This window comes from Xenopus laevis, chromosome 9_10S, assembly GCF_017654675.1.
Source record: "Xenopus laevis strain J_2021 chromosome 9_10S, Xenopus_laevis_v10.1, whole genome shotgun sequence".
NCBI classification, from domain to species: Eukaryota; Metazoa; Chordata; class Amphibia; order Anura; family Pipidae; genus Xenopus; species Xenopus laevis.
The window spans coordinates 65,840,020-65,984,198 of NC_054388.1; the positions used below are offsets into that span (position 1 = coordinate 65,840,020).

At 38.8% G+C, this 144,179-nt stretch overlaps 4 protein-coding genes and 1 pseudogene across 6 annotated transcripts; all 5 read left to right on the forward strand.

The window, feature by feature from the left end:
- The first annotated feature begins 23,096 nt into the window (after nucleotides 1-23,096).
- Nucleotides 23,097-77,133, forward strand: LOC108702985 (collagen alpha-1(XXVIII) chain). Of its 2 annotated transcripts, none has more exons than XM_018238847.2 (37): nucleotides 23,097-23,255; nucleotides 27,565-27,722; nucleotides 32,493-33,061; nucleotides 41,250-41,270; nucleotides 42,634-42,693; nucleotides 43,279-43,332; nucleotides 43,435-43,479; nucleotides 43,770-43,796; nucleotides 43,880-43,924; nucleotides 45,086-45,130; nucleotides 45,208-45,261; nucleotides 45,752-45,820; nucleotides 46,185-46,253; nucleotides 48,715-48,783; nucleotides 51,865-51,933; nucleotides 53,603-53,671; nucleotides 53,857-53,925; nucleotides 54,031-54,099; nucleotides 54,639-54,710; nucleotides 63,224-63,292; nucleotides 63,716-63,787; nucleotides 63,908-63,976; nucleotides 64,502-64,570; nucleotides 65,586-65,654; nucleotides 66,357-66,425; nucleotides 67,236-67,304; nucleotides 67,503-67,571; nucleotides 67,808-67,876; nucleotides 68,411-68,491; nucleotides 68,894-68,929; nucleotides 69,791-69,827; nucleotides 71,384-71,941; nucleotides 72,805-73,043; nucleotides 73,537-73,645; nucleotides 73,806-73,997; nucleotides 74,410-74,601; nucleotides 75,668-77,133. In XM_018238847.2, the coding sequence occupies exons 2-37, from the start codon at nucleotides 27,572-27,574 to the stop codon at nucleotides 75,673-75,675; spliced, it is 3,702 nt and encodes a 1,233-aa protein (XP_018094336.1). In that variant the 5' UTR covers nucleotides 23,097-23,255; nucleotides 27,565-27,571; the 3' UTR covers nucleotides 75,676-77,133. The 2 variants fall into 2 exon arrangements, with proteins under 2 accessions (XP_018094336.1, XP_018094337.1); XM_018238848.2 differs by having other exon boundaries at nucleotides 23,101-23,255; nucleotides 27,570-27,722.
- Nucleotides 77,134-87,915: 10,782 nt separating this feature from the next.
- klhl41.S (kelch like family member 41 S homeolog) lies at nucleotides 87,916-93,752 on the forward strand. The gene is given in 6 exon segments (NM_001094854.2): nucleotides 87,916-89,115; nucleotides 89,779-89,936; nucleotides 90,019-90,126; nucleotides 92,005-92,190; nucleotides 92,461-92,607; nucleotides 93,514-93,752. Coding segments are annotated over 6 exon segments (1,821 nt in total). The 5' UTR covers nucleotides 87,916-88,005; the 3' UTR covers nucleotides 93,626-93,752.
- A 2,966-nt stretch (nucleotides 93,753-96,718) lies between these two features.
- ppig.S (peptidylprolyl isomerase G (cyclophilin G) S homeolog) lies at nucleotides 96,719-113,792 on the forward strand. Its single transcript, XM_018238849.2, has 13 exons — nucleotides 96,719-97,288; nucleotides 99,556-99,624; nucleotides 99,832-99,906; nucleotides 100,516-100,623; nucleotides 100,745-100,789; nucleotides 103,703-103,790; nucleotides 106,138-106,167; nucleotides 106,272-106,411; nucleotides 108,036-108,234; nucleotides 108,841-109,005; nucleotides 111,140-111,218; nucleotides 111,313-111,449; nucleotides 112,517-113,792. Exons 2-13 carry the CDS (start codon nucleotides 99,564-99,566, stop codon nucleotides 113,592-113,594), a joined length of 2,205 nt encoding a protein of 734 aa, XP_018094338.1. The 5' UTR covers nucleotides 96,719-97,288; nucleotides 99,556-99,563; the 3' UTR covers nucleotides 113,595-113,792.
- A 7,523-nt stretch (nucleotides 113,793-121,315) lies between these two features.
- LOC108702986 lies at nucleotides 121,316-122,099 on the forward strand (annotated as a pseudogene).
- Nucleotides 122,100-127,803: 5,704 nt separating this feature from the next.
- Nucleotides 127,804-135,346, forward strand: ssb.S (Sjogren syndrome antigen B S homeolog). Of its 2 annotated transcripts, XM_018237278.2 has the most exons (12): nucleotides 127,804-127,957; nucleotides 129,083-129,157; nucleotides 130,089-130,192; nucleotides 130,273-130,447; nucleotides 130,872-130,979; nucleotides 131,583-131,683; nucleotides 132,705-132,776; nucleotides 132,927-132,969; nucleotides 133,072-133,212; nucleotides 133,575-133,761; nucleotides 134,509-134,634; nucleotides 134,718-135,211. In XM_018237278.2, the coding sequence occupies exons 2-12, from the start codon at nucleotides 129,092-129,094 to the stop codon at nucleotides 134,879-134,881; spliced, it is 1,287 nt and encodes a 428-aa protein (XP_018092767.1). In that variant the 5' UTR covers nucleotides 127,804-127,957; nucleotides 129,083-129,091; the 3' UTR covers nucleotides 134,882-135,211.
- The last annotated feature ends 8,833 nt before the right edge of the window (nucleotides 135,347-144,179 follow it).

A 144,179-nucleotide genomic window follows, 5' to 3' on the forward strand; every position in this document is an offset into this window, starting at 1 on the left:
TCTCTAATGCTTATGCATATCTTTCCTTTTATGAAATCTGCAAACCTACAAGCTGAGGTCAAATTCTCATGCAATTCTCACAGACTTTGCTTATGAAGGTATCTCAGATAATTTGATAAAATTGTATGATTATATAAAACTTTATTGCCCATTAGTGGGCCATGAGCTAGGCAAGGGTGGGGAGAGTGGCAGATGGGGAAGGCAGATTTGCAGACGGGAAGGGCAGGGGAGGGCAGGGCGGCAGATGGGGAGGGGAACACACACAAACTAGGGGTAGGCAGAAGACCCTTTAACAGGTACCTGTCCAATCACATCCCTATTGTTGCACCCTAGACAGGTGCCTCTTCTGCCTATACCTAGTTCTGGCTTTGCTTTAACTTCTTCATCCACCATACAAGCCTGATACAAAATAAAGATGCCACACTTGCTGTATTTATAATAAAAGTGAATGCAGAACTCTCTATTTTACTGGAAGAGGTAAATCAGAATCATAAAAGAACAAACGCAAATGGTGTTTCATCCATAAAATCCAGGTTAGGTTTGTAATCTGTTAGTGGATATCTCTCCGGTATTCTCATGCAAAGCTCCCAACACTGGAAAAATGCAAAGAGAGACAAAAAGACCTGGCACACATAATGCAGCAATTTTTTGCCACGCCCATTTTGTGGCCACCACCCTCCCCCAAAACACAGCATCAATTTTACAAAATTTAGCAGGTTATGAAAGTTTGAACAAATTTTTTGGAGTTTCAGGGCCATATTTTATGTGTTATTACTGTTTTGCTAATGAAGGTGAAATTGCCATTTAAAGGGCATGTAAAGTCTAAAATAGAATAAGGCTAGAAATGCTGTATTTTGTATACTAAATATAAACATGAACTTACACAAGCGTAATGAAACAAATAATTTATGCTTTCAAAGTTGGCTACAGGGGGTCACTATCTTGTAACTTTGTTATACATCTTTGCAAGACTAAGACTGCACATGCTCAGTGTGGTCTGGGCTGCTTAGGGATCGTCATAAAAAAAGCTGATTGAGTTCTGAATGGCTGGGAAGTAAGGCTGTTCATAAGTATGATTGTTTCCCTGCTCAACAGTTAGGGACCATCTGACAATTCCTATCCACAGCAGAAAATGTGTAAGGGGCCCTCCGGTGGAATTTAAAGGGCAAGTACACCAATTTTTCAACTTGAAGAAAAATAGCTTTTATTGGTACGAATCACAAGGTACTTTCATACGAATCACAAGGTACTCACACAGAGCACTTCAGGACATCACCAGGGACACATTCAGAGTTTACAAGAAGCCTTCAAGTTTTGCCAGGATCCACAAACCCAACCAAGGTCCTTTGCACCACCTAGCCGGTCAGGCAGTCCGTCACACGACCTGCGACCCTCCACCTCACCCCGACCAGGACATTTACTGTGTGCCACCTCCCTCCTTCAGCCAGGCCGACACCGCTTCAGTGCCCCACTGACCTTTCCAGGTAGGACTTTTCCTTGACCTTCTTCTTGGGTTGTCCGCTAGACCCTGTCTTAACACTTGATCCCTCACTGTGGCTGAACCACGGCTTCTAAGCCTCTAATGCTCCTCATTTAGGTAACAACTACCCGTTCCAACTTAGCTATCACTAGCTAGCTCAAGTACCTAGTACTTTTACTTTTACTTCCTTAACACTGTCTACTTCTAGACTCCACAACACACAACTCTCAACAACACCCTGGGTATGTCTCCCCATTAAATAGTTTCCCTCTAACACTAACTACCCATTTTCTGAACATGTGCTTCCCCAACTTTTGTGCATGTGCCTAGCACTCCCTAGCACATGAAACCATTCCCAACTGTAATACAACACTGCCACCTAGTGACCACATTTAAACATTACATACAAATTTTCAAACACAATTAAATCACATACACACTTAACATTTCACATTCATGCAACTTACATAACTCACATACAAATTTACACTCAACACTCGATCACCCTCTTACAAATGAAGGCAGAATTTCACTGCATACAGTAAGGTTTCTTATAAAAACGGTACACATTTTTTAATTAAAGTATGTTGGAGATAGGTTTCTTTTTCATTAAACGCCCTTTAAGCTGCTAGATTCAGTTCCCCCAGGAGACCTGCTTATCTTAAATTGTTACAAATGTATCTAAATGTAGTATTGTATGCAGTATGAATATTTGGGCTCTCTGCAAAAAAGCTTCTTGTTTAAAGGGATACTGTCATGGGAAAAATGTTTTTTTCAAAATGAATCAGTTAATAGTGCTGCTCCAGCAGAATTCTGCACTGAAATCCATTTCTCAAAAGAGCAAACAGATTTTTTTATATCAATTTTTGAAATCTGACATGGGGCTAGACATATTGTCAATTTCCCAGCTGCCCCTGGTCATGTGACTTGTGCTCTGATAAACTTCAATCACTCTTTACTGCTGTACTGCAAGTTAGAGTGATATCACCCCCTCCCTTTTCCCCCCAGCAGCCAAACAAAAGAACAATGGGAAGGTAACCAGATAGCAGCTCCCTAACACAAGCTGCCTGGTAGATCTAAGAACAACACTCAATAGTAAAAACCCATGTCCCACTGAGACACATTCAGTTACATTGAGAAGGAAAAACAGCAGCCTGCCATAAAGCATTTCTCTCCTGAAGTGCAGGCACAAGTCACATGACCAGGGGCAGCTGGGAAATTGACAAAATGTCTAGCCCCATGTCAGATTTCAAAATTGAATATAAAAAAAATCTGTTTGCTCTTTTGAGAAATGGATTTCAGTGCAGAAATCTGCTGAAGTAGCACTATTAACTGATTCATTTTGAAAAAAAATTTTTTTCCCATGACAGTATCCCTTTAATTATGTTTCAGAAACTTTGTAACACTTTTCTGGCATCAGTGCAGATCAAAGAGAAACTCAGAATATTTCAGTAAGAATCCGGGACTACGAGGTGAGCTGTCAAAATCGGGACCGTTCCGTGAAATACAGAACACTTGGGAGGTATGCCTAGGGATTGTACTGTCCTGGCTCTCCTCTTGGGAATAACTGGGCCAATAGCTAAGCTGGGATGACTGGCCATAACGGGCACTGGAACTTGTGGCTCTAACCTACACTGCTTAGAGAAGGGGCTAATAATCCTTTGGGTTCTAATAAAGTGATTTTCTAAGTCCATAACTGAGCCCTAGATCTAAAGTAAAGGCCTATTGGAACATGGAACATGATCCTAAGGGGCCTAAATTGTAAGGCAAGTGAAACCCTTCCCTGATTGACACTCACTAGCACACTAAGGGGAATCTACAGTTGTTAGAGCCTCTTCTAGACTTTACCAACTTTACATCCCAGGGCATCTCTCTCTCTCCCTGCTGCCAGATCCATGTGTGTTCTCTCCTTGCTGTATTGCCTTGGATTCCTATTTCCCATGGCATCAGCCTTGCTGTTTGTGGATTGTTCAAGGCTCTCAACTGCAGGCTGGAGGTGACATTTGCATGGTCCTCATTTGTCTGCCTATTACAATATGAACCCTGAACTAGGGAAAAGTATTAAACATTCTACCCTGCCTCTTTTCTCCTATGTCTTGTCAGTGGTAGATTCACTTGCCAGGACCAGCACAAGGCTCATTTATTAAAGGCTGCAGTATACAGTTAGGGGGTTATTTATCAAAGTCCGAATTTATCTCAATATTTTCTGAAAAAAACTCTGACCAAATCCACACAGGTTTTTTGGGCTTATTTATTAATACACTTTCCCGAAAATTTTGTTTGCAGGAAAAAATGCCCAAGAACTCCAAAAACGTTGGGGTATTGCCAAAAACCCAGCGCACATCAAAAAATCATTGGGAATTCTCCCATTGACTTATATGCAACAATGACAGGTCTGAGATGCTGGATTTTCCAATTCTGAATTTTCCATCCTCTGGGTTTAATAAATTCCGAAAAATTCATGATTTTTTTAAAAGACCGATTTTATAAAAAAAATTACAAATATTTCATGCTTTTTGCATTCAGAGTTTAGTAAATAACCCCCTAAGTGTACCACAAAAATATTTTCCCGACAGTCAGAAAAGTGTTAACAAATTCACATTTAAAAAAAGGCACTATTTCAGTTTCTGCACATTCCTGTACCAGTCTCATGAACACATGACTGTTAAATGGAACAGAAGCAGATACTGATATAATAGAAGATAATAACAATGCAAGACAACTATTATTTATGGCAGTGCAACTGTTGTGTCTGGTTTGCAGGTGTCATTCCATTTAAGCCAATCAAACAAGAAATGACATGTGAGTGAATCCGACATGTTACTTTGTAGCTAACAATGTACAGAACACAGCCCATTATTCCCCATTTTGGAACATTAAAGCAAGAAAAGGCAGGAAAGATTGACCCAACATGACATTCCTGAGGTGAGCTGTCAGGCCGCAGTGCAAAGGTCAGTTCATATTTACAGTGCAGGCTATTCACCAAGTTAGGTAGAGTAAATGTATAGATAAGCCATGAGGTTCTGTAAAGACTGTCAGTTTTAGCTGTTTTAATGAATAAGGGTCATACTTTTTTATAGAATTAACAAAAATCATTTTTGCACACTGAAAGAAAATATAATTCTAATTAACTTTTCAGTTTACACGAATTACTAAAGTTGTAAATATCATTGCCATATCTGCTTACATTCTCTGTACTTCTGGTTATGACAATGTTGCAAGGCAGCTAATTAAAATACATACAAATAATCAACGACAACAGTTGACACTGTTTAATAAAACCTCATTGCTTTTTTTTATACATAGCTGCCTGTCTGTGTTAAACATTTGCGGAAGCATGGATTCATGGTGAAATTCCACAGTTTGCTACCAAGACATTTTTTCATGAAATTGAGGCAGAATTTTCCCACAAATATTTTTGTGCAGAAAAAAATGGTGCCAAAAAAAGGCAGAAACATCCATTGACTTCGATGTGTTTTTGTGAATTGTTTCTGTTTTGCAGATTTTTTTCATGGTTTTGCAAACTGCTCTCCAAATTGAAATGAGACAAATTTGCTCGCTTTTAATAAATTACCCTTTAATTGGCGAGGCTCATTTTTTAAAGCCTGTAGTGTGCAGAGTTAGTGCACCACAAATATTACTCCTAACTGCCACAATGCACAGGTAGCAGTATGAAAAATAGCCTGAAACCGAAGTCCTGAAGCGGCGCAAAGACCCGAAGTCACGAAAGGAGGTGAAGTACTGAAGTCACTTCAAGTTCAATTCTACTGAACACCAGTTTGTGTGTTTTTTTTTTTTTAATCCCCTGGCCACCAATGTATTATTTCAATATTCTATAGGCCCCTGCCACCAATCTTTTTTTGAAAATTTTCTTTTTTGGGGCCCCAATTTGTTTTTAACTAATAAGGGGGCCCCTGCCACCAATGTTTTTTTTTAAAAAAAAATTTTGTTTCGGGCCCCAATTTTTTTTAACTTGTAAGGGGGCCCCTGCCACCAATGTTTTTTGTTTTTTTTTTAATTTTTTTTGGGGCCCCAATTTGTTTTTAACTTATAAGGGGGCCCCTGCCACCAATGTTTTTTTTTTTTTTAGTATTTTTTTTTGTTTTTTTTTTTGTTGGGGCCCCAAGTTTTTTTTAACTTATAAGGGGGCCCTTGCCACCTTTTTTTGGGGGCCCCAATTTTTTATAAGGGGGCCCTGACCATCAAAAGCTTTTTATAACTTGTGTGGGGGGGGTTACTTTTTTAGCGCTGACGTCTGTGTGGTCTTTTAACTGCGATGTGGAGTGCGCGGGATATGGGGTGGAGCTTAGGCGTTAGCCCCCAAAAATTTTGTTGTACGGGGCCCCGTGATTTCTAATGGCGGCCCTGATGCCAAGTATTACAGAACTGACATATATATTTCACTAGGTGATAAGAAGTCAGCACTCACCAACAAAGCACAATATAGAAGGTGCACTTTACTTGGCAGCCACTCCCGGCCAGGCTTGAAGAACAGGATTCATGCAGACAGCAACATACAGGATAAAAATCCTTTATTGTAGATATTGTAGTAGGGCTTTCTTACATATTAAGACAAGAATGGAGCAACATTGCAGGCTTGCAACAGCCTTTCCTCAAACTACGTGTACATGCTAATGAGCACAATGTATACTATTACACATCCTATTACACACGCCTTTGTACTACAACCCAATTTCCACAATACAATAACGGAACAAATTGTTAGAAATTCACTTGAATCATTTTAACATATTAAATACATAGTATAATAAATCTTTCCTTCTATGCCATTGAAGAATGTCCAAGAATTATATCTCAATCTGAATACAAAGCATCTGTAAATAATTTAAAAAATGTAAAACACAAATTAAAACCTAAATTACTAAAAGATTTTGTGAAGTTCATATTGCCTATTTAAACCAAATTGTGTGAGAATACCCAAAAAGTGTATCCACCTGGCCTCCTTTTTAAGAAACTCTTTCAATCTAGCCCCTTCACAGAGTCATTTTGGAACCCCATCAACTCCATGTCCCTTCTCAACAAAATGACAGGGCACGGCTTGAGCTAATTTTTAAATTTTTATGGCAGTCTTATGCTCATGTAGCCACTCTTTGATGCGTGAAGACTTCCCTATGTACTGTAATTCATATTGGCACTTTATCACATAAATAACAAATGTTGAGGAACAAGTAAAATGTCCCTTAATCCTAATAGGGATACCTTTATGTGAGTGATAAATGACCTCCCTTCGCTGACACTTAGAACAACAATTACATACATGTTAAACAGAGGAAGGTTCCATTCTTTACTGGCCTCAACACCTGTTGTTGTCCTCTGTTGCTATCTCCTAAATCAGATCTAACTAAAAGAGAACCCCAATGCAGTACAAAGTTCTTCTGTGCCATATCTATGGACAAAATCACCATCCAGTTCAAAGTGAACAGCCTCCAAACCCCCTTCATGTGGGATTGAGGTGGAGAGGCTTTCTATGTCAAGCGTGACCAAAATATATATTTGACTCCACATATCTTGTGACCCTCAGATATGAAAATACATGTTACTAAATGCTCCAGGGCCATTGAGGTTCATTGGTGACCTTCACCAGGAAAATAAGCATTCTTTATTGTCAGTAGCTTAACAGATGGGTGTTTTGCTAACATTAACCAAGTTCTTTTAGGATTCCAGGGAAATTTCTGTCTGATTTGTGTTTCCATCCCAGGTATCCTTTGTCTTTCATGTTCTAGTATTCTGTTATAGTCAATTGGATAATTAGCATACTAAACCATGTAATACATCAATTGTAAAAGTTGAATAAGCTGTCATATTTTCTTTAACTATTACATAGCTCTCATGTATCCCCTTTTCATCATTTGTAAAATGCAAGAGAAATTTTGTTGATACCCCACCTTTTATATTGTACACTCTACACTCCTCAAACATTTATCCAACATTCATCCAATTAACTAACTCCTTTGGCTCTTATATGTTGCCTTCTATAAGCAGGCCTTACTGTGGTGGCTAGTGGAGTCTGAGTGTTACAGTATTTCATGCAGTAAGCTTTTTGTCATTGTCCAGGTTTATTAAAAAGTCCCTGAGGAAATTAATGGTTGGAAGGAGCACAACAAATTACATAAGCTGTATTTATAAATTTTGCTGAATTTTTCTTTGAGACAGGGAAAGTTGAGTCACTGGGTTTCAGTTATGAATTCCTTTAGGTGATGGACCATGAGGGGTCAACATTTATCTTTTCTTTTGCTTCTTGTAACTCAAGTTGATATTGTTACATTGGGCCATTGTTATTGGATTCTTGGAAGAGTTTATATGCCGAGGATTTCCAGTACCAGTCAGTTGAACTGAAGAAGCTGCTCGGGTGAGTAATGAAAAGTCTTCAATGATTACTTGACAAGTCCAGTTGCTCTATTTTACTTCTATTAAATATTTACTTTTCATACTTTTTTCACTTATTCAGTTTTTTGTCTCTTGCCTTTTATTTAATTTACTTTTTTATAGTCTCAATTTTAATGTAGATTTTTTAATTGTTAATCCCCTTCTCCCTCTTCAGCCATAGTCATTGCCAAATTGTGAAGGCATTTTTTTCTTCTGCTGCTACTGTTTCTACATGTATCTTACCTGTTAAATCAGCCAAATGTTAATGGCACAAGCTGCAAGGAGTTTGTATGTTCTTGTGGTGTCTGCGTGAGTACACTGGTTTTCACCCCCCCTAAAAACAATTATACAGGCAGGTTAATTGGCTCCTTAGAAATTCATTCCACTGTGTATGAATGTGATTGTGGCTTTCAATAGTCAGCTTCACTGGGAAGAAAGTGGTGATGTGTAATGAATATGTCAGTGCAATATAAATACCATGGAAGGAACAAAGAGTAGCATGGAGATACCTTTCACTTATAGCCAGAACACATACCCAAAGAGAGAAAAAAAATAAGCGCTCTTGATTAAATCGGGATTATTGTGCTATTCCTTGCCATTAATAGACTATACTCAAACCTCAGAGTTCAGTCTTAGAAAATATTGTAAGAATAATTACTGACAAGGGTCCTCTAGTATCAACTGGGTCACTGACCCTAAGCCCTTGGTGGCAGGGGTCTTAATTCCTAATATGTATCAGTTGGTGTGTATAAACTATGTACAGCCTTGCAGAATATGTTGCTGCTTTATCAATGAATTTAATAATAATAATAATAATAGTGTATAAACCACAGAATCTTCGTGAATTTTGGAACCAAATCAATACTACATAAATCAGGAAAAAATTGCACAGTAAATAGATGAACAAGTTTGCACATTGCAGTTCTTTGAGGTAGGTAAGGATACGTCTTAAACCCCATTGCATCCAGTCACTACCATAGGGTTTGATGAATGATTACTCAAGACAAGGTTATGCTAGTGTTGTGCAAAGGTGAAATATTCTACATTCCCCTACAAACTAAAAGTCCTAAGGCCAGCATGAACTAAAGGTTAAGGTGGAGAACCTGCAGGTTTCCACGGATCAATAAGTGAGTCTCAGTTTGATCTAACTTTTTATTTATCTGAGTAATTATCTAACTGAATAGCATTTTACAACTGATATTACACAAATTAAACTGAAAGCTGAATTAGTGTGTAATTGCCTAGGGTAATGTGACAGATGATTGATTAACAATCAAACAAAATGTGACAAATGACCCTGTTTTGGCCAGGTAGACAGACAAGTGATAAGCTAAGATGATATTTATCTTGATATTGTCACCTATAAGGTTCTCTACAGTGGGCATCCCAAGCTCAATTACATATGCAAGAGAATTCACTAAAGATAACCATGCCTAATAGTGTAAAATAGCCATCGCATTATTATTTAACATTTTAAAACAGTTAACATTCTGCCCCATTTTTACTTGTCAACATTATATTTGAAGAGTCAATTCTAAAAATGAGGCTAGATTCTCATTGCATCCTCTTAAGATAACTTGAGCAATTCTGCTTTAAGAATATGGCTCCTATGATGATTTAACCTTGATAATATGCTGGAGAAACTAGACAATAATGGTTCTTCAATTCACTTGTAGAGGAAATTGGTGGTTGTGTAAAGCCTGAAAACATTCCATGGGTACTCATTACATCAAATGTGGTAGAGTTGTAATTAAAAAAAAAACGACAGGAAGAGTTGAGCAATGTGTTAATGACAGGTGAACAATATATGCTTAAAATCTCATGTCATCTGCCCTAGTCTACAACTATCAGTGTATTTTTTCTAAAGACAGACACTAAAGACCTTGTATGCCCAGTTAATGATGGCAAATCATGTGGGGGGCATTTTTATTGTGGGATTTTTGGCTGATGGAAGTATTTTTCAGACATCGCCTGATACTTTCAGTAAGCTTATGCAGCATGTGATATCAAAAGGCTAGTGCAAGGAGTCTAATATGTGTGTCTGTATGTACAACATATATCTTTTTATATATAGCTACTAGGATACACAGTGCAGCACAGTGAGTCAATACAGAATAGTACACACTAGGAGAACAATCATAATTAATAAGTCTAAATATACAGAGATTTAATGCCTTGCAACACAGTAAGGAGTCTGTCCCTGCTGTAAAGAGAACCACTCCCTAATTTAACACGTTGGAATATAAATTCACACTGTTGTGTGTTGGCCTTCAAATAAGTGTTGTGCCTAAAGTTGCACTTGTCACCAAGATAACCTTTTACCTTAAAAGATTCATAGCCCCCAGCTGTAAACTAATTGCTCCAACATGCCATTTAAGGGCTTACTGCATGCCAAGGCCTTCAACAGACATTTACACGCACATGATTTTCTGAACCTGATAAGAAATCAATAGTTATAACCACTCCTGTAGAGTATGATCTACAGCCATGGACCTGTTCATTTATTTTTACCTAGTGTTTTTCATTGTATCCATATATGGTCTGATTTATTGCATGTCTGAAGGTAGAACAGATCCGCTGCCATGCTCTTCTTCTTGCATGATATGGAGATGCCTAGGTATGGATCTGTGCTACTGAAATTTGACAGTTTATGTAACATTTAAAATGTATTGCAAATAATTAAATAATTAAAAACGTATATTCCCCTCATTATTTTCTTCTAAGATGAGGTAATACCTCTCACAACAAGAGCAACTATAAATAAACATAGCCACTAAAAACCATTCCATTTAAGAGAAGCACTGGTCTCAGGAGTAACTTGCAAAAACCAGGAGGATAAAGAATCTATACAACAAACCTCATTAAAAAGGAGGCAGGCCACAATATCAAAGCAATAGGTTGCAAGACTAATCATGATTCTGTTCTAAAATGTGCCTTTATAAAACACATGACTCATGCACCAAGCTTGTTGTGCTGGTAAGTAAAAAAAACCATAAAATTTTGCAATGTGAGCAGACTATGCAAGGTACCCTTGGGCCCTATTGATGGATAGTTAGCTTAAAGGAACAGTTCAGTGTACAAATAAAAACTGGGTAAATAGATTGTATGTGCAAAGTAAAAAAATTTAATATAGTAACATGTAATGTATAAAGGCTGGAGTGACTGGATGTCTAACATAATAGCCAGAACACTACTTCATGCTTTTCAGCTCTCTAATGCTGAGTTAGTCAATGACTTGAAGGGGGCCACATGGGACATAACTGTTCAGTGAGTTTGCAATCGATCCTCAGAATTCAGCTCAGATTCAAAAGCAACAGTTATGACCCGTGTGGTCCCCCTCAAGTCACTGATTGTTGGTGCAAAGCAGGAAGTAGTGTTCTGGCTATTATGTTAGACATCCAGTAATCCCAGCGTTTATACATTACATATTTAGATAACTAACTATATTAGAAACATTTTTTATTTTGCACATACCATCTATTTACCCAGTTTTTATTTTTACCCTGAACAATTACTTTAAGCTGCTTCTGCAATCCAACTTTCAACATTTAAACTTCAAAGGCAGCATAACTCTTTCTCTCCTTTTAGTTCCATTCTAAATCTTTCTCATTACAAAAGCAGCCTTCAACAGAATGGAACTTACCAATTATGCAATACAGTGACTTTTATTTGGAATATTATTCTTACTCTATAACCATGTATGTATCTGTGGATGAAACATGGCTAATTATGCATGAATACTATTTTAACAGAATTTCAGATAGTAAACATTATTTCCGTTGCCTACAAGTCTAGAAACGCATACAGACATTTCACATTCCTGAAATTCTGTCCAGGTAACTGGTGTTCAATGTGCACGTCTTAAGTGACATTATTGAGGACCAGAAAAGCGTTATAGGCTGATCTACACCTGGGAAATATTTTGAGGTTAAGAGCCATGAAAAGAAAACTCCTTCTACTGAAGAATTTGCTGCTTGGTGAAATAATACATTTCTTCATAAAATATGTTTTTCTTAGTTTTTAGTTCTCCATAAACCTCTGGTGTTCCAAAGTCTATCAAATTTTTTCAATGTGCTTAGTAGTGTAGCCACTGAGACCTCATTCTTGTCAAGCTTGCATTTGGAGGATGGTGAATTTTAAATCTACTGACCCCTATGAATGCCATCCTAAACTATAGTTCCTTTACCTTGAGGTCAGCTTAAAGGAAAACTATAAAAATATATTGCATAAAACAGCTCATATGTAAAACCCTGCTTCATGTAAACAAACCATTTTCATTATAATATACTTTTTTAGTAGTATGTGCCATTGGGTAAATAGAAAATAGAAAATTGCCATTTAAAACATAAGGGCCGCCCCCTGGGATCGTAGGATTCATGGTGCACACAAACAAACCATACATGTTAAGTCACATGAGCCAATTTACAGACAGAGTTGTGTCTTTTGCTCTCACACTACTTCCTGTTACAGTTAGAGCTGTAGTATTTCTGGTCAGGTGATCTCTGAGGCAGCACACAGACCATCAGAAAATGGTGGTTCAAGGCAAGAGATGTAAAGGGGTAATATTTACTTTAATATATATTCCAGTTTGGTAAGATTCTTTAATATGTCACTTAAGCTATCTGTTGCTCAAGTAATTATTTTGGGGGTATAGTTTTCCTTTAATTTTATAATCTTTTCAAAAGCATCACTATAATGTTTTTGACAGAATAACAGATCCACTGTTACTTACATTCTATATGAAAATATTTAAATGCTGAACTATTTGTGCTTCTCTAAGCCATAAAAACAATAATGGTTATCTGAAGCACAGCCTGCTAGTTTTATACTTAAAGTGTGTTATATAATGAATTGTTTAAAGTAACAGTGTCAAGGGGTGTATTGCAGCAAACAAGCTCATTTGACATCCCTGCTGACATCCTGGAAATTAGGCAATTTTTCCATTATGCCATAACCCAAAGCAATCAGCAAATTGCTTTGATTGGTCCATTACAGGCATAGTTATGAAGGCAATATCTGTTGTGGGTTACTGCATAGTGACAAAGTTTGCACAGTATTACTAATCTCCCCGAATCTTCTCGTGTGGCCAGACCCTAACCCCCCCTAAAAATGTGTTCCTCCTGCCTGCTCAGGCAGATGAGCATGGTAGTGGGCAGGGAGGAGAACAGACATGCACATAAGAGGTGGAAAGAAGGGCGGAAAGATTACATTTTTTTGCAGGGGGGGCTGGTGGCGCGATGTTACATCTCTTCGCTGAAGGGGGCAAAATTGTTTCCTGCTTTAAAAAGTATGTCAAAGGGCCGTACATGGTATTCCAAACTTTAAATTGTGAAACAGCAGGACATCCGGCACTTCTTACTTATCCAACAAAGTACCATACCCTTGTAGATATGGTGCATTGTGAAAAGAAAATTTTAAACATATGGCTGATTAGTAATATATAGAAATGATCAATGTCCCAAAGTAGATGCAAAGCAGGAAGAGGTCAAAGTGCGCCACCCTAGTGGATCAAAACAATATTGAATCAAACCAAATTGTGTTAGAGGCACTCAAAGAGCAGTCTTCCCAACACACGCATATAATTTAAAGAGTTTATTGGGTACACAAGGGGGTAGCCTTGTGCATTTTGACAAACAAGTCATAACCTATGACATTTACTTCATTTAATTCTACTATGCAGAGAGGCACAAGATCCTTTATACTACTATGACCAGAGGTAAACAAGTTAGGGACCGCCATATGGGGTTTACCTTGATGTGGTATGTTGGCTTATCAACTTTATGTTAATAACTTTGTAACTAAAAACCCCTGTCCTTAAACACATGCACTTGCATTTATACTGAATTACTTAAGAGACAGGGGCCCAGGGAAGTGCATTGTACGTAGCACTTCCACTATACTTAAATATACGTTAATTTAGCCTTAAGAGTGCTTCCACAACCCTTGAATGTTGTAACTAATTTGGTACCCCAAGAACATTTTTCATGCTGGTGTTGCTCCCCAACTCCTTTTACTTCTTAATGTTGCTCACGGGTTCAAAATGTTGGGGGTCCCTGCTCTATGCTCTAGAAAAGGGATGTCCAAGCCCGGAATAGCAATCTGTAGATTTTGGAAAAGAGGGGCTACTGTAAAATGCCATTTATTTGACATAAAGGAAGTTTTTCAGGGCTCTATGTACTTGAAATGCTATCTCATAGTGGACCTGGTAATGTTGCAAAGCCATTGGAAAATGAAAAGTCCCATCATGCTTAACAAAGAAGGCATGGCTATTTTGGCTAAATCATATTGGTTGTGTAGAAGGGACACCCTGTAAGGTTTATGGCTGCATAATTCCCAACAAAAAAAAAATATATAAACATATTTTATATAGATGACTTTAAATGGAAAAAGCAAATCCCTCAATAAAATCAGTGTGCATGCATAGCAAGTATATGTGTCCATTTTTAATGGATTGTATTTCTTTATATTTTCTGGTTTGTTTTTCCCAGTGGCCAAAAGCTGTCAAAAAAGAAAAAAAGATACTGTATGTTTGAGAATGATAACAATACCTTTGAAGCAAGTAATGGGAAAGTGTACATAACAACCTTATAATTTACGCCTTTGGGAAAAACTTAGTAGCAAAGTAGAAGGAATGTGACATTAATGTACAAGTTAATAAAAAAAATACATACTTACAATTTGCATACACTTCAATGTGCATGTGCAAAAGTCAGATGCCATGTTTTTCCTACAATGCAGAATTCAAGCTTAATTGTAGCTGCACACGGGTTTCCAATGCATTTGTATTCCAGTGTTGTCTATTCCAGCAGGGGGCATTAACATGGGCATAAGCATCACTTGGCTCAAGTCAGTTGTGGCTATTGATGCAATCTACAAGATCCAGGCTGATGGTTATTCACCTCTGACTCCTCTTCTCTCATTCTGCCTATGAATTATAAACCACCTCAGGTACCTTTTCCTCCCTGTCACAGAAGTGTCAAAGCTTCACTCTTCCTCCCCAACCACCACTTGTTCTCATGAGCCCAATCCTGTTACACTTCATAAAAGATCTCTCATGCACAGTCACTCCTGCACTAACTGATATATTCAATTTATGCCTCTCATCTGGATTATTTACATCTACCTGCAAGCAAGTACTTGTACCCCAATATATAGGAAATACTCCCTTGATTAATTTCCCTAGATAACTATATTTTCATACTTCTTGATCTTCCTGCAACATTTGATACAGTTGCCCAGCCTCTCCTTATAAAATAACCAAACCAAATGCTTGGTATCAGCTCTGCTTGATCGTGTTTCTTTTCCTTTCTTTTGAATGAGGGAATATAATAAAAGTCAGTAACGGAAAAAAACTATTTACATCTTTGTGCGAATTTTATATAGCTTTTGTGAACCCGGAATCCAACAGTGGAAGAAAGATTGCAAATGTTATAATTTGCACCAGTACACATTGTATGTAATAAAATTCTTTGCCTCTAAAAAGTGTGCAATTAACATTTGCAGTGCAGTGACAGTCTAAGGAAGAATATTACAATGCGAAATGCGAATTGTTATTGTTATTTGTGCAAATTGTTTTTTCTTTTGTAACTTTTATTACGTTTCCCCCTCAGTGTAATGAATTCTAACAGAACTTTTACCTGTTAATTTCTCTTTTGGGCTGCTCCAATGGGATCCATAGGTTCCATGCACAATGACTGGATGATTGTTTTTGACTTTCTCTGCCCTTCTACTACCAAAACACTGATACAGGCCCTATCGTCTGCTGCTGCACTCATCATCTTCTAGCTCCCTCGTGTAAATGTGTGCATTTTTGTGTATAACTTATAGGAGCAGTCTGATGTTATGTATTTGGTAGTGGTCTAACTAGCCACAGTGGGGCCCCTTTGCAGGATTTCAACCCAGCCCCCTCCAGAATCCCCTCTTCCTTGCAGATAATCTGGAGTAAACAGAAGTAATAAAGTCTGAGTCAGCTGTTTTCTGTTATATCTGTAACCTTTACAACATTATTTTCCATTCTCCAAGAATTTTAGCAGCCATGCTGTATCTTTCCACTATCCCCTCTAAAGCACGTAAATGTTGTAAAAAATAGAGCCTTAAATAGTTGAAGCCTATATCTACAATTCCCAGCATCCCACAGTCTGGGAGTTGCTTAAACAATATAGTCCTGCACAGGGCTTTTTGCTCCAGATTCTGCCACTGCAAGGCCTGCCCTGGCCAACAGTAGCTCATGTAAATCATAGCTGAACATTGCTGGCAAAAAAAAGTGAACTTGCTTATATGGCAAATAAAGTTCAACGTGATTTCAGATTCAATTTAATTTATAAACTGAAGCAACATTGTCAATTGGATATTAAAGTGAATGCAGAAGCAAATTCTTTTTAAGTTATCTACAGCCACAGAAATTTCCATTTGAATTTGAATTCTGTTACAAATAAACCTGAAGCAGAACTGTCTGATGTTTCCAAACTGAAGCTGAATTTATAAATGAAATAGAAGATGAACATTTTAGACAAGCATTAGACAAGCATTCCATTTTGACAGCTCGGTTCTGCTAACTATTTTAGCCTCCAGGCTCCAGCATACAATAAAGCTACTCACCAGACCGCAGCTGCCTTGGGTATTAATATGCTTCGTGTTACTTAGTCATTTTTCTTAAATGTTACTAACAGCTGTATTCAATGAACAAAGTACTCCAAACTGTTAGGGGACACAAGAAGTGAAATTATATAGATGTATTTTATCTTAGTGGTTGTAGTTATTTCTGTTAATTAAAAGGCAGAAGCAGACTGACCAATAAGCGTTTCCCTTCCACAACCCCAGAGTTCCTCCAGCAGAGAGTTCTTCTTACTTTTGCCCAGATGCCTTGGGGCAGTACAGATCATTGCCATTTTACAGCTGTCAGACAAAAATTCATATATGCAATAGAACAAGAAACCAACAATAACCAAAAACCTGAATTTATCTTGACCCCTTCCTCCTGGAATATCAGTGGTCACCCTGGAAACTCTATTTCTGCAGAAAATGTTAGATGAGACCTTTTTTATTTTAAATTAATTAATTGTTTAAAGGTAGATATCACATAAAAGTTCATTTGAAATCCATACCAGACATTTATCCAATAGACAATATTAAATTAGACAATTTAAATTATGGAGCAGTGTCTTGAACATAAAGACAAGCTAGCATCAGATCAGTAACCCGTTTTTTAAAAAGTTAGGACAACTTCATAAAACTATTAATGTACACCCCAAGCCTTATGTTTAAACATGCCCCCAATCTAGCTCACACCACTACCACTACCACTTTCTTTTAAGCCTCATAATTCTCTGGTTTGCAATTTTAGAAGGTTATTGGAGGAGTATGAATCTAATTGTCCAATGGCACTTGCCTTTCTAGCTAGGAATTCTTACATATATGTGAGCAAATGCTTCTAAAGCACTCAATAACCAAACACTCCAACTGAGATGCCGATAAAAACTTAACGGGGGCTTGTACAACTGACCACATTCTGAAACCTGAATCTCACCTTAATTTAAAAAAACCAACCAGCATGAACTTAACCTTACTGTATTATAAGAATGAAATAGAGCCTGCTAAAAGATGCAGTGCCACTGAATCTGGTGTCACCCCAATCATCAGCAGATTAAAATTTCAGTTGGATCTGGCCAATGGATCATTGAATGATCTGGTAAACCTGCACCCCCAGGTGCCATACATGCCAGACTCTCAAGCAGTGTAGCATGAAATCAGAAAAACTATAGGACCAATCTAATTTAATTATTTTCTGCCTTTTCCCACTACTACAATATTCGGACCTAGATGGATCAGTGCTTTGTACTTGTGTTGTAGATCCATCTACAAGTATCAGAAGCTATTCATTGATCGGTTGATTTGAAAACTAATTTTTGAAATATCTTGACACTAAAAATAAATATAAATCATATATAAAATTAACTTTGACATCTGGATAAATCTAAATCGTATATCCTCTATGCACACTGATAACATCTAGGCAGGCAAGTTACTGCACGTAGGATATAAGACAAGAATCAGAGTCAGAATTTCTTCTATACACATTTCCATGTAATACCTGCTGTCACAGAGATACACTCAAAATATCTCAGTAAGATATTATCAAATTCATTACTGTGTCTTCTGTTACTTTGTTATAACTCCAATAACTCCAAAGACTGCTGTGGGGGAAACTGAGATATATATATCCCTTATAAGCCTGACATAAGCTTCAACTCTTCAAGCAAAACATCAGCTATTCTTTCAACATTCTGAGAATGGTATTTAGATTAAAAAATGTTGTTCTTGTATTATTTGTATTTGTAATATTGAGAAAGTATTTTTGTACAACTGATTCATGGTATGCAACCCAGCTGAAGACCCCCAGGCCAAATATAGCCCTTTGGGCTGAAAAACTTGTCAAGATCTCCATTGATCACTGTTACATTTAATAGTAATTTTACCATCACTCTGTTTTATATATTGGTAAAATGCTGTATAGCAGTGATATAGAACCAGGGCCTAAAAACCTAAGTATTATACTGTATAGCCAAAGAGTATATATTGTCATAGTATAATTGGGTACAAAACATAAGTAAATTGAAGAACTCTGAGTAGGTTCATTGGTTTAAATGCATTGATCATCAGAAGAAACATTTAACTACTATAGCATACAGTATGTATAAACGTCATATTCCATAATAAGAAGTGAAGAGACTGAAACCCTTTAACAATTAGCAAATAAAATCCACAGTTAGCAAATAAATACTTTATGGGACAGATTTATCAAATGTCGAAGTGAAAATTCAAATTCGAATTTTTAATTCGATTTTACAAGTTTTTTTTATGGCCAAAACTGTCAAATTAGACTAGGATTGATAAAATTAGATTTTTTTTTTCGAGGTTTTTTAAAAATTTGAATTAGATTTTCAAATTTATCATACACTGGCCCTATTCTCCACCTAACACCTGGGGCATTGCTGTTTTGGCCTATGAAAGATGTCCTGGGATCAATTTGGAGTTGTTTGCAGCCTTCCTGACATTCAAGTTTTTTGCGCAGAAAAAATTCCTTTTCACACTACTTGGAAAAATTAGATTTTTATGATAAATTCCGATTTTGAGTTCATGGGAGTTTAAAAAAATCCCATGAACTCGAAATTCGACCCTTGATAAAGCTGCCTCTATGGGGCAGATTCCCTTAAGGGCAAAGTGACTAATGCTAGCAAAAATTCGTCAGCGTGACGTCTTTTCGGAACTTCGCCGATTTCCTAACGGGCGTAGGCGTCACTTCACTAGAAAAGGTGAATTTTCGCTCTGGCGAACAGAAATAACTCCGCAAATTCACTAATATGCAGATTTTACTGAACGTTACCTCATTCACCAGACTTGCCTTTGTCAGCTCAGACCAGGCAAAGTGCAATGGAGTGCATAGGACTTCCTCAACTTTTAGTGCAAAATTTTTCTAAGTCCCAAAAAAAGCTGGCGTCTTTTCCTTTTTTCAGAGTGATAGCCTGCAAAGCCATCGCTGTCGAATTTTCGCCAGTTAGGGAATTTGCCCCTATGTGTCTATAGCCACCTGTTATACAGTATAATTATACAGATATATACAAGAAAGCACCAATAATCATAAACATACTATTATTTAATCAGTGTGCACAGAGCTTAGACTTAGCATAATAATATACGCTATAAAATATAAGAACAGATAAAAAAATAAAAGATATATTGTTTGTTGGTGCTAGCATGACACCTTTTGCTTTGATTTATATGAATTCATGAGTACATAAGGACGAGTATACCAATAAAGCAAAGAATATCAATACAGTCACCTTAGATGACTGAGAGATTCCCTTTCTACAGTAGCAAGTTAGCAAAGTAGTAATCACAAAATAATCAATGGAAGATTAGTTAATAAGAAGCCTAATGGATTTTAAAAACACAATGTTTTGCAGCTGTACAAGAAATATTCCATTAGATACCATCTGGAATGTCATGAAGCATAATCTAGACATCATCTGTCAAAGGTGAAAATGTACAGGTATTAACCTCCATGCACTTCTGCATGTCAAGTAGGTAGTCTATCATACACTGAATGTGTGCTTCAGGTTTCAAAGCTTGTCAGGTTGCCTCTGTTAAGTTTTAAAGCCAACATGCTTGATGAAACTGCAAAGAGGCCTTTGAAATTAGGAATGCACTGAATCCAGGATTCAGTTTGGTGTTTGGCCAAGATTCTGTCTTTTTCAGCAGGATTCGAATTCAATCTAATCCATGTGTCTGGCCAAAACCAAATCCGAATCCAATAAATCATGTGACTTTTTGCCACACAAACAAGGAGGCCAAATGTTTTTTTCTCTTTGCCTCTTGTTTCCCTAATTTACCTATGCGAATTAGGAGTCGGTTCAGTTCAGTATTCAGCCGAATCTTTCACAAAGGATTTGGGATTCGCCTAAAATAGTGGATTTGGTGCATCCTTATTTGAAATACTGCAGATCTTAGCACTGAAAATGCATTTATCAACTACAGAAAGTCCATGAAACATCTGGAAAGCTTATTGGTGCAAAATGAATCTAGCAATATGATATGATGCAGTCCTTTGAGGTATATACACATCTACTGTACAAATACTGAAAGGGTGAAAAACTCTGGTTTGTTGATGCAAACAAAAATAGACAATATCCTGTGCAGAATCCTCAGCATCTATATTGCAATGTAGCTGTTTTAATGATCCCTGTCAGTGCTGAACCACGTGGGGATTAGTCACGATGACAGTCATTCATTTTCCTTTATTATTTACTCTTTTTGACTGCATGGAAAGTATCACTAATCAATGCTCTTATTGAGCCAAGTTTAGCAACTTGAAAGAGTTACCCCAAGGATGTAATTCCCAGTCCCATGGCCAGTAGCTCATCTTTCTTAATATACTGTAAGTCCGTCAAAACCATATGCACAAAACTATTCTTACACCTCCGTATGTATTAGGCTTCAGAATAGAGATCATATCCAGGTATGTAAAAGCATGGTCCCTCGACCACTAGAAAAGATTGATTTATGGAAAATGCTTCACTACATGTAGTGTCATAAAGAAACCTCATACTGTATACGGTATATGATGACTACGATTGCCTCTAGGAATCCCAAATTCTTTGGTGGATACTGCAATTTGATTGCCCCATATCAGATTCCATTTGTGAAATTCCATTGCATTCTATTACATTGTCTCTTTCATATCTTGTCCTTTGTTTCCTATATGTAAGGAGTAGAAAAAAACACACAGACGTTCCTATTACCACATGTCTGGTAGATCATAACTTTGAAGAAGAAAATAATCTGTATAGCGGAGAATTACTTAAACAGGGGGTCTCACTACTGGGAATATATTAGGTACAACACACTTTATTTATTCCAAATTTAAAATACACATACATATTAAAAAACTGGACATAGCAGCAATATGTTTGGTGTAGCATCAATAAAAGCTATGGGTGAAATGCGCATTGGGGTGGACTCACAGCAATGTTAAGAGGACTAAAGGATTGTGCAGTGCCAGGTGGTTGCTTTCATTGCCTTCATTGTAGGCTCTCAATTTTGTGAAATTATTTAATTTTTGGTTATGCCGGAAGGCAAATGGGGCATTGGGTCTAAATTGAAATTGAACAATATTTATCACCTACTAGCATTATTTGTATGGGAATCTTTTTTTGGATCCCTAACAGTACCCGGGTAATCAATTAAATGTGTTATTTTACCTTTAGTGAAACAAATGGATTGATGCTACACCTAACATATTGCTGCTATGTCCAGTTTTTTAATATGTATGTGTATTTTAAATTTGGAATAAATAAAGTGTGTTTTACCTATTGTATTCCCAGTAGTGAGACCCCCTGTTTCAGTAATTCTCTGCTATACGGATTCTTTTCTTCTTGAATGTATTTTAACTTTACTTTGGGGAGGAGCCCTGTATAAACTTTCCCTTAAAATATACTGGGTACCTATATGAATGTTGCACCTCTAGCTGTAGCTTTGGGATCTTTTTTTCTCATGCAGATCATAACTTTGACCTGTCTGCATCTATGCATCTGTAGGTTAGAGTGGTTCATTGAACCAGTGAGATAAGTAGAACATGTAAGCACCCCAAACAACACATTCTGCATGCCCTTTGCCCGGGGCTTGGAGAAGAAGGTCTGTGACTGTGGACTGAAATGTAAGTAAGGGCTATGTCTTAACTGGCATAGGAATGCCACCATAGCATACAGCAGAGCTGCAATGATAATAGCACTTTTGGGCAGCCCAAAATTTTAAAACCAAAACACCCTATTGACTTGCATGGAAGGAAATTCCCTGCAGACTCTTCTGTCACCTTGCACTCAGCAATAGTTTTGTCAAACTTTACTGTTGTGATTTAGCTATCTTTATACAAGAACAGTCATACAACAGTGGTCGAAGATCCCCTATGAGACTCGCTGATTAAAAGGGCTGTTCATCTTTAAATTAACTTTTAAAATAATGTAGTGCAATATTTTTCCATAATTATTTAGCTTTTCTTTAAACAGTTTTCCCATTTGGAGCAGATATCTGGTTGCTGGGGTCTAAATTACCCTAGCAACCAGACAGTGGTTTGAATGAGAGACTGGAATATGAATAGGCGAGGGCCTGAATTGAAAGATACTTAATCAAATGTAACAATAACAATGAAACGGTAACTGCTGAGGATAGTTCCCCTTTGAAAGCTGGAAAAAGTAAATAAACATTGAAGACCAATTGAGAAGTTGCTAAGAATTGGCCGTTCTTTAATATAATAAAAGCTAACATAAAGGTGAGCAGCCCCTTTACAATCAGAAAATAATATTGGGAAGATAGAACTAGAGCTCATTTAAGAAACCATGTGCAAGTCGAACCCTTATTGGCACATTATCCCAGGATGCAGCAGACACTACTTAGCAGAATTATGCATTGTGGGTAAAAGTGAATTCACTATTCACAATGCTCTGTTTTTGAAAATGAAAACCAGGAACAACTCATTACAGAGTTTTTTAATTTGCAGCAGTGTACCAGTTGATGTAACATTACATTCTTCACTCTTCTCAGGTTCATATTCACTCATTTTCGGTTTTTGTTTTACCTGGTAATTATACAGGTGTTGTGAGATAATTGTTCTAGCCCCCTTATGCCCTATAGCTGCAGGTCTGCAACAGGTACAGACAGCTTTCCCGCCCCCAAATATAAGACCAGACTTTGACATTATTTCAGGGCAGATCTAGGGAGAGAGGCTTTGCAGTAACATGGGAAGGAACCCTGTGGCTATTAACATCCGCAACTGACTCTAGCTGCAGTGCACATCCAGATCTGTCACTCATTCCCCTCCATACACCTTGTGAAGGTAAAATATTTCTCTTTTTTCTTCTTGTTGCTAAAAGCATCTTTTACATAAATAATCAGTTTTCATGGTATAGGAAAAAGGGAAAGCAGATAAAAATGTGTTTCTACCTTTAGAGAATATAGTCACAAATCGAGTTAAAGTTTACTATATATATTTTAATATAGTATATATTAATTATACACTTTTAAATGTATATATTGCTATTAATTAGCAGCATTCTCAGTCACTTAAAGGGCAACGGGCAACTAAAGAATAAGTGTCACTTATGTCAGAATTATATAGATTGTATTTGCATAAGTCATTCTACACAGCAAGTCCTATTTATTTCCACATTCTTTATTCATGTGAGCAAGAAATGTCATATTGTCTCTTATTGGAGCAATCAGTTAAATCACTTCCATTTAATGCATCAAAGATGTATCAGTCCATTGCTTTAAAAGGCAAGCTTAGCCTTAGGAGGTACTAAACATGAAAATCGATAAGTAATTGAACAGTTTAGTGTCCACTTAATATAGCAAGCAACAACATTTTGAGTGTTGCTGAAACTTCTAGGGCAACTGCATGTGTAACTTAACAATCACTGGGACTGGTGAAAATAATCAATGATGATCATCTGACACACCATGGAAGGTCCAAGTGTAATAAAGAAAAACATTTGCAGCAAAAATATAATTTATTTAGAGGCAGACGCCGATGCAAACTAGTGAGTTTTGAGATTTTATGCACATTGCATCAGAAAGGACAATTCAGGTAAGGCCATAATGAGAATGAAACTAGAGAATGGCCCTGTAGTTTTTTTAATCATAGAATCAGATTCAAATTCTAGACTTTAAACCTACTTGTAACCATTGACTACTTGCCAATTTCCATCCCATTTAGTTAGCTTGTGTACATTGATTCAACCATTAAGAAGGTTTCCAGATTTATTACTACTGGAATCAGATAGGTCTGCTCACACTATGCAGTCAGATCTGTCTTCTAATTCAAAGGTTCTGCAACATTTTTGGATTCAAAAGGGTCAGACTGAAGAATGCTTTCTAATTAAACTCTGAACAGGCCCTTATGCCTTTATCTGTATCTAGTCCAATTCATAATTGACATTAGAAATGTATTTTCAGGATGGGATACACATATGGTGAGGCCTTAAGTGTATCGGTAATGAAAGAAGTATAAAAATGTCTCCACATGTCTCGTTAGACTTCTCAAGATAGCTGAATGGATGCCTGTTAGTTAGTAATGCCTCCAAGTCATAATCAAGTTATATCAGGATTTAGAAAAGCAAAAAAGAAACCGCTGCCACCTTTGGTCTTTGTTGCTGTTAAACTAATGGATTAGCTGGATTCATGACATCTGGAATGCAGATTAATGAGGCATCATCAAAATCTTCTTCTAGCAGCATAAGGGAATATATTTTATAGTGCATAAGAGGAAACACTTTGGATCAGCAAGGCTTGCTTCAAGCTAAATGTAGGTGGTGTGCAGATTTTCAGGTATCATACATTTTTTATATTAATATCTCATAGAGATTTTATTTACATATTTGCATACTGTGTAAAAAACATGCATAAGAGTAGTGAGCTCTAATGGAGATCAATGGCAACCAAAGCTTTCAAATTTGCAACAGCCAATAGCAATGGATGTGAAGTTGCTTTTGTTAAAACATGTCATGTGCCTTAGGCCATATAGCTAAATTAGGCGCTACCATCTCCAGGTAACGTAAATGTTAATAAGCCTTTCAGACATATACTCTGATTATATATATCTAAAATCCCACCTATAAAGCATTATTATGATATAACCTTACATTCATGGTTGAAGCCATTGATATCAGTTTCATAGATCTCCTGCACAATCATTATGGGAATATAGTAAGTGAGTAAAACCTGCAGTCCTGGCTACATGCTACATTCTGTAGTGTCTATGCAGTTTTTCATCTATACATGTAGGAAGCTTATGTTCAAAAAGGTGGTAGTTTAAACCCCCACGTTTTTTTAACATGTGGGAAAACTAAAATATGTATTAGACCTCAGATTTACATATTAAACAAAATTACCTTGTTTCATTTGAAACAGATGTGCCTTCTTTGACCACTAAAAAAGCATTTCATCAAATGGCCCAGAGTAGGCTGCAGAATTTTCATGATTTCTAATAGGAAAAATATATATTTATGCTATAGCAAAATATAAATGTTTTGTTACTGTATTGTTATGAATGAGCCATCTCTTTTACTTTCCTGAACTTTAAAAAACGTACTTTTGGGGTTACATTTCCCCCTGAAAAAATATTTGAGGTATGTTGGGCAGAATAGGCCATCAATTCAATTAAATGAGCTCCTAGGCTCTAAGTAGATGTATCTCTGTCCATATTGTGCTTTATATAAACACCATTCACTTTGTTTTATTGCTAAACATAAAGTGACATGGCATTTGATATAAAATGAAAACTATTTTATAACATAAAACAAGTTTAAACTTGAATCTGTGGTTTTTTATATATATTGGTTTAAGCATTTATTCCTCTTGGCTATACAACTGCTATCTTCAAATTCCTCAAAGGCTGTGTAAGCTGACAAATGTATGGAACAGCCTTAGGGATCATTTCTAAAGAAAATGTCAACTTTAAATACAGGTTTTTTTTATGTGGCAAGAGAACATAGAATAGCTACAAATTTAGATAAGCAGCAGTGGTAAGAAAGGTAGGCACGAATACACTTGGTACTGATCAGAATGAGAAATCATGTTGGACTTCCAGCACAAGCCCAAGACCAAAGATTAAGTAAATTAGTGCCATCTTAAAATGTTGTTGATTTCAGCTTCCTTTGCATAGTAAATTGGGTAATGCCAAATTAAGTTGTTGTTGTTTAAATTGCTGGCACTAGTATTTATTTAATAATTATGATTAGTTATTCTGCTTTTCTTTGAAAGACTGTTCTCCTGAATTGTCCTTCTGTTGCATTCAAACCATTTCTCTATACTCGGTCTGGCCATATTTATATCTGCTGTGATACATCTATGAGCCCTCTCCTTGCATTTTGTATTGTATGTACTCAAAGCTTTCTACGTAGCCTTATCTGCTAGTTTTAAGGCTCAAAGCTATAGCCATAACTTTGGCTTGTTCTACAGAACAAGTGAAGCCCTGTGCCTCATCCATGTCACCATACACTCCTAAATGAGTGCAGACAAATAGAAATGATCTGCTGCTCACCCAAGGTAAAGATAGGCTTCCAACAAAAACAAATAGGACATGCATAAATCCTCACTAAGGATGCTGACATTTCTTAACAGAACACAAATAAAATGAGTTTGCTATGGCTTTCAAATAAAAAATATTGTTAGTAAGTAAAGGGCAAAAGGCAAGTTAAGACAGTAAGAGAAGGAAGGACAATTGTGTGGCAGATTTTCCCAGACTTGTTAAAGTAGCAGCATCTGCAGAACATCTGTTAATCTGCAAAATGCACCTTCATCTCAAAGGCATGCTGGGTTCCAGGTCATTTTAAGAACGTGTAGATAACAACTTGATCTAGATACCTTTGCTATCAGCAGTCTCACCCACTCTGGCACTGCACATTAGTGTCTGCAATTTTTCAGGCATTTTGAAACATTAGTATCGATCCAATGTACAGTATGAAGTGCTGCCGTCTTTTCATAATAATTTAACTCAAAACAGACCAAAGTAAAGTTATATAAGCTGAATCCCTAAAAGAACTATGGGTATAAGTAGTAGTTAAAACTATGCAGTAGGCATTTCCCAACCATCTATTATATTCCATGCAGAGTAATGCAATAAAAGGCACTAAGTTTGTAAAGGTCTAGTAACCTTTATTAACCAGTCAGTTGTTTGCTGTAAATTATACCTGCTGACTCCATCAGGTAATAGCTAATAATACAATAATATATTATGATATATATAGATATAATATAATAATATATTCCTCTTAAATAAATAAACTATGATTATTAATGTAATCTTACAGTCTATTCAGTTTCTCTTGATTCTCTTTTTGATCATATATCTGTTGATATATACTCTTTTTTTCTATAGATACTTATTATATTAAATAAAATTTAATATTGCACTATTTTTTAATTGCTGTGAAGAAGGTATGAACTTCTGAGAGGAGTAGTACCAGAAAGTATGTCATGAAAAGCACATAACACTCATTCTATATGAGGACACATATGTTAAAATACAAGTATTGATCATGTGGATGATATGATATTTAATTCTGCTCTCATCACCATTGGCCACTAGTTCTGATATAGCAAAATACCAAAATACCTCAGGATATTGTTAATTCTTTTCATTTCAGAGCAGTCATGCACCTCCAAATTTGGTGGCTCCTATTTTTATGGGATGTTCAGACATACTTTGCACAGAATTACTTTGAAGAAAGAAGAGTTGGCAGATTTCGGCCTAAAGCTTTAACCGGAACCCCAGTGGAGAAAGTCACCAACCTCAGTGAACAAGGTAGCACTTTGATCTTTGCATTTGGGGCTGTGTTAATGAAAAGTGTAATGGCAGTATAATATTAACTAAAGGAATGTTTGAAAAATAACAAAATAAGACTCTCCTTATTCGTCCGGCATATAGGTTTTAGAAAGCGAGGAACAAAAATGTATTGCGTTGTGTGTATTATTTAGTTATATTTGCTCTTTGATTCCTTTTTTGGACCTGGAACCTCTGTGTTATGGTGTAGACAAAACGCAACATTAAAAGAAAATGAAATTGGTGTATAAGTTGTAAATTGAACCTGCAAGGGCTTCTGTCAAAACTGCACCACCTTAACACCTCCATCTGGCCCCCTTCTTCCATTTCTGATTATAAATGGTAGCGGCATTGATTGTCATATATGACCTATTTACTGCCTGACCCAGGCCCTCTAGTGGCAGTCATAAACCAAAGCATGCACAATTGAAGTCAAGCAGACAGGTTGATTTTCACCACCACAAAATTAGAGACAGGAAGAGAAGCGAACAGAAATGCTCGCTGATCAGGTATGCGAATGGTGCTGTAAGGCCCTATAATAATAAAATTCACCATTGTGGGTATTTCTGAGCAAACTTTCTCTAGCATTACATTCTTCGTAACGAAACAAACACACTTGCACTTATGCAGGTACATATATATATGTGTCTTTATTTGTGATGTTGGTGAAATTGCTTATTATTAAAAATGTCCAAGGAAGCCAAATAAAGACAAAAGAGATTCTCTATTGTCCCAGACATGAGCCCACCCTAAACAAATCTTCAAATGGTTAAAAAAAAATTAAATTTATTTGAGTTACATAATCACACTCTTATGAAAAAACTCCAGAGTTTTGTCTTTTTTATGACTTTTCGGCATACAGGATATGATGTCATTAACATAAGATTGAGGAGGATGTAGCTTCATCTTATTAGTTTGCCAGGTATAACCTAGCGAAGCAGACTCGGGTGAGAAGGGTAACTTAGTGGACAATTCGCACTTTGATGAATTTGTGAAGTAACTAGCTAATAGTCCTCTACACCTTTTAGTAAATTGGTGATGTCCCTGTAGATTGTCTTTTTGGCGAATTTTCGCTAGCGATGGCCACTTCACCCTTTAGTAACTCTGCCCCTATGTATTGTATGTCAAGGGATGAAAAACTAATTTCACAAAACAATTATTCACAATTCAAAAAAATACTAGCAAAGCTAAATGAGGAGGATTTTGATGAGCATTCCCTTTTCAACTTCTAAGAAATATTACCCAGTGTATTATCAATAAGATCTGCAGTGCCCTGCCCTTTTACACATGTGCCTAAAAAGCATTTAGACTAAAGGCCAACTAAAGCTTCTGGAAAGGCATCATTTCTATATAATTGATTAAAGAAAAATTCGAAAATTCTAATTTACTATTCAACTCTTAATAAATCTGCCCCTTTATATTGCCATTGATTAGAATTATATATATTTTATAGAGTACTTTTAAATATTTTAATTGGGTTCAGTCCAACAGCTGAAACTACCGTACAAAGATATTTTAATATGAAATCCATAGGGAGGAAAGTGCAAATGTACTTTGCTCAATTACTAACAATGAGCAAATTGCACTTGAGCAACACTCAATGACAATCACATTTTTGATTTTCATTGCTCTTCCTGTAGCTGTGGCATTAAAGCCTAATTTGTCCAGCGTTTTTGCTTCTCTCAGCCTTCAAAAATATGCAGGCTGACAAAAGCCAGAGCCTACAGCCTATGTGCCCATGGTTTTACTCTTAGCCAGAACTGGTCATGGTGTGGCTGGTCAGCTAGCGTGACACAATATTTATTGTATATAATAAGTGTATCATGCAGTATATATTCCTATTACCTGAGGACTTAATTGGTAATAGCTACCTGCACAAGGTCTTTCTATGTGATAACAGCACAAGTCAACAATAAGAACATATTGGTCTATCTACATTGAGTTTTAAGATGCTCCACAAAAATACCTTAAACTATATGACTCTAATTTTACAGAGGCTTTAGTTTACCTTTAATGCCCCCTGTTTGGAAGCTGCACAGAACAAGAAAATATGCAACTATCAGAGGCAGGCAGCAGGCCTGTACGGCTGATCCCCCCCTGAGGCTCTGTACACCCGTCTGCATCTAACATGGTATTATAAATGACTGATGTGCCTTAAGTGTACATCAGTATAAAGATGATGAGAAGGTATTTCAATCTAACCAATTATTACCTTGCCTAAGGTGTCTGGAGAAGTTTAGAAGAAGTATAGCTTTTTTTTTTATTATACAAATTCCTAAATCTCAAACACTTTTAAAAATAGAAACAAACCAATTTAAAACTCTTAGGCAGCTAATGCTAATATATAATAATGTGACCATTACACATATTAAAACCTTAGTAATGCCAAAGAAATAACATGGGACAATTGTTTGCTTCAAAACTTAGGTCTATGGGCACAATTGCTATATGGTAAGGCAATTGTGAGTTCACCTGTACATACAAAAACATATGCGGGTAATTAATTGCAGGACAGCATGATGGTTTTCTGTGCAGAGCAGCCCAGAGCCTGTGCTGTGAATCAGTAGAAAATAAGATGGGAAATTACTAGATGCATCTTTGGAAGCACAGACCATCACTGCTAAAGGGCTATAGAAGCTTTAGTTGAAGAACAAGCCAAAAATTGAAAATGCTATATTTCTAGCCTAATTATTTATTGAGCTATAAATCGCCTTCAAAATGTGGAAAATCTGAAGAAAGCAGGTTAGACATGGCTGATTTAAGTATTCTCCTCCAAAATTTTTGCTCAATGTGTATTCCCTTACTATACAATTGTGCAGATGAAAAAATAGAAAGGCGCATAGAATTCTTCAGATTTTTATTTTCCATGCCTGCAACCAGTAGACAAGATGCATTCTTTTCAACATCTAACTGGCCTGAAGCAGAAGCCTAGCCACATAAAAGTATTCCTTTCATAAAATCACATATCCTAGAGATAAAATAGTTGACATAACCTTCATACCTAAAAGTAGAAAACCACTCAGTTCCCACACACTGTTACCAGAGGTACATAGGACAAAATAATATGCAGTGCACCAATCACCTATTAAGTAAAGGAAAAGTGCTCCATGTTGCCCTCCAGCGAGCATGTCCTTTTATAACTCTGACATGGGGTGGAGTATCAATTGAAATGTCAGGGTTATAGAAAGCCTGAAGGGCAAACATTTGTTTTGACCTTCCTCTACTATTTCCAAGTCCTGTTAAAGATCTTTCTAATATAGTCAAAGGAATTTGAGAAGGTAATGGAATTAGGACCATGTCTTCAGGCCATAACCTACATCATTTACCATTTACTGTAATGGAAAGTCGTCTGCAACAAATATGTCTTTGTTTTGCTGCTGTGGCTTTTCCTAAAACAAGTTTTCTGTAATTAGTTTTTGGTTGGTTAATATTCAGCAAATGACAACAAAGGATATTTTATTCTACTTTTAAGGAATATGAGCGAATACTGGTTAATAATTTCGATTGTAAATACATGACAAGTCTAATTCAATTTAGTGAAGCTTAATTGTAGTCTAATTCAATTTAGTGAAGCTTGTAGAATTACAAAAGGCACATTGAATGAAGAAATATTAACCTTCTTATAGATTACACCTAGGGGCAGATTTCTCAAGAGTCGAATTTCGAAGTAATGGAAGTTTTTTTGAACTCCCATAACTTCAAAGTTCAAATAAAAAAAGTCCAACCAAAATTCATTAAAAAAAATCAACGTTTTTTTTTGCGGGTGAATAAGCTGTATTTGATTGTTCGAATCGAAGTATGATCGAATTCAATCGAATTCGATTCAAAGTATTTTTAAAGAAGAAAGACTTTTTAGTGGCGAATGGTCGAAGTCGACGTTTTAAAGAGACAGTACATGATAAATTTTGATATCCAAATTTTAAATTTTTTTTCAAATTCAAATCAAATTTGGACTATTCCCTAGTCGAAGTACACAAAAATAGCTCGAATTAAATTTTTTTTACTTTAAATTTTCAATTGGACCCTTGATAAATCTGCCCCCTAATATTGGAACTGGAGGTGCAATAAATTCAGTATATAAAATATGCCGTTTTTAGCCATATCAATTTTTAGGGTTTAGTTCTCCTTTAAGCACAAATAAGAAAATCATCAAACTCATATGCTGGACCAAACATGGCAGATCCCCTTGTTAGGCTACAGACCAACACTCTATTCTGCGCATCTATTAAGATGCTTTAGTAGAGGACTGTAGCAACATGGCAATGAAGTTCTTGTCTAACCTGCCCAATATTTATCTGCCTGATTTTCAGCTAGATATTGGTCGAGCAAGCTGTTAGGGGGGCCATTTTAATGGGATAAACTGCAGTCATGGTGGCTGTCTGCAGTTTTTATTGACCTGTGTATAGCCAGCTTTAGACACTGAATGGATCTAACTGATGGCAATAGGCAACTACGCTGGTGTCATTTAACACTTATTTTAATAAATGGGCCCCACAGTTGGGTTACAGCGATACAGAATAGACTTGCTATACTTTTTGTAGAAACCTCAGCAATTCAATTACTTCACTATGTCAAGTTGAATATTACAGCAATATCAGTCAATATAATGATCATATAGAAAGCTTGCATACAGTAGTGAATTAATTAAATATCATTATTGTCATCTTTCTTTAGATATTTTTTATAATCAAGTAATATATAAGTTGATAATGATGAACTTGTAACGAAAAAAAAATGTTCCTTATATTTCAGATGAAGACTGCATTCTGGAAATGGCCTTCTTACTGGACAGCTCAGAAAGCGCAAAAGACTACAACCACAATAGGGAAAAAAAGTTTGTGTTGCAAATGGTTGACAAGTTGAAAGAAGTGAAGCTGAATTCTGGCCGTTCTTTCAGCTGGCGAATGGCATTGCTACAATACAGCAGTACTGTGTTAATAGAACAAACATTCAGAGACTGGAAAGGTCCAGAGAACTTCAAGTCTCGTATAGCACCAATTGCATACATTGGCCATGGCACATACACATCCTATGCCATAACAAACCTTACCCAACTCTATATGAATGAAGGTACACATAAAAGTGTCAAGGTAGCCTTACTTGTAACAGATGGAGTCGATCACCCAAGAAACCCTGATATTTTTGCAGCCACATCAAATGCAAAACATCATGATATCAAGCTTTTTACTGTGGGAATGACCTCTGTAGCCAAAGAAACATCCAATAATGCAAAACTCAGATTGCTGGCCAGTGTCCCAGCTACAAGATTTGTGTTCCATATGCAGGACCCTGACGTGGTGGATAAAATCCTGAAGGAAGTGGTATGTATTATGTGAAGCATGTAATACAGAATGATACATTAGCAGCATTAATGTATTAACCATGGAAAATCAAAGGAAACCCCAAAACCCTTATCTAAAGGTTAATAGGACTTAAGTAATTTATACCTATATATTAGTTGTGATAAAGTATTACATTACATTTTACCATATTTAACACAAGGTGCATAGGTAGCCATAAGCAAATCCAGCAAAGTCCAGAGAGCCCAATACCTCTTTTATTGTTGAACATTTTGTGATTTCCAACATTTTAGTTTTAAATGTTCCATAAGATTGTTGTTGGTTTTCCTTTCTATCTAGCAGAATATAGAAATTGTATTTGCATGCAAAATCATTCCAGTGTTAAAACGATTCAAAACTTTATTAGTAGAGATGTCGCGAACTGTTCGCCGGCGAACTTGTTCGCGCGAACATCGGGTGTTCGCGCTCGCCGGAAGTTCGCGAACGTCGCGCGACGTTCGCCATTTTGGGTTCGCCATTGTTGGCGCTTTTTTTTGCCCTCTCACCCCAGACCAGCAGGTACATGGCAGCCAATCAGGAAGCTCTCCCCTGGACCACTCCCCTTCCCTATAAAAACCGAAGCCCTGCAGCGTTTTTTCACTCTGCCTGTGTGTGCTGAAGAGATAGTGTAGGGAGAGAGCTGCTGCCTGTTAGTGATTTCAGGGACAGTTGAAAGTTTGCTGGCTAGTAATCGTTTTGATACTGCTCTGTTATTGGAGGGACAGAAGTCTGCAGGGGTTTGAGGGACATTTAAGCTTAGGTAGCTTTGCTGGCTAGTAATCTACCTTCTACTGCAGTGCTCTGTATGTAGCTGCAGTGGGCAGCTGTCCTGCTTCTGATCTCATCTGCTGACTGCTGCAATAACAGTAGTCCTTGTAAGGACTGCTTTTATTTATTTTTTTGTTGTTTTACTACTACTACTACTACTACTACTATAAGAGCCCAGTGCTATTAGTCTAGCAGTGTTGGGGAGTGGGACTGGTGTGCTAATCTGCTGCTCCTAGTAGTTCAGCAGCACCAACTTTAATTTTTTTTTTTAATATTCATTTTTTTTTTATTTTACTACCGCTGTAGTAGTGTATAAGTTGACCTTTTAGGCATTATTTGCCCTGTAGGCATTATTTGCACACTGTTTTCTTCAACCCGCCATTGAGCTGTGTGACCTTGTTCACATTCTGTCTAAATATCCATAATATTACCGTCTCCAGAAAAAACACCGGAGTCACTTTTTTCAAGCAGCCATAATATATTTTACGTAATCCGTATCCACCGCTGTAGTAGTGTATACGTTGGCCTTGTAGGCATTATTTGCACACTGTTTTCTTCAACCCGCCATCGAGCTGTGTGACCTTGTTCCCATTCTGTCTAAATATCCATAATATTACCGTCTCCAGAAAAAACACCGGAGTCACTTTTTTCAAGCAGCATTCATATATTTTACGTAATCCGTATCCACCGCTGTAGTAGTGTATACGTTGGCCTTGTAGGCATTATTTGCACACTGTTTTCTTCAACCCGCCATCGAGCTGTGTGACCTTGTTCACATTCTGTCTAAATATCCATAATATTACCGTCTCCAGAAAAAACACCGGAGTCACTTTTTTCAAGCAGCATTCATATATTTTACGTAATCCGTATCCACCGCTGTAGTAGTCTATACGTTGGCCTTGTAGGCATTATTTGCACAGTGTTTTCTTCAACCCGCCATCGAGCTGTGTGACCTTGTTCACATTTTGTCTAAATATTGATAATATTATCGTCTCTAGAAAAACCACTTGAGTTACTTTTTTTCAAGCAGCATTCATATATTTTACGTAATCCGTATTCACCGCTGTAGTAGTGTATACGTTGACCTTGTAGGCATTATTTGCACACTGTTTTCTTCAACCCGCCATCGAGCTGTGTGACCTTGTTCACATTTTGTCTAAATATTGATAATATTATCGTCTCTAGAAAAACCACTTGAGTTACTTTTTTTCAAGCAGCATTCATATATTTTACGTAATCCGTATCCACCGCTGTAGTAGTGTATACGTTGGCCTTGTAGGCATTATTTGCACACTGTTTTCTTCAACCCGCCATCGAGCTGTGTGACCTTGTTCCCATTCTGTCTAAATATCCATAATATTACCGTCTCCAGAAAAAACACCGGAGTCACTTTTTTCAAGCAGCATTCATATATTTTACGTAATCCGTATCCACCGCTGTAGTAGTGTATACGTTGGCCTTGTAGGCATTATTTGCACACTGTTTTCTTCAACCCGCCATCGAGCTGTGTGACCTTGTTCACATTCTGTCTAAATATCCATAATATTACCGTCTCCAGAAAAAACACCGGAGTCACTTTTTTCAAGCAGCATTCATATATTTTACGTAATCCGTATCCACCGCTGTAGTAGTGTATACGTTGGCCTTGTAGGCATTATTTGCACAGTGTTTTCTTCAACCCGCCATCGAGCTGTGTGACCTTGTTCACATTTTGTCTAAATATTGATAATATTATCGTCTCTAGAAAAACCACTTGAGTTACTTTTTTTCAAGCAGCATTCATATATTTTACGTAATCCGTATCCACCGCTGTAGTAGTGTATACGTTGACCTTGTAGGCATTATTTGCACACTGTTTTCTTCAACCCGCCATCGAGCTGTGTGACCTTGTTCACATTTTGTCTAAATATTGATAATATTATCGTCTCTAGAAAAACCACTTGAGTTACTTTTTTTCAAGCAGCATTCATATATTTTACGTAATCCGTATCCACCGCTGTAGTAGTGTATACGTTGGCCTTGTAGGCATTATTTGCACAGTGTTTTCTTCAACCCGCCATCGAGCTGTGTGACCTTGTTCACATTTTGTCTAAATATTGATAATATTATCGTCTCTAGAAAAACCACTTGAGTTACTTTTTTTCAAGCAGCATTCATATATTTTACGTAATCCGTATCCACCGCTGTAGTAGTGTATACGTTGGCCTTGTAGGCATTATTTGCACACTGTTTTCTTCAACCCGCCATCGAGCTGTGTGACCTTGTTCACATTCTGTCTAAATATCCATAATATTACCGTCTCCAGAAAAAACACCGGAGTCACTTTTTTCAAGCAGCATTCATATATTTTACGTAATCCGTATCCACCGCTGTAGTAGTGTATACGTTGGCCTTGTAGGCATTATTTGCACAGTGTTTTCTTCAACCCGCCATCGAGCTGTGTGACCTTGTTCACATTTTGTCTAAATATTGATAATATTATCGTCTCTAGAAAAACCACTTGAGTTACTTTTTTTCAAGCAGCATTCATATATTTTACGTAATCCGTATCCACCGCTGTAGTAGTGTATACGTTGGCCTTGTAGGCATTATTTGCACACTGTTTTCTTCAACCCGCCATCGAGCTGTGTGACCTTGTTCACATTTTGTCTAAATATTGATAATATTATCGTCTCTAGAAAAACCACTTGAGTTACTTTTTTTCAAGCAGCATTCATATATTTTACGTAATCCGTATCCACCGCTGTAGTAGTGTATACGTTGACTTTGTAGGCATTATTTGCACAGTGTTTTCTTCAACCCGCCATCTAGCTGTGTGTATTATCGTTTCCAGAAAAACCAACTGAGTTTTTGTTGTTGTTGTTGTTTTTTTAAAAATAATGCCAGGCAAAGGCAGGCCGCCACGCAGAGGCCGTGCTAGGGGCCGTGCTGCTATGCAATCCTGTGGCCCTAGCAAATTGCCCAGTTTTAAAAAGCCAATGACCCTGAACTCCCAAAATGCTGAAGAGGTAGTTGACTGGCTTACACAGCACACCCCATCCTCTACCGTTTCTAACTTTACCACAACATCCTCCTCATCCTCCACTGCTATGGCCACCCCACGTAACACTTCCTCCACCACCGGTGCCCCTTCTTCACTGGGGTCAGAGGAGTTATTTTCCAATGAGTTTCTTGAACTGAGTAATGCGCAACCATTATTGCCAGAAGAAGATGAAGGAGATGAGGACCTTACACCAGATTTAATTCTGGCAGAGAACACGATAGAGATGGACATAATGAGTGATGAGGAGGAGGTCCCCGCTGCTGCTTCCTTCTGTGATGTGTCAGAAGAAATTGATGCATCTGAGGAGAATGATGATGAGGAGATTGATGTTTTGTGGGTGCCTAGTAGAAGAGAGCAAGAGGAGGGTAGTTCAGATGGAGAGACGGAGAGTCAGAGAGGCAGTAGGAGAATAAGACTTAGAAGAAGCAGGGAGGACAGCCCGCAGGGATCAGCAGGGCAACAACATGTATCGGCACCTGTGTTCAGCCGGCCAACGCACCCGCCATTGCCGCCAATACCGCCAACTCCGCCAACTTCTACTGTTACCGCCAGATCGCACACTTCCAAAAAGTCAGCAGTGTGGGATTTTTTTAATGTGTGTGCCTCTGACAAAAGCATTGTAATTTGCAATGAGTGCAGTCAGAAACTGAGCCTTGGTAAGCCCAACAGCCACATAGGTACAACTTCTATGCGAAGGCACATGAGCGGCAAGCACAAAGCACTTTGGGAGCAACACCTCAAAGGCAACAGGCAAACTAAAAGCCACACTCCTTCTGGTCCAGCATCTTACTGCTCTACCTCTGCTCTCCTTGACCCGTCTGAACCACCCTCCACTCCGCCTTCCACCTTGACCACCTGTTCCCATTCCCAGTCATCTGCCACCAGCCAAGTTTCTGTGAAGGCCATGTTTGAGCGTAAGAAGCCAATGTCTGACTGTCACCCCCTTGCCCGGCGTCTGACAGCTGGCTTGTCTGCACTCTTAGCCCGCCAGCTTTTACCATACCAGCTGGTGGACTCTGAGGCCTTCCGCAAATTTGTAGCAATTGGGACACCGCAGTGGAAGGTACCCAGCCGCAATTTTTTTTCTAAAAAGGGAATACCACACCTGTACCAACATGTGCAGAGCCAAGTTACCGCATCTCTGTCACTTAGTGTTGGGCCAAAGGTCCATATGACTACTGACGCATGGTCCTCCAAGCATGGTCAGGGCAGGTATGTCACCTACACTGCCCACTGGGTGAACTTGGTAATGGCTGGGAAGCAGGGAATGGGTAGCTCAACAACAACAGTGGAGTTGGTGTCACCGCCACGGATTGCACGCGGTTCTGCCACCACCTCTACTCCTCCATCGCTCTCTACCTCGTCTTCTTCTTCTTCTTACTCTGCTGCTGGGTCCTCCTTCTCCTCCTCCACACCTGTGCACCCCCAGCTCCCCCTAGGCTATTCGACGTGCCAGGTACGCCGTTGTCACGCTGTCTTGGGGATGACGTGCCTGGAAAGCAAAAACCATACCGGATCTGTACTCCTGTCATCTCTGCAGTCACAGGCCGATCGGTGGCTGACCCCACACCAACTGCAGATCGGAAAAGTGGTGTGTGACAATGGAAGCAATCTGTTGGCAGCGTTGAGACTAGGCAATTTAACACATGTGCCCTGCATGGCACATGTGTTAAATTTAATAGTCCAACGTTTTGTCTCCAAGTACCCAGGATTCCAGGACGTTCTCACCCAGTCCAGAAAGGTGTCGGCCCATTTCAGACGTTCCTACACAGCCATGGCACGCCTTGCTGACATTCAGCAGCGCTACAACATGCCAGTCAGGCGTTTGATTTCTGACAGCCAGACTCGCTGGAATTCAACGCTCCTTATGTTGGAACGTCTGCTGCAACAACAAAGGGCCGTCAACGAGTACCTTTTTGAACTGGGTGGTAGGACTGGATCTGCACAGCTGGGGATTTTTTTCCCCCGTTACTGGGTGCTTATGCGCGATGCCTGCAGGCTCATGCGACCTTTTGAAGAGGTGACAAATATGGTCAGTCGCACCGAAGGCACCATCAGCGACCTAATACCCTTCGCTTTCTTCCTGGAGCGTGCCGTGCGACGAGTGACAGATGAGGCTGTAGACCAGCGTGACGAGGAGCTGGAAGCGCACGATTTCTGGTCGGAATCACCAGAACGAACCCAGGCACCTGCTGCAACGCAGGGAGAGGTGCCAGAAGTGGAGTCAGAGGAGGAAGGTGGCTTTGTGGAGGAGGAGGAGGAGGAGGACCAACAGGAGCAGGCTTCCCAGGGGGCTAGTGGTGACCTTTTGGGGACCCCTGGTCTTGTACGTGGCTGGGGGGAGGAGACCGTGGATGATGCAGTCCTTGATAATGAGGAAGCGGAGATGGATAGCTCTGCATCCAACCTTGTGAGAATGGGGTCTTTCATGCTGTCATGCCTGTTGAAGGACCCCCGTATCAAGAGGCTTAAGGAGAAGGACCTGTACTGGGTCGCAACGCTACTAGACCCTCGGTACAAGCATAAAGTGTCAGAAATGTTACCAACATACCACAAGTCCGAAAAGATGCGGCATTTACAAACCAGCCTGCAAAACATGTTGTACAATGCTTTTAAGGGTGATGTCACTTCAGGAACTCATCAACATTCCAGGGGCAGAGGTGCCAGTAATCCTGCCACGAGCACACCTGCAAGGACAAAGCCCTTTGGCCAGTCTGTAACGTCAGACATGCAAATGTTTTTCTGTCCAAGGCAGCGCCACAACCCTTCTGGATCCACCCTCAAAGAACGCCTCGACCGGCAGGTAGCGGACTACCTGGCATTAACTGCAGATATCGACACTCTGAGGAGCGATGAACCCCTGGACTACTGGGTGCGCAGGCTTGATCTGTGGCCAGAGCTGTCACAATTTGCCATGAACCTCTTGTCTTGCCCAGCCTCAAGTGTGCTCTCAGAAAGGACCTTCAGTGCAGCAGGAGGGATTGTAACTGAGAAGAGAACTCGCCTAGGTCACAAAAGTGTCGATTACCTGACCTTTATTAAAATGAATGAGGGGTGGATCTCGGAGGGTTACTGCACGCCGGAAGACTTGTTCTGACTTCTATGCAGCTGTCCTTCTCTTCAAGCCTCATGACTCCACACACAGCTGTCCTTTAGCGTCCTCCTCCTCCCTCCGCCACCGTTACAAACTAGGGTGCAAACCCTACTGGTTTAATTTTTTCTGGCCTCTGTGCTTCAGTGGCTGCAACCAAAAAAACTGGGCAAACAATGTCTACAAGGTCAACGTATGGCAAAAAATGACTATTTTCAGCATTTATATGGCATATTTTTTCTGGCAACTGTGCTTCAGTGGCTGCATCCAAAAAAATGCATATTTTCTGCATTTATATGGCATAATTTTTCTGGCCTCTGTGCTTCAGTGGCTGCAACCAAAAAAATGCATATTTTCTGCATTTATATGGCATAATTTTTCTGGCCTCTGTGCTTCAGTGGCTGCAACCAAAAAAATTTATATTTTCAGCATTTATATGGCATAATTTTTCTGGCAACTGTGCTTCAGTGGCTGCGACCAAAAAAATGACTATTTTCAGCATTTATATGGCATATTTTTTCTGGCCTCTGTGCTTCAGTGGCTGCGGCCAAAAAAACTGGGCAAACAATGTCTACAAGGTCAACGTATGGCGAAAAATGACTATTTTCAGCATTTATATGGCATATTTTTTCTGGCAACTGTGCTTCAGTGGCTGCGTCCAAAAAAACTGGGCAAACAATGCCTACAAGGTCAACGTATGGCAGTTGTTTAAAGAGAACAGTAGATTACTAGCCAGCAAAGCTACCTAAGCTAAAATGTCCCTCAAATCCCTGCAGACTTCTGTCCCTCCAATACAGAGCAGTATCAAGCAGATTACTAGCCAGCAAACTTACTATCATCTGTCCCTGAAATCACTAACAGCTCTCCCCCTACACTATCTCTTCCAAGCACACACAGGCAGATTTTTCAGATACATTTTTGCCCTTGATCCCCCTCTGGCATGCCACTGTCCAGGTCGTTGCACCCTTTAAACAACTTTAAAATCATTTTTCTGGCCAGAAATGTCTTTTCTAGATGTTAAAGTTCGCCTTCCCATTGAAGTCTATGGGGTTCGCGAACCGTTCGCGAACCGCTCGCGTTTTTGCGCAAGTTCGCGAATATGTTCGCGAACTTTTTTTCCGACGTTCGCTACATCCCTATTTATTAGAACCTACCAAAATTGTTAACATGCTGTTAGGGAGGGGGACCTTTTGGCAAAATAAATCAATTTGAGCAATGTTACATTGTGTTTTCCCATCCTAATTGTATTCTTTTTTATTGTTTTGCAGAAAGAACTTGTAGAGGAAGGGGTGAGTTATGCAATTAAAGGTTAATTACTTCTTTTAAAGATTAAAGTATAAAACCTAACATATTTTAGCCCTCCCCTGAGCCCTATTCAAGTGTCAAGCATGAAAATAGTTTCTGGGATTTTCCGAATCAGGGCTGTGATTGGCTAGTTGGTAACCCCTGTGTGGGCTGCCAGCCAGCAGGAGGCACTTTTGGAAGTAATCCAGGATCTTCATGCCATCAAAACTTGCCAAATCAGGAAATTAAGCATTAACAGCTGCTTCGAGGACACTTAGAGCAACATGAAATTGGGTGGTGAGAAACAAAATGATTGTGAGGGTCAGGGTTATAGATCTAGATACTTTTTTGTGGTTGTTTCTAGTACTTGTCACAAAACAAACCACTGACTAATCAAGTTATCTTCAATATTCTATCAATTTAATTCACTTGGATTACCAAGCATGTCTTTAAATTCTTACTATGTAAGGTCTCAAACCCATAACATTGCCTGTTATCTAAATATTCGTATTGTGTGGTGTATTAGCAAATGTCTGGTAAGTTTATAAAAATCATTCGGTATTACTGATAGATCCCCACCTTCTGCTGGTGGTTCCTAAAGAAAGGATCTTACTTTTTACTTGCCTTATTTCATAAACCTCCACCATGTTGGCTATTGTAGCAAGAATATTTTGCTGGAATATTCCAGATCCTCGATTACTTTCTAGGCTTTGTATTTTTATATATTTAAAGTTTTAATATGTTAATAATAAGAAAGGAGTAAGAGAAGATAAAGGGCTTTAGTGAGCAAGGTAAGGTTATGAGAGTTGTGTATGCAACTATGTGTCCCAAACAGCTGGACGATCTCTAGATTTGGGTAACACATCATTAACTAGTTTCTGCCAAAAGTTGAGAGATGAGGCTACAGAGGACTTCCATTTTAGTAGGATGGCTTTCTTGACATAGAATAACAATTGCAAGTAACATTAATTATATTTTTAATCTTACATATCAAATAGAGCCTCAGATGAGAGCAATCAAAAGCTGTTTCAAGTGCACTTTTTGAAAAAAATATTACCTATATTGATCACTAAAAGAAAAGAATAATAATTCCATCATAGATATTCATCGAATTGCAGAAGCCTTCGGTTATACCAGAACCATATACAGAAAACTCTGTAGTCTCTTACAGAAAACAATAATTATAACAATATAAAAATATTTAAGTAAGGAACCTTTTAATTGCACAATGTTCTAATTCTTACAGTTGATTTTCAACTGTCCACTTCCCTTCATTCAATGATAATTTGAGGGATATAGAAGGTTATATTGGTTTCTCATTTAAAGTAGGTGAGTGCAGCTGGTCACTTGTCATTCTGTTTTTTACAGTGTCCCCAGGCAACCATCTGCTCATGTGAAAAAGGAGAAAGAGGACTCCCAGGGTCTGCAGTGAGTATGCCACACACAATAAATAAAGATGCTCAAAGTTTCCCATACAGTATTTGAAGGGTAGTTCCATGTCAACTATAAAACAAAGAACAGCTTTTGAGGAAACTGTCCTCTTAAAATGTCTAATGTATATGCCCAAAAAGATCGCTCCCATCTGATATCTGGTCACGGCTTGATCAAAAATTAATTAGGCTAGCAGAAGATGCCATCACGTGAGGACCACATTTGTAGTTTAATTTGGTCAACCTATCTAGCAAAATCTAGCAAAGCCTAAAAATTATATTTTAGCATAATATTGAAAAAGGCAGATATAAATACAGAAAAGGTTTGCTCAAAATACAATGCTTTTTTAACAGGAAAAACAGCTTAGTAAAGATTATATTAGGCCATAGGAGTGGGAATGTTTGGTTCATTACTATGTACACTGGACAATACAACATTTTTCCCTTAGTCTTGAGAATTAATTGGAAACCTTTGTCAGTGAGAAGATAATAAACTGATGTTTGCCAGCTTTGCGGCTCTCTGGCGATAACACAGTCTTCAGATGAGGACCCTAATTACAAATACTTTGCTCTTTTCCCCCAGGGTAAAAAAGGTCGACCAGGTGATGATGGGATTCCTGGACCAAAGGGGTTCAAGGTAAGTTTTCATTTCCTTCCTTTTTTTCAGGATTGCATTTTCCTTTTATTCTTCTTATCTCTTAGATATCAAACACAGATTTCTAATATTTTATATTTTTAGGGTGAAGCTGGACTAAATGGAATTCCTGGAAGAGATGGACTTGAGGTAAAAAACAAGTAATATAAGGAGAAAATTACGTATGCCCAGATAGTAAGGAATGGACCCATATATTTTTGTGGAATAACCCAAAAAACACAAAAAAATTACTATGATATTTGAAGATTTTAAATAAAACACACTTGACACATTTAATGCATACACAGGTGTTTGCATTTAACACATTTTTCCACTAAATATTTTTATTACATCCACTCCTAGATGTGAAATGTGTGAATAAATTCTTAATCTGTCTGTATTGGCCAAAAAAATAACCCATACTTATGTTTCTGTTTCAGGGAAAACCAGGGTACAAAGGAGAGCCGGTAACTGCAATTTTTTTATACATTTTTTTTTGTTACCATCAATTATAAACAGTAAATTCAGTTTTGCTCTATTATTTATTTAGGGAGAAAGAGGAGAATGTGGAATACCAGGCATCAAAGGAGACAGAGTAAGTATATAATATGGACCTGCAAAGTGTAAATGGTCAAGACACTCGCTCACTAGTGGCAGGTATGGGATCTACCATTTGACCTGGGGGTTATGTCTGCTAAAAATCATTTAAACATTAAATAAACCCAATAGGATTGTTTTATCACCAAAGTGGATTCATACAGCTTAGAATTAGAAATATTAGCATAAAATGAACACTATGGAAGATTGCGTTCCCATAATTTTGATCTTTCTGGGTAATGGGTTTCCAGGTAAGGGATCCTATACTCTGCTGTGTTTATACTTAAATTGTATGTCTTGTGTAAAATGGTGCTGCTAATGTTTCTTTATAGTTCATACCCCAAATAAATAATAAAGCCCTACAATTAGTGATGGGTGAATGTGTGCTGATAATTTCCTGAAACACATTGAAGTCAATGGGCGTCAAAATAATTTTGACGCGAGCGACAATTTTGTTGTGTCATTTTTATACGCGCGACTATTTTGTCCAAATGCATTAAAGTCAATGGGTGTCTGAATAATTGTGACGCGCAACAATTTTTATGCGTGTTACAATTTTGACGCACGCCAATTTTTTTGATGCAGCGGATTTTTCACCTGCGAATTTTGCTGCAGTTTCGCAAATTTATTCGCTGGCAGCAAACGAATTTGTACCTGCCTAATTTATTCTCCCATCACTAACTACAATCCAACTGCAATCTTTTCTCCCCCACCTTAATTAGCCCTAAAACAGATGCACCCCTAGCCTCGGTTCCACCACTAAGGATATTGTAATTAATAGTTGCAGCCTAAGATCATTTGAATTACTTGTAGGACCACATCTGACAAAAAGACAACCGGCTGCACGTAACTGTAGCTGCTTGCCCCATTTATTTGCTCTTTGCCAACCACAAGAAGTTGGAAGGTGAAACCAATTTCAGTCTTTGCCTATTTAGTGCAATAAATAACAAAATCCATAGCTAGCAATAGACAAAAAGTATGGTTGGCACAAGCCCTTAACCCAATCGGGGCTTTTCTCACAACATTTTTGTGGGGGGGGGGGGTTATAGAAAATTATGGAATGTTATTGGATATGAAAGAAAAATAACTAATAACTAAAAGTTAATAGTATGAAATCACAATATGTGTGAAATAATGTTGATTCTTCTGTATTTTTCAGGGTCCAGAGGGTCCAATTGGCCCTAGAGGATTAAGAGGCATACAGGTAAGAATAATATAGACAATAGAGACTGGAAAGACAAGGTTAAACAGCCTATAATATGAATTATTCTATTTACACAGGGAATTCAAGGGCCTCCAGGTGACCAGGGACCAGAAGGCTTTCAAGGATCAAAGGTGAAATGCACGGTTAATAAAAGTGTTCTGTGCCATTTTCTGTTGTTGGATCACAACTCACAAAGTTCCTTTGTATAACAACAACTGTGTTCTACAGGACACAAACCATGTGTAATGTAATTTATATAGTGAATAAGATACCTTCCCTATTTTAAAATATAAGGATATTATAGGCCACAGAGGACCATATAAAAAGCACTAAGCCAAAGATTGAGTGTGTTTTGAAACATGAAACTCCGAGGTGACTTCTATTGTGCTTATATTTTATAACAGGGGTACATTATTTGTTATAATACAGTTTCAGTGAGTCATGTGACATAAATGACTCTGAATCTGAATCTCTGAGCACTGATTATAACTAATCACATCACCAAGTACCATTTATAATTTACAAAATATTCATCACTCCTGTGTGTATAAATATATTTATAAATATATCACTTTACCACTTCCATCTTACCCCAACTGATTATTCCCTCTATATTTCCAGGGTGACAGAGGCATATCAGGCCTTCCTGGATTTCCTGGAGAACCTGGAATTGGATTGCCTGGTCATAAGGTAATCATCTTGTATTGTCTCTGTGGTTTATGGAATACATGCTTATATTACAAATAATACAAATAATACAGAAGACAGTAAATAGATACAGGTAGAGTTATATCTAGAAAATGAAATCCATGCAGTGCTTTATTATGGCAGGGACAATTCACACGGTTACAATAATTTTATAACCACAATTGTGCTGCTGCAGTCCTTTGTAGCCTCAGGCACACAAATACTTATTAAAGACCCTATATATGAAAATGAGATGATGTTTGCAATCGACCATTTATTTTCAGAGTGTCTCTATCATATTGTTTTACACAGATACTGTATGTTGCATTAATTGTTTGGATGCTAATGTGAAAATATATATTTTAAGGGTGATATTGGAGTACAAGGCAGACCTGGGCCAAGTGGACCTCCTGGAATTGGAGAACCAGGACCAGCAGTAAGTGTTTCTGCATTTCTCCTGTAGAGGGCGGGTTTGTCTTCCTATCATTTGGTTTTATATTTTCTCTGTTACAAGCATAGAGGTGGGAGTAAAGAATTGGTGTTATCATTATTATCCTTTATATAGTGCCCACACATTTATGTAGAGTTAAAACTTGGGGACCTTCTGAGTCAATATATCATCTATGTCCTGATCTGCCATATTCTAGGTATTCTAGTCACCATGTTGAGATTTTGCATGTGCTAAACAGCATTAGTGGTTGCCAATAATTTAGAACGATGGCAAAAGTAGAAGGCAAATGTTAGGGGAGCTGTTTGGTGAATGCATTTAGGTCTCGGTAAATGTTAGTATGTAGTATATGTTGGCTTATGGTATTAACAATTAACCAGCTATATCAGATAATGAAATGTCTGGCAACCATTTGTGCCCAGTTGGTCTGTACTGACACTATCATGGCATTTATACAATTGTATTTAAACACTGTATTTCTCATAGTATGTAGCTGTTTAATCTTGGGCACAGTGACAATAAGGCTCATTTACTACAACGGCGCAAAGTACAACAATCACAGCTAATTACTGTGTTTTTTACTAACAATGCAGTATTTTCCCCCAGAGTTCCAGACAGTGTGATAAAGGGCACCTGCCAATGTGTGTACCTTATTACATCAGATGCAAATTAGTGCCTTGAGTGCAAATAGCGTCACTTCCAGTGCATGTTATAAAGTGTGTGTAATATATTATGCCCAAGCCAGTTGAATGTGTTTTCTTATAGTCTTTGAAATAAAAATGGTTTATTCTACACCTACCTACAGCTTTTTCCTATTTCAAGCAAATCAACCATGTTGGCTTTTGCAAATGCTGACTCATTCTGGAATCAGCCAATTGGAGCAGATGAAATCTTTAAGAACCTACTGCTGCTAACAAATGCATGTTGGTTGAACCATTACCAAACAAATGAAATATATAAGCAAGTGTAAGAATATGAATATTGTACAAACTATTTGTGCCTGATTGTTAGGATAATTAAGCCCTGGTAATGACATAACAGCAGAACAAAAAAATGTAAATCTTTCAAAACCCTCCAAAACTAAAAGAAATTAAAACTCTGGGCCCATTTACTTACAATAGAATTTCTATTTTTTCCACAAATCTCTTAAAATGTTTGGTTTTCCAATATTTCTTAAAGCTCAAAATATTTGAGATTAAGGGGCATATTTATCAAGGCTCAAATTTCAAATTTGAAAAACTTCGAAATTCGAATCCAAAAAGACCAACCGAAATTAAATCAAAGGTTTTTTTTGGCCAAATAGGTCCATTTTCGATCAAATAGGTCCATTTTTGATTGAATTCAATTGTACGAATCGAAGTAATATAGAAACTTGAATCCAAATAGGTTCTAGGACGTCCCCATAGGCTAAAACAGCAATTTGGCAGGTTTTAGATGGTCAAAGTCGAATTTTTAAAGAGACAGTACATTTTAAATTTCAAAATTCAAATTTTCAAATTTTTTTCAAATTTGAATCGAATTTGGACTATTCCCAAAATTAGAATTTTTTTTAATTCGAATGTTCACTTCGACCTTTGATAAATCTGCCCCTAAGTGTAAAAAACACGAAAACCTGTAATGCATAAAGTTGTCAAGGTCCTATAGAATTCAGTGGGGGCCACACTGTTCCTATTGGACCAGTTTTAATCTTTAATTTGGAGGTTTCCAGATTTTTATTTTGATAGGAGTTGTCAGAAAAACTTTAATTTTCAGAGGTTTTAGATGTATTCATATTTCTTTAGAGCATCGTTCAGCGTTTTTTTTGTTCGGTTGTTACTTTTTATATTCAGATCCTCATCTCCAGGTTGCCATCCTGTGTTAATGGGACTGCTCCCTGCACTGAAAGTATATGTGTCTGTCTATCTGTATAAGTGTGATTTTTAGCTGGTAACTAAGGGGTTAAGGGTGGTAGATAAATTTCCTTTTCCATGGTTTTATTTTATCGCCTACCCACTTTATTTTATCGCCTAGACACAGTAATGCATGTCTCTGCAGTTTTGTAGCAAGTTTCTTGCCTTTTTTGTCTAAATGGAGAAGTTTTAAACTATTTTGAGCATTGTTTTTTACCGTACTTGGAATTTGTGTAAAGTGTAAAAGCATCTCTAAAAACACTTCCACTAGAGTAACATTATATTTCAGCTCAATGGAAAATTATAAATGAGTATAGAAGGCTATTCTCAAAACAATGCCCTTATTTTAAATGAAAAAGTGCAGTTATGTCACTCCCAGGAACAAGATATTCAGCGTTAGCTACAGGCATTACTGTATTTATGGGATCCATCACCATCCAGAACAATGCCGAGTTCTTCTAAAACAGGTCATGACAAGATTAACTAAATAGGGGGATTGTTCACATGCAGTGAAATGTCAATTCTGAAAAGATTAACTTTGTTCATTTCCATTGTAACAGGGACCTCAAGGATCACAAGGTATTCCGGGAGAAAGAGGGGCACCAGGGGAAGGGCTGCCTGGACCAAAGGTAATTTATGCTAAATGGAATGGTTAGAATAACATCTTTGGGATTGTTTCTTAAGGTTTGAATTGGTGCAGGGTGCAGGATGAATAGGTTAAATCTTTTTAGTTTCAATCTATTATTTTGAAAGGATTATATATTTTGGGAGATTTGCCCAAAACCTCTGAATATTTGAAAGTATTAGGGATACACCAAATCCATAATTTTCCTATACTACACAAGTACACAACCAAATTGAATAGCTAATTTTCCTATTCAAAAATTGCAATTTTGCAGAAATTTGGAACAATCAATTGTCCAGAGCTGTAAAGCCAATTGACTTGAAGGGTTCTGGTTTGGTCCTGCTGAACAGTTAAGGGGTAATTTGCAATACAGAATGTGTTTGTGGTATGCAAACAAAAGGCAGCAATCTGACTTTTTTGCACTTTGCACACTGCATTGTAAATGACTCCTTAAAGGAGAAGGAAAGGTTAAAATACTGGGAGTGCCAAATATTAGGCACCCCCCCCCCCCAGTGACTATATTCATGTACCTGATACACCAAACCAATTCTCATGCAGAAGAAGAGGAATGCTCTGTGGTGTTCACACAGAAATAGCCTGGGCTTGTGCAGTTTTCTGCTAACAGGGGCACAGGCCCAGGGTATCACTGGGAGGGGAGGGGATAACTAACATTTGGCATCGCTCAGTGATATAACCTTACCTTTTCCTTTAATGTTCAGCAGAATTGTACCAAATCCAAGCACCAGAGCAAAGTACAACATATGCCAGGATGTGTTTACAATTGAGCACTTGCACCCTAGTGGGTTTTGCTTCTAGATGTTCCTAGGGTTGCCACCTGGCTGATATTTTACTGGCGTGGCCGGTAAAAATGATGCTTGATGCCAATGTTATTAATAGGAAAAAACATCAAGAATATAGGAAGGCCAGTATTTTTTTCCAAAAAAGTGGCAACCCTAGATGTTCCTAGGACAAAGAGAAAGTGCACAGCTCCTTATATGGGCTCCTTCAGGTGAATCCCCCTACAGGCCAACCTTTGGGGTTGGTGCCACCTGCTGGCTGAAATACAAAATTATCCCAAATACAAATGTAAGCACATCCACCCTTGTGAAAAATTCACCAATATAAAACAGTGGCCCAGGTGCTCCAGCCATAGGCCCTCAGCTCAAGGTATCGGGTAAACAAGCAGGAGGTATTGGGCCAGATACTTAAATAAAGCTTTTTTTAAACTCTAACTTTATTTTGTTTGGCCTGCCTGTGGATTGCCAGAGTGCCCAATACCTCCTGAAATACAACATTTCCCAACTATTTACACATTAAAAATAAACGTTATTTTTCACCACCTTACATGCCAGCAAATTGTTCCAGACAGTCAGGAAACTTTTGATAAATGAGTAAAATATGAACAGCTGGAAAACCTACTGGATATCTGCTTATATGCCCCTTACCTTGGCAATAGCTGCAGAACGCCTTACATACAGATGGATATATTCTAGCATTTGGCAGAGATGGCTCACCATGAACTTTTTTTTTAGATATTTATTACTCCTTTTATCATTGGCATGAATATAGTAATAGTTTGTGCCATAGTGTTCTCTGTGCCCCATGTAATGTAACAGCAAACAAAGTTTACTCTGTTGGTATCTGTCACCATGTTCAATTACATCAGCTCCACACTGGCTGCACCATGGCTTACCATTATATGGGATATACCTGCCATTAGTACAGGTAGAGGTGCATAATGTGTATTAACTCATAATGCCACAAGCATTACTGAGTAATGAAAAAAGTGGCCAAACCCTGCCTTGACAAGAATTATTTTATGACGACTTTTTACCATACTAGGCAGAAAAATCTGCATTCATGACAACATTTGATATTAGGATAAAGCTATGATCTCTGTGCTGCTAGAGGGCTTGCTATAAGAATATTTAGGGTCATAGAGGTTCACCTAGTTAAAGTATTGCTAGAGAGAACTTCATATAATCAATAATCATATTATCAGTGTGATGATAGGTAGAAATACTTGGATTACAGACATGAAGAGATTACTTTTGATATATTTTTACATAAGATCTCAATAGCTAGATATAAAACATTGCCATTGGTTGCAAAAAAAAAAGAAAAAAACAACTGAAAGGTAAATGGGTAAGTAGGTGCCAAAATGAAAGAACTAGAAAAAAACAGCTACACTGTATTGACATGTTGACTTTCAGTTAACTCTAGGGTTGCCACCTTTGTGGCAGGGGGCGGGGCCATTACATCACCAGGACGGGTCTATTACATTGCAGACGGGGTGTGCTACGTCACATGGGTATGGCTATGACGCGGTGAACAGCAATTGGTTGAGCACCATGTCAATCAGGGGATACCCTGCCCAGTGGGTTTTCCTTTTTTGTAAAAAATGGGCAGACTGTCTTGACCTGGCAGCCCTTCTGAAAACCGGGCTGTCCAGGTCAAATCTGGACAGGTGGCAACCCTAGTTAATTCTCATATTCAACAAATAAAATACATTTTAGTATATGTGTCATTTAAGGACCACTATAACATAAAGGTTTTATGCTTAGTACGGCAATACCTATACATAGTTTATAGGTACTGTATTTCATTCTCTCTGCCCAAAAAGGAAGAAAACCTTGAGTTGTTTCTGCTGCAGCTACACATGGAAAAACAAAGGCTGCTTGGTTTGAAATCCCCAAATGTCCATACACCTTTGCTGGTGCTATCACTTTGTAAGATGATTCTAACACAAAAGGAGAGCTATGAGGAAAGAGGCCAAATGCATAAAAAAAAGCTATAGTTTGTTCCCTTTGACCAATTTTTGGTATTTTCAAAAAAAAACCCACGGAACAAAAGGGTGAGTTCAGGTGTTTAGTCACTGTGCTTCTGTAGTGGAAAAAAATATGCCAGAGAGAATGGCTGAAATCACACCATGTTGCTACATGTGGAAGGCTCAGTAATGGAATGTATTCCAGAAAGTCCATTTGCCATAAGGGCACAATATCTTTTTTTGCCTTGAAATAGCCCTGGTATGTATTTATTATATTATGGACCTGTGTTTAGACATGTTGCCGTTTTATTTACACAGGGAGACCGAGGATTTGAAGGACCCAGAGGTCCGCGTGGTCAACAAGGACCCAGCATTAAAGGTGACAAGGTAAATAGTAAGCCCTAGGTTGGTTATTTTAACTGGAAAACTAAACTATGAAGAAACTTTTGATATTATAAATTATTTATTTTAGATTTTTTTGTCTGGTCTTGTTTTCCTTTAAATTAAATTACTTCACTTGCGCCCACAGATAATCTTATCACACACAAAGTGCATTGACATTAATGTGAGTGTCAAAAAGGCAAGGGCATTCTCTTACCAATTCTCCATATAGTTGGCAGACAATTATTTTGTGGGGGCTACAAAAGATGAGGAGAACCTTGCCTTACCACACTGGTTCTCAACCTCTGGAACTGACCTCCTTATGGGAGCTTTGAGCAGTAGCAGGGAGAGGACAGCAAATAATGGCTACTTACTCTCCTAGATACATTCAAATGCCCAACTTAAAGATCAGATAGGGTGAGATTTGGGGTGGATATGTATTTGCTGTCCTAAATATTCTTGGAACTATGGCTGACTAATACATATTTGCCTATATTAGTACCCATGTTATAAGCTAAGGATGGTACTGACCAGGTCAGGTCGAATCTTCAGGACTTGGAACACAGTTTGAAGCTGTGGTCCAACTGAAGTTGCTTGAACTGAAGTTGTTTGACAATAGAGCCCACACTCCAGTTGGGGGTAAGAGTAGTTCTTTTAATTGCCCCCCACTAGTGATAGGACACTTGCTACCGGTATGAGAGGTCATGTCAGTCATATAGCACACAAATGTGCCTCTAACATCACAAGCATTTGCATAATGAGCAAGTTGCAGTATTCACAGTATTATGTGCATGCATGTGCCCCCAACACGACCACTCGTATTGTGAGCTCCCTCCTGGTGTGGGTGACCTATAGCTGGTGGGGGTAATTTTTTTTAAAAAAACTATTGTTGCCTACAACTAGAGTGTGGGCTCTATTAGCCTTCACCTTTGGTTGGGGATGATATTTTTGTCCAACAGGTGCCCTTCAAGTACAAGGCACGCTTGCTCTTAATGCTTGTCTTTGTTGCCACTATGACTATGGAGCACCCCCTGGCTTGAAACAGACACCCCTGACTAGGTAGCATGGTTTTTATATTTGAATGGCGTTTTTTGGTTTTTCACTTTGCACCACAAGGATAAACCTATTTTTACAAACTATTATTATTAGGTCTTATTTAGATTGTATGCCATAATACAATAATAGTAAAATGGAAAGAGTTGCTGGTGTTATTATGTTGATTTGAAATAACCAACATACTGTTCTTCAGCTTATTCTTCTTATTCTATTATTCTTAGTGCCCCCCATTTTCTCAATACTTCTCCTCCAACAGTTTTAGGGATACAAGGTTCCCAAACTTTGCACAGTTTTTTCACAGAGAGACTACATATCAAGTTCAAGAAACTGGTTGGAGCCAATAAGAGCCAGTCAGATTGAACCTGCTGCACAGTATTAACGTCAGGGTCCCGAAACTCTAAACAATTGGCCACTAGGGAACTCCACTGAGTGGAGTCAACAACAGCCAATCAGATTTCATTCAGTGACTTCACATGTTTGTTGTTCTCTGCTCCAGCCATGTGTCATTTAAGTGCAATAAACTGGGTACTATCCCTTTGTCTCACATCACAGTGATTCTTCCTCTCTCTTTTACATTATAGATTTTTTACCCATAATGTTCTTTTACTGATTTGTGTAGGGGGACTTTGGACCTCCTGGACTACCTGGCCCTATTGGTTTACCTGGCACTGGAATTCAAGGAGAAAAGGTGAGAATTTTCCATCCGTAAACAAGTAAACCATGCAAGAAAATAAAGATTAGGCTACCCTGTTAACTTTATTTAAGAAGAACATATATACAGTGCATTGTTACACATTAGGACAACATCCTATCAATTTCTATTTAATAACATTTCCCAAAATACACAGTTTATAAACAGGTGATTTATTTTAGGGAATACAAGGTCCTGTAGGACCTCCGGGAATGAGGGGACCGTCTGGAGAAGGACTAATAGGATCCAAGGTAAGGATATTCTACTACAGTATAGTAAGTTCACACCTCCTGACTTCTTAACAAATATCAAAACTCCAGCTTTTTTGCCTATTAATATGGCAATTTATGTTACAGGGTGAGCAAGGCCTTCCAGGAGAGTCTGGAGTACCTGGAGAGAGGGGGATTGGTGAGCCAGGTGCCAAAGTAAGTTGAAATATGTTGTTTACTAAAATGCTAAATATTTACTCCATGTGGTACCAAGTAAAACTGCAAGCTGACAATTTCATTTGTAAACTGCCTAAGGATGAGTAGGCACAGTATTCTTCTTACTGAGCACAATTATACTGGAAATTGTAAGGGTATAGTGGCCCTTTAACTAGATGGTGCTGCTTTTTAGACAGGCAGAGAAGTGCTGTTCTGTGGAAATAGTAAGACAACGATTCTCATTTTACCATCTTTTTAAGGGAAAAAATGGAAGCTTAACCCTACTTATAGGGTATATTTGACATTGCATTTGTTAGCAGCTTATTAATTTATTAGCATAACATAAAAAACGTGTACCCTATGAAAATATTTGTAGAGTCTTTAATGTATTAATACTTTCTACAAACAGATGATGGTTTGCTATTGAGTCTTCAAATTTTTGAATGTTCCATGACATGTTTCCAAATGGTTCCTTTTTTAACACATTTGGGAGAAAACAGTCAAAATATCAAACGAATGTTTTTGATTTTGTTTTTAAGGGAGAACCAGGATCTACAGGATTAGCAGGATTACCTGGTCTACCTGGTGAAGATGGAGCCCCTGGACAAAAGGTTTTACATAATAAACAATTTTGAAAGCATGCAGAATGCCATTATAAGAGTAAAGATTTACAGAAACTATCAACAGGCAGTGACCAGGTTACACAGGCATACATCACTAGGAATCAACAGACTATGGTGCTTAAAAAATATCAGGATATTAAATCCTATGGTTAATAACAGCAGAGGACAAAGCAACAAAAAAATGTTCAGCTCTCCCTCCATGACATTGAGCAATATAAATATACATTATATATACTGAACAATTAAGATAAATACAAATACACACCAGAAAAACACATTGGGCTCTGAATGAAGAGTGCAGGCTCCTTACATATTAAAGGGTAAGGAAAAAAAGAGGCAAAAAGTTAAGTCCAGAGAAGCTATAAGATTTTTCCTTTCAAAAAGAAGGTTTTTTTGACAAGCATGTTGACAGAACATGTACATAGATCTTTGATGGGCCACTGTCCTCCAGTTAGATTGAAGAAAATCTTTTTCATTCCTCATCCATGATAATTTTTGCTGTTTTGCCTCCACTTCAGGTTACTTATGAAAATAAGTAGAAATACCAAGAAACCAGGATTTGGCTAAGAGATTAGCCCAAATCCTTGATCTTTTGGAAGGTTTGCGATTCAGCCAAACCATACTGAATCTGAACCATTAAAGACTTCAAAGTTCTTGACAACTGAATTAGACAATTTTTTTGTTCACAGATAGGGATGTCGCGGACTGTTCGCCCGCGAACTAATTCGCGCGAACATCGACCGTTCGCGTCCGCCGAATGTTCGCGAACGTCGCGCGACGTTCGCCAATTTGGGTTCGCCATAGCTGGCGCTTATTTTTGACCTCTCACCCCAGACCAGCAGATACATGGCAGCCAATCAGGAAGCTCTCCCTCCTGGACCACCCCCACACCCCCTGGACCACTCCCCTTCCATATATAAACTGAAGCCCTGCAGCGTTTTTTCATTCTGCCTGTGTGTGCTTGGAAGAGCTAGTGTAGGGAGAGAGCTGTTAGTGATTTGAGGGACAGTTGATAGTAACTTTGCTGGCTAGTAATCTACTTGATACTGCTCTGTATTGTAGGGACAGAACTCTGCAGGGATTTGAGGGACATTTTAGGTTAGGTAGCTTTGCTGGCTAGTAATCTACCTTCTACTGCAGTGCTCTGTGTGTAGCTGCTGTGGGCACTGCTGCTGATCTCTCATCTGCTGACTGCTGCCTGTAACCCAATAGTCCTTGTAAGGACTGCTTTTATTTTCTTTTTTGTTTTTTTACTTTGCTAGTTGCTACTATAAGAGCCCAGTGCTATTAGTCTAGCTGTGTTGGGGTGGGGAGTGGGACTGGTGTGCTGCTCCTAGTAGTTCAGCACCAACCAGAGTAATTTTTTTTTTTTAATATATATATATATTTTTTACTTATCTCACTGTTCTTTAACGTGTCCAGTGCTGTTTGCTGTTCTTCATAGTAGTGCACCAATAGTAGTGCACTTGCAGGCATTATTTGCCCAGTGTTTTCTTCAAACAACGACCACCTAGCTGTGTGAGCTTGTTCACATTCTGTCTAAATATCAATAATAATACCGTCTCCAGAAACACCACCTGAGTGACGTTTTTCAAGCAGCAATAATATATTCCGTATCCACTGCTGTAGTGTATACGTTGACCTTGCAGGCATTGTTTCAATTTGTTTGCCCAGTGTGTTCTTCATTTTCAAACAACGGCCAGCTAGCTGTGTGAGCTTGTTCACATTCTGTCTAAATATCAATAATAATACCGTCTCCAGAAACACCACCTGAGTGACGTTTTTCAAGCAGCAATAATATATTCCGTATCCACCGCTGTAGTGTATACGTTGACCTTGCAGGCATTGTTTCAATTTGTTTGCCCAGTATGTTCTTCATTTTTCAAACAACGGCCACCTAGCTGTGTGAGCTTGTTCACATTCTGTCTAAATATCAATAATAATACCGTCTCCAGAAACACCACCTGAGTGACGTTTTTCAAGCAGCAATAATATATTCCGTATCCACTGCTGTAGTGTATACGTTGACCTTGCAGGCATTGTTTCAATTTGTTTGCCCAGTGTGTTCTTCATTTTCAAACAACGGCCAGCTAGCCTAGCTGTGTGAGCTTGTTCACATTCTGTCTAAATATCAATAATAATACCGTCTCCAGAAACACCACCTGAGTGACGTTTTTCAAGCAGCAATAATATATTCCGTATCCACTGCTGTAGTGTATACGTTGACCTTGCAGGCATTGTTTCAATTTGTTTGCCCAGTGTGTTCTTCATTTTCAAACAACGGCCAGCTAGCTTAGCTGTGTGAGCTTGTTCACATTCTGTCTAAATATCAATAATAATACCGTCTCCAGAAACACCACCTGAGTGACGTTTTTCAAGCAGCAATAATATATTCCGTATCCACTGCTGTAGTGTATACGTTGACCTTGCAGGCATTGTTTCAATTTGTTTGCCCAGTGTGTTCTTCATTTTCAAACAACGGCCAGCTAGCCTAGCTGTGTGAGCTTGTTCACATTCTGTCTAAATATCAATAATAATACCGTCTCCAGAAACACCACCTGAGTGACGTTTTTCAAGCAGCAATAATATATTCTGTATCCACTGCTGTAGTGTATACGTTGACCTTGCAGGCATTGTTTCAATTTGTTTGCCCAGTGTGTTCTTCATTTTCAAACAACGACCAGCTAGCCTAGCTGTGTGAGCTTGTTCACATTCTGTCTAAATATCAATAATAATACCGTCTCCAGAAACACCACCTGAGTGACGTTTTTCAAGCAGCAATAATATATTCCGTATCCACTGCTGTAGTGTATACGTTGACCTTGCAGGCATTGTTTGCCCAGTGTGTTCTTCATTTTTCAAACAACGGCCACCTAGCTGTGTGAGCTTGTTCACATTCTGTCTTAATATCAATAATAATACCGTCTCCAGAAACACCACCTGAGTGACGTTTTTCAAGCAGCAATAATATATTCCGTATCCACTGCTGTAGTGTATACGTTGACCTTGCAGGCATTGTTTGCCCAGTGTGTTCTTCATTTTCAAACAACTGCCACCTAGCTGTGTGAGCTTGTTCACATTCTGTCTAAATATCAATAATAATACCGTCTCCAGAAACACCACCTGAGTTGTTGTTGTTGTTTTAAAAAAAATGCCAGGCAAAGGCAGGCCGCCACGCAGAGGCACTAGGGGCCGTGCTGCTATGCTATCCTGTGGCCCTAGAAAATTGCCCAGTTTTACAAAGGCAATTACCCTGAACTCCCAAAATGCTGAAGAGGTAGTTGACTGGCTTACACAGCACACCCCATCCTCTACCGTTTCTAACTTTGCCACAACATCCTCATCCTCCTCTGCTATGGGCACCCCACGTAACACTTCCTCCACCACCGGCACCCCTTCTTCACTGGAGTCAGAGGAGTTATTTACACATGAGTTTTTTGAACTGAGTGATGTGCAACCATTATTGGCAGAAGAAGATGAAGGAGATGAGGACGTTACACCAGATATAATTCTGGCAGACAACACAACAGAGATGGACATAATGAGTGATGAGGAGGTCCCCGCTGCTGCTTCCTTCTGTGAGCTGTTAGAAGAAATTGATGCATCTGAGGAGAATGATGATGAGGAGATTGATGTTTTGTGGGTGCCCAGTAGAAGAGAGCAAGAGGAGGATAGTTCAGATGGAGAGACGGAGAGTCAGAGAGGCAGGAGGAGAATAAGACTTAGAAGAAGCAGGGAGGACAGCTCGCAGGAACAGTAGGGCAACAACATGTATCGCCACCTGTGGTCAGCCGGCCAACGCACCCGCCATTGCCGCCAACTTCTACTGTTACCGCCAGATTGCCAGCTTCAAATAGGTCAGCAGTGTGGGATTTTTTTAATGTGTGTGCCTCTGACAAAAGCGTTGTAATTTGCAATGAGTGCAGTCAGAAACTGAGTCTTGGGAAGCCCAACACCCACATAGGTACAACTTCTATGCGAAGGCACATGAACGGCAAGCACAAAGCACTATGAGAGCAACACCTCAAAGGCAGCAGACAAACTAAAAGCCACCCTCCTTCTGGTCCAGCATCTTACTGCTCTACCTCTGCTGTCCTTGACCCGTCTGAACCACCCTCCACTCCGCCTTCCACCTTGACCACCAGTTCCCAGTCATCTGCCCCCAGCCAAGTTTCTGTGAGGGCCATGTTTGAGCGTAAGAAGCCAATGTCTGCGAGTCACCCCCTTGCCCGGCTTCTGACAGCTGGCTTGTCTGCACTCTTAGCCCGCCAGCTTTTACCATACCAGCTGGTGGACTCTGAGGCCTTCCGCAAATTTGTAGCAATTGGGACACCGCAGTGGAAGGTACCCAGCCGCAATTTTTTTTCAAAAAAGGGAATACCACACCTGTACCACCATGTGCAGAGCCAAGTCACCGCATCTCTGTCACTTAGTGTTGGGCCAAAGGTCCATATGACTACTGACGCATGGTCCTCCAAGCATGGTCAGGGCAGGTATGTCACCTACACTGCCCACTGGGTGAACTTGGTAATGGCTGGGAAGCAGGGAATGTGTGGCTCAACAACAACAGTGGAGTTGGTGTCACCGCCACGGATTGCACGCGGTTCTGCCACCACCTCTACTCCTCCTTCGCTCTCTACCTCGTCTTCTTCCTCTGCTTCCTCCTCCTCTGCTGCTGGGTCCTCCTCCTCCACACCTGTGCACCCCCAGCTCCCCCTAGGCTATTCGACGTGCCAGGTACGCCATTGTCATGCTGTCTTGGGGATGACGTGCCTGGAAAGCAGAAACCATACCGGATCTGTACTCCTGTCATCTCTGCAGTCACAGGCCGATCGGTGGCTGACCCCACACCAACTGAAGATCGGAAAAGTGGTGTGTGACAACGGAAGCAATCTGTTTGCAGCACTGAGACTGGGCAATTTAACACATGTGCCCTGCATGGCACATGTTCTGAATTTAATAGTCCAACGTTTTATCTCGAAGTACCCAGGATTCCAGGACATTCTCAGGCAGTCCAGGAAGGTGTCGGCCCATTTCAGACGTTCCTACACAGCCATGGCACGCCTTGCTGACATTCAGAAGCGGTACAACATGCCAGTCAGGCGTTTAATTTGCGACAGCCAGACTCGCTGGAATTCAACGCTCCTTATGTTTGAACGTCTGCTGCAACAACAAAGAGCCGTCAATGAATACCTGTTTGAACTGGGTGGTAGGACTGGATCTGCAGAGCTGGGGATTTTTTTCCCCCGTTACTGGGTGCTTGGTGCTTATGCGCGATGCCTGCAGGCTCATGCGCCCTTTTGAAGAGGTTAAAAACATGGTCAGTCTCACCGAAGGCACCATCAGCGACCTAATACCCTTTGCTTTCTTCCTGGAGCGTGCCGTGCGACGAGTGACAGATGAGGCTGTAGACCAGCGTGACGAGGAGCAGGAAGCGCACGATTTCTGGTCGGAATCACCAGAACGAGCCCAGGCACCTGCTGCAACGCAGGGAGAGGTGTCAGAAGTGGAGTCAGAGGAGGAAGGTGGCTTTGTGGAGGAGGAGGACCAACAGGAGCAGGCTTCCCAGGGGGCTTGCGGTGACCGTTTGGGGACCCCTGGTCTTGTACGTGGCTGGGGGAGGAGACCGTGGATGATGTAGTCCTTGATAACGAGGAAGCGGAGATGGATACCTCTGCATCCAACCTTGTGAGAATGGGGTCTTTCATGCTGTCATGCCTGTTGAAGGACCCCCGTATCAAGAGGCTTAAGGAGAAGGACCTGTACTGGGTCGCAACGCTACTAGACCCTCGGTACAAGCATAAAGTGGCAGAAATGTTACCAACGTACCACAAGTCTGAAAGGATGCTGCATTTACAAACCAGCTTGCAAAACATGTTGTACAATGCTTTTAAGGGTGATGTCACTTCAGGAACTCATCAACATTCCAGGGGCAGAGGTGCCAGTAATCCTGCCACGAGCGCACCTGCAAGGACAATGCACTTTGGCCACTCTGTAACGTCAGACATGCAAATGTTTTTCAGTCCAAGGCAGCGCCAGAACCCTTCGGGATCCACCCTCAAAGAACGCCTCGACCGGCAGGTAGCGGACTACCTGGCATTAACTTCAGATATCGACACTCTGAGGAGCGATGAACCCTGGACTACTGGGTGCGCAGGCTTGATCTGTGGCCAGAGCTGTCACAATTTGCCATGAACCTCTTGTCTTGCCCCGCCTCAAGTGTCCTCTCAGAAAGGACCTTCAGTGCAGCAGGAGGGATTGTAACTGAGAAGAGAACTCGCCTAGGTCACAAAAGTGTGGATTACCTGACCTTTATTAAAATGAACGAGGCATGGATCTCGGAGGGTTACTGCACGCCGGAAGACTTGTTCTGACTCCCCATGCAGCTGTCCTTCTCTGCACGCCGCATGACTCCACACACAGCTGTCCTTTAGCGTCCTCCTCCCTCCGCCACCGTTACAAACTAGGGTGCAAACCCTACTGGTTTGGTTTCATTTGAATCAAAACTTTTTGGACAGGTAAATCCTGAGTTTTTCTGGCCTCTGTGCTTCAGTGGCTGCGACAAAAAAAATGACTATTTTCAGCATTTATATGGCATATTTATTCTGGCCTCTGTGCTTCAGTGGCTGCGACAAAAAAAATGACTATTTTTAGCATTTATATGGCATATTTTTTCTGGCCTCTGTGCTTCAGTGGCTGCGACAAAAAAAATGACTATTTTCAGCATTTATATGGCATATTTTTTCTGGCCTCTGTGCTTCAGTGGCTGCGACAAAAAAAATGACTATTTTTAGCATTTATATGGCATATTTTTTCTGGCCTCTGTGCTTCAGTGGCTGCGACCAAAAAAAATTCATATTTTCAGCATTTATATGGCATATTTTTTCTGGCCTCTGTGCTTCAGTGGCTGCGACAAAAAAAATGACTATTTTTAGCATTTATATGGCATATTTTTTCTGGCCTCTGTGCTTCAGTGGCTGCGACAAAAAAAATGACTATTTTCAGCATTTATATGGCATATTTTTTCTGGCCTCTGTGCTTCAGTGGCTGCGACAAAAAAAACATAATTTTTCAGGAAAGTACACATGCCTAACTTTTCAGGGTTCTGCAACAGTGGCAAAATCGCATCTTTTATGGTCACCGCAGGTGATCAATAAAGTAGACCAAAACTGGGCCCACACTGCAGAATCAGTGTTTTTTGGTTCACTTCACTGTACATTGAATTACCTCTGCCTGACCGTGCACGTGCGCACAAGCACGGTGACTGCTAAACACACCACTACAGAAATATTGCCACCAACAGGACGAACATCCTGGAGGTGACAAGCAACTAGTAATTAAAAACTATTATTTGCTCACTTGACGGTATCATTCATGAAAGCTCTTTGCGTTTTTTTGCGTTGCAGTAAGCGCCGCGTTTTGTCTTTGCGTGTGAACAGGCTGTAACCTTTACACGACTTGATTGGCATGTAGACGCCGGACGTTTTAAAGCAGTTTATTACACAAGTTTAGAAATGTAGTGTGATTTCTGCCCTTTACAGCACAAAACGCAACGCTGTGTCAACAATGTATTTTTTAGATACATTTTTGCCCTTGATCCCCCTCTGGCATGCCACTGTCCAGGTCGTTGCACCCTTTAAACAACTTTAAAATCATTTTTCTGGCCAGAAATGTCTTTTCTAGCTTTTAAAATTCGCCTTCCCATTGAAGTATATGGGGTTCGCGACGTTCGCGAACCGTTCGAATTTTTGACGCAAGTTCACGAATATGTTCGCGAACATTTTTGCCGACGTTCGCTACATCCCTATTCACAGACATCTTTTTATTATTTTCAAATTTGAGTGTGCAAATTAGGGTTTGGAATGGGTTTGGTATGAGGCAAAATCTTTTGTTAATGGTGCTTCCTTAGAAAAAAAGTTATTTCTAGCAAAAAAAACCAGTTGATAGAGCTCAGGTGCTTTAATTATTTTATCTTCTATATCTTACATAATCTGTGCCATCCTACTAGCGTCTGAGTCCTGGCACGCATCCATTCCAGCCCCTCTATTGCATGTTGCTCCGCCACCACCGATAGTTTACAACCACTAGCTGCCCCTCTTGCTGGTTAGTTGCTTACTCACTTTTCCAAGCTAATGAATGACAGTAAGCCTCCTTCAAGTTGCAAAACCCATCCCATTGCACCTTAGGCAGCCATCTACTCTACCTACCCAAAGTTCCAGCCCTGTACATAACCTTCTTATCTTTTCCAGGCACAGGCTTCACCTGCCTCATTAAAATGTTGGTGTTTGAACCATAGGAAGACCGAATCACACGATAACTTGCAACATAAACACATATCCATGAAGCATATTCAAGGGGCTTAGCTGTTGAACTAATGACTATGGAAAGCCGTAATGCTTGTGCTTTGCAGTGTTATCACCCTCAACAGTAGAAAGCACAGTAGATGTCATGTCATATTCAGATTCATAAAATATAGGTTTACTTTTTTTATTATTTCACAGGGAGAGCATGGACTGACAGGTCTAAGAGGTCCTGAAGGGTCCCCCGGCATTGGTATACAAGGTGAAAAGGTCAGTGTCATATAAAATATTTGTATCTACAGTTTCAGAGGCCACAGCATTTCATGAAATGTAGTTGTAAATCAAAACCAATATTCAGAACAGAAAGGTGGGAATAAGTCTTAATGAAAGTTGCACGATTTTCACTTCCTAACAAACCTAGAAACATGAAAAGTTATACAATGATCCGACTCTGTTAACTTGCCCTTAGAATGCCAATGAAAAACTTCTCAACTATGAGTGCAATGCTATCTATGTGGTTACTAAGGCACAGTGTTCATGGGAACTACAGTATGTTGTGCTTGTGGAGGGAGACGGGTCTGAAAACCTATATCACTACTAGGAAATCAGGCCTGACTGATTTCTTGATATTTTCTTTAAGTTTAATAGACAACCCCCATGCAGAGAATGATATATCTTTTCTCCTTTGTTTAGGGTGACCAAGGTCAGCGAGGAATTCGTGGATTGACAGGACCTCCTGGACCCTCTGGACCATCAGGACCAAAAGTAATTAGAAACATTTTCCTTCTGTAAAATGGACCACACAATGTATTTTATCTTTGAACAATAAATGTATTTTTTTTAAAAAATTACTGGTAATATGGCGTTTCTATTTTTCATATTTAGGGTGAACCTGGTGCCCCAGGACGTCTCGGAATGCCCGGTCTTCCAGGCCGTGCTGTTGTTGGTCCTAAGGTAACTAGTGTCTTAATAAACACTTGCAGTATATCTTCTATCTTTACTTTGGTAGTTTTTGGGGAAAACTAGACCCTGTGTACATGGAAAATCTATTTAATATTGTCCCCTTAAAGGACATGTAAACCCCCTCCCCACAAAACTTGAATCAGTGGACAGCCTCTTTGAAATCTTTAGGAACCTGCCAATTGGGTTGTTAAAAGTTTAATAGTAAGGCTGCAGCATCCCCTTAATCACTTAGAATTCCTTCTCCTCCCCTAATCCACTCTGTCCCCTCACTTTGGCTGTTATATGGCTAATGAGCATGCTCAGATCCTCATATATGAGTAGGAGGCTGTCTCTGCAGAGGAATCTGATGTTGATATTAGTGCAGCAGCACTAGTGTTCTTGAATTGTATGGAACCCCCTAATTGGACTCATCAGATAGATTGATAGATGATAGATAGCTAGATAGATAGATGTTTTTAAAAGATAATATTTTTACATTTTCATCAGCCATTTATTAGATTTGTTATTTCATTACAGGGTGACATTGGCATTCCAGGACCTCAGGGATTAATAGGGGAACCAGGCATTGGCATTGTTGGTCCAAAGGTAAGCAGCAAAAGCACAAGTATTATTGAAGTTAACTTTGATTTACCACTATTATTATCATTTAGGTGGTTATATATCACAAGCCGAAAACTTACTCCAACCAAATCTGCACTGACTTTTCCCCCTAATTATCAATAATTTTTTATCACATCTGCCATTGACTTCTACATGAACTTGGCAGGTCTGAGTTGAAGTAATTTTTTATTCTGACTTTTAACACAATTGGGGTTTAATAAATCTCAAAAAAAAAAAATCTAATTTTTTTCCCAATAAAAATTGTGTTTTTCCCCTTTAAAAGTCCCACCAGAAAAATCGGACTTTAATAAATAACCCTCTAAGTGTTAACATATACTACAGAGCTTCTAAGAATGATCATCATTCACATCAGTCCTTATCACATTAACGCATACAAACCATTTTTTCCTCTTGTTAGTTGTTTTTCTTTTTGGTATGTAATCTATATGTTCATTACATACACCAGTGGCCTAACTATAAAAGCCGTAAAGAATACCCCCCCTCTGCCGCTTTCTTACCTGTGGTGGGGAAGAGGGACACAGGTGGCACAGGCAGAAAATAGACAGGCATGGGTTGTGGAGTGGGCGGGAGTGAGGTGCGGAGTGAGGGGGTGCGGAGAGTGGGCGGCACAGTGCACCAGGTCCCTCCGAAGATTTACTTGCAGGGGAGCCCTGCGCACTTACACCACTGATATACATCCATTTATTGTACAGTGCTGCAGAATTTGTTTGTTGTGCTTTATAATAATAATAGAAGCTTAGCTCATTTTCACAAGAAGCCAGTTAACATACCAGAATGTTTTTAGCATGTGGAAATAAACCCATGCAAACACAGGGAGAACATACAAACTAAACACAGAGATGATATATTGCACTACAAATAAATATGGGGACTTTAGTATATTAATATATATAATATTTTTCTGGAGTAACTTAGCCCAAATTTTGTGCACCTTTAATATGAACTAAACTGAATTATGAATAATATTTTAATGCTACAGGGTGACAGAGGTAGCCCAGGACCACCAGGACCATTTGGACCAAAAGGAGATGGTTACCCAGGTCTTACTGTAAGTAAATATTTACACTCAACAAATAAAATCTTGACACAAGTCCTTAAGACAAATATTTAATGTATAGAATTGCAAGAATAGCAAGACACTTTCAGATTGCTTTAAGCCTTTTACCAACAGCCACTTTGATACTGCCAACAATACAGGGTGGCATTGCTCAAAGTGGAAATTAGTCCATAGAATCTACAGTGCTGGCAGTCGTATAATTGATAGCCAGTGACCATAGATTCTACAGCCTGTGGTGGGTAAGCAGTTTAAAAGGCCTACTTGGAACAATTAAAAAACATGTCTCAGAACAGGCAGGGCTGTCTTTAGTGATAACAAAGCCAAGGGCATAACAGGCTTGTTATATAAACTAGCACTTTTCGACTTCAACATCAGAGAAACAACATCAACAGAAGGGCTGCTAGTTGGGCAGCAGTGATTTAAAATGTTACTACTGGTGCCATGCCCTATTATACCTACAATCTATCCTATGACTATAAAAACTTTGGGCAAAAGTCCTATTTAGGTCCCCCAAGAAAAGCTCTAAGTGCATTTGTTTATGAATATACTTTATGTTCAGATTATGCAGGTCCGCTTACATAACAAGATATCCATAAGAATTTTCCTGTCTGCAGGTTGCAATGTGTACATTCTCATATAGTTGCTTCACAGAAAAGGACAGTCTTAATAAGATTATTATTACTCTAAATTAAGGGAATGCCTGGGATGCCTGGACCTCCAGGAGAACCTGGACCAGAAGGAATTGGACTCCCGGGACCAAAGGTACTATTAGTATCATGTTCAAAGCTATATACTAGAAATTAGGGATGCACCGAATCCAGGATTCTGTTCGGGATTCGGCCAGGATTCGGCCTTTTTCAGCAGGATTCGATTTGGGGGTTCGGCCGAATCCAAAATAGTGGATTCGGTGCATCCCTACTAGAAATCTCACTTTTCTTTAGGATATCAATAAAGCATTTCTTAGGTCTTCAGTAGAGGCTAAAAAGAGCTTTGTCCCAAGTCCTTCTCATTGTCTTTCCTTCCACCAACTATATTATATACAACATATGAATTCCTATATACTAGTCCAGATCTCCAAACAGTGAAATCCAAGATATTGAGGTTTCTTCAGTTCTTGTCTATTCCTTTCTCTGTTCCAGTATGCTCCAGCCCTCAGCCTTCCCACTAGGATAAAAGTGGATGGAAGGAATATATGTAAATTATGTTTCCCTTTATTCTTTCAGTTACTGTTTTAACATCATCTACCTATTTTTCTTAAACAATTGCCATGTTCTACAACATTTAGGTGATACAATTCACCCCCTTTTAATCTTAAAATGACCCCAAGTTTTGTTTTAGGTTACATTAATCTATTTACATAATGCGGTTACCTTCAAATGTAATTTATCCCCAATCTTATTAGGTGATATTCATTTACAAGTAAAAGTATTACCAATTATTGGTTAAATTTGTTTCTGGAATACTGTATTCAAGCAATAAAATCAATTTTGATTAATACTAATATATATCTTGTATCGGGGTTTTATATCTCAATGCAAGTTGTTTACTAAATAAAAATAAATTCATTTATAGGGTGATCAAGGTGCAAGAGGACCTTTAGGTCTTTCTGGCCCCCCAGGAGAAGGATTATTAGGACCCAAAGTAAGTATAATAATGCAGCTTCAGAAGACTTTATATATTCTTTCTTTAGTATCATTGCAATTTCAAGTCTTAAATGTAATGCATGCACTATGCAAAAGGAGAATTGTATCTAAACAATTAATTAGAATGTGCTGTAAATATGTTTTTGCATAATTGGCGCAATCATGATTCTCATCATGTTCTGTATCTCAAAAAAAGGGTAATGTAGGAAAAACAGGATTGCCTGGTCTCCAAGGTCCCCCAGGAGAAGGTATCCAAGGACCAAAGGTAAGAGAAATGCAATTATAAGTTTTATCTCTTTTCTTGGCATCAAAGCGTCACATATCTCATTGTCCAAAGAGGCTTTCACTATAATGTAAGCAACTTATATTGATCAACATTTTAGAGTAAATAAATGAATAAAAGGTTTTTAAAATATAACAACATATGATAAGATAAGTTCAGCTACCTTAAATCTAATATCATATATTTATCTTTAAGCTATTTTTTTTTTTAATTAACAGGGAGAACAAGGATTTCAAGGAGTGCCAGGCCCCCGTGGACCTCCAGGAGAAGGACTTCTAGGCCCCAAGGTTAGGACAGTTCTACTCATTCTAAAAATGTTCACTATACCCTATGGAAAAAGTGTTATAGTGTTTATAAAGTATTTTTCAAGGAACAGCTTCTATTCAAAATAAAAACCACAAAACATCTAATGCTGGCCAAATTGTGATCTCTTAACCAAACTATCAAATTGGCATGTGATGTTATTTTGAAAACAACATTTTCCTTGTGTTCGGAGAACACTTCAAAAAGATACCTGAAAGTAGTGTGTAGAAATAAATAAATTCCCCTGCTTCTGGAAGTAAAAGAGTACCCCTCAGGTCCTACCAGATACCCATATGCAACCAACATAGCCATTTTTATGTTTTAGACTTGGGGTTGCCACCTGGTTGGTAAAAATGATACCTAATGCTAATATTACCTACCATTGTTCATGATTATCTTTTCACTCGGCACAAAATTTGTCTGGAATATAAATGTTTAAATAATAAATATATAATAAATATTTTGTAATCTCAGCAAGAAATATTGTGAAAAACAAAATAAATGCTAATCTCATTTAGGGTGACCGTGGTGCTTCTGGTGAAAGAGGAAGAAAAGGTGACAAAGGTGACCTCGGAGGAAATGGAGCTCCAGGAGAACCTGTAAGTCCATTGTCACTCACAGATTTAAAAATGTAAACATTGTGTCCTAATAAAAGTCAAAATACATTGCAATATTTAAATGGAGTTTCTCCATGCAATATATGCTTGTATAATGTAAATAGCAGAATACTAATACAACGTTAAATATTATATTTTGTTCTGCAGTCCTCTAGTTTGGATTTCTATATGGTTGCTAGGGTCCCATTTACCATAGTTACTAGGCAGTAGTATGAATGGCAGACTGGAAGATTAACAAAAAAGGGCATGAATAGAAAGATAAGTGATTAAATTAGTAACACCAATAAAAGCCTAGCCTTGGGATTAATAACGTTTACAGTTGCTGGAGAGAGGTAAAATACAAAGATCAATTATAATTATGACATTCATCATTCTTTCTTTCAGGGGAAACCTGGCTCTAAGGGAGAAGTTGGATTAACGGTAAAATGACATATTTACACTTGTATTGCAGGATATACAGAGATTAGTGAACTGACTGGAAGGACACTTGATTGAATACTTCATTGCTCTTAAAAGGGGCTACTCTGCAATAACATTTTCCCTGCAGAATTATGCTAAGTGTGTGGGGAATACCAATACAGACATTAATGTATTGTATATCTTGGTACAGCCTATATGAAACCTAAGCAGTTGCCCCTGCAAGTGACATTTACAGCTCTGTTTGATGGAGCATGGCCAAATGACTAAAAGGTCTAATCCTCTTCTTATAAAGAGATTATAACACAGTACAAGTATGGGATCTGGGGATTTCCAGATAACTGATCTTTCTGTAATTTTGATCTTCATACCTTAAGCCTACTAGAAAATCATGTAAACATAAATTAAACTCAATAGGCTGGTTTTGCTTCAAATAAGGATTAATTATATCAATTACGTAGTACTCTTATAATATTACAGAGAAAAAGGAAATCATTTTTAAAAAATTGGATAATTTGGATAAATGGAGTCTATGGGAGATGGCCTTTCCATAATTTGGAGCTTTTTGAATAATGGGTTTCCGTATAATTGATTTCTATAGTCCTAGCTATAGTCCTACTATAGGTACCTAGGTAATATGAAGGTTTGTGGCCAGCTGGCTGGACAGTCACTTGTTGCTTAGGTTCAGTTAAATGTTTTCAGGTCCAAATGTGTCAGCAGCAGAAACCACATATGCACTGCTTTCAACCAGTCTTCTATGTTGTTTAGTTATTAATAACTATTACACCTCAGTATATGGCTTGTCTTCTACTGTAAATACAGAAATGTGAAAAATAATCTACTGTATTATATCATTTGACACAGAGAGAAGATATCATCAAGTTGATTAAGGAAATCTGTGGTAAGTTTAACCCTTCACAATAATATGAACTGAAATACCAAATTAATAAGAAATTAATTAATAAGAACTGTTAGTTTCCTTCACTATCTCTAGAAATGTCATATAAAATCACCACCAACATATATTGAGGTATAGTGATAAATATTGGTTTAGGTTATTACTTCAAGCTTGCTAGAACTACCTAGAAATTCCTATAGAAGGAGCAAATCTAATAAATAGTGGTAAGCTAATTTTAAGCAATTCTGACTAATTTTGCTATTACATATTAATTTTTACCCAACATGTTTCGCTAATGTCAATCAATCTCAATCCATGCTTAAACCATGATCACAATGGATGCCAGAATTTGTATGCTGTATATATTGGCTGATTTAGATGTAATTGGTTGAAGAAATATTGGCCTGGAACATAGTATTTGGATAGAGAACTGGCTAAAGCATAGATTACAAAGAGTGGCAGTAAATGGAACGTTATCTAATTGGACCAGTGTTGTCAGTGGAGTACAGCCGGGTTCTGTACTTGGTCCTTTGCTTTTTTATCAATGGAGGTGGGCATTGAAAGTACTGTTTCTATTTTTGCTGATATTAAATTGTGCAGAACTATAGGTTCCATGCAGGATGCTGCCACTTTGCAGAGTTGGGCAGCAAACTGGAAAATGAGGTTCAATGTTGATAAATGCAAGGTTATGCACTTTGGCAAAAATAATATAAATGAAAGTTAAACACTAAATTGCAGTGTGTTGGGAGTTTCCTTAAGGATCTATGGGTTTTTGTAGATAACAAGTTGTCTAATTCTGGGCAGTGTCCTTCTTTGGCTACTAAGGCAAATAAAGTTCTGTCTTGCATGAGAAAGGGCATATACTCAAGGGATGAAAATATGATTTTGCCTCTTTATAGGTACCAGGTAAGGCCTTGCCTGGAGTATGGAGTGCATTTTTGGGCTCCAGTCCTTAAGATATCAATGAGCTGGAGAGAGCGCAGAGATGTGCAACTAAACTTGTTAAGGGGATAGAGGATTTAAATTATGAGGGTAGACTTTCAAGGTTGGGGTTGTTTTCACTATAAAAAATATGCTTTCAAGGGGACATGATCAATCTATATAAGTACATTAGAGGGCATTATAGACAGATAGCGGGGGATCTTTTCTCCCATAAAAATGATCATCACACTAGAAGCTACCTCTTTAGACTAGAGGAACAGAACAGAAGGTGTTTTTTTACAGTGAGGACAGTGAGGTTGTGGAATCCACTGCCGGATGTTGTTGTGAGGGCTGATTCTGTTAATGCCTTTAAGAATTGCTTGGATGATTTCTTGAACAAGCATAATATCCAAGTATATAGTGATATTAAAATCTACAATTAATATAGATATTGTATATACAGTATATGTGAGTGTATGGAGAGGTTGGTGTGTGTGTGCCCTGGGTTTCACTTGATAGTCTTTGGTCTTTTTTTCAACCCAACTTAACTGTATAACTATGAAATGTTTGGAAAGTATAAGAACAATGCCACATTGAAAATTTAATCAACATTTTTCAACTTTTCTTTTTCATCTCAGGCTGTGGTGTTAAGTGCAAGGAGATCCCAATGGAGCTGGTATTTGTAATTGATAGCTCTGAGAGTGTTGGTCCTGAAAACTTTGAAATCATCAAAGACTTTGTCACAGCTCTGGTTGACAGAGTGACAGTGGGCAGAAATGCTACTCGCATAGGACTTGTCCTCTACAGTTTAGAAGTCCGCCTAGAGTTTGGGCTGAACAGGTTCACCACTCAGCAAGATGTAAAGCAAGCAATAAGGAAGATGATGTATATGGGAGAGGGCACGTACACTGGCACAGCTATACGTAAAGCAACACAGGAGGGCTTTTTTGGAGCTAGAACAGGAGTGCGAAAAGTTGCCATTGTACTAACAGATGGACAGACAGACAAGAGAGAAGCAGTGAAGTTGGACATTGCTGTCCGTGAGGCTCATGCTGCTAACATTGAAATGTATGCCATTGGAATTGTTAATGCGTCTGATGCTACACAAATCGACTTCTTACGGGAGCTAAACCTGATTGCTTCAGACCCTGATAGTGAGCACATGTATCTGATTGATGATTTCAACACCCTCCCAGGTATGTCAAGTCATCATTTCGTCAATGGTTTAGGTTAAGAAGGCAATACCTTATTTCTTCTTATATTCTTACTGTGTTAGTACCCAAATGTACAAGCTATTGTGGCATGAGAAAGGTTTCAGTTGAAATATTACAGGGGCATGTAAATCAGTTTCATTTATCTAACACAAGAAAGGTTCATGTTTTAGAAGCAAAACCATGAAAGTTCAGGCCTTAAGAGAAAGGATGATGAGCAGGAAATTTTAGAGATCATTGCTTAATACCACAAGGATGCTGGGTTTATTTTGGAAAAAGGAATTCATGATTCACATGAGAATATTCTAAACATCCTGATCCTAGGGTTCATTTATGAAGGGAAAGCTGGAATCCCATTATCTTGCTATATTCCTTGCACTTGAACTGCAAGAGTGAATCTGCTCCCTTGCTATCTTATCTGGAACAATAATCAGCACTCTGAAGTGCAATGTTCATTATTTATCTTGTGGCCAAGGGCATTCCTCCTAGCCCCTGTGCACCACCAAGGAGAAATCATGTGAATGCCAATGAACCACCTATGTGCCATCACTTTCATTATTACATATAATGCACTGTCTGGAATTGTGTACAATGTGCATTTTTGCATTCTGCTCCTGCTTTAGTAAATTAATCATTGCGTTCTTTGCTTAACTCACTTACTTTAAGAAACCTCTCTGGTTTGGAAAATCTATTTTCCATCAAAAATATGCTAAATCATTAAATTACACTCCCCCACCGCCATCAGTTCAACTAATTTATTATTAAATGAAAATATTGCTTTTGAATGTAAACAACTGAGCTTGGTGCTGAATTACAAACATTCTATTTTTTTTTTCCTATTATAAAAGCTCTGGAATCCAAACTGGTTAACCAGTTCTGTGAAGATGAGAATGGAGCCCTTATATACAACAGGATTGGAAGTACAATAAATGCAGTGGCCATGCAAAAGGGATCTCATAGTTCCACCCACTTTGTAAGTCAGATCAACAGAGAAAGGTACAATCTATATGACAGACAGTTTGAACTGGAAAAAGAAAAAGAGAAGATAAAAAATATAGAGGAGACACATCAACCCCAGCCCTCACCGGTAAGAAAACTTTAGTTTTTTCTCTTATATATATTCCAGTTACGTGAGTTTTAACTTAAGCACATGCACACACACATATACAATATATACTATACATATATACTATATAAAGAAATGCCACTGCATGTTCCACCCTTATAAGGAACCCTGTTACAGCTCATTGCTTAAGGATCTGAATTTAGTGGAAGATTTATTGGAAAAGTTCACAAAAATAATTTGTACAGAGTACAAATTTTGCACCTGGCAAAAATTATAGAAAAAGATACAAAAACTGGTACTTGAGATTTCTTGTAGAAGGATTTTGATAAATCAGACCCTAATTTGCACAATATAATAATGCTTGCCCCTGAAATTGCCAGATAATGCAGCCATGTTTCTAGCCACAATACGATTGTAAAATGTATGTGCCATCATGTAGCCAAAAGGAAAATGAGATAAAAGATGGCAGAATCTCATTATTGTTGTAAGAGTAAAGCAGTGTGATTCATTGTAGAAAAGAGAAGAGATCACAGTAATTAAACTGGAAGAAGAGGAGGAGGAGGAGGACTATGATGAAGAGGAGTCAGAAAATATTACAGGTGGTTCGGATACAAGAGGAACAGGTATAATATCTCCTATTCTAAACATTTTGTTGAACAGGGACTAACCAAGCTGACTTGACTTACACTACTTTGTTTATTCAATCCATTTATTTACCACAACTGTTTGTGCTACAAAGTTGTTTTTAAAAATGTTTTTTATTCTATTTTTCTGTTTTCATAGCGATATCATCCTCAACAGTAATATCATCTTCCACACAAACATCTTCATCTTCTCAGTCATCATCTTCATCATCATCATCACAATCTTCCTCCTCATCCAAACAGCCCATATCAACTTCTAAATCCACATCGACAGTGATATTGTCACCATCGGGTTTCTCGGTGCCCATTGAGCCATCAGTACCTAAAACAGGTTACCCTAATTCTAATTTCTAAATAGAGAACAGAAATCACTGGATTAAATATGTAGATATTTACATAAACATACTAGGACACAGGGGATAGGCAGTCATGATTTGATTTGCAAATTTGTCAGCCAGCTGCCCTCTACTCCCTTGTGCCAGATGTACCTTTGATTGGTTAATATAATAATGCTGGTTGGTTTACTATAATAATGCTAACATTGGGTTTGCATGTAAGCATCTATGGGACTGCTTGCGTGCCACCCTTTACACAGCAGGAAGAAATATGTGGGTGCAAGGTACATTTATTTAATACCGTAAGCCTTTTTGTCTTTTAGTAACCATCTCAAGTATCCTTTCTATAAAACTCCAAATTATATCAGGAAAATATGCTCAATTCTACAATGTGTTCTTTCCCTATAGAATTCATCCAGGATGCACGTTGTGCTCTGACTTTAGACCAGGGTCCATGCCGAACATACATCATTAAATGGTACTACGACAAACAAGCCAATTCCTGCGCTCAGTTTTGGTACGGTGGCTGCAATGGAAACAGCAATCGTTTTGATGCTGAAGATGAGTGCAAGAAAACTTGTGTATTCAATAGAGAGGGAGGTGAGTAAATTAGTCCTCGAAGTCTACCATTAAGCCTTACACCCAAGGGTCAGTGATTTGGGAATGTAACAATGCTCATGTCTTTCATGCGCAACTGGAACGTGATACATATAATAAGTAACATGTACGGCCAAACAAATTAATTTATTTTGCCTTGTTGAATAGGGTTGCTGTATAGCTTTCCACTTTTACTCCCCCCACCTTCATCTTATGCCTCAGCATTGTAATTAAGATCCCTTTTATACTCTATTTCTTTAAGCTCCCGTTCCATCTCTGGCACCATTTTCTGTATTAATGTTAAAGGGGATGTAAAGGCGAAATAAATAAAAAACTGATTGTATGCAGTGAAATTCCCCCCTTTATTTTACTTTCTCTGACTGCTGCTGATAGGAAACTTCCGATGGTCCTTAGCTGCTATGCAGGGAAACAATTGTATTTTCGAAATGCAACATGCAGGACTATTCAACCCCTGCACCTTCCCTCCCAGTCCTGCAAAACTCGGGCCATTTTGTTTGTTTTCCTGCAGAGCAGCCAGCAACGATTTAGAGATTTAGATCCGCTGCATTTGGAGCAAGTCAAGGGACGGGGGAATTTCACTGAATACAGTCGGGTTTTTCATAAAACTGTACAATTTTTTTAACTGAAGTATATCGGGGATAGGTTTCTTTTTCACTAACGAAAGTAAAAATTACATTTTATTTTTTGCCTTTACATCCCCTTTAAGTTGACATTTGTATTTGCCTATAAAAAATTGCTTAAAAAATAACAATCTCATTTTTTTTTTTCAAATTCACATTCTGGAGTAGAGTTTTCAAAATTTATCAATCAAAAAAATCAGAAAATTTCGAATAATTTTTTTTTTTTGGAGTTGGATAAATTTATGGTTTTTGTTGTGATCAAGTTTTTTTCCGTTTTTTGGCACGACTAAATATTACTAAATACATTTTTCCCAAAATATGCTGCATACGAAAATATTCTGACCATCACAGTTGAATCATTTTTTCATGATCAACTTTTGCAAAACCTAATTGCAAAATAAATAAATCTTCCTCTTTATTTCTCTCAGATATCTAATGGAGACTCTTCAGATGCGACAGGTCCTGTTCATGAAGGATGAATGTGTTTGGGCTCGAATGTATATACACATGGCAAAAGCACTGACTGTCAGTTGAATTGCTGACATTTTCAGTTTTATTTGAAAATCTCCTGAGGTTCCTTTACATTTTTTTTCCCTTAAATCATAGGCGTTATTTATACTAAACACCAGGTACAACGCAACGGACAGACTTTAGGGGCAACCTTATTTGACCCATGATTCTTCAGTTTTTTTCACTAAATTTTCCATTGGTCATGGGATATATCAGGGCTTTTGGTGTATACAGCAGCAGAGCCCTGTGGGTGGGCTTAATGACCATGGTGTATATAATACTAGATTTAATACCATTTTAAACACACCTTGAGAGTTTACGGATTAGGCTTCTGTCCTGAAAGATGGTCCTTGCTTACAACAATGAAGGGGTAGATTTACTAACATTTGAATTGAACTTTTTACCGAATTATTAGTGGCAAAAAATGCATATTCAGGTTTAAGTTTCCAAAATGTTCCACATTTATTAAGCGCAGAAAGTCAGATAAAAAATCTGGTGTCTATAAGCTGGTGAATTCATGCAGAAGTGGGAGTTGTTCTAGCATAATTCAAGCTATTTTTTCAATTCGAGTTTTTGAGATTTATTCAAAATTTTGCTGATTTCGAAAACAAGTAGAATATTATGTCATCATGGTCCAGTTGTTTTTTATGTTTTAATGTAGTCACGTTTATTAAATAAGCACACATTTGAGATTTTTGCTTTTATAAATTAGAGAAATCAGAGATTTGAAAATAATATTGCATATAACTTTAAGAGATCTGTGATGTGTTGGTATTTATTAACTTTCAATAATGGTTTTATATTTGTATGCCTCCAACTTTCAATTGTATATGATTATAACATTGGACTGCATTTTTTTCTCAGTTTGAAAGGCAATAAAATGTGATGTAAATTGCACTGTTTATTGTAATAAAATGTATGTATATTGCCACAGAGCAAACAACCAAGGGGAATCCCCCTACCACATATTTGAGGTAGTACCATTTTATTAGCTATATTTCAGCATTTATAGTCAATATAGCTAGAATTAATTACTTGTATGTCTTTTTTTGTTGAATTTTATATTTTTTATGCTAGAAATTACATGTTGGAATATAAAACACTTTTATAAATTAATTCCTCTTTTGTGTATTTTTGTATTTTCTAAGATGTCTGTACAGTTTAGTTTCATTGTCCTATCAATATACAGAGGTTAAATATTTAGTGGATTCTTGTCTTTAAAGTAAATAAATTCTAAAAACTTACAGTATTAGGATACAATCTGTAGTATGTGTTCATGGCATAACAAACATTTGTTGGAAAGTTAATGACTTGGGATCAGCACTGTTTTATTTCTTTATGTATTATATATTTTGGTTTTATGTAATAAAAACGTTTAAAAACAGTTTAATTGGTTAATGCATTTTGTATGTATTTCAAGTTCACCCTTGTTTACAAAATTTCATTTGTTGCTTTCACTTTTTCTAAATCTGAATCCCCAAATGAATAACCAATCACCAGCAAAGAACAAACAGAAGATTATATAAGTCATTCATAGTAAAAGGTTAGTTTTCAGGAAACACTAAAAAGCAATATGCTTGCCAAAAAAATTAAAGGATCATCCAAAAATGTTCCATGCCTCAATTGATACAGAACAAAGAAATACTGATGCATACATTCTTTGCCAAAGTCATGATACCTCTATTGCAGTGGATTTCTGTTTCTTTTTGGATTAATCCCCTATTTTAAAGCCAATATTTGGGCAGAGTCCCTCCAAGCATGGTTACAGGTATATGAAAACACTGATACAGTAGCTCTTGAACAATGGGGCTGCAAATACTGTATGTGTTTACCAAACCATGTTAATTTACCTTAAAAAAGGGCTTCCAGGAGTACGTAGGAAAAAAAGTATGAATTTTCCCAACACCAGTAACTGAACCAGTCCCACAATTTGGTGATTACTGTGATCACTGCTCTGTACTTTTGTATTTAAAATTTCTGTCAAAGACCATACTCAAAGTATGGTCTATCTTACATAGATACATAGTAGATACGGACCAGAAATGACACATTCAAGTGCAAACTTCAGGCTGTTTTAGTAGTGGGTGCAAATGAAAGGCCTTTAGATAAAACACTCATTTCTATAGGGCTAAATGTCAGAGAACTAAGATTAAACACTGCTTCCTTGGGGGTATGTTTCTCCCATGGGTGTCTCCATCCGCCCCTTCTTTTATGTGGTCTCCCCTGGTTCTTGATCTTGTTACGGAACCCAAAAAAAGGGGGCTTGTAGTAATATTAATAGAATTATTAGAACCAATTTGTGTGCCTAGGGGCCTACCTCTAGCGCCACCCCTAACCAGAGTGCTCATTTCAGAATCAGAAGGGGAAGAAGTATATGGAGAAGAATCAATTCTACTCACATGATAAGGCTGTCTATGCAGGCCCGGATTTGTGGAAAGGCCACCTAGGCCGGCAGGATTTTAGGGGGGTGGCATGCTGCCCAACCACACCCACATTGGTTCAAAAACACTGGGGATGCGCTGGAGATACAATAATTTTTTTAATTTCCCATTGCTCTGGTCCAGATGATGAAAAGGGACAGGGGAGACGAATGGCAGTGTGCCTAGGGGCGACCACTATGTAAATCCAGCCCTGATAATGAGCTAGTAGCGGCATTCAGACATTATGTGCATGCGTGTGTCCCAACATGGCTGCTTGAACCAGGAGTTCCCTCCCAGTGCGGGTGACCTAGCACTGGTGGGGGCATCTTTCTTTTAAAAGAAAAAAACAATTGTTATTCGCAAACAGAGTGTGGGCTCTTTTAGCCTGCACTTTTGGTTGGGGATTATATTCTTTAGCAACAGGTGCCCTTTAAAGATACTTTGCCAGATCAGTGATATTGAGTGTCCTTCGTTCCCTAGAAACCAGTACATGGTATGGGTATTTACTGGTCTATTTATTTTAGTTGCAGTAAACCCCAGAATGTCCATCTGGCAGGTATGATTCTAATCCCCAAGCTCCTGCCACCTTTTTTGCTGCTGTTGACCTCCCACTGACAGTGAATTATTAAATTAAAATTACCATTGCAAGATTTATTCGATGCTTTAAAGACATTAGGTGAACTTTTGTTTTCTGATTAAAAAGCTGTTTGATCTGTGGTCAATGGAAGTGGTCTTACCTTGGCAGTAGTTTAATTGGCTGTAGACACAGCAGCTAGGTCTCTTTTATCTGTGTTCACATCACAGACTCCCTCAGGTTATATTGAGACCGGAGGCTATCTGTTCCAAAGTATATTATATGGCCAGAAGTATATGGACACCCCTCCTGAAATCACTTACACATTATATTATATATTCATTTTTTACTCATTCTGGAGCTGCAGTGACTTTACAGTATGTTGTCAGTTGAGGGATCTCCATCTCCATTATAGAGCTGTCTGGTTTCTGTATGATGACACAGTACACATCACTATGATTTGCAGCATCCTCTCTTATTCAACAGAGTTCATAGTTCAGCCCACAAATTAAACCCATTGGGTAGGCTAAATATCAGCAAGATTGTTTGGACAAATATGACTTTTTGAAGTAGTTTATGCAGACAGGCATGGGTTAAACCCAGCACCTGCAGCCTTTTTATAACAACTTGGCTTTCTGATGAATTGTCTTGTATATGACTTGTCTTTTTTTATCTTTTTCAGCTATTGGCTACAACTGTATTGTAAACATAATTACCAGGACTGCTTAAACAAGACATTAACAATTTAAGTATTACATCAATACAGTACCCTAAGTGGTTAACCTTATGTCCCCAACAAAAATTACGCGGTCAGACTGAAGCACTATACATCTTAACAAAATGCAACAACACTCGCTTTGAATTTATCTTTACAAATCTTGTACATGGGAGTCCTAAACTGTTTACTTCTGTTATCGCTGCACGCAGGTAAAATGTGTTTCTGAAAGTTTTCAAGTATTTAGTTTAATTTCTCAGTTCTATCTTTAGTCCAATACTATGTGGCTCAGCTCTGGTTTTGAGTACTCCCTCGGGAATGCAACCCTTTTAAACAGGGCCACCATCAGCAATCACGGTGCACCATATGACAGCATTTTCTTGAGCCCCTGGCCCATCACCACAGGCCCTGTCCCACAGTAAAAAAGCCAAACAAACACAGGCGCTACAACATGAATGCTAAAAAAAAGTTAAAAACAAAAAGTTAAAAACAAAACTTCTGTGGTGGCCAGGCTCCCGCTTCAAGTTTAAAAAAAAAACATTGGTGGCCTCGGTCCCCCCTACAAGTTAGAAAAAAAAACAATTGGTGGTCGAGGCCCCCCATAAAAGTTCTAAACTGTAATTGGTGGCCAGGCCCCCTTACAGGTTAGAAACCCCCCATTGGTAGCCAGTCCCCCCCTACAAGGTAAAAAAAATGTAGATGGGCAGAGAATTTTTTTTAAACAATGGTGACCAAGTCCCCCTCTTACAAGTTAAAAATACAGTTGGTAGTCAGTGGCCCCAAAGAAAATTTACAAAAACAGCCCCTCCCCTTACAAGTAAAAAAAAAACATTTGTTGTCAGGGGCCCCATATAATATTGAAAAAAAAAACCATTAGTGCCCAGCGGCCTAGAGAGGATTCAAATAATACATTGGTGGCCGGGGGTTTCATGAAATAAAAAAATCTTGATGTTCAGTAGAGCTTACCTTAGGTTCTTCTTCCTTGTCTTCGGTGGTGGCAGCTTCTTCAGTTTTCTTTTTATGACTTTGGCTCCTTTTGTGGCTTCGGGTCTTTTTGCAGCTTTGGGACATCACAGCTACACACAGGTTCCGCTCTTATGCTCTTAAAGGGGACCTGGCTAATTCAGAAAGTGCAGCACAGCCGGGCTCCCCTTTAGGCCCAGGACAACTGTATCCCCCGTTTTCCCTTGATGACGGCCCTGCTTTTAACATGAAACACATTAGTATGGGTGGGCTAACCTATAAAAATGCAAACTTGATTGCTGTGGTATCACACAATAGTACACTCAGTTTTGTACAATTTTGAAGAACATTCAACACAGCTACTGTATACAAATGGGTTGATTTACCAACATGCTAAATTATGTTTTATACCTTCCAATATGGGCATGAATTGTATAAACAGAGGGAATCTATGTTGCAGGAGCATCCATTGGAAAAGAAAAAATGTAAATCAAGAATGCCTAATGATGCCTATTGATATAACTGTGCATGACTTCTACCATTCATAAACACAATAACAAAGAGGCATGTTCATAAAGATGTGTAGATGTAGAATGTATGATTTTTGGAATTAACAATCTTACATACTGTACATACATACAGTTCTCTAGAGGGGTCATTTATTAAATGCAGTGCAAAAAAAAAAAACACTATGCACTCCATTCTTTTGTGTGAAAATTGTATTTTGGAAAGCAGACCATTGCTGCTTCCTCCATGAATACTGACTGTTAGACAGCAATTGGTGAAGGGCTGGGAAGGAGAGGCATGTAGGTGTTCCCACCTCCTACCTGTCTCGGAACTTCAGGACAGTAAGTATGGGGCCTGTCCTTAACGCCTGCCCTATATGTCCTTACCACCTATACTTTCATAGACTTTCCAGAAATTCAGCCTCTGCTTTCTAAACCTAAATGGGTACCGTAAATAAAATATAAGTGCTAAACAACATTTGCATTACCCTCAGGGCACAAGTGCTTGCAAAGTGAGCACTACTGATCATGCTATAGCACTCCGTAGCACTCTAGCACTTGCACCCCATGATAATTGTTCCAATTTAAGTTTAATGCGCACAGGTTGAATGAGTGTTCAGGGAAGTCCTATGGACGGTTATGAAGAGAGGGGGTTATTTACCCCAGGGTGCAGTGTCTAGAGCGCTAAGGGACGCAAGAGCTGCAACCCAGTGTAGGCTGCATTCTGCTGTTCATTGCAGCTTAAAAATAAGAAGGTGTAGTCGTTGCGGGCTGCATCCACTGCCGTTCGCTGACTTGCACCTCTGAATGATGTGCAAATTGAGTGGGGGTGCCTACATGTCTCCCCCTGCTTGTCTCTCACCAGTACAGTGTTGAATAATGCAGTCAGCACTCTATGCATGAGGAAAGCAACACGTCTCTGCACTCCAAAACACTAAAGGTAATGTCTTAATATTTCATTTTATTTGGTGCAGAATACATTACTTATATTAAGCATACTTATTTTTTTTGCTTTTAGAGTGGTGGATACGTCCTTGGCTTTAAAATTGATCCAGTGGAGGAGCTACAGGATTCAGTGAAAGAAATAAACTCATTGCACAGGGTCTACTCTGCAAGCCCCATATTTGGAGTAGAGTATGAGATGGAGGAAAAGGTAATGTTATTATCGCAAGAGAAAGTTTTCATTTTGCCATGTTCACCTGTCAGTAGGTGTAGCATATTTGTGCTTGTGTCACATTTATGGTCAGATTTACTAACTTGCGAATTCCGAAGTATTTCTACTAATTTACTAATTTTTCCAATTTACCAACATTTTCTAACTGTGTCCATTCCTCTGAATGTATTCGACTACATTGAGCATGCCAGAGTATCTAGGGGAAATGAGCATATTACAGAAGAACCAGTTTTTCAAAAGAGCAAACATAATTTTTTTATATTTAATTTTGAAATTTCACATGGGGCTAAACATGTTCTTAGTTTCTCAGGTGCCCTCAGTCATGTGACTTAGGAATGTAACCAGATAATAGCTCCCTGACACCTGCATTCTCACAAATGCACCTAGTGGTAGTTGAAAATGGCATTTGTTGAGTAATGGTCACCCAAACCCACTCACGACTCCTCAGTTACATTGAGTAGGAGAAACAATAGCTTATCTGAAAGCAGTTCCATTGTGACATGCTGGTATGTTTCTTAAAGCACAGGTTAAGGTACAATTATCTGAGATTGCTGCCTAAGCACCAATATTACAACTAAAGAAAAATACTCTTATTGATGCAAGAATAACATTTTAAATGTTAGAATTAATTACTTGCAATGTACACAAGTAATTAAGTGATAAAAACTACACCATAAAAATTATGATAAGATTCTTTTAATTTTTGTATTGATTGTATGTTATTTTTTTGTAAAATAATTTTGGCAAAAGAGGAAACGTGCATTTCTTCCTAATCCTGACTTGGTTTTCATTAGCCTCAGGCCCTTGAAGAATTAACTATAGAGCAGGTTCAAGAAATAGAAGCTGATGAACACACTGATGCATTTGTGGTAAATAATTTTTCTAGGTATTCATATTTTGCCAGGAATTATACAAGAATGTACTGTGCCCAGACAGTAATGGTAAATCTGGGATCTGAAAGTTTATTGTTTATTAGGGTGTTTTTTGTACTTTTGGCTTTCCATGTAGCAAGTCAACCAGACTTTGGCTCACAGTAGTGTTGTATTTCCCCCTAAACTTATATACAGTTGGAACAAACCTTGGTCCAGAATTTAGCATGTGCCTCTTAAAAAGCCTTTATTCAGAGGGAATAAGGTAGGGTACCTTTTCCCCATTTATTTTAATCTACCATAAAATATCCGTTTATCTCCTGAATAACTTTCCCTAACTCTCTCTTTATTCAGGCAACAAGATCGGGAACCGTTGTATTCTGAAGAGCTTGGCTTGGCAATAAAGAAACAAAAGTATGGTTTAACATTGCAGGGATTATGGGATGTAATAGGAGGATGACTGCATTTTTTATGGAGTTTAGAGATCTAAGCACAGTTGCAGAAAATCCTAAACACATCACCATGAAGTGCAGAATTGTAGCAGTCTTTGCTAATACATTTTATGTTGTGTATTCATAGAAACTGTCCCTATGTACATGCAAAATCTGCTGTTCTCAGAAGGGCATATAATGTCTGAATATAGCCAGTGAGACTGCAAGACAGGCATCTTTGCACTATAAAAAATTCTAATCTGGTAGACCACACTTCCACCTAATTTATTTATTACCAATGTGCTTAAGATTTTCCAGGGGGAGCAATAAAATGCTAACCTTCTGACAGTGCTAAGTGAGACAAAGATCTCCACTAGTCACTGAACCCAGACTGTCATCATGGAGTCACTGGAGAGCTGTAACGCTGAAGCAGCTGAAGTGCCAAAGGTTGCTTATCCCTAAGCTAAAGATTATTAAGACTAAAGTATATGGCTGCATGCTTTGCAGTATCTAAAAATCAGACTGCTATTCTCTGTGGGAGTGGGTCACAGGGGACACATAATCCCTATTCCTCACAACTGACAATATTTACTTCCCTGGCACTCCAAAGTGTTTCTGTATTGCTTATCGCTATAGTTATATTGCCACTATGATTCTTTCCCATGGTAGCACTGTTGAACACAAGGCAGCACTGCATGAAAAATATGGCACAACCTTTTGCTCTCCATTGCTCACCCACCACAGAATACAACCACCATTTTAACAGAAGTTCCAGAAGTGGCATAGTCCTAACTCGCAACTTGCATCTGATTCCTCAAAACGCGTGCAGACTGCAGTTGTTTTGATGCATCTGGTGAAAATGTGCACATTCCCAGAACCCTTAGAGAATGACAGGCATCATAAAAACATTTGTTGCCATTGAAAGCTTTGGTCATTGGTTTTCAGCCCCAAGGATCTGCAAATTAAAAGTTAGATGGCAATAAGGGTTAGAATTTGGTTGAGTATTAAGGATTTGGCCTGGGACCACAACTCCCAGCATTATTCAGCATTGTATAATTGTATGATGGGAACTGTAGTCCAGCCAGCATGGAGATAAATTATTAGTAACGTGCTACAAAACTGTCACACTGATGGAATCCTAAATGGGAAGCCTTCCTGCTTTATTTATACTTTGTTTTTACCTGATATCTATTCTTTGTTTCATGTGTTGTCTTTTCTTATCAATTTCTTTCCAATATCAATCTAACCAAAATGATATTGGAAAGAAATTGAGTAAAATGCTAGTTTATGCAAATGTCTTAATGACACTTTTTTGATGCCACCCTGCACCAGAATAGATTTGTTCTTTAGAGTGGAGTAAAGCAATTTCAAATGTTTAACTCCAAAAATCTTACATCAAACTCAGCTTTGCTTAAGTTTTACCTATTTGTCTGTTGAGACATGGTACTCTACAGTAAATTCACTGGGGTACAAAACGACTGTATTTACCAAATAGATGAAGTTCTTTTGACTCCAGTTTAGCTCCAATAATATTTCTTCCTTCAGTTTTAGTTTACTTCACTTTTAAGAATTCTTCCCCAGGTTTTTGAACGTACAGACAAACTGTATTAACATCACCCAATTCGCTTCCTACTGCCAGTGTGTTTCCCCTGTGCCCATTCTAGGAGGGTATAGTACAGAAATTTTAGAAAAAAGTTCTGTACTGTACATGCATTTGCCCAAGCACAAAGGGGGATTCAGCAAACAGCATTCTAAGCAATGGGCAATTAATCATACCATAAAGTATATAATGTACAAATGGAGGGAAATTCATAAATCCTGACACTCCATGTCTAATCTGTGATTGTATCACTGCCCTGTTATTTTAAAGGGTTAAAAGTATGGAGCTCTCCAAATGCAACCTTTGCTCAGCTTTCAGAATGGTCTATACCAGTGCTGTCCACTGTGGTACTGAGGGTCAGGCTTTTTCTGGCCCACATCGTGGAGGGCCGATAATGGAAGGCAGTCACTCCCTGTTTTTAAAATACACATATTTTACCAAAAGACCTTTTATGACATTAGTTGAGGTAGCACACCAAAAAAACAAATGGTTGGTGCTTGCTGCAGGGATATCACAGATCACTCATATGAAAAAATGGTTAATTAAGTTATACTAAGACACCCTTAAATCCATTTACCTTCTCCTCCCATGTGGATAGCACATCAACTGCCAGGCAGGCAGAATATGGTGCACACGCAGGGAGCATATGGACAGGAAGAGTATGACACAAGTAAGCAGAGTACGATACACACAGGGAGGCTGAGTACGGCACACATAGGTAGGCTGAGTATGGCACACACGAGAAGGCAATTGGCTGAGTATGGCACACACCGGAAGCATAGGGAAGGCAGAATATGGCACACAGGCAAAATAGGGTAGACAGGGGAACCTATCAGGACCACTCTAAGATCAAAGTGTGCTACACACAGTGAGACAAAGCTGGTGCCCTTCCAGAAGTTTGTCTCAGGGGAATAATGAAGTCCCTTACAGTCTGGGCCTGAGGTTTGAATAGTACATGGGGGATTACAGGTGTGAACAATGCAGGAGTTTGAAGCTGACCACCTTGTAAATACTCAAACGTAGCATGCCATTGCCGAAGATTGAAACCACTAGCATATTTATGCAGCTGTCTGTTTTTTTTTTTAAAAAAAGCAAAGCAAACATCGCTGAAAACACTGCAAATATCCACATGTGTCCGGAGCCTAAGCAGTCACAGCAGGCAGACTTTTATATTTGGACGGCACTGGTCTATACAGTGGTGTAACTATAGAAAGGGGAACAGGGGGCCTAATAAGGACAGTTGGGGTGCAAATCACAGGAGACATAGAAGTGCCCACACATATTGGAGGGGCCAGCGCCTAGGAAATTATACTCAGGCAAGGTTCTCAAGTGCCACTGCTAGGTTGTTACAGCCAAGGTAAGTTCCTTGTCCTAGTAGAACATTCTGTGCTCTGGAACACTGGGCAGTGGGATTATGTAGGAATTGTGTAGAATGTACTATGTTTGAGACACTCTCTGACTCACAGGACCTTTAGGATGTTACGTGTGCCAAGTGGAGCAAATTAAGTCATTTATATTGTTACAGCAAGTGTAATGCAGCTGCGATGCATTCAGAGCACTGACTATCTTAACGCTTTAAGAGCTATACATGGAATAAGCGTCAGCTGAGATCCCTGGTCAGCTGTTGTTTTAGCAGCTGACAAACTGTATCAGTATTTTTAGGTAATGCTGCTTCCACATGGAAACCTTTACGCTTGTTCTATTCAACAATATCTTGCAGGATACAAAACTGGTTACACTTTCTTGAACTAGATCTGGAACTTTTATTTTAGGCTTTGCCATGCTTACTTTAGTCACACTGTTACCATAAGATGAGATGTCACATGAAAAGCAAGGCCAAATTAGACTTATTTCTGCTTCTGACGTTGAACTTTTTCATGAGTCAAAAAAAGAAAACTATGTAAAAACAGTCAAGATCAGTCATGTGCATCATATACACTACAGCTGTTAAACTTCTGCTCTCACGCTCTCACCCCAGTGGGCCATCTGGGAATTCTGGGAGTCGTAGTTTCTTTTTCTGTAGTTTGTGCCATACATTTAAATATCCAGTTGTTTGGCCACGTTACCAAAATGCAGACCTTTTATTGGTCAGGCATGCAGTCCCAAGGTGTTCAGCAGCTTTTATCTACCCACATGGCAAGATTTGCGTATCAAAATACCACCCCACCCCCCAAACACCCACCATTGAAGGCACTGGGAACTGCATAAAGACAACATTATTTTACATTGTTATGCTTCCACACTGGATTCCAGAAGACACTCACTTTAAAATTGCCTTTTTGGGGGAGTTCTGGTGCCATGTTTTGAATAAATGAAAAAATGCACCGGTGCAACATCTGAAATGACTCCATGCACCATATCCATAGTTCTGCCCATTGCTGTTTCTGAATGGCAGCTGGTTTGTTTTATTTATACTACAAGTGACCTATAAATCTATGGGATACTTTAAAATAAAAAATAAATATGGATCTCAGAAATAATTTTAAATGTTTCTTTTTTTTCATTGGCCCATAATCATCAAATCATATTACAGGCACTCCTGCATTAGGGACCCTGCAAATCCAAATTGTAAGGCAGAGCAGTTTCTACAATTCATTAAAAAGATCTACAACATTTTATTCTTTGTGTAGTGCAAATTGCTACCAAAAATACAGATAATCTACAGATCTTTTTATTCAGTTTTCTAATTAGAATTTTTGCAATTGAACCTTTTGTAGTGACCAATTCTATAGTGACAAAGCTGTCTCCCTAGCAGCTAAAATCTACAGTTGTTTCCTTCAATCTGTGACAGCTGCAGGAGCAATCCCACTTTCCAAATTGGCCAAACTGAATTCCATATTGTAAGAGCCTGCGCCTATATTTAGCTGGCAGGCTTAAATTGCAAAGACTTTAAGCTTGTCATGTTCACAGATCAGCCCTTTTAGCTTTTGCCTTGGGAGCTGATAGAAGCAGAGGCCTCTCCATTTTTCCAGCAAACCCCTGCTCTACAGGCAACAACAAGAAAATGGATCCCACCGGGGAGATGAAGGATGAACTCAGGCTTTACCAGTCGACTCTTCTTCAGGATGGCCTGAAGGAGCTTCTTGATGAAAACGAATTCATAGATTGTTTCTTAAAGGCTGGCAACAAAAGTCTTCCATGCCACAGGCTGATCCTTGCTGCCTGCAGCCCTTTTTTTCGGGAGTTCTTCCTATCCGATGAAACTGAGGAGAAGAAAAAAAACATGGAATTAGAAAATGTTGATCCAAGCACAATGGAAGCCATCCTTAAATATCTCTATTCTGCTGATATTGATCTTAGCGACAGCAATGTGCAAGATATTTTTGCTTTGGCCAGTCGCTTCCAAATCCCTTCTGTTTTCACAGTGTGTGTAACATATCTTCAGAGAAGGCTTTCTCCCTCAAATTGTTTGGCCATTTTTAGGTTGGGCCTTCTTCTAGATTGTCCACGCCTGGCTGTTACCGCCCGTGATTATATCTGTGATCGTTTCATGCAGATCTGCAATGAAGAAGACTTCCTTCAGCTTGCACCACATGAGTTTATTGCAGTCCTTTCCAGTGATACCGTGAATGTGGAAAAGGAAGAACTGGTGTTTGAGGCAGTAATGAAATGGGTTCAAACAGACAAGGAAAACAAAGCAAATAGCCTCAATGATATCTTCGACTGCATTCGATTCCGCTTGATGCCTGAAAAATATTTTATCGATCAGGTAGAAAAGCATGACCTAATCAAAGCCAATCCTGACATAGTTAAAAAAGTTAACGTCATTAAGGATGCCTTTGCCGGAAAACTTCCTGAAGGTTCCAAAGGCAAAGAGAATTCGGGCAAAGAAGGAGCAGATGGTGACATTGGAGATGAAGATTTACTCCCTGGGTATCTGAATGACATTCCCAGACATGGTATGTTTGTCAAAGATATGATGCTTTTAGTTAGCGACACTGCAGCTGTGGCTTATGACCCCCTTGAAAACGAGTGCTTCTTGGTCGGACTGTCGGAACAGATTCCAAGAAACCATTCCAGCATAGTCACCAAATCCAACCAAGTCTACGTCATTGGTGGCCTCTATGTGGACGAGGAGAACAAAGATCAGCCATTACATTCATATTTCTTTCAGGTATGTCCCATTTAGTATTTTGTTAATTTACTGCACAAGACATCTATCATTTATTGGTGTAGGGTGTCCAGTGTGTCCAAAATGAATACCAGGGGAAGCCAACCAGATACTTGTTTTAGCAACCTGCCTATGCAGGCTCCCCATACATGAGCAGACAATGGAAATTGAACTTCGTAATGCAAAAAGCCTCACTGATATCAGTGATAATATACTAAATATCCTCCACATGATGGACTATAACCCCCAGAAAACCTTGATAACCTTTGACTAAGTCTGAACAAAAGGAGACTATGGAATCAAAATAAAGTATAGGATTGTACATTAGCAGGATGGGAGTTGCTTTTCACATATAGTGCACTGGTAAATTCACTTATGGACTGGAAGGTTAGGCTTTTCTTGATAAACATTGCTGTAGGGTGCATAAGCCTAAAAACAATGTATCATTAATATAATATACTTAAATAATGTTATTTAGAAAATGATATGCAGTTGGTTTGACATTTCTACTTTAGTTAAAAAAGGTCATTCCAGTGCCCTTGGCCTTGCAATTGCTACGGCTGCCCCTTATAAACTGCCGCATTAGTCTATAGTTGATATCAATTGTTCGAAAATATAGAAATATTCTTGGTCTCCCTGTTAACTTTATTCTTTGCTGTGTTGCAGCTTGACAGCATTGCTGGCGACTGGATTGGACTCCCCCCACTCCCATCAGCGAGATGCCTGTTCGGCCTGGGAGAGGCAGATGACTGCGTTTATGTCATTGCTGGCAGGGACCTGCAGTCGGAAGAGTCACTAGATTCTGTGTTCTGTTATGATACCAAGTATGTTGTTTATGGTCTCAGACCTCAGTGCTAGTCTGGTGTCATCATACAAACTGAATTTAATCTGAGTACCTCCTTTCAGGGCCGTAGCTTGGACAGAAGTGAAGAAGCTCCCCGTCAAGGTCTATGGACATTCTGCAGTATCACACAATGGCCAAATATATTGTCTGGGAGGCAAAACAGAGGACAAGTAAGTATTTTTTTTTTTTCAACACTATGTGTCTGCCCTTCATCTTGGAATACCTAACCCAGTGCTTTGTTGGGATATCTCAATAGAATAGAATAACTAGATTATACCAATACAATTTATTAGCATTTTATACCCTTTAGTAGGACTGTTTGTGTTCTACATGCCATACTGTTCGTGTTTTTTAGTTTGGTTTTGGCTCCTTGTATAATGCAACATACCGTACAATGACCACTTTCATTGTTTCATGTATATGAACATGTATACATGAACACATAGACGTAGTACTGCTTTAATGTTTCAGTTGCAAATTCCTTCTGACACTTTTAGTGCAAGGCCGTTAGAAATTCATGAAAAGTTGCTGATCTAGATCACTATTTTGAGTTAATTGTAAGTCTCTCTGTAAGGCTAGGGCCTTAGCTCATAAAAAAATCAGATACAAATGTAAACAACACATTATCACCCATTGAGCCATAGTTCCAAGAATATCGAGACAGCAGGGTTCACCCCCCCCCCTCCAGTTTTACTGACCTTCAAGCTGGTATAAGCTGGCACAGTATATCTAAGGGTTAAAGTAGGCATTCTCCCCCAAAAAATGGCCTTCCAGTTAAGGATCTGGTTTCCCTCAGGGGGTAAAGCCCTACTTGGGTACACATTGGGGTATATTTATCAAAGAGTGAAGTTAGAGGTCGCCACAGTTCTCTAAAGTGAAATTCCGCCACTCTCCATTCATTTCTATGGGATTTTGAAAGGTGTATTTATCAAAGGATGATCTTTCACTTTCACCCATTGATAAATACTCTTTTAAAAATCCCATAGAAATGAATGGAGAGTGGTTGAATTTCACTCTTGAGGAGTGTTAGTGCACCACTGAAACTTTCCAGGTCTGTAATATAAGAGGAAGTGACTTAACAGGAAGTGACAGGCAGACATGTGGACAGAATGAACATACAGTTGTTGTTCTTTAAACCCTTTTTAAGGGGATTGCCAAACTCAGTGCTCCTTTGAACTTATGCGCCACAATTCCCAGCATCCTCAGCCAAACATGGATTCTAATAGTGGCATAAGCAGTGGGTTCAGAAGTTTTACATCTCTGCTTTAAGAGGGAATTATGAAGTATGACTGTATATGAGAGCCCCCCCCCCAAAAAAAAACTCATCAAATTCATATGGCTTTTCTTTACAATCACTGTTCCAGTGCTGAAATGGTTAAAGCTGGTGAAAGTTGTCAAACTGGATTGGGTTCACTGCACCTGTCACCAGCCGGAATTCCTATTCCATGGCCTTCTATATAGGTCTGGGAGCTTCTGGACTGGAATGAACTAGCTGTCTGACAGAAGCAGCAGCACTACCCCCTGCCAATAATGCAATTTTGTGTGCATGTGTGATGCGTATATGGCCAAAAATATCTCATACAGCATGTTGAAAGGCCAGATTAAATTAATATGCCTGAGCAGACATACATACACAAATACATACATATACATAAGTAGACTGCTTGTGAATCAGTCCACATGCATGGTGCTCTTCTACAAAACAATCAGTTCATGCCAGGGTGTTGTCACATGAAGTATAGACGAATGTAACATTAATGAGCGAACTCCTAGACTTAATATTGAGGTGAGAAAAGTGAAAAATGTATTGGCAGTTTTGGTCTCTGTTGTTAAGTCTTGAGAAGGTCCCAGGAACCGTAAATGTTGAAACGTTGACAAATTTTTCACTTTTTTCACCACAATATGACTTCATTCATTACTTTCTTAACTGGCTTGGTGGCCCCTATCTTCACGGAACATTTTGCTTAGGTTTATATAAAAACTCTTTCTCTCCAGTTTGTGCAGTAGTCACTCTGCTTTTTAGTCATCCCTTCTATTCTCTGATACAGGAAATGCACTGGCAGAATGTTTGTATTCAACCCAAAGAAAGGGGAATGGAATGACCTGCCACCCATGAGAACTTCCCGTTCCATGTTTGGGGTCGCTATGCACAAAGGGAAGATATTTGTTGCTGGAGGTGTCACAGAAGAAGGCCTGACTGCAACAGTGGAAGCCTATGATATTGCAGCTAACAAGTAAGGACTACAGTGCTACAGATCAGGATATACTACACTGGCAATCTGCAGGATTCTGTACAGTCACTATTTATTGGGCTGGTGTGGGTCTGTTTGGTCCTATGTGTACTAGAAATGCTAGAACCTATTATGAACCCCAGTCTGGACCTAAACAAGGTTTTTTTTTCTAATATTTTATGATTTTTAAAAGAAACAATAACTCTGTTTAACTTCAGAGAAATAAATGTTTCTAAGTAAATTGTATAAAGTATTATTGTTTGTTTTTTAAAGGTGGGAAACACTTGCAGAATTCCCCCAGGAGAGAAGTTCCATTAACTTGGTCAGTGTTGGTGGGTCACTATATGCTGTGGGAGGATTTGCGATGATTGAGCTGGAATCGAAGGAGTTTGCACCTACTGAAGTTACTGATGTTTGGAAGTAAGTTTATTATAATATCACACTGCAGACTACACTGGATCCTAAAGATGGGTTTAAATGGGCCGTCATAAATACTATTCATCTGACTGGCCTGGGAAACTCCAGTCAGTGTAAAAAGAAGTTAGGCAGCAGGTCAGTATTTACTGTAGATACAATTCACTAGGGTTCTGAGCAGGTATTACAGGCTCACCATGGCATTTCAGCCTTGGTTAAACAGCGAGCCACAAGCTCATTATCACCAGTGGAGTAAATGCTAGGGGGGGGGGAGAGGCTGAGAAAAACAGTCCAACACATACAAAAAGCCTTGGATACAGACCTATATATAATTTGTATCAAATTTTGGCATGCTAGAGGGATTGCCTAAGCGCTACGTAAGCATGAAACGTGATAGGCTCCATGTGGAGAAAGAATTTCCCTTACATATCATGCCTTTGGGGCATGATATGTAAGGGGAATTCTTTTAGGTCCCCCAACTAATGACTAGACTGAAACTACCTGATAATCCACATCATCCTCTTTTCCTGTCCTACTGGGCCCTTTGTTTTTCTGATACTCATAAAATTTCTATATGCATGCTTTTCGATAAAAAATATTTTTATTGCATCATATTAAAATATCAAAACAACCCCACATGGAGCCTATCACTATTATTTTACATTATGCGAAGCCAGAAGGATGCAAGCTCTAGTAGCCCAAATAGGGCATGGCATGGAAACTACAGAAGAGTGGTCAGTCCAATATGGATGCTACTGGCACTCTCCATAGCATGGGTAACTAAGGACAGTTGAGGGCATATTGGCATTTTAGTCATGCTGCCCTGTATACTTTAATCTTTTATTATTCATATTTGTAATTAATTATACCCTTTGGCCTTCGTTACCAATATCTCTGTCCTCTTCTTTACAGGTATGAAGATGATAAGAAGGAATGGAGCGGGATGCTGAAGGAGCTCCGATACGCTGGAGGAGCCACTTGCTTAGACACACGTCTTAACATTTTCAAACTAACCAAGTTATAAGGCTGTGATGCTGCGATGTTGGGTCACATGCTCAACTTTTTACTCACCTCTGCTACTTGTGTAAAAAAATTTAAAATAACAAAAAATTGTACAGACATTTATAGTTAAATTAATAAAAACTTAACTGTGTATGGATTTTTAAAAGTAATTGTACATTTACAGCTGTAACCCCCAACAAATAGTAGGATCCCCACCCCAAAGGGCCCACAGTTCTTACCCCTCTGGAATGGAGATCCATGTTTATGTAAATACTTCGCCTGTAGCTGGGCCCAATCAGCCCAGACCACACCAAACAGACTATGGCTTGGGTATGTCAAAGTTAAAAATTACTAGGATAGCAAGTATATTTTAAAAGTAAATGCAAGGGGTGTCAATATGTGTTAAGTTTTGATCAATACACCAAGTCACACTAGCAAGTAAATTATGTATAAATGTTTGCTTGATTGCTGCCTGAACCATTTTAGCAACACATCGATTTGTACGGATTTAGATAGAGATTAGCTTCTAACTGTAGCAGCATATGTCTTCCAAATGCCATCATGACAGCTCAGTGGCAACACAGAACTCTAATTCTTGTACACCTTACTTTTTAAACCCACGAGTGAAAGATCCTTCTAGTCTACAAGCTTCTACAGCATTTTGGCTTTTAGCATCTCGAGCCTTTTTTAGACATGGAAATGGTTGGTGTCACAGCAGACTGCCCATACCAGTTATATTTACTGTATGTGTAATTTGTCACCCTGTAAAGGTTTGGCGATTTGATTACCCATTTCAAGGGTTTACCAGTTTAACACTGGCAAAAAATACACATACAAATGATCTTGTACAGTGCATCTCTTACAATTGACATATATGTACGGTGCAGTAGCATTGCTATTATATTGATAACTGTGGCATGCACATTATTGCACAATTATTGATTGTATGTGATGAGATAGATTAGTAGACACTTCAAATAATTGGCAAGTGAGCCAAGTCTCTTCCACCAGAAGCTCAACGTATATGCACATCAATCCTGTAGTACTGCAACTGTTAGCATCCTTTGGTCCCTAAGCTGAATGTGGCATTTCCTTGTAGCCCCAAACCTACATATACCTTGGCACCACTCCTCTGTCTAACCATGTTTTTTTTATGGAATGGCACCTCTAAATATTGTATATTTTCTTTTAACATTTGTTGTTTTTATCAATAAGGTTTTAGGGACCAGGACGGTTAGAAGCCCACCACCCATGTAGTCACAAAATGTTGTTGGCACAGTTCATGTAATAAACAGTGACAGTTGGAGATCAAAAGGGAAATGGTGGCGTTATTACATTATTTCAATATGTCATAGCCCAAAGATTTATTTCCTGTAGACAGAAGTAATCTAAGCAAAACCTGTGCCAGTGTAAAATGTGTTCCAAAGGAATAAATTGCCCAAACATATTGGTAAATTGTCGCCCTATTGATGCCCATTGGGTAGACTTCCTGTGTTTGAATCCAAATAAATATACCAGTCATATTTAAGTATAGGAAGTAACTACAATATTGTGACATGCCACTCGCCTGCACATGCATAATTAGCTTTTGGTAGTCTGGTAAATGTAGGATGTTGAGCTTAGAGACAGTGACAGCAAGGCTTCGATCAAAACACAGGTTTATTAGGCCCTGGACACTCCCAACAAAATGCAACAGAAAACACAGTTCAGCAACTTCAATGCAAAACATTCAGAGTACAGTACAGAAACTTCAATACAAAACCTTCAGGGTTTTCCATCCTCAGTGCTCTCTCACCATCCAGAGAAACTCTCACCCTCTGGAACTTAAGCGCATTCTGGCTTTTCACTCAGCCCTGCTAGCTTCCCATTCTGGGACTCAGGCTCACTAGCCTCTGACAGTCCCTTCTCCCCTCCAGGGATTTTTGGAAGCAAGACCCTTTCTGCCAGGCAGTGTCTCTCTCAGCAACACCACAACATACCTCCCAACATTTTGGAAGTAAAAAGAGGGACAAACATTTTTTTCCTGCACGTAGCGTAGCAATTTTTTGACCACACCCCTTTCTGTGGCTACACCCCCTAATTACCATGTTTGTTTTACAAAATTTGGCAGGTTATGAAAGTTTGAAAATATTTCTCCTTATCTAAACTGTGTTTTTGTGTCTCAAAATTGTTACAAAGTATCGTATTTGCACCTGTTAGCTGTTCTGGGCTCTCTGCTAAAAGCCAATTACGTGAGAAACTTTGTTTCTTTTTCTGGCTGTTCAGTGCATAGAAAAGAGGGACTTTCCAGTACAAATGAGGGACTGCGGGTTGAGCTGTCAAAAGAGGGACTGTCCCTCCGAAAAAGGGACAGTTGGGAGGTATGCCACACTTCCCTCCACTCTAGGAGGTGTCCAGAGACCCCTAAGGTGTGGTAACACAGCCCTAAACGTTCATTTTAAAGATGTTGTGTTCAAAGTAACTACAAAAATCGTAATTTTATTCTAACAGTCTGGTTTCTGATTGAATTTACAGTGAGGTTTAAATAGTTGCTGTGATGGCAGATACAAATAGAAAAGATATGCAACAAGACAGGCAACCAAAATAAACTACAACTTCCAGCATCGTCCCTACAATGTACCTGGAATTTTAGCTTACACATATTATTCAGCAATTTAAAATAAAAAATTGAGTGAAATTGCTGTATAATGAACTGCTGCAGACCTCAAGGCATTGTTAAATTGCAATTATTCTTAATAGCCTCCAGCCTGTGTTGTGATGTTTAAAGTTGCAGTACAACAACAGCTAATTGCTCTCTAAAAAGAGGCAGTGATCTACTAAGCCATTCGGTAGCTGTTTTCTCTATCTGGGACATTAACCGATATTAACATTACATTTCAGATTAAAGAACACAACGCAGTTATAGTACAAAACAAAAAGCGAGAGTGTACACGATGGTGACAAAAAGCTACAGAACTAAAGCTGAACAACCCACCCCACTTGGACTGCACACGTACAAAGGCAACGTAATGACTTCCATTACATAAAAACTAAGCACGTTTACACTTTCTTGACAGAGATCACCACTTGACATGTGCAACTACACAACCAAGAACGTCCCCGCGCACGAATATGACGTCATTTTGCAAGTTCTGTATACAGCAACACTTATTTCGGAGGCCACGTTCTCCAAACTCCTGTTAAATACATAAAATATTTGTTCGGTACCCAGCATCGATTTGTATACAAACAATGAAACCCCGAAACGCTTTAGTGTAAATTAAACTACAAACGCAGAACGCCTGCGCACGCTGAAGGTCAGCGCGCGCAGCCGCACGATTATCTTCGCGTTGATAACACGCATTTCCGAAAAGCCTCCCTTAGACCTAAGTAATCGAGAAGTCATTACCACGTGACCCTTTCGTGGGGGGGAAAAAAGTTCTGCGAGGAGGCGCTCTGTTATTGGCTAGCTTCGCGGCTGCGCGATTCGGGACTCCTTGAGTCATGCCTGGTTGGTCTCCGCGTTCTCCGTGGTGTATAGGGAGGCGGATCCTCGGGCTCTAATGGTCTCGGGATAGTGCAGGTTACCGTAACTGTATTCCCCAGGACTCGTGGTTCAAAAGGCGCTCACCGCTGTTACTTGAAGTATCTGCTTGGAGATTGGCCGGTTCCCGGGCCCTTTCCCGCCCAGACAGCCCACGTTGAGGTGAGTGATGTCTATTACAGGCCGTAGACTAGTGGTTGTTCTACTATTCGCCTTTTACACCCCCTACAGTCTGGAGCTTGGGCCCCTACCAGTAATCTAGGCAGCGGCGCTCTCTCTCTCTCTCTCTCTCTCTCTCTATATATATTTTGTTTTTGAGAACCTCTGCCTTTGACTGGGTGTTTGTGTAGGGGCTCAGTGGCACTTTGGCTGAAAGCTACAAAGGGACACGTCTGCCTGTATTTGTATGTATATAATTTGTGTGTTCCCTAAACAAATGGGGGCTCCTGTTCTATACTGGTTCATTCACTGAAATTAATTCCAGGCCCCAGGAGACATAGGATACATGAGAAAAACCCTAATTTTGTAGGCAATTATGATTAATATATAGTGTTGCTTTTACTTGCTGCTAAAAATTTATATTAAAGGTATTGTTCACCTGCCAAACACTTTTTTACAATTCAGTTGTTTTTAGATTGTTCCCCAGAAATAAATACTTTCATCAGTTACTTTTATTTTTTTTACTGTTTTTCCAAAATCTAAGTTTAAATTTGAATGTTTGTGTCTCTGGTGTTTGAGTCTGGCAGCTCAGTAATTCAGGTGCAGACTCTGAACTGTTACAATTTTGCAACATTTAGTTGATACATTTCTCAGCAGCGTCTCTGGAGTATTAGCAACTATAGTATCAATTCTGCTGCCTGTAATGAAAACCAGAGATTCTGCTCAGCAGAGACAAAGATAGGAAATATATCAACTACTAGATGTATCCATGTAGAACAGTTTAAAGGGTCGGCGACCCCCCTTCCAGAGCTCCTTCAGAAGGTGAAAAATGGCACTTTAATATTAGAAAAACTGTCACACATAGAAAATAGAAAGTCATTGGAAAAAGTCGTTATTTCTGGTGATCTATCTGAAACCAACTAGTTGTTTGAAGGTGAACCACCCCTTTAAGCCTTAAAAATAGCCCCTTTATTAGAGCTCCCTATAGATGTTCACTGGTCTCTGTTTCAAATGAGGGGTGGGCGTGTCCTAATGGTCCCTGACAGAAGCACAGTAGAAGGTAGACAGCCAATCACAGCCCTATATTCACACAAGCGAAGACAAGCTTCAGTTCCCTATCTGGTCCTGCTAGTTGCTGATTGGTTCCTGACCTACAATGCAGTGAGCTGAGAGCCGTCGGCTCCCCTGCACAGCCTGGGAATTCAGGGAGCAGGAAGTGGAAGAGAAGGGAGGGATTATTAGGGTTTTTGCATAAATGTTCAATAAATCAGCCATAAACACTACATTTTTAAGCACAATTCTTCTGTCTAAATGAGTATAACGCACTGGTACATTCTTATTTTTTACACACAATGTCTCCTTTAATTCGGAGCAATGTGTCTTTGTGTTTGCCGTCTTACAGAATATCTACAGGCTCTGATTTAGGATAGAGAACGTAATGCAGTAATAGATGGGATGAGCTAAAATCAAAAGAATTGCATAAAATGTTAGCTGTTTTGACTGTGTGTGTGTGTGTGTGTGTGTTTGTGTGCTGAAAAAAAGTTGTATATGGGCTGATTTTCTTCAAAAAACCCACTAGTCCTGCCTATCTCTTCCACTTCCTGCTGCCTCCTTTCCCAGGCAGCTAGACTGACCTGTTAGGGAACTAAAGTCTCTTTGCTTGTGTGACTGCAGGGCTGTGATTGGTTGTCCTCCTCCTACTGTGCTTCTGGCAGAGACCGTTAGAACACGTCCACCCTTTATTTGAAACAAGGGCAGTGACTGTACCAGATCAATAGGGAGCTCCAGTCAAGGAGCCATTTTCAAAGATAATATTTTGCTGAAACTAATCTCAGCACAATATATTATTCATTATTGCCTACAATATTAGGGGGTTCACTTATCTTGTATCTCTCCTTTAACAACTGGAGAGTTCCAGGTTAGAGATATCTTTGATTAGTGTAGTGTCTCCAATAGACTCCTTTTTATATAAATAACTCAAGTTTTTAAAAATTTCCTTTTTCTCTATAATAAAAAAAACTGTTCCTTGTACTTGATCCAAACTAAAATATAATTAATCCTTATATGAAGCAAAATCATCCTATTGAGTTTATTTAATGTTTACATGATTCTCTAGTAGACTTAAGGTAGAAAGATCAGTTATCCGCAAAACCCGGAGCATTCTGGATAACAGGTCCCATATCTGTACTAGGTCGAGCTTGAACCTATCAGATATAGCTCCAGACTGATACAGAGTGTTAACATACAGCTTTTCTTTTTTTCTTTCATAGATAAAACCATGGGGGTGAAAGTGCAACGTACTCGTTGTTTTTTTGACATAGCCGTTAACAATGTTCCTGGTAAGAAAAATGAACTTGTTTCTTTTAAACAGTTACCTCACTCGTGACAAATCAAAATTTTAAACAAAAACTAATCCATAAAAGTAACTACATACTAACAGTGTACACCTAGCAAGCAATTAATACATACCTGCTAATATACACGTATATATCATACATTTATGTACCTTTAATGCCAGGATGTCTGACAAACTGTATCTCTTGTAGCCGGAAGAGTTGTCTTTGAACTGTTTTCAGACGTTTGCCCAAAAACTTGTGAAAACTTTCGCTCCCTCTGCACAGGTAGGCAAACGGTCTTTTTGTTCTTATTGATTGTATTGATTTATATAGCACCACAAATGTTCACAGTACTGCACAAGCTGTTACAAAAAGAATGAGTTTAGCGCTAGGTTTCAGTAAACACTTGGTATAAGTACTGAAAGATTTAAGGTACTATGAAATCCCTTTATTGATGCCATTTGTTTTCCTTTTTATTTAGCTCTCTTTCTCTGTACAGCTCTCCTTGTCATAATAAGGATGCTGCTCTGATACTTTGGGAGACCTAATTCTGCTATGTACCTTTTTTCACTATAAGAGGCAATGTTATATAACCATTTATTGTCATGTCCTCCTTTATAATTGCCCAATAACGTGCCCAGCACCTCCCCCCCCCCCCAACTCATTCAAGAGCCTGTCTGTCTGTTAGGGCTTGTAGAGGCTAAATCCACAAGCAACAGAACACCTCTACATTTTGCTGTTCTTTAGGGGGCATAACTATAAGCTTAGCTATATGTGATTATATGTAAATGATGTGTAAGTTCTTTCCATTTTCTTTGTTGCTTTACATTAATAGTCTTTAGTAACAGTGTAAAACCTGTTCCATTCCATATTCACTCTGTATGTCTTTCTTAGGTGAAAGGGGAATTGGAAAGAGCACACAAAAGCCATTGCATTACAAAAACTGCTTGTTTCATAGAGTTGTGAAGGATTTTATGATCCAGGGAGGAGACTTCAGTGAAGGTATGTCGCTATTTATTACTTTGTACAGTTCTTTGTTGTCAACTTCTATCATTTCCCATTTTAAATATTGTTGCGTCTTTTAATATCCTATTTCTCACATGTTCTTTCTGTGCATATTCAGGTAATGGAAGAGGTGGAGAATCCATTTATGGAGGGTTCTTTGAAGGTAAGGAAAAATCCCAAATTTTCATGCAGATGGGCAGATCTCTACTACATTACAACTCTGACTCGGATTATAGTTCTATGTCTCTCAAATTAGACAATTTTGTCCTTTTTGTCTGGCTTGCTGTTAAGATTTTAATTGGTCTTAAAGGGATCCTGTCATCGGAAAACATGTTTTTTTCAAAACGCATCAGTTAATAGTGCTACTCCAGCTAGACATTTTGTCAATTTCCCAGCTGGCCCTGGTCACGTGACTTGTGCCTGCACTTTAGGAGAGAAATGCTTTCTGGCAGGCTGCTGTTTTTCCTTCTCAATGTAAGTGAATGTGTCTCAATGAGACATGGGTTTTTACTATTGAGTGCTGTTCTTAGATCTACCAGACAGCAGTTATCTTGTTTTAGGGAGCTGTTATCTGGTTACCTTCCCATTGTTCTTTTGTTTGGCTGCTGGGGGGGGGGGGAGGGGGTGATATCACTCCAACTTGCAGTCCAGCAGTAAAGAGTTATTGAAGTTTATCAGAGCACAAGTCATATGACTTGGGGCAGCTGGGAAATTGACAATATGTCTAGCCCCATGTCAGATTTCAAAATTGGAGCAGCACTATTAACTGATTCATTTTGAAAAAAAATTTTTTTCCCATGACAGTATCCCTTTAACTTTCTGTTGCTATTAATTTTGGTTAATAACACCTTGGCACTTGGATCCCCCTTGGTCATAAGCTGCTTTTGGATCACTAGTCTTTTGTGTTAGGCAGTGACTTGACTTATTTACACCAGGATGATTCTTGTAGGCCAAAAGAGAAGAAAGAGGACATTGAAAAACCTACATTTTACATTCTAGTTGATTTACACTTGTTAGCAGACATTTAAGTCATCATGTACAAACCTAGCAAGCTGTAGGGAGACTCTTAAAACCTATAGCCTCTTTCACACAAGTCTATAAATTATCCCCAGGATGCTAGTGAAGCTTTTGGGTTGTTGCAAATGGCATTCTCTCCACCTACAGAGAAAACGTCCGTACCATATAGAATAGCCCTGTGTGCAGAATGACAGATATTGTTCATGTCACTGTGGATTGGCATAGAGTTGGTATTTTATCTGCTGGTATTTTTTCTGTCAGAGAGGCAAGTGTGCCAGAGCCATTACTCTTTGTTCATGTGACCAGTGCGCAGTCTATACAAGAGCAGCGGTTCGCAAACTCTGTGCCTTGGGGCAGTGGCTGAGAGGATCTTCACTTGAAGGTCAAAAAGGGTGTGATTAAATGAACAGTAACATCAAAAAATTGTAAGCTCTTTAAAGTAATTCAAATATAATGTACTGTTGCCCTGCACTGGTGAAACAGGTATGTTTACTTCATAAACTCTACTATAGTTTTTTTATCAACAAGCTGCTGTGTAGACATGGGGACCACTATTCAAGGCTCAGGTTACATGGCAGATAACAGATGCATTCTGGAGATTATCATATGTATTATATTACAGAGTTTGTCTGTTATCTATGTAACCTGTGACTTTTCTCCTTTTTCAGCCTAAATGACTACCCCCATGGCTACACAGCAGCCTATTGTATAAACTATAGTAGTGTTTCTGAAGCAAACACACCAATTTTACCAGTGCAGGACAACAGTACATTATATTGTAATTGCTTTAAAATGCTTTTATTTTTTGGCGTTACTGTTCCTTTAAGCAGTGCTTGAAAGTGAATAAGGATGATGTTTGATGTGACCAATTTTTTTGCCATCAGCAATATTCTTGCACTATCTTGAAAGCATGTAATATTTAGGCCTACCAGCCCAGTCAACTCTGATCTCTTTGACAAACCCTAACCACTTTACATGTATAAATAAAAACATAATCGCTCCTTATTGTCAGTCTTTTCTGTAGTTCTCTGAATACTCTCTATGTCTGATGTTCATTTTATGCTTGCAATGGTGGCTGGTAATTGCTTTCTTTTTTGAAGTTAAACTCAGGAAATATGTTTTTTTCTGTTTTATTTAATCCTGAACATTTAGAGGAGTCTTGAAGTGGATAAGTGTATTGGTAAATGGTAAAATGATAAATGGTTGTAGGTGTCATTTGTAAGCTACTTGTATCTCTTATCTTATTGCATTGATGATTGCTCCTGTTGTTTTTGCAAATAGGTATGTTTAGAGGGAACATCTATTTATTTTTTTTTACCTAATTTTTGATTTTCCATTAGATACCTGTTTCTTCTAGTATTCTTATTTGTCCGCATATTAAGATGACCGCATTTTATTTATTTTTATATATATATATATATATATATATATATATATATATATATATATATATATATATATATATATATATATATATATATATATATATATATATATATATATATATATATATATGCTTTAGAAGAAACTTTGGGAACGACTACATAGCCATTGTGCTTCCATTTTGTGTTTTTTTTTTTTTTTGTTTTTTTTTTCTAAGCTTATTCCATTAATGGGATTATTGCATATCAATGTATAGTATGCATGTGATTGGCTACAAATATAGTAATCAAGCTGGTTAGACCTGCATTTTTGTTTATTTAGATAACACTACATGTATGTGTAGTAGAGATAGTATTGCACTTGTTTATCAACTCTGGGCACATTTGTGCCTGAATGGTAACACATAGTTACCAATCCGTGACCAATCGGTAATTACAAAGAAAACAACAGCATTACTGCCCAGGTGCAAATTTGCCTAGTGTTCATAAATGAGCCTCCGTGAGAGAAAACACATATATTTAATATGCTGTATGTATTCCACCTGTTACAGAGAGAGAGAGAGAAGGAAGGAGGTCCCTGCTTTGTACTGATAACCGGAAGTCTTCTCTGTTGATTACTAAAACAGTAACCCATAACCAGCACAGTTCTTTGTAGTAAAGTTTCTCAATCCTTTTAGATGAAAACTTCTCTGTTCAGCACAACAAAGAATTCCTACTCTCTATGGCCAATAGAGGAAAGGACACAAATGGATCACAATTTTTTATGTACGTATTGAGTAGCTTTTCCATACATTACTTCACTGAAATCACTGAAAAGCACCATTGTTCCTCTCAGATCCACCATTCTTGCTCAGTGCAATATGTCCCTTAAAGGGGGTGTAAAGGCAATAAGAAAAAAGAAACCTGTGGCCAATAGACTTTAATTAATTAAAAAATGTCTGCCGTTTTTATAAGAAACCTGACTGTATGCAGTGAAATCCCCCCCCCCTTCATTTTACTTGCTCTGACTGCTGCAGATGGGAATCTTCAGACAGTTCCTAACTGCTCTGCAGGGAAACAGTCATACTTTCAAATGGCAGGGGGGAGGGATTCCCAGAACTCGAGCAGCTTTGTTTGTTTCTCTGTAGAACAGCTGGCAACCATGTAGAGGTTTATATCTACAGCCATCGGAGCAAAAAAAAAAATTAAGGGAGAATTTCACTGTATACAGTCAGGTTCCTTATAAAAAATGTACAGATTTTTTAATTGAAGTTTGGGATAGGTTTCTTTTTTCAGTTAATAAAGTAAAAATGGGATTTTATTTTTACCTTTACATCCCCTTTAAAGGAATTGTTCAGTGTAAAAATAAAAACTGTGTAAATAGATAGGCTGTGCAAAATAAAACATGTTTCTAATATAGTTAGTTAGCCAAATATGTAATTTATAAAGGCTGGAGTGGTTGGATGTCTAACATAACAGAACATAGCCCAATTTCCTGCTTTTCAACTCTCTTGGTTTCCACTGACTGTTTACCAGGCAGTAACCAATAAGAGGCTTGAAGGGGGTCACATGGGTCATATATGTTGCTTTTCAATCTGAGCTGAATGCTAAAGATCAATTGCAGACTCACTGAACAGATATGTGGCCCCCCTTCAAGTCGCTGACTAACTCAGAGTTAGAGAGCTGAAAAGCAGGAAGTAGTGTTCTGGCTATTATGTTACACATCCAGTCACTCCAGCCTTTATACATTACATTTTTGGCTAACTAACTATATTAGAAACATTTTTTATTTTGCACAGCCTATCTATTTACACAGTTTTTACGCTGAACAATTCCTTAAATGTTTCCAGCTCTAGCTGCAGGGACAAAGATCATGGAGCCAGATTTAAACCGATAAACTGTGATTATATATGGAGGATGATTTTGCTGCAGCCATTGGTTCTGGAGAGTTGTATTGAGCAATACAAAAACTATAAAATCCACATTAGATTACATGATAGCACAGAACCCAGTGCAGTCTGCATATTCTGATTATTGATCAGTATTGCTGTAACTGCTTCTGGCAGATATTTGACTTGTGCTGTTTTGATAATTTATGACTATCCCTTTGCAGCAGCCCAAACTACACTGAGCATGTGCTTAGTCTTGGTCTTGCAAAGATGTTTAACAAAGTTAAAAGATGGTGACCCACTGTGGCCAACTTTGAAAGGATCAATCATTCGTTTAATTAGGCTTGTGGTGCAGTAAGTTTATGTTTAGTATACAAAATACAGCATTTCTAGCATTATTCCATTTTAGACATGTTTCCCTTTAATACTGGCCCTTCTGTGCAAGATATGTGCCTCTAGGAGGTTTTGACTGGTAGTAGCTATAAAAACAATGCATGTGCCCTAGCATTAGCGTGTTATATTTCATACTTTCATATGTTGTATAAAGCCATTCATTTTGTTTTTTCTGTTCATTAAGTTTTTTTCAACCTAACTAAATCTGATCCAGGCATTCTCCAGGTAGCATTCTAGTACTGCGAATGAGCCTTTCAAATCAAGAGTAATGGATTCTGCCTTGTGGGACACTTGCTCTAGGTTTGAATGTATTTTAAAAATTACTAAAGTAAGGTCCTACTGTTGGTTTCTAGAATGGAAATAAAGGTGGCCATGAAAATTAGGAAATACGATGCCCTATGCAGGCTGAAAACGTAACTGAATTTGTACATATTTTCCTGTAAAACTACACTACTTTACACCATATTATACATTGTTTTTTGAAGTACCTTTTCTAATGACAATCTCATTAGGGTAGTGGCCCAAAGGAACATTACAGTGTTTAGGCTTTATATTAATATACATCTGTTTTAAAGGGAAAGTAACATATATCTACACATTGTGTGCATTATTTTCCAGTACCCTTGTGTTCTGGCACAGCCATCAGTGACATTAGATTATTGTCTTTTTCCTCCATCCACTCTGGGTTAGACAGGCTGTTATAGAACGCGTGGGTAGTAAATCACCCAGGTGGAGCTATATGTTAATTGCCCCTTCTTAATGTTAATTGATTTTTACAGGTATGTTGCATTTGGGATATTCAAAAGGCTTATTTCATTCATTTTTTTCCCCTCCTTTTTCTGATGTCACAGAATAACTAAACCTACACCTCACTTGGATGGGTAAGCATTCATTCTTTTTATTCAAGCATTTCTGTATGATTTTAAGCCTTTATATTTAAACAAACTTAATACAAACGTTCTGGATATGTATCTTTTTTTTATAGGCTTCATGTTGTTTTTGGCCAAGTAATTTCTGGACAAGATGTTGTGAGGGAGATTGAGAATCAAAAAACAGATGCATCCAGCAAACCAAGTGTAGAAATTAGCATACAGAATTGTGGAGAGCTTGTCCAGAAATCTAAAGGTAGGTACCCTATGCACCATCCAGTAAATTTCACCTGGTTTCTTTATTAAATTAACATGGGTGAGTTTTTCTGTGGCATTCTGAAAAATCTGAACCTATGTGCAATCCATAAAGGCCTTTATGGATTGCACATAGGTTCAGATTTATCCGAATGTGAATTTAGAACTCGCCACAGAAAAACTCACCCATGTTCTATTCAATCCTATGGGATTTTTAGAATCGTATCTATCAATGGAGTTCAACATTTGATAAATATGCTTTTAATTATCCAATAGGAATGAATAGAAAGTGAGTGAGTTTTATTGTGGCGAGTTCTAAATTCACACTGATAAATTTGCTCCATTTGCTAAATTTGCTCCATAATGTTTACTTAACCTGCTCTACAGCATATCTGGATAGCATTGCATTTTTATTCAAAAATACTTTTGCTTTCATTCTTTAGGATTGATGAGTTGTATATTAATCTGTTGTATGAATGTGCATTAAACTGAAAAACCCACTGGTCCCTGGTACCATTGTAGTGGTGCTGCCATCTTGCCTCCTTTCAGCCTTGTAGCAGCTGTGTCTGTTTGGTAGTTAAGAAAGCATCAGCCACTTTATAGTATCCTTGTTGAATGGATGGTCAAGCTCTTGCTAGGGGTATTAGTCATACAATAAAGAACAAGCTTTCTGATTCCCATCAGAAAGGCCTGATGGGAATTCTCATAGACCGAGGGCCCATTAATATAGACTTCTGCAAAATATTTTAATAACATTTTTTGCTGAACAGATATTAAAAATGTTCTTAAGCCATACTGATAAATAGTTTGTACATAAAGGCAAACTAACCCCTAAATAAATATGGCTTAAAATGCCATATTGTAAATACTGAACTTATTACACCAGCCTAATGTTTCAGCTTCTCAATAGCAGCAATGATCCAGGACTTGGTGGACTTTGAGCAGCTGTTGAGAAGCTAAGCTTAGGGGTCATCACACATAATCAAGTAGAAAATGAGGTTGGCCTTGTAATATAAGCTGATGCTACAAGGCTCATTATTAAATTCTGATGTTTGTTGCATTAGTTTATTTGCTGCCATGTAGTAATTATCTGTATTTATAACTAATCAGCCTTATATTGTGAAATTGATATTCTATGTGTACTGTATATTCTATGTGTACTGTATATCATGAGTGGGTCCCTCAGCTCAGTAAGTGACAGCAGCACAGGGCATGTGCAGTGAATCAACAGAAAAGAAGATGGGGAGCTACTGGGGCATCTTTGGAGGTACAGATCTTCCCGGCTAAATGGCTGTGGTTGCCTTGGGCCCAAACCATGTACAACGTTTCTAGCCTACCTTTATGTTTAAGGTTTATTTCTCCTTTAAGCTATAATTTTCTGTCAAAAAAAAAAAAGTTGAGCTGTAAAAGTTCTATACTGGTTGTTTCTGTGAACTTTTGGAGCAAAGATCTAAAGGTGGCCATACGTGGGCTGATAAAATCTGCCATCTCGGACTTTCCAGTCCATGTTGGCAACTTATTGGTCTGTGTTTGTTCACCAAAAACCTTCATTCCTGTTCTGTACTTTTCAGTAACCTGACCCTGCCAAAAGGATGTTTTATTGTTTATTTTTCTAAACATTACAGCCAAGAAAGAGAGGAAAAGACATAAATCCTCCTCATCGAGTGACTCTGAAGACTCCAGCGCCTCTGATTCATCATCTGACTCATCCTCTGATTCCAAAAGTGAGGATGAAGAAAAGTCAAAAAAGAAAAAAAGGAAACACAAGAAAAATTCCAAAAAGCAGAAAAAGGAGAAAGGGAAGAGGAAAAAAGCTAAGAAAAGGTATGTTTTACTATGTTTCTGTAAAAACAATTGGATCACAATCCTCTCTAAATTCTGTTACTGAAAGGGGCATTTTAAAATGTTCACCGGTGTATTATAGAAAGGAAAATAAACAGTGAAACATTTCCATTCTATATGCTCTTACTTCTCAGTGACACTGTTTGCTGGAACATTGATAATTTGACATGGCATGTAGGGCTCTCGTACAATGAGGGGCCTTGCATGGCACGTGAGCTGACATATTTTGGCCAAAGTGTGCTAAATACACCCCATTTTTGAAATAAATATTTATAAAATCTGCAGTTGAATGCTGGCAATAATTCTCTGTTAGGCAAGCGCTGGTACAGGCACACTTCTAACTGGTCAACACTAAGCTTGGGTTAAGCTTTCTTGATTTCTTGATATTGCTTAGTGGAAATGTTAACAGCCCTTCTAGACTTATTATTCTTTAACTTCAGGTTCAGTCTGTGATTCTAAAAAGACACTCCCCCCAAAAAAATAAAACCGCAATCATTTTAGGTTCCTTTATTTTATGTCCCTCAGCAGTCTGCACTATAATTTTTGAGCTTTAAAGATTACTTTATTATTATTATTTTTTTTTTTTAGCCCTGATGAAGATCAAAATGAGGATCAGGAACTCCAGGTGACCTCTACTGTCCGTCCAGAGGAGATCCCAACAATACCTGAAAACAAGTTTTTAATGAGAAAAAGCCCTGAAAGAACAGATGAGAAAGAAAGCCAAAGGAATGACAGGGAAAGGGAGCGTGATAGGTAAGCATGGTGCAACTGCTCTGGAATTATTTCCTTAGTATTAAATCAGCCACATCAATTCATGAGTGATCAATTTGTCCAGTAGTTTTTGCAATCACTGCTGCTGGATATTGGGAGAAAGGGGGGCAGATTCACTAAAGGGAGAAGTGGCCGTTGCTAGTGAAAATTTGCCAGACATCTCATCCACAGTGACATCACCAATTTACTAACAGACATAGAGGACAATTCACTAGAGAAAGAGACTGTTGCTAGTGCAGTTTTGCACCCTATAACCTGGCACAATTTTGCTCAGGTGAACGATCTTACTACGCAAATGTGTGAATTTTACAGAAAGTTACCTCTTTCGCCAGAGTTTCCCTTACCACCTTTGACCTGACGAACTGATAAAATTAATCTTCAACCTCCTCAATCTTATGTCAGTGACATTATATCCTGTATGCCAGAAAGTTATAAAAGTTCTAAAAAATAAAAACGCTGGCCTTTTGGATTGCCTTCAAAAGTCCTAACTATAAACTAAAGATTTTTGTTTTAACATTTCTTTCCCAGCCATTTGAGGGGCATGCCACATTTGTTTTATGGTGGGCTTATGTCTAGGGCATTAGAGGATCTCTTTTGCTTCCTTGAACTTTTGTAATAATAAGTGGCCACTTCCAGCATTTGCACCAACATCTCTAATAAAGACATCTATACGACCTATATGTACCCGCCCTATTCAAATTGATCTAAGCGTAAAAGTACTAATGAAGTTTCTCTTGGCAGAATTGAACGCTAGCGAAAGTTCTCTAGGAAAAGGTTGCACTGACGAATTAATGCTAGCGAAACTTCGCCAGCGTTCGGCTGTTGAGACGCAACTTCACATTTAGCAGTGAATTAGCGTAGTGGTAACTAATTTACAACTGGAGTGCAGTGTGGCGGATCATTCGCTGACGAAAATTCAGCCTTTATTAAATTTGCCCCAGGGTGTTTTATCCACTGCTACCTGAAGTGCACCAATCTGTGCCCCTAATACTGTTTAATCAGTTAAACCCTCTTAAAGGCTACATGGAGGGGTGACGGACAATCTCTGTGCTTAAATCTATCACTGCTTTGCATTTTAGATAGAAAGAGATATAATTAATTTATACCAATACCGCGCCACTGCACTATTGACAAAGAAGGGGGGGGGGGCTGCTTCCTTGAATATCACCGTTCGCACCAGGTTAAAACGACCTCTGAAATAGAATGCAAAAGGAAGTGCACACATAGAGTAGTATTGTCTCAATTAAGATAAGTAATAAAGCCCCTAGAGCCACCAAGTGTTTAAAATGGTGCCTGGAGAGCTCTCCATGCACCATTTTAAACACTCTGTGGCTCTAGGCTAGGGGCTTAATTTACTTATCTTAATTGCGACAATACTACACTATGTGTGCACTGCTTTGCATTTGTCTGGGTGCATTACATTCAATGATATTAGGAGAGGTGACCGGTGGAAAGGGGCATTTTGTCTGTGACGGACAACATCCTGTCCTCCACTTTCTTAACGGGGTCGTTCACCTTTACGTTCACTTTTAGTATGTTATAGAATGGCCATTTCTAAGCAACTTCAATTGGTTTTCAATATTTATTTTGTATCGTTTTTTTTTTTTTTATTTATCTACCTTCTCCTTTTGACTCTTTCCAGCTTTCAAATGGGGTCACTGGCCCCATCTATAAACATCTAAGGCTACACATTTATTGTTATGGTTACTTTTATAATCATCTTTCTATTCAGTCCCTCTCCTATTCATATTCCAGTCTCTCAATAAAAAGATAAATAATAAAGCAATTGCGAATTGTCTCAGAATATCACTCTCTACATTATACTAAGAGTTAATTTAAAGGTGAACAACCCCTTTAAAAAGGGAAATTTGTATTTGTGATGAGATTGTAGAAGAAGAATACCTAATATTTCAGTAAAAGTAACTTGCTTTCCAACTGAGTAATCTGTTTGTAACATCGTTATGGTTTTGTTACATGTGACTTTGCAGTTCACTTGGTTGCATCTTTAAACATGACAGTTTTTGGTTACTCTTAAGTTGTTATAATTTATTTTATTTATAATTCTTTTTTATTAAAGTATTTGGCTAATTAACTATTCTTTTGTTCTTAATTTTAGCAACATGCAAGCATCCCTTTACCAGAGGAGGTTATTGGTAACCAGATCTGGAAGAAAAATCAAGGGAAGGGGACCTAGAGTAAGTGTAATCATTGGGGTGATGGTCATTGTTTGTTTTTGTTTTTTTAAATGTACATTACATAAATAGTTGCACCCCTTTCCTGCTTTTCTAGCGTTACCGCACTCCTTCCAGATCTAGGTCAAGAGATCGCTTTAGGAGAAGTGAGACACCTCCACATTGGAGGCAAGAAATGCAAAGAACGCAGAGAATGCGCTATTCTAGTGGAGAACGCTGGATCAAAGGAGACAAGTATGCAGCACTGCAAATATTTTAAATTGTTGGCTGTTTATATCATTTATAGATCTGAAATGTTATGTTTGGACTGCCCAACAGCACATTGCACTTGCAGCATAGTTCTATTCCAATTCCTTCAGCTAAACCGCTAAATCCTATTAGAAATATTCAGTTCTGAGATGGTTACTATTAGAATATCCATCTTTTGGGCCAGTACATGGACAGGCCAGTTGGCTGGACTTCCTAAATTGGTTATCTACCTTCTGTGTGGACTGCATGACTGATTCTGTCTTGATTTTTATTGTGCAGTTTTTATTCCTAAATTACACTGTTTATACTGCAAATAATTCACTCTGCCATGTAAAATTTAATTCCTGAACCAATAAGTGTATTTTTTTTAGTTGCAATATTGGTGTGTAGGCAGCCATCTCAGTTCATTTTGCCTGGTCATGTGCTTTTCAGGAAGTGCCAGTGCTGCATAATGGAAGTCCTTTCTGACAGGCGGCTGTTTCTCCTACTCAATCTAACTGAAGGAGTCACAGTGGGACTTGTGCCTGGCCGAAACCAATCGTAATTGCAAATTAGGGGCGGGAAGGAAACTCATGTGACTTTTAGTCCAAAAAGTAGGAAGTTAAAAAGTTTCCCCACTTTTTCCTTTCCTGACTTTAATTTGCATATGCAAATTAGGATTCAGTTCAGTATTCGGCCGAATCTTTCACAAAGGATTCGGGGATTAAGCCAAATCCAAATAGTGGATTCGGTGCATCCAAAGTATTTTTACTATTGAGAGCTGTTCTTATATATATATATACCAGGGAGCTGTTATCTGGTTAACTTCCCATTGTTCTGCTGATGGGGGCGGGAGAAGGAAGGGGGTGATATTCCAACTTGCAGTGCAAGTTTTCCCATGACAGTATCCCTTTAAGTTTCTTATTGTTTCTGTTTGCTGATTGTGTAGTCTAGCAGCTTTGAATACAATGTTTATTAAAACACTTTACACTATCCAGCAGTTTTCCTCTTGGAAACAAATGTCCTTATTTTTGAGTTCTACAATTTATTGGCTTTTTTTCCCTTTCTTTTAGGAGTGAAATGAATGATAAGGACAATCAGAAAAGCCCAGTGAGAGGAAGGGAGCGGAAGTCATCTGATCAGATGCCAGTATCCGAAAGCCCCAGCAAAAGAGGAGATCTGGAAAAACAAAAAGATCCTAAATCAGCAAGCAAAGAGAGAGAGGTGAAGAAAGATACTGAAAAGGATGAAAGACCGAATAAAAACCGAAGCAGCAAAAGGACAAAGTCTGAAAGACGAAGTGAAAGTAAAGAAAACTCAAAAAGTAATAAAGATTCCAAACACGGCAAACATGATGTGAAAGCAAGATCAAAAAGCAAAGAACGAGTGCATGAAAAAGAAAAGGAAAAGAACTCTAGTGATAAAGCTAAAGAAAAGGATAGGAGCAAAAGCAAAGAGCGGATGAAACCCTCTTCATCAAAAAGTGAGAGGGCAAAAAGCAAGGAGAAAGATAAAACCAGAGAACGGCAGGGAAAATCAAGGAGTAGGGAAAGAGAATCTACTAGAACTAAGCATGACTCCAATAGCAGGGCTAAAGAGCGCAGCAAAAGTAGAGAGAATAGCCGAAGAGCAAGGTCCAGAAGCAGAGACAATACCCGTACCAGAAGTCGGGATCATGCTAAAAGCAAAGATAGAGACAATAAAAGGAGGGGAAGGTCCAGAAGCAGAGACAGAAAAGGAACTCCAGACAAGTCCAAGAATAAAGAAAGCAAGAGCAGGGCTGACTCGAACGATTCCAGCAAGAGTCAAAGTAAGAATAAAGATTCCCTTCGAAAAGGTGAAAGCAAACATTCTCATAAATCTAGTGATCATGAAAGCCATAAAAGAAGGCACTCTAAGAGCAGCAGCCCAGAGAACAAACATTCAAAAAAAGGTAGGGAACACGATAGAAGTCCAGACTCCACAAACATACATGGCAAAGACCGTGAAGAGCGATCTTCTACCCATAAAAATAGGGATAAAGATAAAACAAGGAAATCTTCCCATGATGACAAAGAGTTGAGGAAAAAATCCAGGAGCCGGGACAGGGATTTATCCAGTATAAAAGATAAGAAAAACAATCCTTCAAGTCCTGCAAGTGCCGAGAAATGAAGTGTAAATAATATTTTAGTTCCATTCTCTGTATTTTTTTTTTTTTTTTTTTTTTTAGAAGATGTACGTACACTGAGGGATATCTTTGTTTTCTTTTCTGTTATGTCATACTGGACTTTAGTTTCACCTTTTTTCATAAGCCTCAATCTGGAACGTTTGTATTGCAGATGTTTTAATAAACTTTCAATGAAAAAGAAACCAAGGTGTAATACTTTCAAATTTAAAGGCAGCTCCCCCCTCCCGCTTATTGCTACTGAAAAGGGTTTTAGAAACATTTTCTCCTGCTATTGTCTGGAGGGTTTTGGCACAATGAAAATGCCCAAATACCATTTCCAGACTTAGTATTAAAGCATAAGATTTTTGTCTTTTTTTTTTTTTTACCCCAAATCTCTGTATTGTAAAATGGTTTAGCGTCATTCTTACTTAGAATTCATTCTTGCAGCCTAAATCCGCAGGGGGAAGCTGTTTGTCTATATAGTCTGCTTGCAGTGATCTGTTTTATTGAACGTCTTTGAAGTCAGCTGCACAATTTATTGCTTGTATATAACTTGCAAGATTTGAACTGAATTTTTACATTTTCAGAAAAGAATTTGATAGTTTGATGTGTCTGCTTTAAAATGTTTCTGCTTTATGATTTGCATTAGCCTATGTTCTTTGTATCGTATAATGTGCCATTTGCTCTGTCTCATAACATAATTCATTCATTGTATGGCCAGGGCCACCGACTGTCGATTAAAATAAATGGTCCGGCACAGAGTCTTGTGTGGGTTCCTACTGTGCTTTTGACTTTAAGCCCTTAGTTGTCTAGTACAAGACAAAAGAATTGTTGATGCAAAGTGCCAACACATTTGTAAATACCATTTTACCAATTTGGTAGAGGTCAAACAGAGCAATTTTGCCTTTTGTAAACTGAAACTAGCCCCAATACAAGAGGAAGAGAAGGACTTCTTGGCATGGCTGGTGTCAATTGGGAAAAACCACTTTAAAACAAGTGTACATACCAAAAGTTGTTGCCACCCTAAAGTGTGTTGATACATCAGTGCTATTGATCATTGGAGAGGAAACAAACCAGTCATACAGGGAAGGTGTGGCAATGCATGCCAGTCAGAGCACCACGAAAGAGCCTACTCTCTTAAAGGGAATCTACGGTCAAATAGAAAATGAAAGTAAATTTGCTGAGTTTTTGTGAGGTCTTTGGCTAATTTGTTTTCAACGTTTAAGGGTTTGGTCTTTGCAGTTGGTCTTTACTTTTTCTTTTTATAGGTTTTGAATTATTTGCCTTCTTCTTCTGACTTTCCAGCTTTCAAATGGGGGGTCACTGAACCAATATTAAAACAAATGCTCTGTAAGGCTGCAATGAATTGTTATTGCAACTTTATATTACTTCTCTTTTTATTCAGGCCCTCTCATATTCATATTGCAGGCTCTTATTTAAATGAATGCATGGTTGTTAGGGTAATTTGAACCCTAGCACCCAGATTGCTGGAATTACAAACTGGAGAGCTGCTGAATACGAATCTAAATAACTCGAAAACCACAAACAATAGAATGAAATGAAAACCAGTATGTCTCAGAATATCACTTTCTATATTATACTAAATATTAATGTAAAGGTGAACCCCTTTAAAGGAGAAGGAAAGCTACAGAGGCATTTTATTGCCAATAGATCAGCTGCAATAGTGCAAGCTAGAATGCTATATTTATTCTGTGGAATATTTTACCATACCTGAGTAAAAAGATCTTGAAGCTCTCTGTTTGATTAGGATAGCAGCTGCAGTATTAGCTTGGTGTGACATCACTTCCTGCCTGAGTCTCTCCCTGCTCACTCATAGCTCTGGCTCAGATTACAGCAGAGAAGGGAGGGGAAGAGGAGCAAACTGAGCATGCTCACGCCCGGGGCAAGGAGTTTTAAGCTGAAGGCAGGAAGTCTGATACAGAAGCCCATGTGTACACAATAGAAGGAAGGAAATGCCTCAAGCGCCTCCTTCGTGACCCCCGTAATATAATCATTCGCGCAAAGCTTCCCCTAGCTTCCTGGCAACGGGAAAGCTGCATCGGCTATTGGAGCATGAATTGAGGCGGGGGCAGAGAGGTCGGCAATGACGAACGGCTGTGTTGCCTGACTGCATCTTCATCGCTGCACAAGGAAGACAAAAGACTGGTGTATTCAGACTGATTTCTTACAAAAACAAGGGTATGCTTTTTCATACATGTCTAAACTTTTTAAAAAATCGATTGCAGCAAAAAGATTAAGGAAAAACCTAATGAGGGAATGCTTGCTGGTAATTATATATACTATACATTGGCAACACTTAGAGCTAAAGTTGTTCTTTGGCTTTCCTTCTCCTTTAACCTTTCCTTCTCCTTTAATGTTCTCTGAAGTTACATATGAATTTGGAATGAGAAGATGCTTTGATTTCTGATTTTTGTTCATGAAATAGGAAATATTTTTGTATGGTAAATATATATTTTTTAGGCACAGGCGACTGTTTAGCTGGATGCTAAGAGTTACAAGACATAAAACTCCTGCCCTCCTTCAGCTAAACACTAAAATGATTGTTGTCCGTAACAGAACCATTAATCACTAAGGGGGCGATTTATAAAGGTTCCAATTAGAATTGTTGCCAAAACCTCATAAACTTGAATTATATTTTCTGAATGTAAAAAAAATTGTCTTCTAAAAGCTGGCGAATTCTTTTTAAAATTTGAGTTTTCGAGTTTATAAACTCACACATTCAGGATTCTAAAGCCTAGAAACACGGTAAATTAGAGGTATTCAAGTTTTTTTTTTTATTCTGATTTTTTCCATGAATAAGCTAACATTCAAGCTTTTTGAAATTGTGAGTTTAAACAAAGTAGAAAAAAAACCTCTTAAAGGATGGTTGTCCGTCTGTGCACCAGGTTCTGTGTTCCAGTATGTCTCCCGTTGAGGATTGTGTATGTTTATGTACTGATCAACATAGGACACTTCACTGGCTCCAATCTGATTCTTGCTTAGGGTATGCTTCCTAAACAAGCAACCAATGTTAAGAGAATGGCTAAGGGCCATGTGCTGTACTGATTTTTTTTTTTTTTAATAAAACAGTAACCCTTGGAATCCAATTACAAGTATGAAATACACTGGTGTAAATTAATTTAATTAATAAAGATTTCCACAGCTACTTGTATTGCTCAATATACAGAGTGAGTAAATAGGTGTCTGATGAAGAGTGCAAACACGAAACGCGTTAGCCCTCAGACGCTGTCTCTTTTAAATTGGATATGGAAATAGACTGCTGTTTTATACCTATAATCGTTGCGTGAGCAGTTCTTGAAAAATCCCGGTGTGCGCTGCTGTAATATTTGGGCTGACCTCAGGGTCAGCTCCACTGTGTGTGAGTGCATGTAGGCTGATTGGATTCAAATCAAAGAAACAGGGATACTTAGCAGGTCTGCTTCACTCAGGCTGCAAAAATATGCAAGATGACAACAGCCGGAGCCTTCAGCCTGTGTGCCCATGGCCTTAGCTCACACCCCAACAGTATTCTCTTGACAGGATGATGTAATTTCTGGCCTAAGGATGCAGACAAAGAGCCAAGGTTTGATATGCATATTTGTTGATGGTGTTATCTACTTCGTTGTATAATTGTATCCTAAATGACTCCAGTTTTATAGGACACTCAATCCAATGCCTATACAATTATACTTATCAACTCCTAGTCTAATAACGTGTATATACAGTAGGGTTGCACCGAATCCTGGATTCGGTTTGGGATTCGGCCTTTTTCAGCCGGATTCTGATAAGACCGAATCCTTGTGTCTTTTTGCCGATCTGAATTTTCATTTGCTTATGTAAATTAAGGGCAGGAGGGAAATCATGTGAATTTTCATAACAAAACAAGGAAGTGAAAAAAATGTTCACACTTCCCTGCCCCTAATTTGCATATGCCAATTCGGATTCGGGTTCGGTATTCTGCCAAATCTTTCACAAAGGATTTGGGGATTCGGCGAATCCCAAATAGTGGATTTGGTGCATCCCTTATATAAAGTGGGAAACTCGTTGCAGGGAAACCATAAGTATCAGGGCTGCAGGCTCAAACACCTGTGAGCTGATCTTTTAGAATGTGTAATACCATTTGCTTGACTTGCACAGCCTGTACATTCTTCCTGTGCTCCTTTTCATTTTCTCTTGCTCTTGCTGCAAAAATAAAACTTTCTTTCATGGAGTAAGGGCTCTTACACACGGCCGTTCCGACCTGCGCTCCCCTGCGTTCCGTTTTTTGGCGTTCAGCCGCAGGGGAGCGCAGGAATAGACGCAAGTCATTATTTGAAATGGGGCTGTACTCACTCAGGCGCGTGTAGGCGCCGAACGCAGGTTCAGACGCAACATGCTGCATTTTTCCTGCGTTCGGCGCCTACACGCGCCTGAGTGAGTACAGCCCCATTTCAAATAATGACTTGCGTCTATTCCTGCGCTCCCCTGCGGCTGAACGCCAAAAAACGGAACGCAGGGGAGCGCAGGTCGGAACGGCCGTGTGTAAGAGCCCTAAAGGTTTTGCAGAGCTTTCATCCTCCCCTCTTTTTCTTCCTCCTACGTCTTCTTTCTCTGCAAGAAACAACATGCGACCATTATTGATTGGAAGGTTAGTTAAAACTTAGGTTTATTGCCACTCTCCTCAGACAATGAAGACTGCATTTTGCCTTATGAATGTATGTTTAGGGTTGGATCTATATTTCCAAGAAAGTCTTGGACAATTCAACCCAAATCTCCCCCTAATGGGTTTTTTTGGCTACTTCGACCATCGAATTGGCTACTTCGACTACGACTTTGAATCGAACGATTCGAACTAAAAATCGTTCGACTATTCGATAATCGAAGTACTGTCTCTTTAAAAAAAACCTTCGACCCCCTACTTCGCCACCTAAAACCTACCGAGGTGCAATGTTAGCCCATGGGGAAGGTCCCCATAGGCTATCTTAGCTTTTTTTAGTCGAAGAAAAATTGTTCGATCGATGGATTAAAATCCTTCGAATCGTTTGATCTGTCAATGAATGGGTCCTTTTTCAAGCTGACAAAGCTTTGTTAGCTTGAAAAGGGACCATTGCAGGTCCGAAACCTTGCTGCTGCTATACATGAAAGAATAAAGGCGGTTTTATACAAGGCCTGGGAGTGCTGCCAATTCTTTATATTATAATGTGTAAATATTTATAACGTTTACAGACAAATACATTTCAGAAATTAAATATCTTTATTTATATGTTCAATGCTAATTATACCCCAATACTGAATTACATTAGAAATGATTTACTATATGTCTAACGCTAGCTGTATAAGGCAGTAGCCAGCACCCTAATGTCTCTGGAGGCAGCACCTGCTGATCTTGCTAGACACTCTCCTTGGAGTTGCTGGTGCAATAACGGCTTACTGTTCCCTGAGGTACTTCCTACATAGCGGTGCTGGTGAGCAGAGCAAGACTAAATGCAGTTATACATGGTCCAATCAGGTACACCTTCTGACACTGAACAGAATGAGAGCATCTAAGAGGCGACAAACGGTAACACAGAGCACCTTGGGGTGAAGAGGAGCTGTGGCTCTACTTGCTTCCACATCTGCCAATACACCATGTTGGTTAGTGCATGGAAGATTACATTTTCAAACCTGTCTGATCCCTGAACAATGATGTATGGAATCAGTCAGGATTGGAGATTCCCTGTACACGAACAGATAATTATACAAAATGTATGGCCACTTTAAATCAGCATGGGTCTAAGGTACACCACTTCTAATCCTCTGTGGACCTCTGTGCTTACTCTATGGTGTTGGTCTAGTTCTTCACCACTTCCTCGGACTGCAAATGGAGGGCTTCCCTTTCTTTCCTCTCTTCATATATTTGCCTGGCTTCTTCCTCCAAGGTGTTTGTGTTGCTTACAATTCTCTCTCATTCAGAATTGGGGAATACAGTAACTTTTCTCAGATTAACAAGTTTTGGTTTAGATATTCCTGGAACCACTTCTATATTTAATTTAATAGAGAAAGAAAGCCATTTGTAAATATAACAACTGCTAGTGAGGGCAGTATGTCTCTGGTATTTTTGGTGTTGGCAACAATGTAGTCAAACTCATTTCCCATTCTGGGAATAGCAGCTCCTGTGTAAGGTTCATCTGCTGCATAGAGTTCACAATGCCATTGGGTCAGACAGGTGGCAATTCTGTATGGGGGGCCCTCATAGTAGGGACCAACTCAAGCCCCATGTGTGAGGCTGAAATGTTATTGCCCAGTAAACCCAAGTAAGCATTCTGCCACTATACAATTAAATAGGGGGTACATTTTAGCCAGCATCCACTCACCTGACTTTGCTCTGCTAAGGCCCTTCCTCCTCCCATACTGCACGACAGGAGCAGACAAAGTAGTGGCCATCATTATAACTATATATAACCAATATGAATGAAGTATGAAGTCTATCTGGAGACCTATTCTTGCTTTTCGCCACTACATTTTCCTCCAGCTGCACCAACCATGCAGTCTACTTTCTCTAGGATTTTCCTCTTTGCTTGTACCCAGAACCGCTGCGTTGGCATGGGTGCAGGCACATGAGATTTAGAAGCAAAAAATGCACACTCAAGCATTTCCATGCCCCTGTGTAACATTAGGCTAGGGCCACATGGGAGCCGGAATCAGCTAGCTGAAATACACTGGTTCATTTCATCCCTACCACAGGCAGCAGCCTCCTCTACCGCATTCATAAGTGCTGAACTGGCTTTGGAGCGAAGAAGAGACTTTGTTGGATTTTGTCACAAAGTGCAGTAACTCCCAGATCTTTTCTGTGAGTCTGTTCTCACCAAAAACAATTAAGCACTTATGAATGTGGAAAAGAGAGGAGGCTCCTGCTACATCTCACTGACAGCAGCCCTGTCCTGTGCAGAGGAATGAATGCCTCTTTGAACATTTGCTGCTACAGTCTAGGTTCCTGTGTTGGTGCCCACCCAGGAGCAAAATGAAGCCCAGTCTCAAATTTAAATAATCATTTACAATCGAAGTTGTTGTTAGGTTCTGTGCTTCTTTAGCCACCAGTCCTCTAGCAGCCTCCTCCCCTTGACTGATTTGCAAATGCGCCGGACAGTCTGTGAATATGCCAATGAAGGAAAAGATAAGGAAGGCCTCCCCTACCCATCAGCTCTGGCATTGGATTTACCTAGGCATGGACCCTTGGGTGCCTAGATATGACCCTGCTTGTTAGAATGTAATATTCAGCCAAAGTCTAGCACCAGAGCTTTATAATATATTAGTGCATGATAGTGCATGAGAGCCCTCTAGTGACCAATAGAGATAATTAACAAACTATAAATATGCACCCATATAGGTTAAAATAAATCACATTTATTTAAATATAATAAAATACATTTGTCCCCACAAAAAGGCTATTGTGTTTGCTTACCCAAAACTTAATCATAAGCATCGAAAGAGGAAATACACAGACTTGCATATATACTGTACTTTGGGATATTTGAAATTATTGTTTACTTTTTGATCATACATTCAGACACAACAGTTAGGCTTTTTGTGGGGACTTATGTATTTTATTATGTTTAAATAAATGTACATTTTAACCTATATGGGTGCATGAGTATATTTATAGAATGTAATATTGTATTGATCCAGTTCTAGATTTCCATTGAATGAATCAAGCTTACTGTATCCTGTCTTTAACAACAACTATATCATTTTAACCTTTTAGGCAAGAGGAACCCAGGTATTGCCCTAACCAGCAACCATGAAGATCCTCCGGGTTTTTGATCACACCATTATAAATGATAACAGCGATACCTGTATTATCCAGTGTGTGCCCAGAAAAAAAGCTTCCAATTGGGTTGCAGAATTCGTATGAGAAGGGCAAATGGACGGAATATATGGGCCGAGTGTTCAGCTACCTAGGTGAGCAAGGAATTCGGGAAGAGGACTTGAACAGGATCATGATTGCTATTCCTTACACCCCAGGGATGACAAAGTTATTCCATTTTATTGGCCAAAACAAAGACTACTTTGACTGCATCATTATCTAGGATTCTAACACCATCTTCATCGATTGGATTCTAAGGCATGCCAATATTCAGAATGTGTTTGACAAGGTGTTCACTAACCCTGCAGCTTTGATAGTATTGGAAATCTCACCGTGGACAATTTCCACATTCACCACTGTTTAACATGTCCAACAAATCTGTGCAAAAAGAAGGTTTTGGAAGAGTTTGTAGCCAAGTAGTCCTCAAACCAGGTGTACTATTCTAAAATCGTCTATGTTGGTGATGGGGGAAATGATTTCTGCCCTGTGACGTTCCTTAAGAAAGGTGATATTGCCAGATACACGTCATATGATTATAAACAGGACGGTAATGATACATGTAGAATGAAGGAGAACAGGGAGGAAATACAGGTATGGGATACCGGAAACCCACTATCCAGAAAGATCCAAATTACGTGAAGACTGTCTCCCATAGACTCCATTTTATCCAAATAATCCAAATTTTTAAAAATGCTTTACTTTTTCTTTGTAATAATAAAACAGTAGCTTGTACTTGATCCAAACTCAGCTATCATTAATCCTTACTGGAAGCAGAACCAGCCTAGTGGGGTTATTTAATATTTAAATGTTTTTCAATTAGATGTAAGGTATGAAGGTCCAAATTACAGAAAGATCTGTTATCTAAAAAGCCCCAGATCCCGAGCATTCTGGATAACAGGTCCCATACCTGTACATGCAAGTCACATAATAAGGAGCAGTGCATAAATGATATAAGTAAAATGATTGGGAATATGTAGGAAATGTATATAAATAGTACTAGTACAATAACAGAGAACAGGGAGAAAATAGATACAAGTCATGTGAGTAGGAATACACTGGGTATAATATAGCAGAATAAAGTGGTAAAGTAAAATACATGCATAATACAGGAAAATACATGCAAGTCACATGATTAGGAACATTGTAGGAATAATAAAAGTAAAGGCTGAGAACAGGTAGGAAAGATAAAAAAAATATGAGATTAGAAACCGCACAGATATTATACAAGTAGAATAATGGAGCACAAAGAAGAAACAGATATGTCATGTGATTAGGAACAGGATTGAAATGATAGAAGTAGAATGATGACCAGGGTGGAAATAGATACAAGGATTAGGAACAAGGTGGAAATTATACAAGTAAAATGAGGAAATACTGTAGATATATGGATGGAAATGATGCAAGCAAATTCACATGATAGCATATACAGTATTATATACTATCATATAGACCTAGATAAGCATGACTGATGCAAATACGCTGCAAATGTGTGCCAATATTTTATGGCTTTTAGCTTTCTAGTACAGTTAGAATAATGACAGACTGGTTGCTATATGTTACTGCAGACCCTTTGTTAGTAAATGATCCCCCAACAGTTATTCAAACAGGCAGTAAACCTGCATCTCCCCACTGGTTTTGCACATCACTATTTTGTAACCTTTACCAGCTTGATAATCATCAATAAACTGTTTTTCTGATAAGTCTCGTGACACACTTCCACAAACCTGTGACATTAAGATCAGGCTTGGATAGTGTTGATCTAGATTTCTAATATAGATTTTTCTTTAAAAATGTAAACGGATTCACAACATTTCAAGCACCTCTTTACCTGCATCTCTTTGGTAGATGTATCATTTATGGTGCGGTACCACAGTTTGTAAACACTATAAAATAAAGGTCACCTGTCTTTGGTCTCTAATAAACTGGCCTAAATGCAGCAATCAAATCTGAGCCAGAGAGAGCCACATATAAAATGTAGATTGAGACTTGCACACCCTGGCCTTCCAGTGATTGAATACTCAATTGAATGTGCAATGATAGAGGGATCGGCACCCTCCCAATCCTAAAAGGGCTAGAAAATTCACTGGCCCACAAGGCAAGTGCAAGTAGGGACAAGCCCATGCATGTTTATTGCAGACGTTTTGGAGTAGCAACCCCTTTGTCAAGCCTACAGATCACTGAGTGTAACACCTATTTAACACCACACATAATTAGCATACATAACAAGCAGGATACATTTTCAAGTGAGTAATACAATTGTAAATAATGACAAAGAAACCTTATTAATTTAGTTTGTAAAGTTCAGTCCAGGCTACTATCTCGTACTAGTAGACTTATAAGACACTAGTAGCCTGGACGTTTCGGGGTTGCTAAACGTTGCACTTCTGCCAGAGTGGGCCACCAAAGATCTCATCATCATTGTCCTATTTTAGGCCTAAACCATAGTCTGAATGTTCTGCTTTAATATATCTTATCTTTTTAAAGGAAAACTATACCCCCCAAACAATGTAGGTCTCTATTAAAAGATATTGAGTAAAACAGCTCATGTGTAAAACCCTGCTTCATGTAAATGAACCATTATCATAATTATATACTTTTTTAGTAGTATGTGCCATTGGGTAATCATAAATAGAAAATTGCCATTTTAAAAAATAAGGGCCGCCCCCTGAGATCGTAAGATTCACTGTGCACACAAACAAACCACATGTAAGGTCACATGAGCCAATTAACAGACAGAGTTCTGCCTTTTGCTTCCACACTTCTTCCTGTTACAGTTAGTGTTGTAGTATTTCTGGTCAGGTGATCTCTGAGGCAGCACAGATAGAGTCACGAAATGGTGGTTCAAGGCAAGAGATGTAAAAGGGCAATATTTATGTAAATATATATTCCAGTTTGGTAAGATTCTTTAATATGTCATTCAATTTGATATAAACTATCTGTTGCTTAAGTATTCATTTTGGGGGTATAGTTTTCCTTTAAGAACAGTTTTATCTAGCAGTGGAGTTATGTTAAGTATTTTTATGTGTGACAGGTGTTGGAAATGCGCCTGCCTGGGTATTAAAAGATGTAATTTATGTGAGTGTCAGTCATTATGGCTACCGAAGAAGCTGTACTTATGATAAAATCCAGAGCTTTCATGCAGACATCAATGAATGGAGTGTTTTAACGGTTTGCCCAGATCCAGGTGAATTAAAATTCCTATTTCTTGCATGGAGTGCAAAAGCAAAATCTTAACTCCAAACACACCACAGTTTAACCTGGCTTTAGAGGCAAGACCTCTTTTATCTGTTCGCTAATACAATTTTGATGCAATAAAATAGCTGTGTCCTCTGATAACCTAGTGGAGAAAACCAAAAGATAAGTTCTGCATACAACTCTTTAAACTGCTTTTGGACAAATACAAAAGAGAAATAAAAAAAATCATGGTGTAGAGCAGGGGTCTCCAACTTTTGTTACCCATAAATGTAATAAAAGTTGGAGAGCAACATAATCATGCAAAAAGATCCTAGGGGTGCACAATATGGTATGTGATTGGCAATTGATAGCCCCTTATGTGGACTTGCAGTATAAGCGAGGATCTGGCAGTTCACTTATGTAGACTTGCAGTATAAGCGAGGATCTGGTAGTTCACATGGTTTTTATGCAACTAAAGCTTGCCTTCAACCCAGTGGGGTTGTTGAGCAATATGTTGCTTACAAGCCACTGGTTGGGGATCACTGGTGTAGAGAATTGAGAAATAAATTCTTGAGATATGTTGCAAAAAAAATTTGGAATTTAAAGAAAAATGTGTGTATACTGAAATAACATCTTTATTATTTCTTGAAGAATATGGGCTATGTTCCATTGCACTGCAAAATAAGCTTTACTTGGTGGGAGGACAGACCACCACGACAGACTGCTACAATCTGGAGAGTAATGAGTGGACAGAAATCTCCCACCATGGAGCGCAGAATGGAATGTGGGGCTATGGTCATGAATGGATGGATATACTGTACATCACAGTTCTAAAAGTCTTTTAGAACACTCTTGAAGTTCAATCTTACAGAACCCAGCTAGAAAAGACTTCACATGCTGAACTGGTAATATTTACCTTGGTCTCAAGACTTTTAGATTATTTGTATCAGATTATTTGTAGCAGTGCCCCCCCCATGCATAGCCGGCACGGCACCTACTTGCTGCTAGAATTATTGTTTTTATTTTAAAAAAAATGTAACCTTGTTGCTGCAAACTTGCAACTGCTGCTGTACTTGGTTGGGTGCCCTTCCGCCCCTATACAAGGCACGTAAGTGTATGTACTGTCTGTGTATCCGTCTGAGCTCTGCCTTGCCTAAACCTCTCCCAGCCAACTAGCCAGAAAGCAGATAATGGCTCTGTGTGTGTGTGGGGGGGGGGGCAGTGTGGGTTAGCCTATGCAGTATACCCCTGAGTACAGCCAACTTCTTCCCTCAGCTGCTCCAGGTTACAAAAACTAAATTTACAAGCACAAGTATGGAGTGTTTGATCTGTGGTCCCATCTAGCTGCTGTAAAAAGGTGAAGCAATAAAGAAGGCCGTCTCATATATACATATTATTTATATGACTTGTATAGAAATCCTTGTTAATTTTAATCAGTTGTTTACAGAAAATGAAAATGTTTCCCACTAACATGTTGTAAAGTGTTCAAAGGAAATGTAAATCCAAAAAAACAAATTCATGTTAAATTGAAGATGTCTTTTAAGGACTGGTTTAATTAATTTAAAAAAACAGTGCCACCTGCTGGTCCTTTTAGCATTTTGGCTACATATCAGCTAAATATTTTTCCCCAGAAAAGAAACATCTTGCAACGTTGCTCAGCTTAGAAAATAAAGTTTATGAGCAGAAAACATTGAACTTGTTCAAAAGGAAACTGTCACACCAAAACTCAATTCTCCCTGAGCTATAAATATCTCACAAAAAATATGGGTGTCAGCTCTGGATCTATACAAACATTTTCTATGTTTGTATAAGTGAGAAAAAAAAAGTGGAAAACACAGGAAATTAATTTTCAGCCACCTCTAGCCAATCTGTTGTAATTAAAAATTGCTAATATCCTAAAAACTTGAACAAAACGAGGGTTCTGAGGACTTACGTTTCCCCTAAAAAAATGGTAACTTTTATTGAATTCAATTGATTTAAACACAAAAATGAACAAATGTACTGTTGTTCCGTATTGACTTGGGGCTTATACACAGCTCTTGTGTGAATAATTTTTTTATATTTACTTTAATACACACAATAACAATAGCCATCGTTTAACCCTCTAGTATAGGTTTTGTGTGTTCAGTATATGTTGTTTTTAAATTCATGACATCCAATTTTTATGTGTACAGTTCAATAAATTTTTAAATACAAGTATTAGAGGAAAAATAGCTGCCAATACCTGTGAGTCAAAAGTGGGGTGTTCCCAGATTTATTGGAAGTGATCATGACACAAGGGTTACGATCAGACGTTTCAGGATAATGACTGCCCTTCTTCAGACTTTCTACTAAAATATAAACAGGGGTGGGGTGTGTAGGGTTGTCACCTTTTGGTTGGTCCCGTTACTGTATATTGTGAGTTGGTCCCTAAACTAAGTAAGTGACAGCAGCACAGAGCATGTGCAGTGAATCAGCAGAAAAGAAGACGGGGAGCTACTGGGGCATCTTTGGGAGCACATATCTTCCCTGCTAAAGGGCTGTGATTGCCTTGGACTGCTACAGAAGAAACCCAAACCATGTACAATGTTTCTAGCCTCTTTTTTTAGTTAAAGGGGTGGTTCACCTTTAAGGTAACTTTTATTATGTTATAGAACGGCCAATTCTAAGCAACTGTTCAACTGGTTTTCATTATTTCTTTTTTATAGTTATTTGCCTTTTTTTTCTGACGCTTTGCATCTTTCAAATGGGCGTCGCTGACTCCCTTCTAATAAACAAATGCTCAGTAAGGCTACAAATGTATTGTTATTGTTACTTTTTATTACTGATCCTTCTATTCAGGCCTCTCCTATTCATATTCCAGTCTCTTATTCACATCAATGCATGGTTGCTAGGGTAATTTGGAGCATAGTTAGCAGACTGCTGACTGGAGAGCTGCTGAATAAAAAGCTAAATAACTCAAAAACCACAGATAATAAACAATGAAAAACGATTGCAAATTGTCTCAAAATATAATTCTCTACATCATACTAAAAGTTATCTCAAAGGTGAACAACCCCTTTATAAGCTTTAGTTCTCCATTAAGTACTCGAACTCCATTCGCCCTATAATCTTTAATACCTTAAAACACCATCTTATATACTATATAGCAATATGAATTTTGGGGTAGGCTATGCCTCCCAAACGCACGTCTCAGTATTTGCTTCTAGTTTACTAAATAAACGCGCCTGCGCCTAAGCGAACCCCTCTGACTGCCGGGAAAGGGGTGTGGCCAGCAAGTGAGCCCGCCCTTTTAACCAGCGCGTCATCCAACCACGGATATCTTGCTGCTGTGAGTACCCGTAGAAGCATCTCACGAACCGGCAGTCTGGGGGAACAGCAGAGCGTTTCCAGGTATAACACGTAGCTGGCTCACTGGCTGCTCTTAGTTTCGGGGAGCGGGCAGAGTGGGAGTTCTCTCACCCTCTGCCCGGAAGTGCTGTGCACGTGTTGTCCGAGCAGTGTTCTATATGGGACTGTCGCTATAGACCCACGTGTCTGTAGGTGATGCTGTAGCTTCTCTTTTGGTAACAGGGTACACGTGCCAGTATGGCTCCGGTTTAGGGGAGTCCGGTTGTCATGGAAGCAAGAATTATCTGTTTGAAAGAGTTTCTGCAGCAGCTGGAACGTTTCATGCTATAGGACCTGTCAGATATGTATGTCTGTGTGTGTGCACTTTGTAAGCGAGAGAGGCACACACATAGTAGATAACTCTGAACTAATGATCTAACTGCTCGTGGCAATCCTGGTAGGGAATGCTGGGAGTTGTGACTCGGTGTCATAGGAAACCTTTATAGGAACTCGCCGGTGGGTCCTTCCACGTTTTCCTGCAGTTGAGTTCTCCTCCCCTTCCTGCCCACCCCGTGTCCCATTCATTCCAACGACAGCGCAAGCTTCCCCCTGAGTGCGATTAGGTCTTGTTAAAGGACCAAGAGGTGCCCGAAACGTTGCCATGTGAGCTCAATAGAGGAGCTGCAGCATTGTGTCTCCCCTCTTATAACCCACATGCCGGTGCTGAGAGGAAGGGCTCAGGGTATTACAGCTGATCATACAGGGCCCCATTCCGTTCAAACAGCATGTGAAATGTCTGCATGACCAGCACTGGCATTTGTATTTATTTGTCTCTTACAATTTACATGGACCCTGCCAATAGCAATGAAAGTAGTACTTGTTGCCCAATGGATACACTATTGCCACGCTTGTTAGTAAAAGTCTAAGAACATGTGATGGTTTTTCCCTACAAATATGCTGAAACAAGTGCTTGCCTGGCTCTTTACATTAACCTCTATTGGAGGTGTTTCAACAAGGGCACTCTGTTTTTTAGTGCTAGAAGTAGCCGCTTGTGCGCTTGCATTGACATTATAAAATAGATTAGTTGATAGGCCAGTAGGTTACCCTACCTTTAGGAGTGTGAAAATTAACTTAACTGTATGATAGGAACATTTATATAAATTCACCAATATAACCTCTTGTTTGTAGGTGTTGAAAATGGCAGAAAATGGGGACAAAGAACAAAAGTTGGATAGTGATACAAAGATCTGTGAGCAGATTGAGGTATGTGCTTGGGCAGTTTTCATTAGATATAAACATGCGGTTTTTTTTTGTTTTTTTCCTTTTAGACAAATCCTTAAAGCAATACCGACATGTTTCTATAAAAAGAAAAAAAAAATCATAGGAACATGTCTGTATTGAGTAAATGCTGCACCCGGAATAGCTCACCGTAAAGCCGCCCCGCAAACCTGCGTTAATCCAACCCTCCAACACAGCTTAAAGATCTTCTTTACCGTTTCAGTGTCGCTGGGCTGGGTGCCGGCATGATCCTTCCTTAGGTTAATTACGAATGAGTATGGGAATTTAGCCTATGGAAGGATCGCTCCGCCCCCAGCCCAGCGTCACTGAAGCAAGGCAGAAGATCCATTGGTAGTGTCAGCGGGTCACCTGCATACAGGTTTGCGAAAATGTGGGGGGGACTTTGAGGTGAACTATTCCGGGTGCAGCAACTACTTGATACGGACACGTTCCTATTTTAGGAATGAATCAGTATCGCTTTAAAGAAATCTGAACTGTATTAATGCCCCTGGTATCAGACAGGGCAAGTATAAAATGCTGAGGTGGATGGACTAGGTATTGATACATCATGTTGGTTTTTTGCCTAAGTTTACCTGCTTTGACGTTCTTGGTCTTGCCTATTGTGCTGGTTGCAAATGTATGCATATAAGTGTCCTTCGGGGCATGTACATATAGTTGGGGAGGGAACTAGACCAACTTAGAACCAGAACATAGCTCAGTGGCTTGGAAGTTTGATTTTTCTATTGGATTAATCTTTACATAAGCTCTAGCTTCAATTAAATGGGTTCTTATACTCTTGAGAAAAAATGCTGTTGTATACACAGTGAAGATTTTAATTTCCTATTAAACTATATGAACTTCTGTTATTTTCCTGCATCAGTAACCGTTTTCCTTCCCCTTGCTTCTGCTCTTGCAGTACTATTTCGGAGATCATAACCTACCTAGAGACAAGTTCTTAAAGCAGCAGATATTGCTGGATGATGGCTGGGTTCCTCTTGAAACCATGATCAAGTTCAACAGGCATGTGTTCAGTTCTTGCATGGCTCTTTTATTTGCGATTACAATTTTTGGAAAGCCCCTATAACATTTTTTCACTGCAGGTTAAGCAAACTGACAACAGATTTCAACACCATCCTTCAAGCACTTAAAAAATCTAAGACTGAACTCTTAGAAATAAATGAGGAGAAATGCAAAATTCGAAGGTCTCCTGCAAAACCCCTCCCTGAATTAAATGACGAATACAAAAATTCTCTCAAGCACAAATCTGTTTATATTGTAAGTATATCTCCACTGTTTATAATCTACCACACTGCATTTTTAGAAATGTTTAAATTGGCTTCCTCTGACATATTAACTTTAGTTTTGCTGCCAGACATTGAATCTCCAACTAATAGCATTAATAGTTGTTGTGCCAGATGGAAATTGTTGGGGTGAAAGAGTGTCTCTTGTGTTTGTTGGAACAAACTGAATTCAGCATGATTCTGAAGCCAGCAAAGTTGTTTGTAGAAGGGAGGTTGATCAGGGAGCACCCTAATAATGCTATTTGGGTACATGGGGGGGGGGGGATTGAGGGTCTGAATTTTTACCACATTTCAGGCATGGGTGAAAGCCACATACAATTAATGCACTGATAGAAGGGGGGTTCACTGTAAGAATGGGTGTTTTCTGTATCAGGGCTGATTCTTTCTTTCTTTTCTAGAAAGGATTTCCCACTAGCGCAATTCTAGATGATGTCAAAGAATGGCTCAAAGACAAGGGTCCTATTGAAAATATCCAGATGAGAAGAACACTCCAGAGAGAATTTAAGGTTAGAGCGGGAAAGTCAAAAAAATCACAATTCCATCCCCAAATAAGCCTTAGAACATACTCGGACACACCGTAATCCGGAAATAAATTGGGTGTGGAGTAACAGCTTGGAGACTCTGTGCTTGGCTAAGTATCTGCGTCCTCCTCCTTTGTTCATGGGCTTAGAGGTCAGCAGTGCATACACAACTGGCTTTTCAAGGCACTGGATAGGGCAGCCTTTGGTATAATACTTTGTTTTAGACAAAAAATTTTTTTTTTTTTTTTTTTTTTGATTTTGAATCAGGACAGTTTTACTTACAGGGTAAGAGGCGTGACCAACAGTAGGGAATGCATACGGTTTTCTGCTCTTTAATGCAGAGTAATGGCACCAATCATCAGCTTGATCTACTCCTGACCTAAATCAAAGATTGATTCCTTTGAGTTCTGGGGTGAACCTCCATCCCCACATTTTCCACAAGTCTTTGCAAGAATTATGGAAAATGTGAATAGAGCTATTGCGTTCACTGCTTCAATGGCATATAAAGTAAAGGTTTATTTTGCAACTTTGTTTTAAATTATGGGGCCACAATAAATCACCAGCTTAACCATCCTTTGCTTCTTGCAGGGCTCCATCTTTATCATTTTTAATACAGATGATGATGCTAAGAAGTTTCTGGAAAACCGAAACCTAAAGTACAAAGACAACGATATGACAGTCTTATCACGGTAAGTGATTTCACAGGGAGGATATGTACCAAGTGTACAGTTTGTTTACTTTTTGATAGTGTATCACAACTACTAAACTCCTTGAAAGTGCCTGCCTTTAGGGAAAGGTCACACTTGGCGATTTGGGGAGATTTAGTCGCCTGGTGACTAATTGCCTCGTCTTAGCAGTGACCAATCTCCCCAAATGTCTTACCTCTCTCTCTTGCGCCGGCTAAAATGAAAAATCGCCTGCGGCATGGCACACGCGTCGCTTCGCAATTATTTCTGATGCTGAATGAAAGCACTATTTCTGTTTTTGTACTCTTGTTCTGACTCTTGAAACAGACATACTTTCAATAGCAAAGTTGAATGATTTTTTTTTGCTTCATTATGTAAAAAAAAAAAAAAATTCCTAGATCAATCGGATCCATAGCTGCCCTAGATTTGACTGTCGGTATATGTCAAATTTCCTGAGTACTTTAGACTCTTTATGGGAAGCAAGGGGACATACTGTGTTCAAAACCAGAACACATCAGTGTATTATACTCTTTAAATATTAAAGGAATGTGCTTTAAAAAAAAAAAAAAAAAAAAGTGTTTCCGGGTTATTTATTGAATATTTCTGCCAGAACCCTACTAATTCTGCCCATCTGTTCCACTTCCTGCTGCCTTTCACAGGCTGAGCAGTAAGGTAAGATAAGAGCAAGTTGAATGAGACAGTGCTGGGAATTTGTATTTATCGGTTGATTCCGGATCTGTATGTTTTTGTCAGTGGAATTTGCATTGGTAAATTTGTTTCCATGGGTAGTTATGTTTTTCTTCAACTTCTAAAGAGAACAAAAGGGCACAGTGGGACAGCTTTATAGTTTAGTTGTCTCCCTTTAAAGGAAAACGATACCCTATCTGTTGCTTAAATTATTCATTTTGGATATGTAGTTTTCCTTTAAAGGGAAAATTGTGGCTGTTACATGAAATCTGAGTTTGTAACTTCTTTATAAATGGGCCCCAGTGTGTAATGCTAATTATTTGTTCCATATTTACAGGGAAGAGTACCATGCAAAGAAAAATGAAGAGAGGAAGTTAAATAAGTCTGAAGAAAAAGCCAAATCAAAGCAGTAAGTTTAAAAAAAAAAAAAAAAAAAAAAAAATCTTTACCCTTTATTTAGCTACCTTATGGATTATGATTTCTTCTTTCCAGTAGTAAACAATACAATAACTGTATGAATGATACAAATTTCCCTAACCTTTTTTAAATGTCTCTCAAGGGTAAAGGAAGAAGCACAGAAACAAGCTGAGGATGCAGAAAGGGTAAGTGAAATTAAATATAATATAATTATTATACAAATATATTAGGCAGCATTCATAGCTGGCCCACTAAAGCTTTAATATTAAGCAAAAGTTTATTTGCAGAAGCTTGTAGAAGAAAGGGTGGGCTCCCTCCTGAAGTTCTCTGGTGATCTGGATAATATGACATCTAGGGAAGACCTTCATGCTCTGTTTCAGACCCATGGAGACATTGAATGGATTGACTTCAGCAGGGGAGCTAAAGAGGTAATGACCATGTTTAGTAATCTTAAGCAACTAGTCAGATGTGTGCTGTCAAACAACTGACTTGTAAATATCTGCCAATTAGTTGGTATGGGTTATCGGGCCCTTTTATAAATATTTCCAAGCAATACAATGGCATGCTTTTTTTTTTTTTTTTTTTTTTTTTTTTTTTGGGGGGGGGGTTGTTTCTGTTCTTTCATCACTTGCTAGTGAAAAGACAAAGCACACTCCATCTTGAATTGCAGTCTTCAGCATTATAGCAGTGGTGAATTTCAATATACACACAAGGGAAATTCTATCTTGGTATTAAAATCCTGCTCTTTCCTCTTTAGGCTCTTCACTAATTCAGTGTTCTGTTTCCCAAGGGAATTGTATTGTTTAAAATGAATGCTAAAGAAGCACTGGACAAAGCTAAGGCTGCAAACAGTGACAACCTCAAGTTAAAGGGCAAGGATGTAAAGTGGGAGCTTATTGAAGGCGATACAGAGAAAGAAGCTCTGAAGAAAATTCTGGAAGGGAAACAGGAGTCCTTTAACAAACGGAAAGGCAGAGGTAGTACTTGCATGCAAACCAAAATGTCTTGGGGGGGGGGGGTAACCATTCGCTTCATTGCATCAGTTTATTACCTGCTAAACAAATGGAGGTATGGGATCTATTATCAACAAAAAAAAAGCACAATCTACTAAGCTACACAATATGGCATAGGAGAACTGACATGCCTGTATGGTCTAGTCTGGGAAGATGGATCTCTGAGTAAACAAAGCCAAACCCCTTTATGTGTAATAATGTGCTGACATCTCATACATGTGAGAGCCATTATGGCTATATTTTAAAAACTACAGGACACCATTTCTTTCATGGAAGGGTCTGGAGATGCTTCATAGAACTATATCGACATAACCTCTATGTTATGTCTGAAAATCACATGCATTTCCTTATTACATACTACAGCCCCATTCATTATTTTTTTTTTTTTTTTTTGTTTTTAGCCTTCCGACAAAAATTTAGAGCAAACTCACAACCTAGGAAGTTGGGCATGGTTACATAAACCTTGCGGTAAATGTGCTCACTCCATTGAGTGATCACAGCATATTTGCACTTAGAAATATTGCTACATAATGCTATTTGCAGGTGTGTCCATTTAGATGAAGAAATCATGTCATCGAGTAATCTATTGGCTGAGCTGCCTGTGAATTTAACTAGACACATATTGTGCTTCAAGCTCTTCCTTGAACATATCAAGGTACATGATCATTAGTTTAATTCAAGCTTTGTTACTTCTTTTACATGTCCATTTAGATGGTAGGAAATTCAAAGGAAAAGGACGTGGTGGCAAAGGAAATGACAGCTCTTCAAGAAAGAGAACACAATTCCAAGGAAAAAAGAAAACCTTTGATAGCAGTGATGATGAGGATGATATGGAAGGTAATTTAATAATGAGCAGTCAAATTCTTGTTCAGGTCTGTTCTGTCTGTTTTCTGAATATTCTTTGCTGTCCCACATTTTAGAATCGGAGAGCCCCCAAAAAGCATCAGTAAAGGCAGAGGAATCGGCAGGGACAAAAAATGGAGCAGCTGCTGCTCCAGGAAGTCCAAAGAAGAGATCACTTGATGACAAAGCAGAGGACGGTCCTGCAGTCAAACAATCCAAAACTGAAGTTGGGGATCAGTAATGTACTATAATGCCTTTTGGTTTTTAGATTATTTTTTTTTTTTTTTTTTATAAGTTAAAAACTTCAGATCCAGAAGTCGGTCTAGAGCGAATCTAATGAAATCCATTTCAATATCAACCTGCAATGTTTTTTTTTCTTTGTTTGTTTTTTTAACTTTAGTTTTGTGGGTGCATGACAGTCCTGTAGACTGCTATCCTGCATTTTATTTTTATATATTTTGTTTATATAAACATGTTTCCATGCTAGTAGCAAGGGATCATTGAATTGAAACCCTTATGACATGTACTAATATATGTTAATAAAAAGTGGTTCTAGTCTGGCTTTGTTTAACTTGGTGACATCTGAATGTTATTATCCAAAATCTAAAAGTGCACTTAAAGAAACTTGTATGATGCCAGAAGATCATATCAAAGCTGTTTTCAAACATTTCTATACATTATAAAAGTAAACATAGCACTTGGATTACTCTCTGCATTCATGTTTGAATTTATATGTAAATGGAAGCTTTCAAATTGGCTAGGCTGAGATACTCTTTAATGAGCTTTTTGTATTTTTTTGCTATGTTGCAAAGTGTTGAGAGCTGCTCTTTTTATAGTTCTAAAGTAGCAAAGGCTGTCTATTGTCCTTCACTGTCATCATTATGTGGATTAGACAAAATGGTGGCAGGATTGTGTAAAAGAGTGACTGCCAGTGGTATATCCACTACTTTGACTTGGGTCTGTGCTGCATTAGGTATACATTTGAGTTTGCCAAATACAAAATTATGTAGAACAATGGAATCCATCCAGGATATGTCACCCTTGGAGGGGGGCTGTTGGAAAATAAATACATTGTCCATAAAAAAGTAAAATTCAACCTAAAGTACTGTACAACCAACAGTTAAAATATACTTCTAATTTATAAATTACATTCATGTAATGTCTTGAGGCTGAGAGAGTATTGCCAGAAGCATAAATATGCTTAATAAAGGGACATATACTTAACAGTGGATGTGGAAAATAACCATTGGCTGTATTTTCTTAAATGTTATTATAGCTTTTGACATGCTAACACTTCCAAGTGAGTAGTTTCATTTTCCTTTATTATTTAGTTTCATTTTCCTTTATTATTTGATCAAAGTGAACTAGTAAGTAAAGGCATTACTGCACATCAAAAGGTTATTTAAAAACCATATCTGTAAATAAAAAAATAAAAATCTACTGTACCTTCTATTTCCATCTTTACTTTCCAGTCTCTGGCCTTCTTTTTGAGATGCTGGAAAATGTTCATTTAAGATCAAAGGACAGTTACACACAATCCATCATATATTCTGTGTAGTCACATCAGTTCACACATGGTTGTATATGTAGTAGCAAGTAAAGTCTTCCCCTGGTTAAGTAACCAGTCTGTTTTACCGGTGCAGTGAACGGGAACAAAAATCTTATTGTGTGAAATGATTAACTTTTCAAGGTAGAGATTTCCAACCAACGGGGAACAAACTGCGACCCTTCCGAAATGTATCCTCAGGGGTTCAGTTTTGAGGTAGTTGGCTTTCAGGTCACAAAAAGAACTGTGCCAGAGACCAAGCACCTTGAATGAAGAACCTGATACAGTTTGTCAGCCCACACAAGGCTCTCCAACAACCAATCATTGAAGTCATTTGGCAACCACTGAGTGATTTTTGTGCGGCCAAATTTTTTTTCGATAACACAGCAAAGACTAATGAAAAGTGAAATAAACTTTCTAACCACATAGTTAGGCAGCTTACAGAGTGCACTTAACATATCACCAAGGAACAGCATGACCTTGCAAATCATATTATATTGGTCTGCTGCAAAGCAGTTTATGATAAGACAGAATGAATGGACCAAAATGGTAAGGGATTAAGAGAAGCTTGTTAATTTTAATGACTTGCTGTGGAGGTTTTATTTTTACATCCTGTCCTTCAAGTGGCCTATTATCTACTCAAAAACAGCAAGTCTACAACATGAGCTACTAGCCAAATTAGTGAACACTTGCTGCATAGATTCCATTGTTTGAAAAAAAACAAAAACACAACAGGTCCTAGTCCGCATCAAGTCTATTGCCTACATACAAATACTATTTCAGATAAAAATATTTCCTACAGTGGTATATGTTGCATTTACTCATTGTGACACGTTCATTTGCCTTAGCCTACTACACTGTAAATAAGGCGTATTTACCTCCCTAGTTGATGTTTTATGCAAACAATACACTGAATTTCTTGCCATGTGCAGTTCTGACAAAAGCCATATCCATACCTAAAGTGCAAAACAGGCAAATTAAGGGCAGTGACTTGCTTTAGGTTACCTGAACAATAGGTCATCTCCCGTCCAACTCAGAACATACAAAATGAAAAACTGTGTGGTGCAAATAGCGATTTGGTGTCCATTGCAAGTGTACTTGTGCTAAGATACGTATATCTAGTGCAGACACGTGCAGTCTGACACAAAGTATCCGAGTATCAGATATTGTTATAATGACCACTGTCTGACACTGAGCTTTGAACAGGCAGTCTGGGTGCAGAGAGTACACATTGCATTGGATCATGTCAATATATGTCTGCTGAAACTCTTCTGCATTTGTTTTAAATATGTCCAAAGCATCTTCATCAATATCCAATCCTAAGCACAACCTAAGGGGCAGGAAAAAAGCATCAATGGAAGTGGAAGGAAATTACTGTAAAACAAACAAATGAACCTTTTAGCTGATGTAAAAATTTTCTATAACTTAGCACATAGGTCCCCGACCTTTTCTACCTGTGAGCCACATTCAAATATAGAAAGTTAGAGGAGCAACACAAGCATGAAAAAAGTCCATGAGGATGCCAAACAAAGGCTGTGGTTGACAATTTGGTAGCCCCCATAAGGACTAGCAGCTTACAGGATACACTTGGTTTTTAAGCAACCAAAACTGGTTGGGGATCACTGAGTTAGCACATGAATTCCAGGCAGAGGATGTGCTGGCTGTCTATTAATAAATAACCGTTCTTCAAATGTAACCATTTTCTGACACTTTTATTGGACTAATAAAACCTGAGAGTGCTGGCTTTGGTTCTGGTTATTCATGATGCTTTTTTGCTGATAGCACCCAGGCAAATAACACAGTGAATTTACGAGCTGTGCCGGCTCTTCACGGATTCTATTAATAAATAAAGATATGACGATGCAGTAAAGAAGCCATAAATATCTGCATATTAGTGTTTAGCCATATTACCTGCAATGTGTGGCCTTGTGGGGTATTGCTCCAGGAGTAATTTGGGGGTATTGTCAACCTGCTGCAAGCAGCCTTCCAACTCCTTCAGCTTCATGGTCTTTCCCAAATAAAGGCTGCAGGAGTGCTCCACCAATGAGGCGAGTTGAGACACTCAATTCAGACAGCATCGCCCCCTTGGTTGCCAGGGGCAGCAAAAATGAGGCTCTTCTAGTGCAGAGGGCGCAATTGCACTCGCTGCACTAGCGACTGGACTGCCCCCGACCCCCTCCGGCGATGAAAGGGGAGTGCCTGGGCGAGGGGTGGGGCGGCAAAATGGACTGAATCGCCCCTGAAAGGCTGTACAATCAAAATAAATACATTTGAAGAAAAATAACAGAATACCAAGGAACCGCAATTAGTTTATCCAACAACTCTATTTTCCTGAATAGAAACTGCAGTGTGAACAGTAACACTTGCAACCTGTGTCTACCTACCAAACAATTCATTTCAACAGGTCTAATTAAACAGCCAAAGTCAGCTACAAAACCAGCCCTAAACTAGCCAAAAGGCACTTCAAAAGTAGCCCCAAATAACACAATATGTGCAGTGAAATTTTCACTGATTTTGCACATTTTTCCATGAAGCAAAGTGGGAAAGATTCACCCCCTTCACCAGGGGTGTAACTACAGAGGGAGGCCCTAATATGTACAATTTCAACAAATATTGGTAAAACAAGTCAACCTCTAGACAATTTGGTGGCCAGCAGATTTTTGCCCCAAAATTGTCTGAAATTGAAGAAAGTCACTGGAAAATGCGAGAATACAGAGCCCAAAATCTAGTAGCTCTCAACTTCTACAAAAGTCAGTCCCATTGCATTCTGGATATTGTAGTCTTACATTAAACTTGGCAATCGGCAAATTGTTAAATAAAAACTACATTACCCAACATGCATTGGGAGACGCAGGCTTTGCACATTAGGGCAAGAAAACACTTTGGCTGGTTTCTAAATTAAAAACCAACCAAAGGCCCAAAAAGTGGCCCAAATCCATACCTTGGCTAGTTTGTATTTTCAAAACCCGCCTGGACTTTAAATTAGTAGTCCAATTTGGCTGGAAACCAGCCAACCTGGCATCCCTGATTCGGTCCATCAGACAAACAGCTTGAGTTATTTTAACCAGAGACAGAAATTTATTTTACACAGAATTCTGTAACAGAAATAGTCTAAGAACATTGGCAAAGGCGCTGGTTAATAAAGAAATATATTTAATATATAGCAGTCTTCATGGAATATTGTTTATGCATGCCTGTCAAAAAAATCGAGTATTTTTGGCCTGGCTCCCATTATACCCAACTAAGACTAAGATCCCTGGGCATTTTCTAGCAAGGCTGGCATATACAGTATATGGTCAAAATAAAGGGAAGAACTATAGTACCTTTTAGCCAGTGTCGCTTAAGGGCACCTGCTGCAAAAAAATATAATCCCCAACCAAAGGTGCTGGTTTATAGAGTTCACACTCCAGTTGGGGGTAACAGTAGTTCTTTCTTAAAAATTTGCTCCCCACCACCACTAGGCCATCCTCACCAGGAGGGAGCTCCCAGTTGGAACGGCCATGTTGGAGCACACACATGCGCATAAGGAGCGAATACTACTTGATAGTTATTCGTATGTGCGCAATGTCAGAAGAGCGTTATGCAAATGAACTCTGATCGACATGGTTGCTCACAATGGGAGCTCCCTCCCAGTCTTCTAAACCATGGGTATAGTCCCACATCCTCTTTATGAGGTGAAAAGTATGTATGAGGAGGGCTGGGTAAAGGACAACTAATATTGAAATTTGAAGGAAAAATCATATTTTTCGGAAATGTTAATAGATCTGTAAGAGGGAGGAAAGTGATACCCTGCTATTATTCATAGCCTTGTGATGAATTAATCTATCAGTACAGGTATGTGATCCGTTATCATAAGACCCGTTATCCAGAAGGGGCCAAATTACGGTCTCCCATAGACTCTGTGATAATAAAACAGTACCTTTTACATGACCCAAACTAGGATAAAATGAATCCTTATTGAAAGCAGAACCAGCCCTTTTTGGTTTATTTCATGTTATAAGATTTTCTAGTAGACTTAAGCTATGAAGATCCAAATTAAGGAAATATACATTATCCTGAAAGCCCCAGGTCCCAAACTTTCTGGATAACAGGTCCCATACCTGTATAAATCAACTAGGAATGCACCTAATCCAGCATTCAGTTCAGGATTAGTATCTGATTTTTTCTGAGCAGGGATTTGGATTTGGCAGAAGCCAAGAGCCTGGCCAAACCAATTTCGAATCCTACAAAGTTTTTAAAATTTCTTGTGCACTCTTCATGTCTATTTGTGAATGGGCATATCAATACTTTGCAGAACACCTGTTTGTTGCCCCCAGGAAAGGATTCAGATTTGGTTCAGAATTTTGCCAAATCCTGTGCGAAGGGTTCAGTGCTTCTCTCAACCCAGAACTCCTAACTTGCGTCTCCTCCTGCCTGTCCGCTATCTCTACCTGGATGTCGCAAAGCTACCTTAAATGAAACCTCTCTAAAAGTGAAATGGTTCTCTTTCCTCCAACTAACACCAGTAACATCCCGGAAGTATCCATCATAGTTAACAATTCCACCCCATCTTCCCAAGCCCGGTGCCTTGGGGTTATCCTAGATTCTGCCCTGTCATTCACTCGTCATATCCAGTCATTTATTAAATCATGTCACTTCCACCTAAGGAACATATCCAAAATACGATCATTTATCACCCAAGATGCGGCCAAAATTCTTATTCACTCTCTCATCATATCACGTCTAGACTACTGTAACTCTCTTTTAACTGGCCTTCCCCTCCAGAGACTGTCATCTCTCCAGTCCATAATGAACACTGCTGCGAGGCTCATACACCTCAGCAACCGCTCCTTCTCTGCCTTGCCATTCTGTCAATCCCTGCACTGGCTTCCGTTACCTTTCAGAATCAAATTCAAATTAATGACACTGACTTTCAAACACTTCATAACTCTGCCCCACCCTACATCTCTGAACTCATCTCTATATACTCACCCACTCGCTTACTACGCTCCTCTACTGACCTGCTACTCAACTCTTCTCTCATTACCTCCTCACATGCCCGCATTAAAGACTTTGCAAGGGCTGCACCCCTCCTCTGGAACGCTCTCCCACGGTCTGTCCGACTTTCTCCCAACCTTTCTGCTTTCAAGAAATCTCTTAAAACGCACTTCTTTCGAGAAGCCTACTCACTCTGCTTAACTACCAAACACAATACCACATACAGTACCACATTTCTCACCCACTTAATTCGATCTTGCCCACTCCCACACCTTGTGTATTACTCCTTTCCCTTTAGAGTGTATGCCTATGCATAGGGCCTTCCTCACCTTTTTGTGATGTATGTAACTACATATGTTCTATGCATATAATTCATGTGATTTAGTTGTATAATCGCATTTACTTTACAGTGCTACGCAATATGTTGGCGCTTTATAAATATATGTTAATAATAATAATAATAATAATTCTCTAAAATGTTTGCATATGCTGGAGAATTACAAGTGTTCTCGACAACATTTTAGCATCTTGCCTTTTTATATAATGTAGCAGGGAATTTGATGGGAAGCTAAGCATATAGAAATAAATTTACCATACAGTAATTAATTTACAAAACAGCAAACATTTGCTGAAATTATTTGAAGTCTATGGCCTATGGGTGACCATTTTTTTTTGATGTGCAACAAATTTTTTTTCACCCATTAGAGTCTATTGGCGTCATTTTCACTGCAAAACTTTCGCTCATCACTATACAGTTCATATGATGTGCAAGGCACAGGATGCAATGAATGGATGACATGCTTAAGCACAACATGGTTTCTACTGGTTTCTACTGATTACATTCCAGGAAGCCCAAACACTAAAAGTGGTATAATGCTAGGGACAGGGAGCTATAGTTTCGAATCCCTTCTGTCTGCAGTTGCGGACTTTAAAGCTCCTGTGTTTCAGCCTGGAGGCTCAATGCAGCAAGGAATGTATACGCCAAAGGGTAAGTAAAATAAATTGACACAAACAATAAATGTAGTATCAGCCACTTGTGGGTTGAGAGCTACCAGGAAACCTAAATTCAGTCATAATTATTATTAAGTTTCTCGTTTATTTTGGTATTTAACTACCAACAAATGCAGTATTCCCAAGTGCAGGGCCGGAACTAGGGATAGGCAGAGTAGGCGCCCGCCTAGGGCGCAATCATGATGGGTGGGTACTTTTAAGGGGCTTTTGTTTTCTTTTTCTAACCCTGGTTTGCTTGGCCTTTAATAGTTTTTCAGTTTTATACACCGCATATTCCAGCCCCCTCTTGCCCGTGATTTGTACTTCCCACCTCCCTCTTGGCAGCTGCTTGCACAGGTACATATTTATGGGCAATATGGTGGATTTTCGGCAACTGCTTGCACAAGTACATATTCGGAGGCAATATTGTGGATTTTCTGGCTGCTGCTGGCACAAGTTCATATTGGGGGCAATATGAGGGATTGACTGCTGCTGGCACAGGTACAAATGGGGGTAATATAATAGGTGCTGGCACAGGTACAAATGGGGGTAATATGATAGGTGCTGGCACAGGTACATGAAGCAACATAATGGCTACTGGCAGTGGCACAGGTACAAGGGCAATATGAATGGTAAGGTGGGAAATGGTAATGTAGGACCTGGTGGAGGGGGACACTGATTGAAGCCCTTGCCTAGGGTGCCAAAATACCTTGGCCCAGCCCAAGTGCCTACTCTTCACTGGTCTTTGAAGTTCGATATGCAGGTTCAGTTATACCCAAATATGCCAAAAAAACAATGAAAGGAAGCCTGCCTTTCTATTGCAAGCCAGTTTTTGTATTGAGAACATGAAGCCCTTTCTTGCTGCTTAAAGTGAGCCACAGGTTGTATAGATTTGTACAATATACAGATGATTTGGCATTAACCCCCCCCCCCAGGTTATGTTATGTATTGGAATAAGAAACACATATTTTTCAAGTTTGCCCTAGAGTTGGCACTAAGTTTGCCTGCAGGGAACCCCCTCAGATTGTAAAGGATCTTGTTAAAATCTGTATATATGTATAAACATATGGATGTAGGGTGGTAACGGCTCTCCTTATTGAATGTGGTGTAATTCCATTGTGAGAGCAGGACCTTCTATAGCTGTATGACCTCTAGGTGGAGCTGTAAGTCTATATTCTGCCTCTCTTTGAAAATAGTTTTATTAGGTTAAAATTTCCAGGTTTATCTCGTTGCCTGAAAGCTAACTAGACGCCGTTCTGTAGTGTGGAACCAATAAAAAGGTTGGTTCTTGTTATTTTTTCCCCATTTACTTAGATTTCCTAGAATTCTACTGAGTGGATTTTTTAAGAAGCTGTAAAAGAATTATATTGTGCAAATGAAGATGAGTAATACTGCATATTAGCAATAATAAATATCTGACATCATTTCATCTTACATATAACCCTACATATCTTACTTCATAAGGACATTAAATGAGTATAAAAAAATTCTGTTTCTCATTTAGTCTCTTGTGGAAGAAAGAAATAACCATGAGTGATAAAATGTGTTATGGCTGGGGTCCCAGGTTCCATTCTAGCCTGAGCACTCTGCAAAGAGTTTGTATGTCCTTGCCATGTGTCTGTGGGTTTCCTCTGTGTATTCATAAATTGTAGGTCAACGTTTCGGGGAGTTTTAACCCACCCTTCATCAGGATGAAGGGTGGGTTAAACCCCCCCCAAGGGTGGGTTAAACCCTCCCAAAACATTGATCTTGTTGCTGGTACAATAAAAGGGGATATTCCCCGACTGCTAAAAATTGTGTGTGTGTGGATCCAGTTTCTTCTCTTCACTGTTTCCTCTGTGTACTTCATTTTCCTTGTACACTTTGTCCATGCCTCTGCATCCTTCTTACTGAGACCTGTTTTTCTTTACTGATTCCCTTGTAAAGCTGGAGGAAATCCCATATTGGTGCTCAATTGTCTTCACTGAAAATTGCATAGACCCGGTACTATTTAAGGCAGTGCCCTTTTGCCCAGCATCGGATAGGG

Coding starts and splice junctions, on each gene's coding strand:
- ssb.S (XM_018237278.2), top strand. CDS start 129,092: ATGGCAGAAAATGGGGACAAAGAACAAAAGTTGGATAGTGATACAAAG. Junction 130,193..130,272: donor ACCATGATCAAGTTCAACAG/GCATGTGTTCAG, acceptor TTTTCACTGCAG/GTTAAGCAAACTGACAACAG. Junction 134,635..134,717: donor TGATGAGGATGATATGGAAG/GTAATTTAATAA, acceptor CCCACATTTTAG/AATCGGAGAGCCCCCAAAAA.
- ppig.S (XM_018238849.2), top strand. CDS start 99,564: ATGGGGGTGAAAGTGCAACGTACTCGTTGTTTTTTTGACATAGCCGTT. Junction 99,625..99,831: donor AGCCGTTAACAATGTTCCTG/GTAAGAAAAATG, acceptor TATCTCTTGTAG/CCGGAAGAGTTGTCTTTGAA. Junction 100,624..100,744: donor GGGAGGAGACTTCAGTGAAG/GTATGTCGCTAT, acceptor GTGCATATTCAG/GTAATGGAAGAGGTGGAGAA.
- LOC108702985 (XM_018238847.2), top strand. CDS start 27,572: ATGCACCTCCAAATTTGGTGGCTCCTATTTTTATGGGATGTTCAGACA. Junction 41,271..42,633: donor AAGAACTTGTAGAGGAAGGG/GTGAGTTATGCA, acceptor TGTTTTTTACAG/TGTCCCCAGGCAACCATCTG. Junction 65,655..66,356: donor ATGGTTACCCAGGTCTTACT/GTAAGTAAATAT, acceptor CTCTAAATTAAG/GGAATGCCTGGGATGCCTGG.